Source organism: Chamaea fasciata, unplaced genomic scaffold, assembly GCF_029207755.1.
Source record: "Chamaea fasciata isolate MVZ Bird 193981 ecotype frontalis unplaced genomic scaffold, bChaFas1.0.hap1 SCAF_4, whole genome shotgun sequence".
NCBI classification, from domain to species: domain Eukaryota; kingdom Metazoa; phylum Chordata; class Aves; order Passeriformes; family Sylviidae; genus Chamaea; species Chamaea fasciata.
Window position 1 is genome coordinate 2,573,693 of NW_027094089.1, and position 144,179 is coordinate 2,717,871.

A 144,179-nucleotide genomic window follows, 5' to 3' on the forward strand; every position below is an offset into this window, starting at 1 on the left:
CAGGAGTATGAAAATGTTCCTTTCCAGGACCTCAGTTCATAAGAACATGACTGCTGGGTATAAAAATCAAAATTGCAAGGAGTGTCATGCCACAAACAAGAAATTCCATCATCAGCCTCCTGGGACATCATTACACTGATGAAGGACAAAATCAAAAGGGTCAGGATAGTTTGTTGAGTTGTACTCATGGCATCCATCCAACAACTCCAGCATTACCCAGGATACAGATTAAAGGGGAGCTGTCAAATATCTTATGGAATCTTAAACCATTGTTTTGTGTTAAAAGTCTGTAACTATACAAAGTAAATGGTATGTCACTTTATTTTTTTCAAATGTTGAATACTATTGTACACACATATCAAGCATGCAGAGAGCCTTAAACTACGTTTTAGCTAGCTCATCCATCACCAGCTTTTTTTTTTTTTTTTTTTTTTTTTTTTTTGGGTGGGGGTGGGAGAGTTGGTTCAGTTGAAAAGAAGTAATAATAATTATGAAGGGTTTAAGTGAAAGCAAAATGATTTCCATGGCATATGCCCCTTGTTTGTAACAAAAGAAGGAACAGAATATTTCTTCTATATTTATGTTGCTACTGTAACAAAAATTCTATGTTCTGTTCTGTAAATGCATTAACAACAGAAAGAGGACTAAGGAGAATTTCCACCTTTTTCTGGATGTGGAGGGAAAGAGTTACAGCTCAAATCCTGTGTTCAGTTTAGGGTCCCTTGCTGGCAGAAAAGAGGTGCTGGACCATCTCCAAAGAAGGGCAATGAAGCTGGGGAAGGGTCTGGAGCACAAGTCCTGTGAGGAGCAGCTGAGGGAGCTGGGGGTGTTTACTGGGGAAAAGGAGGGTCAGGGGTTGGGGAGGGGTGTGAAATGTGACTTACCACACTCTTGCCCAAAAGGAGGTTGCAGGGACATGAGGGTCAGTCTCTTATCCTAAGTAACAAGTGATAGGACAAGAAGAAATGGCATCAAGTTCCACCAGGGGAGGTTTAGATTGTATACTAGGAAAAATTTCTGCACTCAAAGGGCTGTCAAGCACTGGAACAGGCTCCCCAGGGTAGTGGATGAGTCACCATCCCTGGAGGTATTTAAGGTGTGTAAATGTGGCACTTAGAGAGGGATTTGGTTTAGCTGAGGACTTGTCAGCATAGGACTTAATCATCCTAAAGGTCTTTTTCAACCCAATCTTCTATGATCATACTATGTATTTTCCAGCTTCAGGTGTATTTTTCAGCAATTGGATATAGACTACTAAATTGCTATTCTGTACACCATGTGTCCTGGTTACCAAATACTCTGCTTGGACATATGCTTGGATTATAAATTTACTGAATTACAGATTACACTGGAAAATACAAGTGAGCAAACATGCATTTAAAACAATATAGGAATCATCTTCATCATTTATCTAATAAAAAAACCATTTCAGTTAATGTCCCCTTGCAATGTCCCTGCCAAACCATTTCCATCTGAAGCAAAATAATTGCATTGATCACCATGGCATCACTCTTATTCTCTAATGGACCTGGAAATAGCTCTGGTCCTCATCTACAGATGTGCTTACCCAAGATTGCAGTAACTGTTTCAGAAACTCAGATCTGTTACTTCACCAAAGCTGATTCTTTGTTGAAAGTTAATTCATGAAAGAGATTGCTGTGCTTTGATCAGGAAAAAATAATACCCAGTAACTGAAATAATCCAGGATAAGAGATCAGAGTTAAAGATATTATTCCTTCTCTTCTGGGGATGAAAGAGTCCATGACAATACAAAACAAAGAAGCTGCATGGCTCTAACTTTCTTTATGTCTTGCCTCTTTTTCCTGATCATTTTGGTGGAATTTGCCATCTAGTTACCTTTTAAATTCAAGATGCTGTAAATCAAGATGATTACCAAAAACAGATATATGGCCCCAAACAGAGTATTCCCAAGTGAAGGTCTGGGGCTTTGTGCACTTATTTTTTGGATGGGAGTACACAGATTTGACATTTTTCTAGCATGTTGGGGGGATTTGAGAGACACATCCTGTTGTGGGGCTCTTCCATTCCAAGACCAATTATATTGATGTGCGCATTGTACAGGCTGTGTGCTTCATCAGGGAGATGTTGTAATGGTTCTTTCTGTCCTAGCTGCAGTAATCCAAATAAAAGCATTCAGTCTAAAAGTGTGTGTGAGGTGTGAAGATCCATGATATTGGGTTTCAGAGAGTAATATATCAGTGTTGGGCAAAAATTTCTAATGTAACTGGGGAGTGTTGAAAATTAGAGAGTAAACTATTGTCAGTGTGCAGTAAATTAGGAGAACTCTTCTAGCTACAGAGGAAACAAGGAACAAACTTCACAATCAAGTTCTGTGAATGTTCTTTGTCTCTGTAATTGTTCTTTGTCAAAATTAATGGTTTGAATTACCAGCCATGCCTCTTTTTATGGTGACCTAGATGTCAGGGTTGCTTTGATTTTTCTCAGGTGTTGACATAAACAGATAATATTTCTTTCTGCTAGTAACTACAGGGAAGCTCTTAGCTCCTTGTATCAGGCTTCTCAAAAATCCCTTTGTCCAAGTTCTGCCATTGAAAAATGACACTGAATTTATTTAAAAATAAAGTTTATTTTAATTTGGTAATCTTTACTCTTTCTTGAAAATTTATGCTAATTATTTTGCTTTTGTTGTTTCTGCATCACTCTGAATAGAGTATTTCTGTTCTCAGTTTATTGGTGACCTTACCCTTAGCCTGACTTCTATTTTGCCAGCTTGACACTGCAATGTTCAGAAGTAACTGGGGCCTACTGTCCAATCTCAGATCAATACTCTGGTGGAGGCAGTAAAATTTTACCACCATTGTAGCATTTCTAGGACGTTTTTCACCAATGCTGAATTCAACTAGCAGCACTGAAAAGTTATGACATTTGAAAAATCCAAGGGAAATTGCTGAAGAAATTGGCAGGAGAAAATCTGCAACTCATGGCAAAGTCTTTTTGTCATCCAAAGTATAGGATAATAGGATTTAAATTGTCACCTAGGGTACACCTAGACGCATTCACCTTAGCAGTTAATTTCACAGGGGTGGATATGTGATCTTTGTATGGACACCGAATTTAAGTTGGTTCCTGTGTGAATAAAACAGTGCAGGGAAAGGAGCTGGGAGAAAATTATAGTCTGTAGCTCATCAAACATTTATATTTTTCAAAACTGCAGAACCAGTGATTCACCCTATGGTGCATCAGGAAAGAGCCAGGGCTTGGCTTGTCACACCTTCCAGGCAGCAAGCGGATGCCGACAGTAATCAGCAGTCGGTGGGGAGCTTCTGAGCATGCCTGGTGGAGAGGCTTTTTGTTTTCAAAGCCCAGTTTCTATCTTGAGAGAAGGAGGGAGCTGAGTTGTGCTGCATCACTCTCCTTTGCAATCTGTTCTGGCACTGCTCCCTGCACTGTGTGAGGGAGTTCAGCCATCCTCCAGCACTGCCTTTGGAGAAGAGACAGGACTAATGGAGCCTGAGGACTCAAAGCACTACAGCAGAAAAAAAAAGTGAAAATATTGATGCTTTTAGAAGGTGAAGAAATGGAATTTTGTAATAGATAGGATTTTGTTTTGTACAAGACTGATGCCGGAATGCAATACTAACCTATTTTCATAACAAGGTGAGCACTAGAAGTCTCAAGGCCCCCCATTTCTCTGGTCCAGATAAAATGCAAGAAAAACAAAAACAATGCAAAGGAAATCTTGAATGCTGCTGTTTGAGAAAAGCAATTTTCCTTACACACATCAAAGAGACTACTCTCTCTGTCTAGCGGAGCTGATTGTTAGCTTTGCTTTATCATCACTGCTGAGCCTTCAATTGGATGGGGTCCTAGTGCTAAAAGCCTGAAACTTCCAGAGAAGGAGCATTTTTGGCAGCAGTTGCTGATGGTATAGCACCTTTCAAGGCAACTTGCTTATAAGCAATCAAAGTGGAAATTTCTTCAGAGCCAGGTGGTACAGACTGTGCTTGTCTTCTGCAGTCACCTGCAGAGCTCTGGTTTTAAACCAGCTTTTAAGCCCACCACATCACCAAGGAGAGTATCACAGCAGGAAAATCTTCATTTGTCTTTTTTTTTTTTTTTCCCCAACCCATTCTCATATGTTTCATGGAAAACTTCACAGATAGCGTTTTCCGTTAGGGTTACAATAGCAAATTAAAATTTAAAGCAGGAGGTTTTGTCCGTGCTCTCCAGTGTTACACATTGTGGCAAACGTCTTGATAATAAAGAGAAGTCGGGTTGGGCTGGCAACAGTGGAGTTACAGGCTGCATTTCTTTTAAGCTGTCAGGGAAGCAAGAAGCAGCATAGCTATTCCTGACAGGTCTAAAACTCGGAAAAGGAGAGCTGTGATAGCTCCACTTATCTTGTCCAGCTCTGCCCTTAGAAACACAGTTCATAAGCCCCTGGTGATGTTGTTTCTATAGAAATGATGCCCTTTGCCATTTGCCCTCTCTTTCCTGTCAGCAACTTCCATGAATGAAGTTTGCCCAAAGCTTTCTGTTAAGTGTTTTCTCTAAGATGGAGAGTTATATAGTCTTTAAATATACATTCAGACACTCTCCTTACTAATCGTTGCACGGAAGTTTTCCAGGTTTATGATTTCCCAAACATCTGTAAGTTTTTCTCTCACACAATTTATTTAAATGACAGGTTAATACTGTACACCTCCAACCTGTGTATGGGCTCACAAACTCTATGCCTGCAGCACTTACCTATTTTTCTTGCAGCTCAGATATTGATCAGTTATCCCATTTTTTAAAAATTATTATTATTTATTTTATGACAGATCCTATGGTCACAGGTGAGAAATCAAATGGCATCTTCTGTCACTACGTGGTCCCTCTGCTGTAATCCACCAGACCAAGGCTTGTGCAAGAGCAAGCCATTGTTAGACAGCACCTAAACTGGCCTACAGTAAGCCAGGCAACTGAAATTACCATTGCATGTTACAAACTCCTTTTTGTGTTACAGAAAATGGCAAAAACTTGGGGAATATGAGCTCTCTTTCCAGATGGGTATCAAAGAGTGTGGGACTGTCATGATCAGGCTGTCTGAATTTTTTGTTAATACATTTTCTGAATTTGCATTCTGAAATGTTGATTATGTAGTACAAAATGACGTTCCAGAGGCAACACTCAAGGCAAAACTGCTAAAAGGCCCTTCACTTACTAAAAACAGAAAACAATTTTCCTTCAAATGCCTCATTGGACAGTTAAGTTTAGATGAAACTTAGCAGTAAAACCACTGAACAAGTGAAAAGGTGTTCACATTCTTCTGTTCAGTTACTCTCCTAGTTCCAGCTAGGACAGGGTAAATTTTTGCAGAAGCCAGGAGGGGACATGTGTAGTGATGCCTTGGGAAGGCTGACCTGGAACAGAGACTGGGCAGAGCAAGAGAATAAAGTAGGTATTTACTGAAAGGCCTCCAGGATACACCTTGGACAGGACAGGAGCCTGGCCCAGGCCTATACCCAAGGTTGATTTAGAGTTGTCACAAAATGGCTGACTGGTGACAAAGTCTTGCATTTTTGTAAGTTCTGGTCCATTTGTGTATTGGGGTTTAATTGTCCAATTACAGCTTCAGGTTGTGAGGTCCCATCCTTCTTGTTCCTCCTTTCAGTCCACCATTGTTTGTGCATTTGGGCCTGAAAGTTGTCCTTGGTGTTCAGCAGGAAAAAGATTTGTTTTGTCTCCCAACTCTGTGAAGAGAGCTCACCGGCACTTAATATGGGCCTCTGAACTACACCCCTAGGCAGCACAGAATCTGAAAAACATGAAAGTTAAAGCTTAATGCTTTAGAGGGGGTTATTCTAGGACTTGGGGGTTATTCTAGACCACATCATTGCTGGGGGTAGGGGAAAGGAACTCTCTTCTGAGGAGAAGGGGCTCTTTCCTATGGAGGTAGCAGGGCAGAGGAGCAGTGGGGTAATGCTGGCACTGAGCCAGGGGGAGAAGCTGAGTGGCATCATTTAGGAGCTGGATGGAACAGCCAAGGTGGTGTGGCTGTAGGCACATCAAGCTCTACAGCGAGCATTTTGCAAGTGAATCACTCTCTCTTTTGTACACTTTTTTTATTGATATTGTTGCTGTCAGTGTTTGTTTTCTTATCTCATTGCTGTTTCCAGTAAATTGTTCTTATCTCAACACTTTACCTTTTGTTGCCTCCAATTCTCCTCTTCATCCAGTGCAGGAGACAGGGAGGAGGAAGAGGAACAAGCAAGAAGCAACATGGTTTGGAGAGTTTTAGTGGAAGCAATAAACTGGCGAGTACCATTCCTAAATCATGACATGCACCAATGATATTCAGTATCCTCTAAGAAACAATGAGTTGTCATCAGCTGAACAACCAAAACTACTTCAGCCTTCATGCAAAACTAGTAACTCCAAACTTTCCATACAGAACACAAAATTTAACATGATAAATTTAAATTTTTTTTCAAGTAAATTTTTTTTGACATCTAATTTAGTGTCCTGAATGGTTCAGCATCCTCTCTTTCCACTATAACAAGTGGAGAAAGGGGATGCTCCTGTGCTGTGCTTCTCACATAGTAATTCCTAATTAGGAAGGAATTATTAGGAGTATATAAAAAAGTCCTTCCTAATTAGAAACTCAGATATAGTGTCTTTCTAAGAGAACATGACTATTCCCAATACTTGTGGTGAAATTTCAAAGTTAACTTGTCATGGCTATTGTTGGGAAATCCTGATGTGTTTCTTATCTAAGTATGTAACGTTAAGTAGCAATAAAAAAGGACTGATCATCGTGTTCTCAGGGTTGCAATGAAGACAAGAAATGAAGTTATTGTGGTCCAGACTAGAGAAATACTACAAATTTTAACCTGGCAGTATCTTGAAGCTGCAAAATGACCACACAAGAATTATCATCCGAGTAAAATAACTGTGATTTTTGCTGTGACTTCATCATGCCCCAGGTTAGTCCCAGTGTGAGCAAAGGCTTGAAAAGGTACACAAATAAATTCGAAAATCAAGACAATAATTGATTAAACTGGACATCAGAGGATGAAGTATCCAGACTGAGGATATCCCATTTTCTGGAAATGTAACCTTTTAAGATAGTTTAAGTCATTTGACTGAAAAGTTTTTTTTTTTTTTTTTTTTAAATACTAGAAGCTACTCAGATAAATTTACACATATTCACAGTTACGAAATGTTAAGCACATTTACGACATGTGGCTCATGCACACCTTATTCCTTAGGCAGATCCTATTCCTATACAAAGATTCTGCTTTTTTCTTCCCCTTCCTCCTGAAACCTGGAACACCTGCAGGCAGCCTGAGCTGATAACAACACCCACAGCTGCATTTGGGGCTCTGCCTGCTGAATTAGGGCCTGTTGTTAAGCCTTGGGCCATGTGTTTAGCTCCATCAGTCATTAAGGCAGAAGTAATATTCACCCCTGGTCATTATCACCTAATTCAATATCAGTTTAGTTACTCAGGAGATGAAATCTTACCAGGGTGATTAGTGTGTGATAACTGCAGATCCGAGAGCCCATCGGATCATTCCCTAACACTATCCATGATAGGTGTAAAAATAATTCTTCCAGGTGGTTCAAAGCTCTTGGCTGCGTGCCTAACAACTCACTGAGGCATTGTGGGATTGCATAATAAACTACTACTTGTCATGTAGTATTTTAATTATTGTTATCAGCTTCCAGGATTTCAGTAAACTGGGCGTACTGCATAATGACTTTGTACTAAGCCAGAGGCATTGTATCACAAGTAAAAAGAGAACTGTGCTGCTATATTTTACTGGATATACTATTACACCAACAGAGTAAACTTTTTACCCTCCCAGGAAAAAATAAAAAGCCCCTGAGTTTAAGGCAGACTTTTCTTCAGCATGCCTGGATCTTAAATACTGTGTGAATGATAAACTCTCAATATGATAAACTCATTTTCTAAATATTATCACAGCCTGCTTAGAATTTATCTGGATAGAAAATAAGGTGACCCCTCAGGTTAGGAGACTGCAAAAGAGATCAGCCTCTCATGTTACATAATTTCACCTTCACTCCCTTGCATATGGACATTTCCCTGCTTTTTCAATCAATGACAGCAAGAGCATAAATGCTTAAGGTAAAAACCCTCAAACAACTGAGAAAAATTAAAACAACTAGCAGAAAATTCCTTAAAATCAAGATATACATGTTGGAAATTGAGCAGAACAAAATTAATGTAAACAAAAACCCAGAGAAGAAACACTTCTTACTTTGCAGTACATCAAGAATTTGTTTCCACCTTTTCAAACAGCTTTCCAAAGCCAAGAAAATCTGTGGTTTATAAATGAGAATACAGAAGAACAGTGAAGGCCAAATATATGATTTAATATAAATAAATCTTTGTGACAAAGGAAAAATGTATGGTTTCCCTTGGCAGGTGGGTTCCTTTCACTCTTTGAGAATTATTCAAGCTTATATTGCACACTAAAAAAATATTTTAATAATTTTTACTGCCAATAACAGCAGATGACAAATTCAGTTCTTGGAAGATCAGCTAGTTTTATTCTGGTTAATTTATCATAAAGACAACTGTTAATTTAGTACTCAGTGCAAAATATCACTATAGATGCATCAACCCAAAATAGCCCAGGTTGGCTTCCAATATTTATTAGATTCCGGTGTATGTTTTCCTGCTCATGCTCAAAAAAAAGAAAAAGAAAAAAAAAAGGGCAACAAACTAACCAAAACAAACAAATCCCCAAATCAACAAATCACCAAATCACCAAAATCACCAAAACACAACCAATGAACCAACCAACAACAAAAACCCCAAGCAAAACAGAACAAAAGCCCTAGGAAAAAGTTGTAAATGGGAATTTATGCTGAAGACACTGAAAGACAATTCTCATGGAACAAAAATGGTCAGACATCAAGGCAGCAGCAATTTGGAGATCTGTTAGACACTTATCATTAGTCCCTCTGCACTCGCTGCTGCAATAGTGGATGCACAGGCCAAGCCACCAACAGCACAAGGCAGAGATAAAGGGAGGCAGTGGTCTGCAAGCAATTTTGAGCAATTTCTCCCCAAAGATGTGCAATTCATGAAGATCACAGTGCACTCAGTCCAGAAGTGCTTACTCACAAGAGCGTTCCCATTAGCTTTTGGCCTTGGACCCAGAGCATGTTGGCACTGCTTGAGGAGAAGCTGATCCAGGAGAAGTGGGCAGCACGCTGTACAGCAGTCCACGATGCCATGCCCTTGCTCTGGATAACCAGTTCTGCTGGTTACAGCAGGGGCTTCTGTGTCCTTTGTAGGTGCAGGGGAATCTCTGGGTGCTCTCTCAGTGCTGGCTCCATGTGCTCTGCTCCATGGGAAACACAGACAACCATAGCTGCAGAAATCGTTCTGCTTGTTGGAGGGGATGCCAGTGCACACCTTGACTTACCCTTTGTGCCACGCCCTGGGTCTTGCAGGGCTGAAGGGGAACTGTGCCAGAACCAACATTCTTCCTCTTCTTCCCCCAATGATGAATTCCTATGCTGTTACTTGGAAGAAGAATGCACAGGAAGAGAAGTGATCATATTTAATGCTTGTTTCAATACCTATTGCATCTGTCCAAGTCTCTTCCTACATCATCTTGTTCCTTATTTTTGTAATTACTTTCCAATTTCATTTGACAATATCATGGCCTCTTGCTAGTCACCTCTTTGCTCTTACTCTACTTTTCCCCCAGTGCTGACAGCCTGAAAGGAGGTACTAATATGTGTTTTAACATTAGGTTGCACAGCATCTGGGGCATCTTTTTTCAGCCAAAATAAACGTGACTCTTTCTTAATTTCATGTTGTTCTTATTCTGAAACGTTTTCTCCTAAAAATATTTCACAGCCTTGATATTTACCCCTTTTATGTGCCGAATGCAAGCTGAACATGGGCTTTGCTTGCCAGCAATTCCATTTGGAGCCAGACTGCCAGGCTAGCCTCCAAACTGGCAAAGACAATGGCAAAAAAATCTTACCATCAACCTTGACCATCCTTAAAAAAAAACCCCAAAAATCCATGGGCATAAACCCAAAACCTAGACTTCAGAAAATATTAGGAGGAAGAAGATAATCACACACTCCCTGTGATTTTATTGGAACTTCATCAGTGTTCTTTGCACTTCACCTTTGTCAGGTTTCACCCCAGCTGGCAACAAAGCCCCACACACCTGCCCAACCACTCCCTCACCAGCATGATGGGGGAGAGAACTGGAAGGCTAAAGGCAAGAAAACTCGTGTATTGAGATAAAGACAATTTAATAGGTAAAGCAAAAGCCTCATAAACAAGCACACCAAACCAAGAAATTAATTCACTGCTTTCCATGGTCATGCTGTCTTCAAGAAAAGCAGGGTTCCATTGTGCATAACAGTGACTCGGGAAGACAAAATGTCATGATTTTGAACATACCCCTGTTCCTTCCTCTTTCCCCAGCTTCATATCCTGAGCATGATGCCATATGGGCTGGGATATCCCTGTGGTCAGCTGGGGTCAGGTATTCCAGCTGTGTCCCTTCCCAACTCCTTGTACACCCCAGCCCCCTCACTAGTGGGGCCACGTGAGGAGCAGAAAAGGCTTTGGCAGGAAGCACTGCTCAACAATAATGGAAATATCTCTACATTTTCAACACCGTTTGCAGCACAAATCCAAAACACAGCCCCATAGCAGCCAGTCTGAAAAAAAATATAACTCTCTCCCTGCCAAGACCAGCACAGTTCTCCCAATCTTTTCTTCCATTAATTCCTCTTCTCAGGATTTTGCAGCATAAGGTGGCTTTAGCAGTTTTCTTCTAGATGGAGATTTACTGGTCCTTCCACCACAGCTTTAATTTAGTTTTCTATAAAAGTGGCCATGAACAGCTGTTATATGTTCTCTACTGAGTATGTTACTATCAAATCAGATTGAGACATTAACTGAACCCAAGGAAAATGACGTGATCGAACTGGAAGACTGAGCCTATAGCTTGAGATGTCAAAAAAGCAAGAGGTAATCAGAGACTCCTCTGGAAATAAGCAAATATTTTCATTGAATGAATCATCTATGATAACTTCAATGCTGTTAAAAATACAATGTATAAATGCAGGAATATAGCAATGAACAATTCTGTGACCCATGGGTCATAGGGATTTGTTTGAGTGCTTTCTCTCAGTGATGACAAAATCTACTGTGACTGAACCTACTCAACACAAATCCTCCAAAAAAAACATACAGAGCTTGTGGTAAGGACATCCAGATAAATAAAACTGTTCCCTCAATTTATTAGTAAATGTATTTCCTATTACAGAGTTGACACAATGTGGTTTGTGGAACAGGAATTTTCTCAGGGAAATATGAAAAAAACAGTTCTGACCATGTATTGCCAAAATACAGTGCCTTTGTATTACTCAAAAATGGAGATTACATTCTATCTATGCAATTTACACCTATGACTTTGCTTGGAAAGGATATATTCATTCATGCCTTTTCACAAAACTGAGTGCGATGGCACTTTGTGTTATCCCAGAAAGAGCAACATTTCTGTGCTGCTGTGGAAGAAGACATTCCTGCACGTAAAAAGTAGTATTTCCAGTATTACTGGGAGGAGAAAGAGGTTTTTCTTGTATCATTTATACGATATACACAAGTGTATACTATTGTTCTACATAATGACAACATAATAGCTGCTACCTCAAAAGTATGCCTGCAGGGTGATTGCCGTAAAATAAGTCAAGCCTTGCCTTCCTTGAGCTTTGAAGAATACCGTACCCTTTCAAATTTGGAATTCAAAATGGTTTTGGAACCAGCATAAGGAAAAGTTGGAGAAAAAACCCCACAATTAAAGAAGTTCAAGTTATCTTAGGGAAAACTGAATGGAATATTTAACAGAATCATAGGATAACGTAACTTGGAAAGGACCCACAAGAACCACTGAATCCAACTCCTAACCTGCACAGGACAACCCCAAAAACCAGATTACAAATATTTGGAAAAGAACATTTGAAAAATGCTTTTTTCCTGTATTTTGTAATGCACTTGGTCACGGATCTATATTCTTGCATTGGAAATCGTACTTTTCAGCAAAGACTCCAACACTTTCTCTACTGCCTTTGCAAATAATGAGAAAGAACAAAATTTCTCTGTATTTCAGAAACACAACACCACTCTAGAATTACCCAAAGAGGTCATAGTGCAACTTCTGGCAAGACAGTTGCATTATAACCTGACAAAAAATGAGGACCATTTTTAGGAGGAAATCATGCCAGACCCTGTCTATCCCACAGCATGGTTCTAGCTCCACAAGGACTCTTGGGGCACTGCCATGGCAGGACTAAAACTCACAAACCAAACACTGATGGTGGACCCTTATATCAAAATGACCCTTATATACCCCCTGACAAGGAACAGGGGCCCTTTAGCAAAATGCTCAGCTCACTGAGCTCTCTGGGCACCCCTACTGCACACCCTCCGCTCAGGCCTTTCAGTAAATTCTGCAGGGCAACTCTTAGTCAGCACATCCCAACCTACTGCAAAATACCAATAGCTAGCAAAGACTTTTTAATTTAAAGAGCGCCCTTAAATCATCTTTACTTTGTGTCAGCCTATTAGAGTGCCTCAGGCAGACAAATAAAAATATATTAAAAAGGGAAACAAACAAACAAACAAAATCCAAAAACGATGCTGCAAAATCGTACAAATAGTAATGTTGCTGTTAAGACAAAATAATAAAGTGCACAAAAGAGGAAAGGAACCAGATGGTCAAACAAGTAGGTGGTCTGAGTGAACAACACTGGAATTTGTTTTGAGACACATATAAAATTAAGTTAACCATTTCAACCATTTTTGCTGTTCAAGTATCAAGTTCCATTGAAAAAGTATGAGGCTTTGTGATAGCTGAAACACTTAAAGGATGGGATGATTGTCACAGTAGGACTAAAGGCCACATCAGTAGAATGTCTAAACACTCCTTAGGCAGTTTCAGAGTCACAAACTATTCTTATAGGAATGGGACTCATTGTAACTTTTGACACAGAGAGCTGGAATGAAAGGTTGTATCAAGATCCCTGCATGCACAAAAGGTCCTGGGCAAGGGGAAAAATTGTGCACTACTCTGGCTGCAGCTATGCAATTGCCACAGCCTTGAAGAGTTGTGATGCCTCCAGTGCAGGACCAGGGTCTGTGGGACCTTTCCAGTAGGAAGGTGGAGCAATTCCCCAGGTTATGTGTTCAGAAGTCAGTCAGTGCACTGTGTGAAATGATGCTTCTCTATATTTCTTGCTTCCTATTCTCTATGCAGTACCAATTTGTCATTTCTATTGTAGTGTGCTTGAGAGAACAGGACCCTAGTAAAAAAAAAAAAAAAAAAAAAAAAAAAAAAAAAAGCGCTATTCTAAATCCTACAGAGCAAGCAGAGCTAGCAAGCAAACTCTGAAAAGCGTTGTAAGGCACATCTTAAGACTACATGAAAATATTAAGTAAAACAACTACTTGCTGTTTGGTTCCCAGAGGCTGCCTTAGACAATTCAACCTGGAGAGAAAACAACCCAGAAAACAACAACAAAACCCAACCAAAACAAAAACCCCACAAAACCCCAACAAAAACAAACAAACAAACCCAAACAAACAAACAAAAACCCACAAAAACCCAAACCAAATCAAAAACCAAAAAGCCCCACCAAAAAACCTGCACGAAACACCAAAAAAGCCCCCAAAAAACCAACCCACACTTTTCTTTAGAGCACCTCCACATGCTTTTGCCACCTGAGTATCTATGATGGAGCAGCAAGTGGCCAGTGGCCCACTGGCATTTTTCTCCTTTGTGCCCGTAGCGAGTTAAGGGACTACCACCTTGGCTGATGGTCCCGCAGCATGGACAGGCTGTGCTGCCAGGGCAGGCAGTTTTTGGGCAGCCTGTGGCCAGGCTGAACACGAGTTTTTGGCAGCCAACAGCCCAGTGCAGGAGCTCTCAGCTTCCAGCTGCCACCAAACTAGGCAGATCATAGTGCACATAGAAGCATTCTAAACCCATGGCTCAATTTGTCTCCCCTCCTAAGTCAAGACTGAGCTCTAAGACTGGTTTGAAAGGAAGCATATGTGGGCACTCTGGACCATAGAGTTATTCAGGTTGTTGTCAGAGGTGATAAACTGTATTTTACCACCAGCACCCCAATGAAATTCTGTAACTTGCAGTCCTTCAATAAGAATTAAAACCCTGACAAAGTCATCTCCTGAAACCCTCCCATGTCAACAGACCATTCTCTCTCGTGTTCAGAAGGGCTGACTACTGAGTCCTGAGCTCAAAGCATGCTCAAAACTACTTCCTGATGTCAACCACTTTGTCTTACCATTGTTTTTACAGCTGATGATGTTTTAATTATCCATCCAGCTTGTGGTACAATGGGTACCGTTGACTTCAATGTTTTTATTATCATTTATTGCTGAATTTTAAGTATCGTGCTAATTAGTATACATGATCTAATTACTTAAAACTGCTGTATTTTCCCTCCAACAGTGGAGAAGCAAGCATTTTATTTTCAAGAAAAGCTACATGTTCTTTTCATAGCAAATGTCAGGATAAAATTATGCAAAATAATTATTTTTGAATTTTTCTTTTTAATAGTCCAGTGGAAAATCTTTTTCTTTTCATTTAATTCTCATTGCAGTTAAATAAAGTACTTTTTTCTTTTTTTTTACTTTTAATTTTTTCCATGAAGAAAAAGAGGGAAATTACTCTGATAAAAAATAATTATTTTTTTCCCCTGGGAACTAAGGCAAAATGTTACTTGGTGTTATTTTTCTCTCACTTCAAGACAGAAAGCTGAAAGTGAGAGAAAATGTTATTTTTAAAAGCAATAGTGTTGCTTTCTTCACTTTTTTATTTTTTTTAACTTCTCATTTTCTGTGGAGAAAGTGAAAGGAATGGGAAACAGATGAAATACCAATTGAAACGGTTATTTCACCAAAAGCAAATAAAAGCTTTTCTCCCCTTTGCAATTTAAAGAGTAATCATTAAAACTGAAGTAATATATTTAAAATCCCTGAAATGAATGCTGGTCAAGTAATTTTTATTTTCCATGTAGTTAAATATAAAGTCTACCATCCTAAAATGTAAAGTATTTCCTGAGAAATGTAGTCTCTACCTGCTCATGCAGGTACAGCTCTCTCTGGTGACCCCTGGGTATTGCCACATCGCTGCTGCAGGAAGAGTTCCTCTGGCAGCTTGAGGATGCTAGGAATGAAGATGCCTCTCTGCCTAAAAAGTGGGGGATGGCAGGAGGAGTTGTCTTCATGAACCACACACACATCCAGGTGCTGGCAGGAAAGGGCTCATGCCTCATTACACCATGGCCAGCAGCTGCAGGGGGACATTTCTGGTCTGCTGGGGTCAGGGTGACGTGCTGGCTGTCCCTCTGCACCTGTGCAGCTGCTGCTGCATGCCCTGCTGAGCTGCCCCAAAGGAACAATGCAATGAGGACACTCTGAGTGGTAAAGGCTGGACCACACGGGGATGGCAGAGCTTCTGATTGCAGGAAATGGGGAATGAGGGGGAGTAGAAGTATTGAGAATGGTAGTCACACTGAGAAGGCATCAAGTGAGGTACAAAATCATATAGGTATTATCTGCTATAATTGTCTATTAATAATTATACTATTAATATAATAGTATATTATAAATCTAGTACTGGTTGCATATTCTTGACTTCATCGTGCATCAGTAGTAGGCCACAATGGTGTTGTTTTACATTCATGGAGATTTTCAAACCCTACTGAACACAGCTCTCAGAAACCTACTCTAGGTGGCTCTGTTTGAGCAGGGGAATGAGACAAAATTACCTTCAGAGGCCCCTTCCAAACAGCCATTCTGTGAGTCTGCCACCTCATGTCTAGGCTAGCAAATCTACACCTCTAGGAGTTAGGCCTTCCCGCCTGTCCTTAAGAAATCCTACCCAGAGGAACACCCCTCATGACACATTGCGCAGTTCTCAGACTGGCATTTCTCTCAATGAAGAGAGACTTCTAAGACACTTCAGTTTCAGTAGAGTTCTTAAATTCAAAAAGTCACAGCATATCCTGAGTTGGAAGGGATCCACATGGATCACTGAAGTTCAAATCTTGGCCCTGCACAGGACACCCCAAGAATCACACCAAGTGCCTAAGAGTGTTGTCCAAACACTTTTTGAACTCTGTCAGGCTTGGTGCTGTGACCAACTCCCTGGGGAGCCAATTCCAGTGCCCAAAAACCCTCAGAGTGAAGAACCTTTTCCTGATACCCAACCTAAACCTCCCCTTACACAGCTTCAGGCCAATTCCTTGGGTCCTGTCACTGTCACCACAGAGCAGAGATCAGTGCCTGCCCCTGCTCTGCCCCTCACAAGGAAGCTGTAACTGCACTGAGCTCTCTCCTCAGTGTCCTCCAGAACAAGTGACCTCAGCTGTTCCTTGTAAGGTTCCCCCAAGGCCCTTCACCAACTTTGTAGCCTCCTTTGGACACTCCCCTGTAGTTTTATATCTCTCTTTCATTGTGGCACCCAGAGCTGCCCCCAGCACTGGAGGTGAGGCTGCCCCAGAGCAGAGGAGAGCAGGACAATCCCCTCCCTTGCCCAGCTGATGCTGTCCCTGATGCCCCACAGGACATGGGTGGCCCTCCAGGGCACTGCTGGCTCAAATGCAACCCCAGGTCCCTCTCCATAGTGCCGCTCTCTTGTTCCCCAGCTCGTATGTCAATTGGTTTGAAGTAATCCACATGGATAAATATTTCTTTTATGCTAGGGATGACACTTGACCTGAGACAATGGACCAGCCTAAAGCCTTGTACATCACTGAAACTCCATTAAAAATTTGGACTTGAATGAAACTTGAATATTAGTGGATAACAAATGGCATTTAAAAAATACAGCATCTAAAAAATACAGTTCTGGATGTAATATTTGGCCATAGTCAACTGTGGGACCCCAATTTGGTATTGAACATAATAAAACAACAAAATCAAAACAAAACAATCAAAAGCCAGACAGGTGCAGGTCTCAATCACTGTATATATTCCATATATATAGCAGGATATACTCCATAGCCTGTGAATGTTGCTGTTTCTTCTACTGAAGGGGCATATGTATGTGATCTAGCTGCAGGTAGGCAGGTACTATCACTCTCAAACAGTACGGGTAACAGTACTCTAAGTCAGTTTTATGCAGCATATCTCCACATTTCACTCAGCAGTGGACCTGATGCTCCATATTGTAGAATATAAATTGGTTTCCAGGTAGGGAAAGATGATGACAAACAAATTTACCTGACTGTGATACTGACAGGGCCAGTCACAGTGTCAACAGTGGCTATGGAGTTGGGACCCTACAGCTTCCTCAGAGATATGTTCAGGGTGATAAACTCCTTTCTTGTCTACCTTCTATCTCAGATGATGCAGCATATGCTTGTGAATGAACAAGGCCAGAGGTTGGTATCCTTTGAAGAGTTTAGTACAAGACTGTTTATTTCCAAAGACAACCCCCTGTCCTTAGGGTTTTAAGGTGTGACACGTCACCCATCACAAGACAGTCTGACTGTAAAAATTCATATTTTACCATGCCACGTCCTAACTGCATGTTATTTCACAGTGCAGTATAAAATAGAGGACAATCTGAGCAGGTTATGTCAAATGTAACTGTATTACCTACCTGCATGCAAGCATTTTGTTCTCTGATAAAAAGCATTGTTTTCAGCTCTTACTTTTCAAATTCACAGGCATCTTTCCAGTTATGGATGTTTCCACTTCTCCTTAAAATAAGAAAGTGCTTAAAAGCACAAACAGTGACTTTTGAGTACTGTTGCACACTTCTCTGACTATCCCATTTAACCTGCTGCGCTTGTGAGGCAAGTAATTGTTTCACCTTTACATCCAGGAACCTGCATCCGTCTGTTCTGCAACCAGCTGGAAAGACCCCTCGGAAAGCCTCTTCCATGCTTGAGAGTCTAGTTGCTCTGTTGGTGATCAAAATAAAAGCATATCCCAAAACTACAGATTGCAGTGAAGGAAGCCTGAAGCTGGCTTAGTCCGGTGGGCACCACTTGGCAAGTCTTGAAAGTATCTTTAATTATAATAAATTAGTAGGAAGGGGCTCATATAGGAAAAGGTCACAGGGGATGGACATTACTTCTAAGTAGACATCTACACCATCCCATGGAAACTGACAGGATTAGCAAGGAAACAGCAAAGTCACAGTGGGTCTCAGACGAACAGGGGTATCCAAAGGGCAACACACTGCACCTTTGAATACCTTCCAAACCTTAAAACTGCTGCTAGTTCTGTGTGATTGCATTTGTTCTACCAGCAGTGACAGCTCCAGCGAAGAATGAGCACTGCTGCTCTTTACCACTGTGTCATCTCAGCCACCTGACATGGCTGTGAAAACACGTGTCCGCACTCTACAACCTCCAGAAAGTTCTGAGAAAGTCTACTTTGGGTGCACCATCCAGACACACCACAAACAATTCTCTGAGCACTGTATTTATGCAGAGGAACTATTCATGTCAAAACCACTAGATGCTATAGACAGATACCACTTAAAATGACCCTGTTCTAAGCTTTGTGGGTTGAAAATGCAGCCTTTTTTGCAGACAAAAAAGCCCCTAGCAGTGACAACCTGAAGTGCATGTGAATTAGTCCACTGTGCCCTGGAACAAAATACAAAGAAGACAAGGCTGATGTACAGGTTCATCCAGGCAAGCACTCTGTTCCTGAGCATTATCCCAGCACTGTAAAAAGCCGCAAACAGAGGAAGTGTCTTCTCAGTCAGGGACAAGAAGTTATCTTAAAAAACAAGCTATAAAAGTTTATATCCTTTCCTATATCACAGTGAAATTTATCCCACATCACTTGAGCCACATCAACAAGAGGCTTAGTACAAATGAGTGGCTTGCTTATGTCATTAAGGCGAGAGGAACATCTCAGATTTGACTTCTCTATCCCACATTAGGAGAGAGTGACACACTTTTGAGAGGTGGTTATCACTAAGCATTGGTAACTAACATCCATGTACTAGTACTAGTATTAGTAGATACAATCTATGAGAAGAGAAATGGTTCTGTCATTGTGTAAGTTTTCTGCTATCATTGCTCCCTGGAGTTGCTTGAGCCTGGTTAACATTACTTACCAAAGCCCTTTGAACTTCTGCAACTTTGAATAAGCTAAGGTTTCATCACATTGTCCAAATCCAGTGTTCTGGTGTCGTACATCCATGGGCACTTAATATGTGCAGAAAGGCTATGTGTGAAGTATCTTATGCAATGAACTGCTTTTGAAATTAAAAAAGTTAGCAAGAACATTTAGATCGCTGGGTGAGGGTGTGTGTTTTAAGCATGACTCAAATTTTGCTGCAGTGCTACAGCAAGATGTAGGAGAGGACAACCGGCTTTGGGCAGCGGCACTGCTTTTCCAAGCATGTCTGGAGCGCTGCTGGAGTCCCGATGCCGGCTTTCCCCCGTGAGCTCCCCAGGTCTGCCAGGCCATCACCTGCGGCGCCTCATCGCCCTGTTTGCAGGCTGGGACCCGGGATGGGCCTCGGGGTGACGGTCACCGGCCGGGGTGACGCCCCGAACGGGCACAGGGAGCGAGGGCCGGGAGGGTCGCGGGCGCGGGGGTCCCACGGCCGGGCCGGGAGCCGGGCACGGGGCGAACCCCTCGGCGATCCCTCGGGGCGTTGTTCGCCCCCCGCGTCCTTCCTGCTTCCGGGGGCCGCCGCGGGGAGGATTTGCCGCAGATGACATCAGCTGTGGATGCTGGAAAGGCGGCGGCGGCGCGGAGGATGCGCCGGCTCCCCCCCTTCCTCCTCCTCCTCCTCACCAGGTCCCTGCCCTGCACCGTCTCCGTATAAAAGCGCCGCCGCCTCCCCACCCGCCCTCACTCCCTCCTTGCCGCCTGCGGAGCCGCCGCCGAGCGCTCAGCGCCCCGGAGCCCGCGGGGCGGAGGCGATGGCCACCGTCGTGGTGGAAGTGGACTCGGAGCCCTCCTGCAGCATCCCCAACCCGACCTCCACCTCGCCCAGCCTCTCGCACCGCTTCCTTGACAGCAAGTTTTACCTGCTGGTGGTCATCGGCGAGCTGGTGACCGAGGAGCACCTGCGGCGGGCCATCGCCAACATCGAGCGAGGTGAGGCGGCGGGAGCCGGGGCGCCTCAGGCAGCGCCGCGACACCCCCCGCCGGCGCCCTGCCCCTCCCTAGGCGCGGCCGGGAGCCGGGATCGCACCCCCGGCACCCATCCCGCCGAGCCGCAGGCTCTTTATTCCCCCGGGGGATGCCGCCTCAGTCTCCCACGCGCTCAGCTTGCCCCGGGCGGTGCGGAGCGGGGCTGCGGGAGGCGCCGAGCCCCCCGCCCGCCATAGCGGGGCGGAGGGGCCGGGCCGGGAGCGCCGCCGAGCCCGTCTGCCCGGAGACACCGGCGGGTGGGCGTGGCACGGTCCGCACTGCGGTCCCGATGGCAGCCCGGGGCGGACAAAGGGCGGCCGGGGATGCGGTGGATGGGCTGGGCTGGGGCTGTGGGGCGGCTGCCGCCCGCAGTGCCGCCGTCCCCCCCAGCGCTGCGCCGAGCCGGAGGGGTTCGGGGCGTTTTCCCTCTCGGCTGCACGGGCGGGAGCGCAGCCGCGCCTTTGTGTCTAAACTTTGGGCGCTGGGACTTTTCTGTCCAATTTTTTTTTTTTTTTTTTTCAGGACCTGAGTTCTATATACGCGTATAGGTATTGCTATAAAGAAAACCCATATGAGTAACGAGGCTGTTAACCCGAGGGCTCAGCCTCGTTATTGTCCGACTGCGGGCTGCTCTGACTCGGCGTTTATTTGTCCTTTTCTTAAAGACGGCGATGCAGGGTGGTATTGCAAGTGAAATGACAGTTTTATAAGTTTTCGTTGTGGTTTCTGATACAATAGATTGCAGTATATATGCGGAGAGGGGGGAAAAAAACCAACAAGCTGTTGCGGTATTAGTGGAATAAAGCACAAAGAAAATTATTGCCGGACCTTGCAGTTAGTTAAACTCAGTTGATATCTGATTTTATAATGTGTATTTTTTTTGTTCTGGGCTGGTGAAAACAAAGATTTCAGGAACTGCCATTGTTAAGAGTGGAGAAGAGATCCCGGAACGGGGAATTGGTAGCAGCCTTGTCATGTAGGTGTGGTTCAGCAGTCCATCTAGGACTTCATCTCTCTCTATTGTTGCTTTCTCAACCATTGTTGCTTCAGTTGGTTATTTCTCTGAATTCTTTTTCATTACTGTTTGAGGTTAAAGGCATCCTCGTCCCAGCTAACCGGTTTCATCATAACCTGTTCATCTTTATTGCTACCATTGTCTCTTGGGGAGAGCTACTGAGGCAGGTGCTTTGTCATTCAGAGCTTCTTCAGCATTGCACTTCCTTAACTCTATCTAATTTTCAGTTGTGTTAGAAGAGAACTGTCTGCATTTTAATTAAATTGTCAAAGATGATAAAGCAAATTGGTAAAATTTCTTCCCTCAAGACAGCTAATACCATTCCTCTGAAGAAATGCTCTTCAGTGTCTTCTTCAATCTCCTATTGTACAATTGCTGCTGCATAGCTCAGTTGCTGCTATCTCCTGCCACTAAGCATAACACACACTTACAGGTTTAGGTGTTCAGATGGAATGTTTTGGCCTTTTAATTCATCATTTTGGATTAGAAGCCACCTTGCTGCTTCTAGTATCAGACCATCCGATTGAGATTTTTGCCTGCTGAGAAAACTCCTTGGTGAAATTTTAAGGTACATTGTTCTGGATGAATACAGTGGGAGTCTGACTGCTCTATCTACGTGAGGCAATTATGGGTTCAGGTAATATTTTTCTCTTTGGAAAGTCTGCTGTAGTCTGGAAAAAACCCACTTTTTGCTGCCTTTATTCTCAGTAGAGCTTTAGATGCCTATTGGTTCTTGATAACTCTGCCTCACTGTCTTCTTTGGTACATCTCCTGATTCCCAACACTGAAAACTGTGGATTCATGCGCCAAACTGCAGAGCAACGTGTCAAAGAAAACATCTGCTGATAGCACATCAGTGGCGTGATGCTACGCAACCTGGTGGAATGCAGAGTCATTTCTTAATGTATCGTGGGGAGGGAATGGTGTGGCAGGACGCATTTTCAGTAATTACATTTTTGGATGTGACTTTGCTGAGGGGGCAATCCTCCCAACCCACCATCCACCAAAAGAGAAGAGGGGAGTGAAGAGAAAGCTTCAAGATTTTTCCACTGATTTAGCAGATGCTTCTGGGTGTGCCCTGCCTGCTGTCTGATTAGTCCTGTGTCTAATGGCATTGCACTCCTAAGACTGCAGGAAGAAAGAAATAGCTCCAGTTCAGCCATGTTTACAGCAGTTATGTCCACACTGCTGATCCATCATTGGATTGACCTTGGATTTTAGTTCCACATTTACCTTTGTTCCACCCAAAACCTGATCTAGTGATATCATTCATTTAATACATTTTGCTACTCTATAATACACATGCATAATTTTTGCATCCAGACTGCTGAATCATGCAGTTGCAAATTTTGGATAGTCTATCCGAATTTCAGCTTCTAGGACTGCTGTGTGCATAGGGCATGCAGGCTTTTTTCCCCTTAGTTTTTTTTTTTTTTTTTTTCCCCTATTTATTTTGTGTTGAATTCTGTATTTTGAACATTGCCTGGCTCAATCAGGCAATGGTTGAGCAATCTTGACTACATCTAATCAGAATCTTATCCTTACAGCAAATTAGGATTTCATCTAAAGCATCTAGGGGTGGTGGACAAGTCCTACATTAGCAGCATTGATGAATCATAGTCCATGTTGTTTAACTCACCTCCAGAAAGCATTGTAGTTTCTGTGCCTAAGCTTGGTATCACAGGCCAGGGAGCTGTTTATCTTCAAGCTTCTTGAAGTTCAGCACTCCTTCATTCCATGTCCTTCAGCTTTGCGATAAATGTCAGTTTAGTAGTTATTGTTTCCATATGGGCTCTATGTGTATGGTATTATATCATCTTGGTGTCCTTGCTCTCAAATATTCCAACACCTGGAAGATATTGAAGCCTATTTAGATGTATTTGCCTGCCAAAACTTGTTCCAAAAACATACCATATGACCAAGAGGTTTCTGAGAGGACTAAGTAAGGAGACTTGCAGAAGAGTCTTGCTGCCTATCGCTCTGAACAATGATGCGTCAGTCAGGAAGTGGAGGTGGCTGGTTATAGCTCAGTTATTTTTCTCAAGTGGTTATGGAACACTCAGGCAATTCTGTATTTTCAAATTTCTGTAGAGATTCAAATGGCAGCTGCCTAACTGTTGGTAGCTGGTTACAGTAAGCTTGTTACTACCTTTGGATGCTGACAAGGAAAAGCCCTGTATGCATTCTTCTTGTAGAGGCTTCAGGGTTTTGAAATGCAGATGTTTGTATTTGCATGGAGAACCTCCTCAGAGCTGCAATGGGAGACAGGCACTGCAGATCTGGTTTCTCTGCTATTCCCTCTTCTCTCCTCATGCTTCATACCTGCAACATGGCTTCTGCCAGTCCAAGTTCTGACATTTCTGCTGCCTTGAAACAGAAAATACATATAGTATGGGAAGTGGCATTGACGGTAATGTCCACAGCCTGAAACCCTGACAGACTAACCAACAGTGTTAATTCTAGACTCATTCTGAGGACTTGGACACACACCTCTTGAGGCATCTTGCTGTCAAACCCCAGAGTGATCTATCCCAATAATTCCATGCAAAGGCATGGTCACGTAGGGTGGGGCTACCAGACACTTCCTCGTCAGTAATCCATTTTATGTTTGTCAGTTCATTTCTGTAGATGTAATGATGGTTTTTTTAGGACAAAAAAAAAAATGGATGCAGTTTTTGTTTTCAAAATTGCAGCAGCGCCTGGACTTACTTGTAGTGTTATTACCTGCTCATTATTTCAAAACTAGAAGATTTTTCAGAACAATTTCTAAACAAAATTATAGAAAAGTCTGAAGTATGTTCTATTTTTTTCCCCAGATTATTCATCTAAATCTTATGGAAGAAAACTAGAAACTTATCTTTTGGCTTCAATGACCCTTTTTTTTTTTTTTTCCCCTTTCTTTTTTTTCCTTTTTTTCTTTCTTTTTTTTTTTTTTTTCTTTTTTTCCTGATTGAATTTCAGTCCTTAAAAAACTACTTTGGAATAATGTATTTTTTGGTCATACAAGTGTCAAGTGTTTCACTTCTTAAGTAGCTGGGGGAAAAACAGTAGGGAACAGAGATGTGTGGTTTGGTTTAAAAAAAAAAATCAAGCACAGCATTTTCGAATCTCAAAACTAGAGTTCTGACACTTCATAAATAAAAGATCACTTAAATTTTAATTTAAAATATGGTATACTTCAAAGATACTGAATGAAGAACTCAGCAATTTAATACTTTGTATTTAAATATTAATTAGCAACATGCTAGGTAATTCTGTCTTTTTCTTCTCAAAAGGGCAACATGACTGAAGTGTCCTCTGGGTGATTCGCTTTTCCATTTTCTTTTTAAACCTGTATATTGTGATTTTAAAGTCATGTCAGGGACATTGGTAACTTAACGTGAAGTGGCTGCTACTGCAGTTCTAAAGCTGGGGCCTTGAAGAATGGTCACCCTTTGGAAACGCAGATTATCTTTTCCTGATTCGTGTCAGAATCCTTCTAAATGCATTTTAAAAAATAGCTGTGTGCCTTGGAAGGAAGTGAGGCTGGACTTGGAATTTGGAAATATGCAAATAGCTTGAATGCAAATAGAAAAATACCCAGTTAAAACTTCTTCCAGTGCTCATGTGTCAAGCTAGATGTATTTTGTGTTTTGAATTTTAGGAATCCGGTCATGGGACACAAACTTGGTTGAATGCAACTTGGATCAAGAACTGAAGCTTTTTGTGTCTCGCCACTCAGCTCGATTCTCTCCTGAAGTTCGAGGTGAGTTTAAGAGCAGAACTGCTAAATTACACTCTGAAGTTGCCTTGCCCATTAGTTTTAGGGCCTTTTTGAAGTTAAGAAAACTCACTTTTTGATTGAACAGTTTCCTCATATAGCACCAATCTGGTAGTCCAGTGATGGAAGCTTATTGTGGTAGGTAGAGTAGAAACAAAACAAAAACTGGAGAGGTTAGCTCCGTGGTGTGACAGAGCCAGAACTGATGTCACAGCTGTTGTATAACTGCAGCTCAAGCCCTGTGTTTCTTCCCAAAGGACTTGGGCTGAATTGTCTTTCTTGGTATGAGAAGATGAGTTATGGTGAGTCTGCCTTCACTAACAGGAACTTTCTTTGGCTTGTATGAGGATATCAGAAATGTACAGGGCTAATAAGACTTAATCTCTTTGCTGTCTTTTCTTCCAAGCCCATTCTTCCTTAAGAGGATTCGTTCAATAAAGTGAAACATTTGTTTACCAGTTTTTTGAAGTGTAAAATTTGGGTTTTTTTCTGGTTTTGTGAGAATCAAGTGTTTGGTAAGTTTTCCAAGATCTCATTACCCTTGATACCATTGCTGAATGAGTATGGATGAATTTAATCAGGTTTCTCATGTGAACATATATGACCTTTTCAAAGTAGCAGAGATTTCTGTCATTGGCAAAATCATCGTGGCCACGTGCATGTTGAGTGCTGTTGTACAGTACAACCTAGTACTGACAAGTGTTAAAAGTTCCAGTTTCTGGAACATCTCTCAAGTGTGGTGAAAAAGGGCAATGGAATTTTGTATCATGCTACTACATCACTTTCCTGAGGTCAGTTACTGTACTTTGTTGACAAAGAGACCCTGATGCCTTGCTGGCATGACAGCATTGACCTGATGGTTTTGAATAACGTACAAAAATGTCTTGTGTAACTAACTTTTTCTTCTTGCGCATATGTTAAAGCAGTTTAAAGCAGTTTTTGCTGTGTCTCCCCATATCTAGAGAGAGTAGAGCACTGCCAGAGTTAAGAAAAAATTGTATACTTCTGTGATTGTTCCTCTGCTTTGAAAACCGACATAACTAATAAAACAATACACAGCATGAAGATTTTTGAATAAAGACATGTAGCCCCTTATTTAGCCCTTCATTTATGTGGGTGTATAACTGGGGCCTCGAATACTTCTCTTTCATTTTAAATGTCATTAAGCCTATTCAACTTCTCAGTGACATTTGTTGCTTTGCTTTACAGAGAGGGAGTTTATCTTTAAGAAATGCAAAATGCAGTTTTCATCCAGTTTTTGACATATCTGTGTTTTACTTTAAAACTTAAAGATCCTATGTTGCTCCTGTACAAAAATATTACAGCATGACTAGGATTTTCGCTGTCTCTTTTAGGTGATTCTAATACCATTGCATGAATTAAAATAAAACAAACACTCTACTTTCATAACATAAAAAAGACTGTGCACCCTTTTAGTAGCAGAAAACATGTAGAATTGTTTAGGATTTTTTCTCTGGGAATTGTAATGTTGATTGATTTTTTTCCCCTTGTTTGTCTAGACTTCGCTGTTTAATCTGTCATTGTGTTGAATTCCAGCTTGATTGCATGTGACTGGAATTCATCAACATCTCTGACAAGCAGAAATGAATATGTTTTTCACGCTGTTCAATCTTTAAACCATAAACTGCCAAAATCTGTGTTTAAAGAGTATTAAGGGAGCCTTGAAACTTGAATAAAGGCAATATCAGGAGATAAAGCTATCTGTTTGGACCAACTTCCCGTCTAAAATTTTGTAGAGAAGCACATGTGCACCTCCAGAATCCCACTGTACAGATCAGAGAATTATTTTAGTTTCTTTCGGCTGTTCTCTGATACTGAATTCTGCATGAGGCTCCTTTGTGTGGTCTCTCCAGTTTGGCAGAAAGAAGGCTTTTTTGTTGCCACATTCTAACAAGATTTCAGAACTAAGTTTAATTTCTGCTGGAGTCTCCAACTATTAAGTTTTGGGTGTTCAACCACTGAAACGGTCGACTTTGAAACTGAAGAGATGATTATGAGGGTGTATTCCTTTATGGCCCCAAACTCAGAAATGAAATTTAGGTAACTAGGTGACCTTTTGTCCAAGGGAAGTATTTATCCAAGGTGATGGGGTTGCCTGTGGAATGTAATTAAACATCCCTTTCTTTTTTTAGCCCTTTGAGTCTGAAGTCTCTGTGCAGCTGACATGTAGGGACAGTTTACACTTGAGGAAGGCTCCTGGTTTTGTCAGGTCTGACTGCTGGCTGACTGAAGCCTGTTTGATTATCCTGTTTAATTATGGTAATTGCAGTGCTGGTTCAGTGTATGCTTGTGTGCTTCTCAGAACAGCTTGAGGATGTGGACAGCAGCGAGGTGAAGAGTAGGAATCTTTCTGCAAAAGGAAGCTTGGAGGAAATGGGGCCAATCCTGTCCCTATGCCATACACCTATGATGTCAAAGGAGAGATGTGCAAGAGACTGTCAGTCAAAGTATTTGTGTGTTTTCACTTAAAGGATTTAAGGCCTGATCCCCCTCCCTGTGTAGTGAATAGCAGTGTACATACATGCTGGTATTGCAGGGAGCATGATTAGATCCAAAGACTTCCTTTGTGTTCTTTTCAAGGGGATGGGTTGTCACAGGGGTGTTTGTGCACGTTGTGTTCAGCTGTTGGGCAATTTGTGAGTGTTTTATGATTCCTGAAAAATAAGATTCAGAATGGAAATGCCAGCAAATCTTTTCTGCTACCTTGTAAAGCAGCTGAGTTCGCAGACTCCTGGATAATAACAGATCTTGGAGAGGTGATGTTGCCAGGTGCTGGTGAAAAATGAGTAACACAACTAATTAAGTGGTTGCCATGACAACAGGCTGCATGACTTTAAAGGGGTACTCCAGTGGTGCCTCTGTTTTCTTTGTCATGCACTGATAACTTCCATCTTATGGTAATATGAAAAGGACAAAAAAATGCAAACAAGTGTACAGACTGGAAAAGAAAATGTGCATCTGGTAGTGAGGCAGAACAAGTGGAGAGTCTTGGAAAGAGCTCATTTGAAATTGCAGCTGTACCTACCAATCTTTGCTTAATTAACAAGAAAGTTTCAGCTGCATAAAGCAGCATCACAAAAGACCATGTTTTTGGGTGGGGGAGGGTGAAGCCGTTGAGGGCCCTTCTTTTAAGACTTGTGCATTTGTATTTTATCCCTCAGTTTCCATCGGGGGACACTTAACTGTTGCATTGGTGCATATTCAAGGCCTTGTCTAGATAAAATCTGTTTTATTTAAATAAAGCTGTTCACCCCCAAACTTCTAATAAACACTTCTCAAGCTATGCACTGTGGCTACTTTGTCCTGTGCTTATCAAGAACATATATATGTATTTCCTATCTGAATAGTACCAGGAGGCCTTCTGTTGCCCATTAGCCAGTGCAGACACCAACTGCTGACTTAAGTGAGTCCTTCCTTACCTGTGCTTAAGACTTTTTTATTGCCAGCCTGCCTGCAGCCAGAGGGGATTTTGGCAAAGTGCAAGACATGTTTTCCTCTTGGAAGCCACCTGCAGCAGTGAGCTTGCCTCCTTCAGGCTTCGTAAAAAGTCTTTGTTCTATGGTACTGTCATTATTCCATAAAACCTTAACAACTTCCCTTCTGACAGTTACCATTTCAAAAGTTAGTGTTTAGGACTGCTCATAACCTGTGGAGAATTTTTGGATCTGGGAATTTTGGTCATCTATGTGCACAGCTCCATACTTTGACAAAGTGGTGTATAGTCCCATTTCCTTTGTCAAAGCAGATCTAAAACCTGTTAACATCACACCTAGTAGCTTGCCATGTGAGCGTATGGAGTCACTAATAAAATCCTGAGCAGCATGGGTTTTGTGCTGATTTACTTGAAAACTGCAGTTCATCAAAATTGCCCAAGTCAGGACATAGGTACTTGAGCTAAAGCTATCATTTGAAATCAAAGACAGGGAAAAGAGACAGGATGTCAAGATCAGATTTTTCAGGTGCTCTCAGAGTGCCATAACTGCCTAGGAATTAATTTTGCTTAAGATCTCAGGTAGCCTGGTATGCACATTTAGGGACATGCCACAGATATGATTCTTCAGGTATTTAGAGGCTGTGATGATGGCTGGAGTGGCTTTTGAGTGAAATCTTTTTAGCTTGTCGTGTGTTTGGAGAAGTTAATTTTAGTTGGCTACCAGACTGGCTTTGTGTCTCAAAAAGTATTTGTGCGTTGAGGGAAAGAAAATGGAGGCAGGCTGGGAAAGGTAATTGAGCTGACTCACGCTGCAGTGACTGCGAGTGGTGGTGTCCCTGCAGGGTGACCTGCAGCTGCCAGGGCTGCAGCACAAAGCCAGGAGCTCCTGGGTCCTGCTAGAGGATGTTGATGGGAGCATATCCTCTGGACTGCTCCTGAGCTTTTTGTACGGAGATGCTGGGATTTTGGTGGAGAGGGTTTACAGTGTAAGAGCCTGTGTGTTTGGATACAAGAATTGTCAAAGCCTTCTTTTCTTAGTGCTGTTTAAAATTCCAGAGATGGGCTAATAAGTCTCTTTATCATCTTTTTTTATGCCTTTTAAGGTGTTGCACTTAATGTGACAATCATTTTGGCATTGACTTCCATTTCTGCTTTTTTTAGGAAAGACCTCAGAGAAAATTAGCATGAATTTGCATTGCTGCCAAAACACCGGTACCTGCTGATGCTAAGTGTTAGTGTGAATCAGCAAAATTAGTGAAAGGTTGTTTTTAAAAGCCTTGTATCAAAATTAAATACAGTAGGTTTAATCATCTTAGAATAGCCTGTGTTTTATGGGAACAGGCTTTGTGTAAGGCGGCTACTAGAGGCACGGGATTAAGTTAATTATGAATAATGATAGAATTTTAACCGAATTATTTAATAGAATTTTGAAATTTGAATCCTCATTCCCCTTTATTAGAATGAAGATAAGCATACCTAATGGTGTATTCACAATGGTTACTTTGTTAAGGGTTATCTGTTGGAATTATAATTTTTAATATATTTCTTGTTAGATTCCTCAATCTTTTTCATAGTAGTTTGTCTATGTGAGATTTCTGAAACTGAAAATTTCAACAATATTTTATTTCCGACCTCTGCCCAGTATCATTTACAGATGACTTGCCGCTCATCTCTTCTCTCATCATGGATTCATGATAAATGTGTAACCAGAAAATCATTGCCACTTTTGAAAGTCTAATTTATTTTTGTCGTGTGCGAATTTTTGTCAGATGTCTGTTTTTGCTAATTTTGTTAAGACTTAAGTTTTTTCACTTTTGTGGAATTTGTTACTTTCTCATCTAATTTTTCAGTTACTTGAGAGAAATATTAAAGGTTTTAATTGGACTTTATAATGAGAAGAGATTTGATCCAAAGGCCTCTGAAATAATTGGATTGGATTTTGGATTAGAGAAAGTGCTACCTAGTATTTTGAAGTTAGAACAAAGACAAAAAAACCCCATAATTAGCCAAAAAAAAAAAAAAAAAAGAAAAAAAGTGAACATTTCATCTTCTTTCTTGAACGTATCTTCCTACCACTGTATTCAGAACTAGAACCGAAGTTAGATGAGTTGAGACACTCCCTGTCTCCAGACTCGGGAGCTCATGTTTATTCCCACTGCCATCTGCAGAATGAGAATTGCTGCTGTGGCTACTGATATCAAATTTTCAAGAGGCATGACGTGCTCCAGCTGTCATCTGCCTTGTAGAGAGAGGTACAAGAGGTGCAAATCCCTGTGATCCTGACTGCCAGGAGTATTTCACAGTACCTCACAGTTCCTGTGAGTACTGGAGTTAAGCACTGCAGTCAGTAATATTCACAAATAGGAAGCTGGATAAGTTCTGTAACAACGGTGCATGTTTTTGCATCAAACCCCCAGATGGTCCCACCAACATGACCAAGATGGTTAGTCTGGGATTGTAGTTGCTGGTGGTAATCTGTTCCTAGAGCTGGGAGGAAAAGCAGTGCTCCTGGTGACCTGGATTTGCAGGTTTTAATCTGCTGATGATTCAAAACCAGTTGCTGATAAAATAAAAAAATAATTATGTAAAAAAATTGTATTAAAATAATAACCAATTCATAAACAAGCTTGTGTGAACTTCAGTATTGTTTTTGGTGTTGCAATTTTATGTATTTCAGTACCTGAAAACTTGTCTGTAGTGGTGGGATGAGTCACTGGCCTGTGTACCTCTGCCCTGTCTCCTTCACAGCTGGGTGCAGGGTACTATGCCCATCTGTAACTCTGGAAAGCCTGGGGCTTTATTTAAAACAAGCCATCAAACCCATAAAAGAATGCCCCCCAAAGCAAAACAACAACAACGAAAAAACTCTTGCAAAAGGTTAGCCGTATTTTTAGATTATACAATCTCTGAGTGATTCTAAGGAGCTGTGCAGATTTTCATGTGGAAGTCAACTCCCCACTGTCAAAGGCTGCCTTTGGAAGCTGGGCCAGTATTATGGCAGTGGTAGCTCTTCTGAAAAAAAGACTGATCCCAGTTTTGGTTCCCATGTCCTGAGTTGTGAATAAGCTTTCCTGGGTCTTGTGAGCTCTTTTTGGTGGGTTGTGTATCACCTCCCCATCTTTACTTAGCAATAGTAAGAAAACTCATGGGTCCAGATAAGGCTGAATTAATAGGTGAAGGCAAAACCAGAGAAACAACCAAAACCAGCAAAACTAGCACACTGAAGGAAATAGCTCAGCACCTCACACAGGCAAAATAATGCCCAGCCAATCTCTGAACAGCCCCCACCTTAGTAACTAAAACCCCCACCTTCCTCCTCTACTCTAGCTTTTGTTGCTGAGCATGATATTATTGTATACAGGTATTTGTGTTCCAGTTAGATTTTTTTTTTTTTGCTGACACCATTGTTGAGCTTCTCAAAGTGAAGGGGATGAAGCCCTAAGAGAGTCCAGCTACAGGAGTCTTGCTTCTGACCTTAAGGCTTGGAAACAGCACACATCCTGTCATGGGCATTATGGCTCTCAGCATGCTTTCTTCACCTCAGACTGTACCCTGTAGTTTTCCAGTTCTTCTAGAACTTGCACAGCACTTAGACAAACTTAAAAAATTATTTTGGATGTGGCCAGTCCTTTAAATAGATTTAGAAAGCTAGCCTTCAAGAGTATCTTGGGACAGGATTTAATGCTTGTCGCAAACGAATAATTTAATGGCATTGCACATAATAGTTTATATAGTGCTATTGATTTTTTCAAACCTATCTACTAGCTGCAAAGCTCAAATTCCAAAAGGTCATTAGACATGGAAGATTTAAATATTTTTCAATGCTAATTAGGCCTTTGTACATTTTCCATTTCCAAGCAACTTTACATATTTTAATCTGCTATTTTAATATATTGGAGTTGACATCTGGGACTTCCAGCTTTTTTTTATTGATCTTACTTTTGAGCAGATGGACATCTGTCAGTGATTGTTAACTTAGTCTGAGCAATAATCAGGTTATATTTAGCCCAAAGTCCTTGCTGAACCCCACCAAATCTTACTGTCTTGTACTGCTGTTCCACGTTCCTGATTGGCTTGCAAAGATGGGACACTCTCAGAAAACACCAGGGCAGTATTACACCAGTTGTTTTTTTGTTAGATAGTTTAGGTAACTTGGTTGGTTGTTAGCTGTGGAACTGGACAGAATAAAACACTTCATCAAAAGTCATTGAGGGGGAAAAAAAAGAGAAAGAAAAGTTGTTTTCAAACCAGCAGAGAGAGTTCTGAAACCCACAGAGATGTGGCTTCTGTGGGTCTGCCTTGCTGTAGTCCTAAAACAGTCACTGTTCTGGAAGTGGAGTTACCAGACCAGTATTGTCCACTATTTGTGTTCAAATCACAAACTGGCCCCAGAAAACTTGGAATCACAGTTGCTCTGGGTGATGGCACAATAACAAACAGATTCACTGCTGAGTTTGATTTTTTATTTTTCAGTTTTTACTGTTGAGATTTAAACTTTCAACATTCTCTCCAAGTAGTTAATAAAATCTTGACAATTACTTTTGAGATCATGTGAAATATGAGAATCACAGAATCATAACGCCTGATGAGTTGGAAGGGAGCTACAAGGATCACTGAGTCCAGCTCCTGGCCCTGCACAGGACACCCGGGGAATCTCACACAGGATGTGCCCGAGAGCATCATCCAAACACTTTTTGAACTCTGTGAGGCTGGTGCTGTGACCATGTCCCTGGGATCCTGTTCCACTGCTCATTCACCCTCTGTGTGAAAAACCTTTTAATCCCATCCAGCCTGAACTCAACCCAAACTCATCCAACCCTGACTCATCTTCATGCCACTGCCCTGAGTCCTGTCACTGGTGGTGAGAGTGCAGAGATCCTGTTTCCCTATCATGAGGATGTTGAAGACCACAGTGAGGTCTTCACTTGGTCTCTCCTTCTCCAGGCTGAACAGTCAAGTGTACTCAGCTGCTCCTCCTCTGGCTTCCCCTCCAGAAGAACAAGAAAGTGCGAGCAATCTCAGTCTTTCAGCTCTCTTCATATTTCCTTCTTATGTACAATGTCCTTTAAATTGTTAGTATTTGTGAAAGTCAGTCTTTTCCTATGCAAAATAAAGGTATAATACTCTTCTTCTGGTTCAAAATCCATTCCCACCAAAGTTTCTATGTAAAATCCATCATATCATGCAGATAAAGCCACTTCATTGGAAAAAACCTTTGAATTAGCAGTTTAAAAAAAAGGCCAAAACCAAACAAACCCAAACCAAACAGCTGACAATTATTATTGTCAGTATATTAATATCTTCATTGTGTTTAACCTTTCCCATTTTTGGAAGCTGCCTTACAAGGAATTGTGCTCCCTCATGCTGCTTTTACCAGCAGATGGCATTCTCAATGACCATGCTCACTGCTGTGCAGTAAAATGATCACATTCTAAAGTCAGTATGAATACTTCTGTAATGTTTTTAGGTCTTAGTTCTTAATGTGAGACATATGTTTCTATTTTTCTCTGAGATCTTGCTTGGAGTTTAAATTTCAGAGACTTCAACTCTGTTGAATGTGAAAGATAAACCCCTCAATGTGAAATGAGCTCAGCAAACTTCAGATCTCTCATTGTCCATGAAGGGAAAGCTCATTTAGGTCAAGAACTTTCTCAGGTTGAAGACCACAGATAGTGGTCATTTTATGAAAATGCATAACATTAACTCTGCCAAGCTAGTAGGGGAAAAAAACCACGATCATTACCCACAGCTAGATTTGTAAATAAATTAGCACTTCTCTAGATACAGGTAAGAAAATCAGCCTGACAGATCGTGTATTCTCTATATTTTCTGAATATCTCCAATAGGCGTGAGCCCCTGTTTAGAAGCTGGAATATAAACCACAGTAAGACCTGGAATAGTGCCTCTCTCTCTCAGAGCATGGAGTAAAAGACCTGAGACCTAAGGGAGTAGAGTCTGACTCACTTGTCAAGTTTAGTGTGTGTCACATTTTTTCCCTGTCTCAGTCTGTGCTATGACTGTCTGTTAGGAATATAGGAGTACAGTAGCAGGTAGTTTGACAAAGCAAATCAACATTGTCTGTCTAAAAATACTTGTAAGCGTTCCTACAAGTTAAGTCCCAGTGTGGCATTTTTCCTTTCTCAGAGATGGGGGGAAAAAAAAAAAAATCACAGCTTTCCCAGTGACTGTAGAACACTTGTTATATCGTGAACCAAGAGACCTGAGGTTTACTTCTTAATTTTGCTTCTGAACTATGTAAAAGACTGACTGTGACATACTCAGATGTTGTGGACAACCCATGGTTTGGATTATTCAGTTGCAGTAATGTGATGGCATTTAATTCTTTTTGTTTTGCTTCAGCTCTCCATCAAGGCCAACTGTGCCAGTAGGGAACCTAATGTCAGTGATTTATGCAGTGTGGTCTTCATTAAAATTCAAAATGAGGCTACTAACTTTCTTCAAGTAAGCTAGTAAGATACTAGCCCGATGTTAATGTAAACACTAAAGGGATCACTCAAATTGATTTAAAAATAGCAGTTACAGAGATGAAAAGCTGAGACTAACCATTTGTGAAATTGTGTAACTCCTTCAGATTTCTGAGTTGTATTAAAAAAAGAACACATGAGGACCTTTTAAATAAACAACACCTGCATACATCTGCATGGGCAAAATCTCTTCATATATGCAAATACTGGTAAATGGACAATCAAATACTTTTCATCTCATTTAATTGTGGTGGAGTAGCAGGGCTCTCAATGCTTACTGAAAGCAGCTGTTTGTTACCACTCATTTAAAAAAAACCCCACAATCCAAACAACAAAAAAACCAGAAAACGCCCAAAATCATAGACAGCAGTTTGTCTTACTGTGATTACTAAAACACTTTGACAAATTTGGCTTGAAACTAGTGTAAATTTAAAGGAATTTTACTGATACAAGTCTCTCCAGATCTACCCTGTTACGTGTTAGGGCAGCTGTTGAAGAATTGCAGTTTGTAGGTCGCATCTTTAGAGAGTTTGGGGGAAATGGCTGTGGGAACTATGGTTTGTAACAGGTTTCTACATATGGTAACATGCAACACAGCTGGATTCCTGTGACACCACTTTAAATAAAGTATAGCAGTTCTCTTGTATGGTGTCCTTGCACGTCTGCATGGTGCTGGAGCTGGCAATAAATTGACTTCTGGTAGACTTAAACCTCTGGAGGAAGCTGAGTGTCTCTACAAGAAGTGTGAGCCAAGCTGGTGAAATACTGCCTGCCATCTTTAACAAAGGTACTTGTCAAGTGGGAGTGAAATGGTTTTAAGTGCTGCCACGTGGCTGTGGAAGTGTGTGTTTTTCTGATGGCTAAAACATTTTTACCAGTCTTAAATCCAGGAATGCTTGTAAGATAAAAGTTAAACTGTCATGGGAAGATTAAGTAAATGACATTTTGATTATCCCATTTTGAGTTTGGTTTGATGATTGATACAACCTTCAAATCCTGAGGAAAAGGGAAGTGGCAAGGAGTTGTCTCTTGCCTTTTGTCACCTCTTTTGAGCCATCCCCCCCTCTGCATGGCTGCTTATCTCATGGCTGCGGGTTAATTAGAAGAATTTGAGGCTGAGGATGTGGAAGGGAATTTAAATTGCATTTGTATGGATTATGATCTGGTGGAGCTCATTAGCATGCAGGCACAGTTCCTGTGCCTTTCTGCCTCCCTGCCCAGTGCTTGCAACTTCTAGGCATTTCCACACGCCCTCAGATCTGGTGTTCCTTATGGGCCTGGCCTGCATTTTCATATTAACACAGTTTTAATTAGGCAAGGAGAGATTGCTGTGACTCCAGAATGATCTGTGGTTATGATAGATCAATATTTATTACAGAGATTTTTTTTTTTTTTTTCAAATAAATGTCTGCTCTGTTGGACAGGTTTGCTCGTTCAGAGGCCCTAGAGCCATTTAAGAAACAATTAAATCCTCTCTGGTGTGAAGTGGAATATTAAAAAGGATTAACACTGGCTGACCATGTGTTCTCCCTAGTTTCATCTGCATTCCTCTGCTTTGCTGTTCTCGTCTGATACGTGAGGTTTATGGAGGGAGTTAGGTTCAGGGACTGCAGCAGTGCAGAGCCTAGTGGGAGGATGTCAAATGGGTCAGGGCATTGGCTAAAAATTGTCAAGCCCAAATGTAAATATGTAGATGCAGAGTGATTTGCAAGCACTGTGCTGGGAAGAAGTTTCTATAGCATAATTCCATTAAATTTATTATGATTATCCAGGTATGATGTGAAAGGTGAGTGTGACATAGTCAACACTTACGTGAGTGGCTGGGTGTACAGAGACCATCCAATAAATGCCAGATGAGGAGAGGCTTGCATGACCATGTCATTGTTCATTTTCTTTTCATGATTTTCCTTCTCAAATTAATTTTAGTATTTTCTAAGGGAAGTAGTTTTCCCTTTTGGGAGCATGTTAGAACAATATGCAAATTCTGCTCATTTATAAACATTCACAAAGGTCCAGGTCTTGAAACACAAGCCATAAATTAAAACTTTTTAGCAAAAAAAAGTCAAATTGATTAAGACTTAAAGTTTAGTGCATTTTCTTTATGTATGGCTTTATTTAATGTATGTTTGTAATGATCTGTAGTAGAAATATTTATATTTTTAAATTTGCATTTCTCAGGTTAATGAGTTATGAACTACACAGCAGTGTAACTTTGTGGAAGTGTAGCCATTTCCAAAAAATGCAGTAAAGATCATAATCATGAAATAAAAAGGTATGCTCAAACTGGCAGATACATCTGATTTGACTAGTACAGCATACATGAATCTCTCTTTTCTTTGATGGAGCCTTCAAATATAAACTGAATTTGTTGTAAGTCTTGTGTGTAAAATTTTTCCTTTTGGAAATCAGTCAGAAATTTGTACTTGATCCCAATGAAGACAGGGTCAACCCTTCCACTGTTTATTTCTCTTCTCCATAGGTAAGTACTTTTGTCTTAAGCTAAGAAAGAATACTTGTGCTCCTCTACAACTTAGAACTATCATCAGTCATGGGTTCATTCATTGGTATCTAGTCAGAGTTCTCCTTTTAGTGCAACTCCCTTAGAAAATTAAGTGTGCCAAACTTAGAATGTATCGTGGTTCCTGTGGAAAAAATTAAAATACTGCAACTCTGCCTATAATACACAGAACCAGAAGCTTCCAGTGGAAATCTAATGGTAACATTTATGTTTCTTTAGTCAAGAGAAAATATTAAAAGTCATGAGATTTCTATTGCCCAAGAAGTAGAAAATTCATACTGTGCTGCGTTAATCTTTTTGGGGAAAAATGCAACTATGTTGTTACCGTGTTCCTTAAGCATGCCCCTGTGTTGTTTTGTTTTTATGATGGTGATTCTGAAAGTGTGCTTGAATTGTATTCATTTAATACTGGGAAGGTTAAATGTCTCACCAGTGCCAACACTCTGTCATTGTAATGAAGTACAGTTCACAAGTGCCTGTAATTACACAGCCTGTGTGCAATCAGCAAGATTTCTAAAGGGAGTCTATCACATCCAAAATAACACTTCCTCCACTGCACAGTCTTGATTTCACCTGACATTTTGCCAGCCAGGGCACAAACTTCCTGCAGGAAGCAGGACAGTATCCCTGGTCTCCGTTAGACTAAAGAAGGTGGAAAATTAAGTTATTATAAATCTGCTTCTAATTATGTTAACGAATTATTACATCATGTAGATGAACCTGCTGTAGATCTTAGATATTTCTTGTATTGTTTTAGCAATTTGCTCTGTTTGTTATGCATGAAAAATGTTTTTGATAACCCATGTTGATCATACTTGCTAATGAATCAATGCCTACAATTATTGCACTTAAGCATATATCTTCAGAACATACAATGTTAGAGGGTTGCTAATGAGCTCAACAGTAGTTGAAGACACTAATTAATTTAATCAGGGTTATTTTGCCTGCCAAAGTATAGGAGGATGGATGCTGCCACTGGAAAATGCTGGAACATTTAACCTGTGGCTGTTGATTTAGGAAAAAATATTGTTTGTCAGTCTGTTTCAGGAACACTGGTAATACAAAATGTTTTCTCAGTTATAAAGGCAGTAGATATTTAGTACCTTACTCAGATCAATTTATTATGAAGCAGCATGACACTTTGTGCTGTGAATGTTAATAATGCCCAGAGGCCTTCATATGAAAATTGCTCATTTAATTTTCACTGGATTACTTTTTTCATTTAAACAACAATAAAATAATGTGAAGTTAAGTGCAGAGCTCAAATAACTTACACGGGTCCTTTCCCAATATTCTTAACCTTATTTTGAAACACTAATCTCTTTGAAATGCAGCTTCACATGTCAAAGATAAATTTATTTTTTGTGAACCTTATGTGGAAAGCTGATTGTTATTAGTTCTCTTAGTCCAGAACAGTGTCCTTACCACCAAAGCATGATTTTTAAAGGGAAACTTCGGTCAATGTAACAGCTTGAAAGAAAGAGGGCAATAAGCACAACTTGCGCTGTGTCAGTGATTTCCAATGTCAAAAAAAAAAAAAAAAAAAAAAAGGACCCAGAATAACACTGGTTGGAAACCAGACACGTAAAAGATGTACTTTGTCATTGAGATGGATATTGCTAATGGAATTGCCTGTGAGAGCCTTGTCTGCCAGGAAATGAATAGATCAGCTCCAGCACAGCCTCTCAGGCAGAGTGGGAGTGATGTGTTAGTGACAGCAGTTCTCAGGGGAGGAACCATAGAGACTGAAGAATCTATCAAGGGGGAGATCAGTGGTAAACAGACAGACTAGATGGCTTTTACTCACCTTCTATGCAATTTCTGGGTGTGCCCCCTGCCTACAAAAGAATAAAATGGCAGAAATTTACTGTCATATCTTTTGCTTCTACATGGGCTGAAAGAATGTCCTTCAGTTCCTTAAGGTTTAATTATGTCCAGTTTTTGTGGCTGGTGCTGGAAGAAGCCCTGCAAAGGGGAGGGGGGCATTTTTTCCCCTTTTTTTCCCTTCATTTTCTGCCTTTTAGTGTGCTCTTTCCATCAAAAGGCACTTAGGAATGGGGTGGAGCTGTGGTCTGCTCACACCTCTACCTGCTCATACCTTCTCCTTGAGTGAGATCCCATCCCTTAGGATGGGGATGGCCAGAGACCCCTCAATTTTCACAGCTACCAGCTGCTTTCATGCTCTCTCAGTCATAGGTACAGAACACAGAAGTCAAACCAGACACAGGGATTAAACTGAGAGCCAGGTTTCCCTACTACTTTTCAGTGTTTTCTGATTGATAATTGTCAAGGTAAGGCTGCAGGGAAAGAGCTCCAGCATCACTGTGGATGTTGCAAAAAAGGCTTGGGTTTGTTTCTTCGTTTTGAGATGGCTTTTAAAACAAGACCACCCCAAAGTGCTGGACTTGGTGCATTCATCCATCCTTCAGCCGGCCCTAGAAGAGGATGGGTCTAATGTTGACTGAGAGGAGGAGCAGCAAGTGATGTGGGAGACTTCACCTAAAAAGACAGAGGAAACTTTCTTTTCCCTGGTATTGCTCAAAGGCTCATTGAGTTGACTTTATTCATTACTAGCAAAAATGTTTTATTGTTTATATCAAAGTGCAATGTAACTAGTTATGCCTTCATTTTGCTTCTTTTTTTTTTTAAGCCAGTAAAAAAATTCAGTCTAGACTCATTCAAAAATCATTCTAGATTCAATCAAAGCCCATTATTTTCTTATATGAGCCCAAAGGAAATCTTGGTATCTCCAAAGTAATATATTTTTTTTCCCATGCAGAAAATTCTTATTAATAGCCTATGCTGAAATTGAGACTTGGAAGTAGCTTTTGTGTTCCCATGAAAAGAAAAAAGTGCATTGGATACTTCATGTTACATGTGCTCTTCAAAAATAATTTTGAGGTTAATCAGTAATAAAGGAAAATTCTTGCAAATCTTGAACCTTTAAAATTTTACCCTTAAAATTTTAAAAGGTTAGTGGCTCCTCATGAGTCAGAAAACCTGTTCAGATCAGTCATCAGCATAAAAATACTTGAGGATGGGGAGAGGTTCATCATTATTGTGTTTCTTTATAGTTGGGTTTATGGGGTTTTTTGTTATCTTGTTCCTTTGTTAACAGCTCCCTTCTATGGTGTGTACCTGATAAATGGGCATAAATTGCAGCAAATCTTCACATGGTCACATACTTCAGAACATTAAATTGTCTGTTTAATTAAAAATGTATCTGCATTTGTTAACAAAGTAATGAAATGCACAAATATGGAATCTGTCCCCATGTGGGAGACCATATGTGCACATGAATGCTTAGTTAGCAGTTTATATGTGTATGTATAATTTGCATAAGTGATATAGAGGCCAAAGTTGACAGAATACCATTGTGAAAAATTATTTTAGCATTACATTTTCTTCCTATTTAATGTAACATAGGAGATGGGAAACCACGCCTTTGTAAATTATATTAACAGATTTTCACTGTGAATTTCTGTAGAAAGAAAGCTGCGAAAATTTTCATTAATATCAGAGGAACTCTGATACATATAGTCCATGTATTATCAAATATGACTAGTCAGTGCTGCTGAAAGCCATTACATCTAAAGGTAATTCTGCTGCTGCCACACTGGCTATATGGCCCTTATGGTGATATGGAACACAGTGTGGTGCACACTAACAGAAATGAAGGCAGAGACAAGAGCTGGCTTCCCCCACGGAGCATCCAGGTGTGCTCTTGTTCTGGATGCATGGGTCAGGGAGTCAAAGAGTCCCTGGTGTGTGTTTGACCTGTTGGAAACCCTTGTTCCCTTTGTCACACTTGCTTGGACTTGCTCATGTGTTTCTGATGTTACTCCACGTCTTTTGAGGGTTTCCCATCTAGTTAGACTCTATGCCCATCAGCATAAGAAATATATAATTGTCACAAAAGACTGCTGAATTGCTGTAAAGGCCAGAACTAGATGATTCACAGAAAAGTTTTAAGCTGAGAGGGGTAATTTTAAACAAGGCTTCGTGTTTTATTGTATATAAATACAATATACAATACAGAAGAAACAAAAGGAATTTGTGTACTACAAATGTAACTGAAAACCAATGTTTTTGTGAACTTTATTTATTCATTTCAAAATGAATACCTTTTTCCTAAGGGAAGGAAATTACTATAGTCAAATGATAAAACACTCAGAACAAGCTTACGAATAAAAACCCTAAAAATGTCTTATTTGTGTCTGAACTCCTGGGCCATTTCATATGGGTATGACAGGTATGCTACAAATGATCTTGAAATGTCAGATGAGTTCTGATTTGAAATATAGCCGGATCCCAGGAAGAAATAAAAAGAAAACAAAAGAAAATTTTGTTCTATTTGTATCCATTCTGTTGATTTCCTTTGCTAGACCACTTCATGTATATCACCACAGATCCAGATGTTGTCTTGTACTTGTTCCTGCTCCACACAGAAAGCAGAGATGGCAGCCCCTGAGAGGCCTATGTGCAAGCCTTACTTAAACTGTTTAATGTATTGTTATATAAGGTAGCCAGGAGTTTTTTAGAAGAACTGTGCAGAAATATACTGAGTGAACGTGAGATAACAATGTAAGAAACTTCAGTGTAAGTTACTTCTCATCAGACTTGAGTTCCAAACCCTTCACCACCACCTCTGTTGCCCTTCTCTGAAGCTGCTCCAGCACCTCAGTGTCTTTCTAGTAGTGAAGGGTCCAGAACTGAACACAGGATTTGAGGTGTGGCCTCACCAGTGCCCAGCACAGGGGGACAGGCCCTGCCCTGCTCCTGCTGGCCACACCATTGCTGCTACAGCCCAGGATGCCATTGGCCTTCTTGGCCACCTGGGCACTGCTGGCTCCTGTTCAGTCACTGTCACCAGCACCCCCAGGCCCTTTTCCTGTCATTCTGCCCCAGCCTGTAGCACTTCCTGGAGTTGTTGTGACTAAAAAAGAATACCTGGCAAGTTGTCATGCTCAACCTTACACCACTGGCCTCAGCACATCAATCCAGATGTCCAGATACCAAGCCAGTGTCCAGATATCTTTGTAGAGCTTTCACACCATCCAGTGGAGCAAAACTGCCATCCAGCCTGGTGCCCTCCACAAACTGACTGAGGGTATACTCGATCCCCTTGTCCAGATCAGTTGCAAGGATATTAAACAGGACTGGCCCTAGTTCTGAGCCCTGGGGAACACCACTGGTGACCATCTGCCAGCTGGATGTCACTCCATGCAGCACCACTCCCTGGGCCTGGCTAGACAACTCATTCTTTTCCCAGGGAACAGTGCACCCATTCAAGCCATGAACAGACAGTTTCTCCAGGATAGTTCTGTGGTATGGATGATTGAGAGAGAGACAGGAAGACTGATTTGGTGTTCGGAATTCATTTTTACTGAGATTTCCAAATGCTTATATACTATTCTATGAAGGCTAGTAATTTTTTACTACAATGATTAGGTTGGACATCACGTAGACAAAACTCATACATTTTATAACATATCTTACTTGCAGAAGTTGGTTCAATCTTCTTTTTCCATAACCAGATTTAATCCAATCTTCATGTAATCTTCCAAGCTCTGTTTGTTCTTGCCAAGGCATCTTGGTTATCAAACTAGCTGTGCTAATTAAATCTGTAGTGCTTTCTGTCCTGTGTACCCCAATACTGTGGGAAATGGTGTCAGAAGATTTGCTAAAATCCAGGTAGACAACATCCATGGCCTTTCCCTCATCCACTAAGTGGGACACTTTGGAAGAAGATCAGGTTAGACAAGTACATTCCTTGGGGCACATTCCTTGGTTGGCTCCCTCACCAACTGTGCCAAGACATTATCTCCCATGCACTCCAGGAACCTCCTAGGCTGTTTTGTCTCTGTTGTCTTGCATTTCCAGCAGACATCCTTTATTTGATGTTCCCCACAAGAACAGGGGCCAGTGATTCTCCCAGCTGCTTACAGAATATTCCATCTGCTTCTTAATCCTGGCTGGGTGGTTTATAACTGACCATATCCTGGTCTATAACCAGGATATCTGCTGTGTTGGCCCTCCCCCTGATTCTTACCCATAAACACTGAACCCTATTTTGACCATCATTAAGCTCAAGATAATCAAAACACTTCCTAACGCTTCCTACCCAAAAGCCTCTCCTTCCTTGCCCATCCCTTCTGAAGTGTTTATAGCCATCCATTTTAGCTTTCCAGTTTTGCAAGTTGATTTTAAGGTAATCTGTAGGACTTGTTGCCTTTTTTTTCTCTATTGACCCTCAAGGTGTCTGAGAACCAGACTAATCACTGGTTGCCAGCCGCACTTGAGAGGGTATTGCAAGAACTTGAGAGATGTCAGAAGCAACAGTATTCACCCTCAGGGATAAGAGCAGAAGTCTGACCAGGCAGCTTCTTTATATTTAGCAAATCCCTTTGTCTGGTCTTGTAAAATATTTGTTATGCATTTATTTTTGTGTCAGTTGATAAGCTCTGTGTGGTACAAAAGGAGATCGCAAAAGACAGGCATGAATAAAGTCAGACATGCTAGGAGGTAAGAGAGGGAAGTGAAATAACACTCCTTTTCATCTTCACTTGTCCTTAAGTTGTCACTGGATAAGTGTCTGATATGATTGGATTTGTCTTCAACAGCAGAAGAGAGCACAAACTAAAAAGCAGTGTTTGTGGGCCAAAGGAAGGTGCAAGTCTGGGTTCTGGTTTGCTCATACACTTAGAGAAATAAGCTGTGAGAACTTAAAGGTAGTGTTTTAAAATAATTAGCACCTTCACAAACATTTTTCCTTAAAATGCATTTTCAACATTAACCTAAGGTGCAATAAAAAGTTAATACATGGGATGAAATACAAGGTATGATATCAAGAGATTGTCTTCTGAAATTTTTATAATAACTTTAGTATTGTAAAAATTGCAACTATAATTTTAGTAAAGTTCTACTACTACATGGTTGGGTCTACTTCTGAACTTCTTACTCAGGTAAGAAGTTCCATGACTCATTCCATGGTCATAGAAATTTGGCTGGATCCTGTCAATCAGAGATGTAAACACTTGCTGGTATTTTAATGTTTAGGGTTGTTTTTTTTACAGAGATATAAAAATATCTCTTAAGTGTGCAGTTTTTTACACTTTCCTTTGTCTTCCAGTTTGTCTTCTTGGCTTGTTTTTGTTGAGAAGAGCTTGAATGAGATGGTTGAAAAGGACATACACATCAGCAGGTGCCTGGACCTAAATTAGCAGAATTAGACCTGGACCTTCCATTTAACTTGGGTTTAAGCATTCTACTGAAATACTCTTTTTTCTTTTAACTTTTTGCAACAGCTCTTAATCCATCTGGTAATATAATCAGTTTATATTAATTAATATAATTAATTAGTTAATTAATCAATCCCAGTTTATGCTGGGACTACTGATGTAAACATAGGTTGTAGAACTCAGTCCACAGGGGCTGTTTAGTTGCTAAAGACATTCTCAAGCAGAATTTTTTGGGCCTCTTGCTAAATGCAGGCTAAACACAGGATGTGAGCCTACTGTTGCTGTGCCAATTTACATGAGATGAATCTGTGCCATAGGGACAATTTCCATGTAACTTGCAATGGGATATAGAAGAATATGAGAGAGGATGAATAATTTACGTCTGAATTCACAGTATTGGAGCAAGAACCAAATCACAATTAACTTACTCTTGAAGTCAAAAGAAAATTCACATTGTAGTGCACAGTGAATAAATACATTAATTCATTTAAAATCTGTTAACATTACATTTCTTTGGGCTTGCTAATGAGCTAGTTAAAATATTTTTGGCTGTGTGAAAAATCCTGTATTTTTACCTTGTAAGACACATTTTCTAGATGGTTTTTTTAAATTAATCCAGTGAGTTTGTCCACTTCACTGAAGTCAGTGAAGAAAATGTCTAAAGGCCAGTTGGAGCTGCGTTTATTCTGCAGCTTAGGATGTTTCTTTGGCGTCCAGCATGTGATAGATGATGCATGAGAAATGCACACAGTCAAATTATTTCTGTATAAATATTGAAGGAGGAGATTCTGCCACTCTACTCCACTGTGGTGAGATCCCACGTGGAGCACTGCTCCCAGCTCTGAGGTCCTCGGTACAAGAAGGGCATTTCTTGGCAATTTTTATTGGAACAGCCTTTTGGAAGCAAGTCCAGAGGAGGTCATCAAGGTGACCAGAGGGATAGAAAACCTCTCTTAAGAGCATTTGGTTTGTTCAGCCTGGAATAGAGAAGGCTTCAGGATGACATAATTGAGGCCTCTGAGAACCTGCAAGGAAGATGGAGAGGAACCTTTCACAGGAGCATGGAGAATGCAAGAGCACACAACCATGGGGAATGGATTCAAAATAAGAGAGAGTAGGTTTGGAATAAATATTGGCAGGAAGTTCATTGCTGTGAGAGTGGAACAGGTTGCCCAGAGAAGTTGTGGAAGGTGTTCAAGGCCAGACTGGATGGAGCCCTGAGCACCTGGTCTAGCAAAAAGTGTCCCTGCCCATGGCAGAGAGATTGAGAAGAAGTGATCCCTCAGGTCCTTTCAACCCAAACCATTCTATGATTCCATAATCTTACATTCTTCTATGATTCTGTAATCTTCCGTAATACTTCTGTTATTTTTATTGCAAATCATGTACAGTGGCTATAACTGGAGCAAAGATCCACTTGCATAGCAAGTGATAAAATGCCATTATTTCCTAAATCTTCATTAAACAACTCTACAAACAGAAATGTAAACAGTGAACAGACATTGGCTTACTTGAAGTGAAGCTGTTTGACAATTTTTTCACAGCACCCAGAGAATACAACAAAATCTAGCAAATATATTTAGCCAGGGAGCTTCTAAGTAGGCAGAAAACAAATTGCTTCTGGGTAGGAATTAATTTGTGACAGACAAACTATTCTGCAAGATGTCAAGAGATGCTCTGTGGACAGAACCTGGATTTTGTGTCTCGCTGAGTCCAAGATGCAGTTCCAAATGCATCCAGACATCTTTGTAAGAGATCTATAAAGAGATGAGTCCCTGCAGGGTCTAGCAATCCTTTGAACTTTTGCTGTCAAGGACTGGAAGGTAAAATAATTACCTTGGTACTGCCACTTTCTGCAAAGATTATTTATCTACCACTGTGTCAGCTCTGTAGAGGGGAGAAAAAGGGAAGGAGTCAAGGAAAGGACTAATGCTGAACTATTTGTACTCAGGGTGTACTGAAGAACCCAGAGGTCCATTAAGAAACAAAGTGCTCTTGCTATTAGTGCCCCAGCCATCAGCTTTAGAGGTCTGATGTCATACCCACAGGATCAGTGTGGCCAATTCAAATCCCAGTGCTCCCTTACAGCCCTGCTCACCAGGGAACAGCTGTGGCTTGGGGATTTTTTGTAAGAAATGTTCTTTAATATTTAGACATGATATGTATCATTTGAAGGTACAGCAGGGCATGGATGACAGTGCTGCTTGGAAGTAGGGGAGAAAGAAAAAGATTAAAATGTTAGGTGCTTGAGGCTGTTACAGGGTGTTCCCTCTGACTTTTCTGCCTTTCCCATTTCTCTGCAGATTTATGACTGGATTTATAACTGGCTGCAGTTTCTCCGTTGTATCTGACACTAGCCTCCTAAGCAAGTTTTCAAACTGCATCAATGCAAGTGAGAAATGACCTAAAGGATATGGCAGTAGGGCTGAGGTAGTTATTAGTCTGGGAACTGGAAATCAAAATTCCAGGCAGGAAATGCAAACTTTTATAGCATGTGAAACATAGAGCAGCATAAGGTATTGGGGGAAGAAAATGGAAAGAGTAATTTAGCCTCAAGTTCTTTTCTATTACACTGTTTTTGGAATAATATTTCAAAGTATTTAAGCTAGGCTTTAATCACATAGGTGATTACCTATTAAAAACTAGGTTACCACCAGCTGTAGAAGTTTTTAAATTACAATTTTTGGCAGATAAGTACTGTTGGTCTCACATGATATAGTATTCTGTTTTAGGGTCTGAAAACTTAGTCTTACCAAGTTTTCAGTCTTTCAGTATTCCAGCAGCTGATTCAGAATAAAAAAAAAAGGCATTAGTTTTCTGTGTAGAACTTCAGTTTGTTTTGTTGTTCATTGCTTCCATTGATCCTGTTTAAAATGCAAATAATGACAGAAAGGATAGGCCAGCAGCTGCAGCTGTGAGACACTCACTCCAAATGTAAATGTGGCACACACTGGGACTAGCCTCCTGTCCTTGTGGCCTGGAGGGGTTTTGTCATGGATAAAGCAAGTGAGTGCTCCCAGTAGTTCATGGAGTGAGCTGAAGGGCACACTTGAAGGAAACAAAAAGTGTAATTTTGACCTTAGTTATTGAAAATAAAGATTTGCAAAACTGCCTAAAGGTTTTAGCTAAACATATTTTAATTGAAAATGCCCTTTCAATAGAATCCACATTTTGATAAAAGGTCTTATTTTTCTTTCTGTGCAGGATTTTTCAGACGAAAGCAAACATGATAAGATTTTACACGTCTTTTTTGTCACCCCCCCCCCCTCCAAATTTCCAAATTGAAATGGTGTAAAAAATATAAGTCCATTTAAAAGCTTTTATTACCAGAAAAGAATTGTTTTCCGTCTAATGTAAGACTGGCTTTATCAGGTACATTTTCACAAAGGCCTGCTTTCCCTTATTGTATTCTGGAGTGGGGTGAAAGGAAGGAGGTCTCCACAGCTGAGGCATGAGCACTTATCCTGGCCATAAGTAGTAGTGACAGCTGTGGCCTGATGTGCTGATACTGCCCATGTCCAGTTCTCTGGGGGACTTGAAGGTACAGAATGTCCCAGATGTCTCCTTAGCCTCAGCACACCTAATGCAGGCTGCATGCTGCTCATGCTGCTTTTGTGTTACTTGTTTATACTTGCACGTTTGTGTCAGCTCAGTTACCTCCCATGTGAGTTCTTGCCCCTGGAAATTGCAATTAGGACAGAAAGGAGGCAAGGATCAAGAAGAGGAAGGAATGAGCGAAGAAATGACGGCAGTTTTGTAATTAATCAGCACAAACATATTAAACATTTTGTGATGCTTTGTGGTGGTGCAAAGGAGATAAAATTCCGTGGTGTAAAGTGGGACGGGAGACCTCATCCTCATTGTAAGGTCGGAGAACCAAACGTTCCCAGGAGACCTGCTTTCCTATTTCCTTCCAAGCCACCAGGAGCTGCATGTATCCAGCAGTGAATTTGGCCAAGTGAAGACAGATCCTTGCCAGCCATCAGATTATACCTCAATGCTGCAGTTTGTCTGACCGGTGTTCACATCTTCGGTTTATGAAGAAGGAGAGATGCAAACACTGGAATTAGGTTGCCCAGAATCAGGATTAAGATCTTTTGTGATTCAGAAGGGTTTAGAATTTGCCTCCACACAAACTGTGGAGTTGTACTGCAATCCATAATTTAAATTTAGATGAACCTATTGTTTAATATATTATCTGATGGTGAGGTAAGAAATTAATTATTTTCTTGGAGGTGAAAATAAGAGAAAGAAGAGCACTCTAGAAACTGTAAATATGCATATGGATGAAGAATGGCACATACAGTAAGTCTGATAATAGTGGAGTAGATAGTACCCAGACACTTGTAATGGGTAGGAAAAAATGTGAGCATATTAACGTTGGCGTAGATCAACATTCAGAGAAAATGAGAGTGAAACACTGTCTCATAGGTATGTTAATACATAGGAATGTTAATACACAGAAGTCAAATGAGGGAAAAGAGGACTGCATCAGTGTAATTAGAACTTAAGGTCAGACTTACTAATTGATTTTTTGCTCATATATCCTTTCCATGCACTTGGTGTGCATATACAATTCATGTGACTTGAAAACTGACATAGGCTCTGAAGATATAAATGAGCGCTTAATATTTATATAACTCTCATCTGACTCAGCTGAGTATGATAAGGTGTTTCTGAGAGTTTCTTGCATTAGATGAAATATTGCGATGCCAGCTGAATTCTCAGTATCCCTGAGTAAATGAAAGCAATTAATAGAATTCAAAGGAGAGTTGCATGGGATGTTTTATAAATATTTTGAAATAAGAGCAAACATACTTTGTCTTGATGATATAAAGTATAAGTCCCCATGCTTTCACCTCCGTGAACAGCAGGGATTTGTTTAAAGTTGCAGATCAAGATCTAATACTCATGAACAGCAAATAGATTAAATCTATAAACAATGAGAGCTATGCCAAAGAACACGTGGTTTTGTTTTATAACAACCAGTCCAAGGACAGTTTGCAAATAAGCGTGCCAGTTTTCTGGAGATTCTTTCATTTTATTTTTTTATATGCTTTGGCATATAAAAGAGGAACATTTCCCTCAGTTGTAAATATCATTTTGAGGGGTTTATTGATGAATAAATCAAATACTAGTGTCAGGGTATAATGCTCATACCAGACAATATCTTTGCTTGGAATTTGATTGGACTCTACCCCATGCTTCGTTGTCACCTAAATTAAAAACAAAAGCCCAGGCACCCTCTCGCATTATTTGGAGAAAAGAGGCCAAAGAAGACCTGTTGGAAATACAGCAATCTTGCTGAGATCCTCAAAGTGTGAATTAAAGGATGCTGGGGAGGGGGTCAGAGGCATTGATTTGCAATCTAAATCTAATTTATTCCTACCATGTTAGTGATTTCCTAAAGCACTGAAAAGCATGAGTCTGGCCCACCAGGATTTTTGTGGAGGTGATGGGGAAGTAAATCCACCTCAGCAGATCTGATTGTCACAGAGAATGGGTCCCAAAACCTCCTTGTGGATTCCTAATGTGAATTATCCTGAGAGTACCAAACCCCTCTCTTGTCTGGGTGGTACCTGCTCTGGTCAAGGGTGATCCTCATGTATTTTTAAAATCCCCTTGACATCCAGATGAATAGATGGGTCTTCTTCTGGTTCTGTCCTTTTTACTGGCTGTATACAAGCAGCTTTAGGATAAGCAGTGAATGTTTCCAGCACTGCCATCCTAGTGAAAGGATAAACATACATATTTTTTCATTTTATCTTTCTTAGCTGCGTGCAGAGAATATATAAACCTCTTTAGGGAAATATACAATCTCCTACCCTATGCCTACCAGCAGTCATATTCAGTATTAACTTTAGCACTCATGAAAAATGAATGAAATTTTGCCCAATGACCTATTAAAAACTGAGTAGCAGCATATGGGATTTAGCCACATGGCTAGGCTTTTGTGGGGACAGCCACTGTAACCAATGGCTCTTTTCATAACCACGGGGGATTTACTTTTTCTGGGTGTTTAAAAATCAGCTGTTTCAGTGCCAGTTCTTTTGCAAATGAGGAAGATTATCTGGGTTGGGTGAGGTTTTCATCAGCCTAGGTAGGACTACACAGTAGTGAGGGGAGTGGGATATGGAGCACATCCTGTGGCAGAGTGTGAGCTATAAGCTGAAAGACAGAAATTTTATGTATTAGCTGAGGAAAAAGCAAAACATGAACAAAAACCTGTACAGTGACTGTACTTTGGAGAAGAGGTCTCCAGAAATGGCCTTTAGGTTAAGAAATGCAGGCAATATAGAATACTCAGATAACACAGTGAAGCCTCACCCTTTGGACAGAGGAGTTGTTTCCTTGCACTCTGCCACCTGTGCAGACCTAGTGCATACTCTTCACTGTGAGACAGACAGAGCTTGAGGCACATTCATTCTGAATTTGTACAGTGTTTGACTGCCCTAATGCTACTTTCAGACTTGACTTCCTTTGTTTACTGTGCATACATCTGTTCTTGGAAAATACACAGTGGTACACCATCACATCTGAATCAGGAAGGTGTTTTTTTCTTGCTTTTTCTAGAGGTCTCCTTCAAATTATGTTGAAATGGACTTCCTTTTGTGCATGCCTGTCCAAGGACACGCTATTATTAACTATTAAGCCTCTTAATATCCTCATGGAGTCATGCCAAATTTTTGAGAATTTTTGAGAGGAAATCCTGCAGGAATTTTTGAGGCTTAGATAAATCAAAATGTAGATATTGGTTATTGATAGATAATTTATACCTAATTTTTTTCTGAAAAAACCTACCATTTATCTACTGAATTTCCCACATTCTCAACTATGTGAAAGCTGAGTGTTTTTTCATTGTTATCTGGATTTTCTCCTTTGAGAAACTTCCAAGACTTGTTTTTTTTTTCTGGCTCTTGTGTTGCCCTTTTTTTTTTTTTTCTTTTTTTTTTTTTAAATTGAGGGAGATACAGCATCAAGATAATTTCAACAGTATGACCTTTGGGGCTACAGGTGAGAACTCCAGGAGCACATTTCCAGTCTGTGCGCAGGGGCAAAGGCAAAGCCTGCAGCTTGCTGGGGAGAGGGGTCAAAACCTGTTCTAATTCCTCTGATTTAAACAGAACCTTTATATCTCCAGTATCCACTGTGTATTGCACAAGAGATACCCCTTAAATAAATTGTCAGTGTCCTTATGAAATCCCTAGGTGGAATATGGATACAAGACATCTTTTAAAACACACAAAATCAAAGAACTTGTATTTTAATGTATTTAATTGCAGTCCTTATTGCTGTATGCCTGTATTAGCACATCAGCTCTATTAAAAATACTCTCCTAACACATTTAGAGATTTTTGTTTTGACACTAGAAATGTGTCATCTTGGCAGTCCTTTGCTGGAGGCTACTTGGTATCAATTGCCAGATGTAATTAGAAATCTGAAATTTGTTTAAAAGGTTGGAGATCACCATTCTTTGTGCTTTAACCTTAAGTTTTCTAGGTTACAGATACAGAAACATGAGTTGCCAGAGGTAATTTTTTTTTCACAGCATGATGTGTCATCTGTATGATGGAACCAGCTTTAATTATTCAGTTGGTGCCTGCAAACAGTTGCTTAGTGATTGTGTCCTTTCTGTTCAAATCTGCAGTGAAACTCCTTTGTGTGCTGGGTCACTAGCTGTTTTCAGTCAGCATGACCCTGCTGATTTAATTGGTATACACGAAGAAAACCTAGTTGAAAATACCTTTTTAAATTTAATACTTATCTTCTGTAATATTTACAGACAAGACAATGCTGACCAATAAAAGAGACATCTCATGTGTTTTTCAGTATCCCAGTTTTTCTTTTACAGATGTCTTTATTTTCACTGGTGGTTCTCCTGAAGAGTACTTAAAATCAGCCCTGCAGCAATTTTACTTTTGGAAAGGACTAGGTGAAGCCTGATCATGTAACCATTTGGTAACTCAAGAAGACAAGCCTACGTGAAGCTTGCCCTGGAAAGCACCACAAGATAGTAATTCATAACTAAAAATCTCAGTATTTGAACCCACGATTCTTTTAAAAAAACTCACTTTTTTTCACAAAGCTCTGTCATTCACTTAAAAAAATTCAAACTGAAAATAAAACCACATGTTCTTCTCAGTGGGAGAGAAAGTGTCAGGAGACTAGAGCCATAGCAGCTTACAGATTAGTCTCCCAGGAAGAGCCTGGCCTGTGCATGTGTTATGGAAGCAGCTTTCTAGTTACCAGGCACCAGGTGGTCACCTATGGTTGATCTAAGGAGCAAACACTGCCACAAATGCTATTAGTAGCGTGTAATGAGATTAACTCCCCATAGTATTTGCAATATCCTTGAGGGTTGAGTTTTTGTTTTTTTTTTTTTTCCACTGAAGCAGCACAGGGCTGATAGCATCCCTTAGACAGTGAAAGAGTTTAATCTTTCATTGTTGTTTGCACATAATTCTCATCAGCATTAATAGGAGTTAAGCATGCACAAAAAAGGGAAGAATAAAACTTGGAAGTTTAAGCAATCATACTATCCAAGAGTTTCACAAAGGACCAGGCCAAAATTGTATGACTGTTCTTACTGGGTAATACATACTTTCAGAGATAAGTGTTTTTGAGGCATAAAGGGTGATTTGGGTTACCAAAATAACAGTGAAGATTTAGTAAAAGGTAAAAAGACTTAGCTGCAAGAGACAGAACTTAAGGCAGAGCTCATATTTAATTAAATGTTCTGCTTTCTGTCACAGGGTGGGATTTTGCTTTCTTTCATTTTAAAGTGACTAGTTTTGGTATGTGCTGAGCATTGCTATGGGCTCTCTGGATGTTTGGTGGATCTTTATCTGGTTAGAGATGACACATTTCTCCACAGCGGTTCTTGCATATACAGCAGTAAACTGTTGAACCAGGTGTGAGTTCTGTTTCCTCCTGTAAAAGCTGTGGCTGCTTAAGCAAAAAAAGGATCCTCTCATTACTGCAAGACTAGTCATCTCCTCACCTCAGAGGCTGCCTGAACTATTTCTGGGGGCATCTGCTTCTTCCTAAGAAGAAGATATAGCAAGTTAAACATTTGAAGATTAAAATAGATGTTTTCAGAACTAGATCTGTTCCTCACTTATCCTTCTGTACAGAAGTTGGTATAAGGAGAGGATCCAGGACCAGTAAAGAAATAAAATCATCCAAACTGATGCTTGACTGGCCTCTGAAATCACTCCACTTTGTCATTTAGAGGGCCAATTTTTGCTGTCACACTTGCTGGTTCATTGATTTCTGGTTGCCAAGTCCTCTGGTCTCTGTTGGTGGCATTTTTTTCTTGTATCAGTGGATATGGAATATCACTGTTTCTAATTTATGCATTGCTTTTTGTTGTTACAGTTCCAACCACTGATAAGGGTAATTGGTTTGTGAAATTTTAGAGGTTAGGTATTAAAAGACATTGCCTTTGCAACATAATGTTTGAATATGGGTTTGTATTTCCCAAAGATACGTGCTGGATTTTTCCCCTCTCCCTGTTTTTGATAATCTAATTAGAGGGTATTATTGTCTTTTTCTGCTTTATAATATTGGTTGTACTTAAGCACATCATCCAAAAATTAAAGGCCAAAGACTGGAGGGACTATTTTGTGGCTTGTTTTAACTCCAGAAATGAAATCCAGAAAAATGTTCCCTTTGTGCTGAAACAGGTGTGCCTTCTCATTTTCTTCTTTGTAAAATCTAGCATTAATTAATAGTATTTGCCTGTCTTGCACACAGAGGCAATCGATTTCATATTACATTTGCAGTTTGTATGAAACCATCGCAGTGAGGAGTTGCACATATCCAGTAAAGAATCACTGGAGGAAGGCGTTTTGAGGCTTTTAAGAGGCTCTCTCTTGTCTCTGCCTTGGGGTGGAACAGTTGCTCTGCTCTTTCAGACCGATTGGTGCTAGAAAGAGACAGTGAATTTAATCCAGAAATTGATTAGCAACACTGTTTATATGTAAAGCAGAATAAAAAGCTTTGGGCAAGTTTTGCTATAGAGCCAGGAAGCTGGGCAGTTGCCAGGGGAAAAGCTTATACCTGGTTCTCATTAGAGGCTTACAAACAGAGCATCTTGTTATAATTTGTGTTGGTTACAGGGACTCAGGGATATTCCGCAGCTGGTGAATTAGTTGATAGTAATGCTGCATTCAGTAGAATCCCAGTTTCCCAAAGTGCACAAAAATAAACCCAAGTATTAAAAAATACAGCTTTTTCACTGTAATACAGCTTTGATGATTCTATGGTTTGTTCAGGGAATAGCAATAAAGCTGTGATGTTACTTGAGAAAGAAAAACTTAACAGTTCTTCAAAGACCACCACTAGGTAAATTATGTTTAAGGAGCTATTTTGACAAACATAAGGGTTTTCTGGTACCAAATAAACATTACAGAACAGGGATCAGGGGTGGATTATTAACTTGTGGGGTTTTATGCCAAGAAAATACATTGATTCCCAGACCACAGGAAGATTCAAACATAAGTAATTTTAAAATACTGCAAAGTAAAGTGTCTAATCTGCAGTGCAAGGCTCCTGGAACAGCCTTAGTGCTTGCTAACAGATCTGTCATTCATTATTCGTGGGCTGCCAAGATGAGGAAATCCTCTCTGATTTGAACTAGGAGGAAGAATAAAAATTGTATCTAAACTGAGAAATTTTCATAAATACATGGCAAAGAAAACGTGCTCCAGGGAAAGAATGGATTCCCTATGTGTGAAGCCCTTATAGGTTGTATTGACTTGTCAGATTTTCAACAGGAATGGCAGGTGAACTTAAAACTTAATTGCATGTAAGGTAATGATACCAAGACCAGAAATATCCTCCAGAGAATTTTAATTGGAGCTCTGGGTTTGGCTTCAGCTGCCATAGTGATGAAAACCCATTAGTAAGAAGAAGGCTGCAGCAATTTAGAAACATTAACAGAAACCTTCTGAAGTGATCAAAATTCAGATACTTCTCCCTAAGGAATTATAAAAAACTAAAAACATATTCAGGGGTAGAGATATCTGGGAAGAGGAAAGGCAAACTTCTGAAATTATTTTTTTCTGAAATATACTCATTTCAGTATTTATCCCTTTGCAACACATTTTAAATTTACGTCATCACTTCCCTGATGCTGCTGTGCTCCATTTTCCTTATAAAAGTGGGAGTTGCAGTGAAGGGCAAGGAAGCATCTGCAGAGTGTGCTGCAGAGGAAAGGAGAAAAAAAACTTCCCTCCCCTGGCAGTCAGAGTGCTGTGGGCTGAACAGCACAGCCAGGCACTGCAGCACAGGGAGGTAAAGAAAAGGATGTTTAAAAAAAAAAAAAAAAAAAAAAAAAAAAAAAAAAAGGGTTTTAGCAATGGGAACATTTGAAAGAAAATAAATTTAACTGAGATTGTTGGATATTCTTTTGAAATACAGGAAGAGTCTTGGCTACTTGGTTAAATACCGCTAAGGAGAACTATAATTGCTGATGTTTCCTATCTTGATTTCAAAAGCAGATCTTTATAATCAAAGAACTTTTTCCATTCCTCATGGACCTCAGTGACAATATTCCTATGGAGTACACTTGGATTTGAGGTAGATGCTAAACTAATTAATGGAGATTGGCACAACTGAACTTTTTTTTAAGAAGTAATAAAAATAAATCAGATAGTTTGGTTGGTTGAGTTTGGTTTTTTTTCCCATAAAAAGCCGCACTTGGAAAAAGTGCCAAGCATGTTTGATGCAAAAATCAGCTTAGCATCTTTAACAGCCCAGTAAACAGTTTTGTCTGTAATGTGAATACACTGGTCACTTGGTATAACAAAAGAACACTTAAGCTTCTGACTAGTCCTGTGAATTATGAAATATTATGTGTTTGATAAACCGTGAAGTATGAGATAGGGTATTGAGAAAGAAAGAGCATTTTTCCCAAGTAAGATTTTATTTGGCTATTTGACAGTTGAGATATGAGAGGTACCTTTTCTGAATAACTGACCAAAGTTAAAATATCACATTGCAGGAACTATTTTAAATAAATTATGCTGGGAAGTGATCTGATCTGCTCTGCTCAGGATTATTTTAATCCCTGGGTCCAGGATGTTTTCCAGAAATAAAAGAAGAATTTTTCTTTCTTTCTAGACAGAGAGGGTTGTGGAAGATGTCTGGTGTTGTGCAGCTCTCCTCTCCCTGGTTAGTAACCCTCCCAAATGCAGTTTCAGCTGAGGACTTTTACTGACCTTCAGGACTCATGAGTCAGCTCTGCATTACTGCAGTCTCCCATCGTGGTGTGTGTTGGCTGCCAGTTTCTCTGCAGCACTAGGGCACGGTGCTGTGCTGCTGGAAAATAAATCTCCAGCTCTATGGGCCCGTTCTGCAGTGCATCTTAGAGCAAAGCTATTTTCTGTGCAATTCAGATTTAAGGGTAGGAGAGAGATTAGAGACAATGAAAACACCTAAAAATGCAGGGCTGACCGTGGTATATATCTGCCATTAATTAGCTATCTTGCTCTTAAGAGCTTCTTAAGATTGTGACTTCTGTGATCTAGAAATACATAACCCAAGGAAAATGCTTACAGAGAACCTCACATTTACCTACCTGCCTGCCTCAATTTTGCAGAATCTGCACAGAAAAGATGCAGAGGAAAAGATGAAATTTCTTGGCTTTTGCCTAGATAATCCCAGACAAATTCCTCACCAAGCTCACTGGATGTTGTTTTCTGTTGCTGTTTGAAGCTAGGGTTTCAAGCTCCGCAGTGATAACATTGTTAGTGTTAAATAATATCAATATCTGAGCAATCAGGGAAGTAGTTTATGGAAGAATTTCAGGTCTGGGAAGTAGCTTACAGAGTCCATTAGAAAAAAAAATCCATTATGCATAGCTCAGCTTTGTAAGTATTCAGTATTCTCTAAAACACAAAACTGTAATGTACTTGCAGAACCAAAAGGATTTTCTAGGTGCAGCACTCTAGCTGTCTTCTAAAGGTTCATGTTTCTCTTTCCATATGACCTTGGAAATTGTTTCCCAGTATGTATTTTATGAGATTAAAATTCTGTCACGCTTATCAGATTCATTCTAAAGATAAAATAAATTGTGAAAGTAGTTGTTTAGAGAGCACAGTATCTATAGAGTTATACCTACAAAACCAGTATGTGGAAATATTCTACAACATGATTAAGATACATATTTCAGGAAGCCACTCTGAAACTCTGAATATTTTGGAGGAAGATCTAAAACTTTAATTATCTGGAGCATTAATAAGTGCTATATGTTGCCTTGAAAGTAATGGAAAATGCTATACAATCCATATAGAAAGGATCAAAGGGCAAACCAGATGATGAATTGAGCAGTTCTCTAATGTTTCTGACACTGTGTGTTTCAAGGTTGGAAGGGTGATTCATGAGAGAGATAGTGGCTTCAGGTAAATGAATTGTTGGTGAAAGCCCATGTCAGAAACTTGAGCTGGAAAGAGGTGTCTTCTCAAAGCTGCACTGACTACAGCCATGGTGTTGGTTAAGGCTGTTCTCATGGCTAGGAACATTGCATAGTCCTCTAGTAAACGCCCATCACTTTTTCTTCTCTTTCTGCCCTGATGTTAAACTACTCTCTTCTCTAAACTCTCCTCTTTTTTCCCCTCTTTCTGTAGTCACAGAAGATCATTTCTTGGAGTAGAATCATAAAGCTGCACTCTCCTTTTGGAAAGCATAATTCCAGCTGTTCCAGTTCAGATTTATGTCCTGTGCTTGCCATCCTCTTGCTGAGATCACAGTGCTGCTAAATACTGGTGTACAAGGCTTCTGGGATTTAATCCCTACTTGTCACGTGAATTGTAAATGGCACAGGTCAATGGAAGAACAGAAAATACAGAATTCAGAGACAGCCATGCAAGGCTGTGGCATCATGTAAGAAAGCAAAGACTATTGCCAGGGATCTGTTTTCTCTACAACTGGATAGAATATTGTGTAGTTTCCCCAGAAAGATGAAATCTTATGTATTGGGAATAATTGGTTGTCATAGGATAGATCAGGAATGTTTGATTTCCTAATCCAAAAACTACTCCAACAATCAGAGACTGTCACTCATTTCACAAAGAGGCTGGGTTTTTTTCCCACTGGTTGTGAATTTTAGAGCTCCATAGCAATAACTTGTTGAACTCATTGAACAAATTGATGCTGTTGACTGACTATTGGATATATTTTTCTTAAGCAAAGTCAAGAGTGAACCCGTTTATTGGGAGCATGGATTCTACTACTGTTGCAAGTTCAGCATATAAACAGCAAGTAGAGGGGTTTTTGTTTGTTTGTTTGTTTTTGGTTTTGTTTTGTTTTGTTTTGTTTTTTACTGTGATTTTATTGAGGTCTTCAGGAGTATTGGTTTTAAATTTCACTCCTGTCCAGACACTCAGTGAAATCAATAGTGATATCCCTAGGCTACTTTGTTCAGTTTTTGTAGCATATTCCCTCTTTTGGGAGATAAATCTATTTTAGTAGGCATTAAATTATAGTATGTAAACTTTTCTTTTCAGGGTAGTATTTGATTTTTAATGCTTTAGGAGTCCTTCATAGCGTCATGAAATTGTATAGTATCAGGAATTAAGTGAGAAATACCATTTGCTGAAGGTGAGGAATGAGAATTGAGAGTACTGATCTGCCCAACACTAACAGATGGGAGTGAAAGGGCAGCAGTTTGCTTCTACTTGATAAATGGTTGTATTTTGACAGCAGATTAGATGTCACACAAAGTTGGCAAGCATGCAAGAAATCAATATTTAGTGTGAAAAGATTATACAATTAGTCTGATTAGTTGATCAACAGGGTGTGAAAAAGGTGATGTAATGTCTTGAATTAACTTCAAGAATATTTCAGGGTGAGTGGTCACAGAGCAGTGAGGTCCCTGCAATCACTGAGACTTGCAACAGCTCCTAGCACAGCTCAGTTCATAAGTCTGGAAGTATTAAAGTTTGAGGCAGAAAACCTGAATCCAGCTATTAAAATCAGTGCAAGCAGGTCGACTTGTATTCTCTCAGTGCTGTCTAAGTGTCCTGAGCAAGGATTGGTGAGCTGAGTTTGTGTACAGTAACTGGAGGCTGAATCTTGCAATCTCTGTTCAGACTGCATAATCATCTTGTGTCTAGCCTCCCACTTTCAGAGCTCTGTTATTATCTGGAGGTCTAAACCCAAATGAGATCTGACAGATAAGAGCTTACCCAGAAACAAAAATGAAATTGTATGCAACAGGCTTTACTTCATTAAATAAATGTGAGCTTTAAAATGAAAAATTACAATACGGGGGATGCAGGACATTGCCTCTGAGGACTTGTAGTTAATAAATTGTTTGAAGTCAGATATGCTGGGAAAAAATGTTTAACTATCACCAGGCTGCAGCAGAACCAAATGAGACTCAAATATCTATTCCATTTATGCAAGAAGAGGGAGAAAATAAACTAGATATTTATGCTTTCTGGAGAGTCACAACACAGCTCAGTGTTCCAGCTGATCAGGTGCAAGAATGATTAACCTAAATTTGCAGAGATAACACATAATTCCCTATAAAAAGCATGTAACATTAGGTAGGAATATGAACCTACCATCGTGTCCAGAGCAAGCAGTTTTAAATGATGGCAAGGAAAATAGTCACACTTTGCAGTTAGTGGTGTCATTCTTCCAAACCTTTGTCTCCATCAGAGGGCTCAGCAATGTTAACTCATTATTAAATTTGTTCACAGCTGTCACATCAGCTTGGCATCCTAGCAGGATTTCATTTTCACCTAGTAATGTGTAAAATACTCTGATATTCATACATACATAGGAGTTACTGCTGGAAAAAAAATTATTATACCTTCCTTGCAGACAGCCTAAATTTAAGAAGCCATTGGGCTGAATTGAGCCCCGGAGGCAGTGAATCCATCTTCTCTGGCATAAATGAAGCTATGCCTGTGTTACACACACCCCATTGTGTCAGCTAGTTATAAGACTGAATGCAGCAGTCTTGTACCTGGCTTCACCTGCAGGGCTTTCAGACCTTTCCTGGAAGGAGCTTTCTGAAGTCCTGTTCTTGTTGTCCAGTGCCTGGATATTAGACATTTCTCCATCAGGTCTGCAAATCATTTTTTTCTTACTTGCAGATACAGAACTCTGGAGTTTTAGAACATCAGAATTTGCTTCGGTGACTCTGTATAATCACTGCCTTGCTCAATGCTGGACACTTACCTTTTTCTACAGCCTGCAGTTTAGTTCAGCAGGAGGCTTAGCATGGTTTAGTAACCCTTTCTCAACAAAGAAGGTGAAGAGGTTCGAGTGCTCCACATAATTTATGCAAGATTTCATCAGATAATTGATAGTCTGCTATAAAAGGGGATCTTGTTTGTTTCTCTGTGGTCTGAAATTGTTGTTGCAATGTAGTGCCTCCAGGCAGACAGGATATTTGGGGCTGGTCACGATTACAGTATTATTTGACGATTTATACCCATTGATATTGGTATTGAAAACAAGGAAAAGTAGATTTATTCAGTTAGTACAAGACATAGCAACCATCACATGACAGTCCTCCAGACTCTGAGGACTCTGTTGATAATATGGAGCAACCACAAAGACCCCAAAGTTAACACACCTGGTTTTGGAGGAAAAGTTTTAAGTCCACACTAGAAATAGCAGATGAAATAGTGAGCAGTTTGAAGTTACTAAAAATGTATGAGTTATTAGAATACTGTTTGCTATGCAAAAAGCTCTTTTTTTTTTTTTTTTTTTCCCCAAAGGGATTTATTGCTTTCAATGTATCATGTGCAAGGGATATGATAACCTTCCAGTAACCTTCACCAGACATGGTAAATCTGAAACAGATTGTAGTTGAGATGATTCTTGAACACCAGTTATTGCTTCTCAGCACAGTGGCTGACCAGCTCCCATCCTGTCTTTCAAGAGCCTAAGCATCCCTTAGAACTTTAGAGATGGATGTTTTATGGTTCATTTTTGCAGGATTTCCCCCCTCAGTGTCTGGAAATTCCTCCACAAGACCAGGGGCAGCCGAGTGGGACCCGGGCATTGAAGCTGCTCGCAAGTGCAGAGCACTGAGGGTTTCTAGCTGCAGGAGGTCATTGCATATTCATGGTGTGTGGGAAGTTTCATTAGCCAGGCTTGCAAGCTGTGCCATCTGTAAATACCACCCAGCACGGTGGTGGCTGACGCAACACGGCCCTCACGTCTCCTAGCAGTGAAATGAGACTTTGAAGTTCCTTTCAATGAGAAATGAGAGATGTGTTTAAAGTTCCCAGAGGAATGTGTGTGAATGCCAGGTCAGGTGTCAAACAGTTAGCATTTTCAGGGAGAAGGCATACTTCCAGGGAGAATACTCCTCTCACCCTTTCTTGCCAAGAGTGACCACGGGAAGGATTTGCCTTCTGTGTTTACTTTGTGTAGGAACTGTATTGATAGGGAGCAAGTGAATGTTGGTGTCTACCTGGAATAACAGGATCTTCTCTGGCATAAATGAAGCTATGCCTGTGTTATGCACACCCCATTATGTCAGCTAGTTACAGGACTGAATGTAGCAGTCTTGTCCCTGGCATCACCTGCAGGGCTTTCAGACCTTTCCTGGAAGGAACCTTCTGAAGTCCTGTTCTTGTAGTCCAGTGCCTGGATATTAGACATTTCTCCATCAGGTCTGCAAATCATTTTTTTCTTACTTGCAGATACAAACACCCCTCTATTGAGTAGCCTGCTACAGCAGGCACACCTGTGGGCTGGGTTGCACAGCCATGCCCAAGAAAAAGGTGTATCAGTAGTGATGCATGGTTAAACAAAACGTGAATGAGGACTTGATTTCTTCCCCTTGCCATTCATCTGCATTTTGTGTTTGCACAAATTTAACATGGTCACTGTTAAAAGTGATTCATGTTCATGCTGCTTGACTGGCCTGAGAAACTGATTGTGTAAGTTAAGAAAACTGTTCTGTCACTTTTCTAGGGGTTGTGATTAACACCATCCCCATCTCAAGAATCACACAATAAATGTCATTGATATTTGGATGAGTAGGGGAACATTAGGATCCTATGGCCTTTGAAGCTGGGTTGATGAGTGCAATTTTAAGCAATTTTCACATGCTGTTTACCTCTCTCTGTTCTTGTTCTGAATCAAACAGCTGCCAGACTCTTTGCTCATATCAGTTTTTAATTTGAAGCTTTAATTAATAAAGTCAGAAGATGAGCAGATACTTGTATTTCTTCCAGACACAAATAATATTTATATATTAAAGTCTTTAGAAAGGGCTTTGACTTGCTTCCTAGGAACTATAAGAAGGTAAAATCTATCCACCCAACCACTTCCATGCAATGTGGAAGTTTCTTCCTTTCTTCCTCTGTCAAATCACAGAAATGATCTGTCACATGTAGAGAGAGGCTGCAAAAATCCAGTAAAGCAACCCCAGATGTACACAAGTCTCAGGTTCTCCCACTCCCATCTGTATTTTAGTAAGTCACAGTCTCTTGCCAGTTTATGAGGTGCTGTTGCTGCTTTCTGCTCCCACACTGTGATAGTTAATTTCTGTCTGATAAAACTGTTCCCATGGGAGACTTTCCTTCATTCCAGCTGAGCATCTCAGGATATCAATCTGGGCAGCAAGCCTGTGTTACTCTTTAAAAAACTGCAAGTAGTTTTTTTTTTTTTCAAAGCCTTTCCTATTTCTCAAGCAGTGAGATGGGACTGTGTTACTGACATCAGCAAGGTGCTGCAGACTTCCCAGGTGTTCCATGGGATGGGAGTGACTCACACCCTGCCAGTGCTGGGTCCCCACCCTGCATGGGAATCAGTAACGTGTTTGTGCCTAGGGGTTGAAGAGGGAGGCGGTCACAGAGGCATCTCTTGAGTGGGCACCATGTGCATGTTACAGAGAACTTGCCTGCCTCTGGAGATCACTCTCAGGGCCCATGAACCCACACAACCACTGGAGCAGGGTGGTAGGATGTAGGTAACCACTACTGGGTGTTGGTCTGCAGGAGTTGTGACTCCTTAGGTCAAATCCTTCCCAGCTACAGGGGCTTGGAGCAGCTTCAGTCAAGCCCAAAGTGTGTGCTTTGAGCCCAAGGAAAGCTCGTGCATCTTTGTCTGACTTTGTGTGTGGCTAATTGCATTTCTTTTTCTACCTCTGTTTAATGTGTTTATGTCTAATGATATATGAGGCTTAGTCTAGCCTGAAGCAAAGTATGTTAGTATCACCAGCTATTAAGAACAGAGACTGGACAGAGCTAGAGAATAAAGTAGGTATTTATTGAAAGGCCTCCAAGATCCACCTTGGGCAGGACAAGAGCCTGACCAGGGCTACACCCAAGGTTGATTTAGAGTTGTCACAAAATGGCTGACTGGTGACAAGGTCTTACATTTTTATAAGTTTTGGTCCATTTGCATATTGGGGTTTAATTGTCCAATTAAAGCTTCAGGTTGTGAGGTCTCATCCTTCTTGTTCCTCCCTTCAGTCCACCACTGTTTGTGCTTTTGGGCCTGAAAGTTGCCCTTGGTCTCCAACAGGAAAAAGGATTTGTTTTGTCTCCCTACTCTGTGAAGAGAGCTCACCAGCACTTAATATGAGGCTCAGAACTACACCCCTAGGCAGCACAGAATGTGAAAAGCATGAAAGTTAAAACTTAAGGCATCAGGGCAGGAAGGGTAGCCCTGAGCCTGCCCCAGCCAGAGACACTGTGGGAATGGCTGGCTGCCCTTCCTCTCACACGATGCTCTCAGGCATGTGGAGCTCCTTTCAGCCTGACTATCCTCAGCCTTGTTAATTTACATCTCTTTACAGGGGAGGTTTTCTGAGTTGGCAAATAGGTCTGTGTCCCGTACTCTCTTTTAAACCTAATTAATTATTTTAATTGATTAATATTGCGCCAAGCAGTTTGCTCAGAAGGGACAGCACTTCTGGCTTTTTAGACTAATTACCAGTCTGGATTTCTGAATGACAATCCAATGCTAATTAATCTCACTGCATTCTCACAGAAAGAGACCCTGATAAGAACTTGCCAATTAACATAAGGGGGAAAAAAAAAATCAACAGTCCTGTTTTGTTTTTCTGGCATTTACTCCCCATCAGATGAATATCACTATTAAATACAGAGATAGACTAAGTATGAGAGCCAGCAGTGAGGCTGCTCCAAACTTGCCCAGACTTTACTAATTCAGAATCTAGATGTTATTTGTATGTCCTGTCACTCTTATTGCTTAACGTTGCTTGCTACAGCTTTGTAAGCAGGCGTGATATAAAGTAAGGCAGGATGGCAAGTGACTAACCATCCCCATAGGGAGTTTTTTGCAGTGTCCCAGTGTTAATACCAGTGGAAAGCTGAAGGGAACATTTTGGCAGTGTGGGTTCTAGTTTTCACGTGGTTTGTCAGGGCCAGATGCTCAGCTGATGATGGTTACTCCCTTATATGCCCCAGCTCTGTGAGGCCAAGGTGAGTTATGGGCACTTCTTCAGCCAGAGGGCTGTCACACAGTGAGATACGCAGCAAACTCATGGAAAGTCCTGGTTTATACCCTGGTGGTTGAATTTAATTTTTCTTTTTTCCTCTCTGCAGGTCAGAAGATTCTTCACCACAGAAGTGATGTCTTAGAAACTGTAGTCCTCATCAATCCCTCAGATGAAGCAGTTAGTACTGAGGTAAGCAGGAAATACTTTGTTGGACATGTCATAAAAGCTCCATTAAGTGGACATGATGAGGGCACTGAAGCAGGTGTAGTTGAGGTGATTATGGAGCATCAGTCACTGCCTGCCAGCTTAGAGACTGACAAACTAAAATATTATTTTTCAAAGTCTTAGCAGATGCTGAGAGCAGGTCCTGACTGTGAATGAAAGAATATATTTGGAATAAATATAATGAAAAATGTCACCCATCCCTTGATCTTGTCCCTGGTTTCCCAGACTCCTGACAAATTGTCAGAAGCATAGGACAGAAACACGCCTCTGATCCCAGCATTCCTTTTCTCATAGTGCATCAAATGCTCTTCTTGATGGAGTGGAGGCAGCTGTGGTTGAGCTGCCTCTGTTTTTCTTTTGCTTTGCCATTGTTTAGTAGCTTTAAATGCCTATTTTAGTTATGAAGAAAGTGTCTGAAGGTGCCCAGGGACAAATTTGGCTCTGAAAGGAGTTACCAGCTCTGTGGTGGTGACTCTAGGTTGATCTATCTGTCCTTCAAAAAGCATGTGACATGATTAGTGAACCCTGGAGAGTGCCCATAAGAGGACTGCCAACTCCTTATAAACTCAGTACAGTCAAAGAACTGATTGTGTTGCTCAGAGACAAAATTGATTTATTTAGCTAGTGAGACTGAAGGTTGAAATAATAGGGATAATTGCATTGCTGATCTGTGTTGGGAAGCACTGCCACAGTCTCATTTCTTTTGGGAAATAAAGGGGTTCTGCTGGTGGTCACTGGTGAAAAAACTGTATTGCAGTCAATTGTTAAATGATGTTGAACACAAGCAGAAGAAAGGACTCCAAAACAAATCAAATTTCTGAACTTGTAGAAGTTTAAAAGCCACCTTGGTCAATGGGAACTTACTAAAATACGATGCATGAAAATCTTATTACAAGCCATTAGAGGTGTTTGGTAAGGACAAGGGGTCTGTGCAGATCTGTGCATTCATTCTGAGTAAAAAGCCATCAAGTGTGTGCATGTGTGAAGGGGTGAAAGAGATGAAAAACTGACAAATGCAGGGAAATGCTGTTTCTATTACTTGTCATTCCTTTGATGGATGACTACATGGAAGGATATTATCTGCCATCCATTAATGGTTTCTGAACCCTGGGCTTACTGCTTTTACTCTGGAAGATGTTTGGCTAAGTTACTGTAAATTTCATCTCACAAGACTGTGGGAGGCAATCTTGACTTGGCTTTCATCCTGCCAAACTGGTCACAGTCAGACAGATGAGATTTAACTTGGCTGGCTAAACAAGGCTCTAAATAGACACAATTCAGGAAGAGACAATCAGAAAGAGGTGTCAGAATTAAATCAAACCTTGAAGTAGACATCCTCAATTCACTATGGCAAATAGAAAACTCAGTTTCATATATGAGAGATTTCCAGGGTGCATCTGGGGCAGATAGAGATATACCATTAAGCTCTGACTTCACGAGAAGAGGAACTGGAGTCTATTTACTCAGGAAAAACCCAAAATGCACAAAGAAACAAAAAACAAACCAAAGTAAAACAGCAGGGAAAAAAAAAAAAAAAAGAAAACCAAGCCAAACAAACAAAAAAGAGAAAGAAATACAACATACCTGGTAACCTGGCTGTTAATAAATAGCCTTACTTGGTGGTAGTCCACTCATGATTGTGCCCAAAGCTCCTGTCATGTTCTGTCAAATGCCAAACACCTCCCATGAGAAGGAGGCCCAAAGGGGGAGAGATTGATGTTTCCTGAAGAAAACCTTGATGAACATTCACTTCCTTTTTACGAAGTCCCCACTCCATTGCTTTAATGTTCTTATGACTGCCCCATAGGTTTGGGAAACCACTGATGTGCTGGCCTCTGTTAATGCTCCATCCTGAACTCTGTTTTGGCTGAGCCTACATCTTGCTGTGCACTCCTTCAACCAATTTTGAACTTTAACCAACAGTTAAGCTGAATGGAATCATCACCTTGCAGTACTTCTTCTAAATCTGAGTGGTCTTTAAATCAGGAGACAAATTTCTGGTAGTCTTTCAAAAAATCTTATTTGTACCCAGACACGGAATTTATGTTTCTCTTAAGGTCTTCCATGTGTACACATTATGATGTATAATCTGCAAATATTTATTTACCTACTTTCTTGACATAGTTTGCTAACTCTACAGAATGTACTTTATTGTCAATTAATAAAATAGGTTGAAGGGGAATTATGTGACAGTCACATGTCAGTGATTCACAAGTGATTCACAAGTCAGGAAGTAGTTTTAATGGAAAACCTGGTGAGTTTACAGAAAAGTTGTCAGACTGATGAGCACTGCTGGCAGCAACAAAAGAAAACTTAGAAGAGAAAGCTAGTTCTGATATGGGTTTAATAGAGTGAAAACAGAGGAGATTTGATTGATGCAGATCAGACAAATGTTTGCACTTATCTATATTTTTGTCTGAAATAAAAATACATACACTTCATACATGACATTTCTGAATTTATCATTGTTTAGTGCAATCAGTGGCAGACCAGCATTGGTCCTACATTTAATTAAAGGGAGTTTCTGCTGCTCAGTATCAGGGTCACTTATTTAATAAAATAACAGTGAAGATATGGTAGAGTTGGGATCTTCTTTGAGGTACATACTCTCTAGTGTGTGTTTTCCAGTTGTACTGGAAACGTGAGTTGTTCAGCAGAGATTCAGGTTAAGCCTTCCTGGCTCAGCCTCCTGGCATTCACAAGAGTTACTTAGAAAAATTGATTGCTTAACAATCAATATAACCCTTGGAAACAATATCTTGCTAGGAGAGCTGAGTTGATTGTGTCATCTCCATGGAGATGGAGCTTGGATGCAATATTGTGTGGAGTTGTCCCAGATGGACTCTGCTCATCTGCTCAATTAGTTTAATATGTGGATAGCCTTGTTCTGGAATCACTGTTCTGGTTTGATTTAATTCTTCCTTAACAGAGGAATTAGTGCATTTGAAATTCATAGCTTACCATAGACTGAATTAGTTTTTCAGTGTTGGGTAAGACTTTTGAAGTATTTGCAAAGCATTTACTCAACAGTATAGAATCTTACACAGGTTTTGTTTGGTTTTGTTCCTAAATTTAGAATATATGGCTTCTCTTAGCATGCACATAAATCTCCCCCTTGGGAGAGGCAAACAAGAATGTTTAGGAGCTGTAGTGAGGGTCAAGTAAAGTAACAAGCATGTGCTCTTAAATAGTTTACCAAGGTTGTCCTGATACAATTCTGTAAAAGTATACCAAGAACTGTACTATGAGTAAGTTCATTGTTAAAAATAATGATTTCTTCATTCAAATTGTATTCTGTTCTGCTTCTCACTGTTTTTTCCATTAATGTGGTTTATTTTTCAGACCTTCTTTCTAATTGCATCTTCCCCCTCCTTTTTTTTCATGTCTTCCGCTTTCTCATTGTCTTTTGTAAACAGCACTATAACTCCATAATGCCTTGGCAGTCCTGTTCTAGAGACTGGTTTTAAATTAGGAGAGATAACCTTGTGCTGAAACATGTCATTACTCCCATTATTGATGTGCCTCTCTTTTTCATTCTAGGTGCGTTTAATGATCACAGATGCTGCAAGGCACAAGCTCCTTGTCCTAACTGGACAGTGCTTTGAAAACACAGGAGAACTCATTCTTCAGTCAGGATCCTTCTCCTTCCAGAACTTCATTGAGATCTTCACAGATCAGGAGGTATGTTCAGAAAAGTGTCTTCCAGGCAACGTTCCATGCTGGCAGAGATTCCTAGAAGACTAAGAGTGGCTCTCTGTCTTGTTAGAGTTATCAGAGGCAGCCTGGTGCTGCTGGTCTTTACTCTTCATTATAGGCCTTCTTGCAAAAACATTCATTTATTTCACTTTAGGTTTCATGTAAACTGCCTAACAAAATAATTAAATAATAATTTGGGAAATTAAATTACAGCTTTCGGGAAGAGAAAATCAAAGAACCCTCGACAACGGAAAGAGATAGGACTGTGTTTAAAATACACAGGTTGTTAGTCTAAGGTTGCTGTGTTTAAAATACGCAGGTTGTTAATCTAAGGTGCACATACAAAGGAGCCAGATTGAACTTGAAAGCAGGTTCTTGTTCTGGGGCTAATTAGCAAGTGACATTAAAAAGACAGAGGGTGGCTGTTAGAATAACTATTTTTTACACCATCTACCTGCTTAACTTTTTTATGGTAGTTTCTAAAATACAGTCAGTGAATCTGTAAAGCTTGTAGGTTTTACATACCAAAAAGATAAGCATGAAATATACCAGTATTTAATGCCATTTGTTTCATTTCTTGTTACTTTGCTCTCTTCCTTAATGTACTGTGTCTGAAAGCTCCCATAGGGCAGAAATCCATAGTAAACAAGCTGTCATACTTAATTTGGCTGCCATGTAAAGTATGTATTTAAATAAACTGTATGGCTGCATCCATACGAATTTAGTTTCCATTGTTAATTAGGAGCCTGTCAGTAGACTGAGATATGAAAGTTCAGCACTGAAATAGCATAGTTGGCGTGAGCGCTAGTTTGACTTTATTGTATCCATATGATCTTTCCTCAAAGCCTCTTTGTTCAACAAATGGTTGGGGAAGGAGCTTTGATTCCTGCTCTCTGAGCCAGTCCTGGCACTTATGATTCACTGGAACTTCTCAGAGTTACTTTTCTATGAAATTACACACTCAAGTTCCTTATGCTTCTGTCTAATTAGCAACACATAATTACTTTGTGACTGCATGCAAAACTAGGGGCAAACGCTACCCATTACCATTAGGAAACAAAGTTATTGCTTGGAAAGTGGAAGGATGGGGGTTGGCCATGAGCTGCAGGTGCTGTGGGATTGCTGCAGTAGTGGGTGTTCAGGGTGTTCACAGCCCCATGGGCTGTGAGTAAGGCTCATTTGGCTCGTCTCTGTGGCTGGCAGTGTGATCACCAGCCAGCTGGCATGGCTCGCAGCAAGTGTTGGCTTCCAGCCTGTTGTTTCTGAAGCCTCGGGGTCTCGGTGTGTCTGCAAGCTTTCACAAAACCAAAGAAAGATCATGCTTGCCATGCCACAGTTCGTGTGTGCAAAATTTCCTAAAAAATTGAAAAAGAATAGGAAAAGAAAGGTCTAGAAAAAGTGGTTAGTGGTTTTCTGTTGGAACCCTGGAGGCTGACAATTTCAGGCTTTCTGTGCTGAAAGGTGCTGAGCCTCAGGCAAGCAGCACATTTGACTTGAGGCTGTGGAACAGGCTTCCAAAATTGAGTGACAGCACTGGGGTTGTGGGTGTGTAGTTTCAATAGTATTGTGTGATCTCACAGGGTGAAAAACTTAAGAGTTAAGATTTTAGTATATAGTAATGCATGTGAGTCAAGATGGAGAATTTTGGGTGTTGTCTGAGTCCTTCTTCTTCACCTTCTTCTTCCTGGGTTTGGGTGGTTTTCTGTAATTGGGTGAAAAAGGTCCACATTGCTGGCCTTAGATGGTCATTACTGGGTCAGAAACATAATACAGGTGTTATCACCTCGTTATTGGGTAATTAGCACTTAAATACCCTTGGAAAGAGTCAGAGGTACTCCATTTTGCCTTGTTTCTCTAACTTGCTAGTTAGAGCTCACAGCTCGTGATTCTGTAAATAGGTAAGAAATAATGAACGTCCAAGTCCGAACTTGAAACCTATGTTTCCTACGTATTAATCCCGACCTTGGCAAGGAAAAAAAGAAGCCAGAACCTTCACAGTTTTCTGTGTGGTGATGAGATGAAAGAATTACTGTGCTGTCCTGATCCTAGTGGACTTGGCCGTGCCAGATTTACCGTTGGACTCAATGATCTTAAGAGTCTTTGGCAACCTAAACAACTCTATGATTCCATAACCATGTAAGGTGGGAGTAAGTGTTTCTGGCCTCTGTCCACTTTTACTTCACTGGGCCAAACCTAAACTAAGGTCAAGAAAAGTGCTTGCAAATAAACTTTGGGAGATACTTATATCAAGTCTAATTCAGAAATCTGTCTCTAGTATGCAGAACTCTCTTCAGGCAATGCCTGAAAGCAGGACTTTCAATTTCTCCTGTGTGAGAAGGTGTAAAATGTCCCATTCCCCTGCTTCTGCAACAACAGCTAGAGCAGGAAAATATTTTTTTGCACCTTTGTGATTCAGGGTAGGAAGTAATAATTGCATTTTTTCTGAGCAGCCAACTTACTGTTTGTCTTCAGTGGCAGTGACACCTTTAAAACTTAATCACTCCTCAACAGATGTCTCTCAGTTTTTAAAAAGACATTCAGGTTTGCAGGTATATTTCTTAGCTCACACAATGGTTTTGAATTCGGAGAAGAGAAGGAGTGGCTACCTCTTCGTGTTGTGATGCTGTCTATCCCCAATGTCCCCATTGAAATTCAAAGCCATTGATACTTTTTTCTGAGACAAGACTGAATTTGCTATTACTAACAGTTACAATCTATGCCTGGAATAATCTTTCTTTATTTTTTTGTTAGCCTGGGCTTCCAGTGCCTTAACACTGTCTGCATTATGCATGCCAACATTAAGGAGCAAAAAAAATCAGAATTTAGAAGTATGAAGCAGAAATCCAAATATGGTATAATATAAACTGGAGAGGACTCACCCCAAACCTTGACACAGTATTACCATTAGCCCTTTATGTTACCACATGATTTTTTTTTTTTAATCTAGACGGAAAATCAGCCCTTTATGAGAAACAGTCAGTACTCCAGTTTTATTTCCTTACGTATGCAACAGATTTGGATTTATTTATTCAGAGGAAATTATTTTTTATTGCATTTGGCTTTTCCTAAAAATGTGTTTTCAACCGTGATCAGAGACATGTCATGAGGAGTACTGTTGAGATTCTAAATCCATTTCAAAGCTGTCATCCCTGCTGCCCCTCTTTTCCTAATTCTGCAATAAACAACAGCACTGGTTTTTCTGTTGTCCTTATCTTTTAACCTTTTCTCCATTTATTCTTTCTGCTTAGTTTGTTCATTTGCTGTCATTCAGACAGGGCCATGTCTAACATATGGGTGAGATTTATTTATACTTCTGTCAAGTGGTTTAGATACTCAGTAACAATGATACAGGAAAGTAGAAAATATTTATTTTGGGCTTTATTTATCTCTTGGTTGGACTGGTTTGTTTTGGTTTTTTTTATAACAGCCACTGCATCTTTGTTGAGTTCTATGTTTGGTAAATGCTAAAAATAAGTTACATAACATAAAGAAAAAAGAGAGACCTACACACAGAGAGGCCCAAAGAGATCTAACACAATCAAACATCATTAATCTTTTATACATTCATTTCCTCTGTTGATACAGCTTGTGGTCCAAGAATTTCCAATTATTCAGCTGTAGTGTTATCTATATTATCCTTATGAAAACTGTTTTTAAAGCTTGAACTGACAACTGAGTCTCTGCAGAGGAGGTTATGGTATTTTGCATGATGATCTGCTGGCATGTTTTCCACTGACATTTTACATCTGAATTACTTCTTTATAGAAGTTTGGTGGTCCCGTTTTTAAGGGCAAATAGAACAGAAATTAGCTACATTTAACTAAATTGTCAGTTAAATAAAGTCAAATGAAAGTATCTGTGGAACTGAGATAAGGTAAAATATGTCACACTTTTTCATGTTTGTCTACTTATCTGGGACCATTAAATACTGTTTTTTAGTTCAGAACCCTGGAACAGAAAACAGATCTTCGTACTGTGGCACGGAAATTCGTATTTTCTGTGCCTTTATTGCAGCAGTTGATTTTGGTACTAGTTGGTACTAGAATGTTAACTAATACAGTCAGTATTAATGGAATTACTCTAGATTTCAAATTTTGTGGTGCAAGAGTTTTGAATCAAACCAGTGACAAGAGCATTTTTAACCCTATATATTTTTTTCTTGATCTTTCTTTGGCTCTGGACCATGGATTCTCAGAAGTGCAAAACTTAGAATCACAGATTCATAGAATTGTTAAGGAAAAGACAAATTCACAGAATTGTTTGGGTTCGAAAAGATCTCAAAGATCATCAAGTCCAACTTGATGGGTAACTAACACTGCCAAATTCAACGCCAAACTATGCCCCCAAGCACCACCACATCTACAGATATTAAATACCTGCAGGGATGGTGACTCAACCACTTCCCTGGACAGCCTAGTTCTGTGTTTGACAATCCCTTTGGGGAAGAAATTTTCCCTCATACCCAACCTCAGCTTCCTCTGGTGCAATTTGAGACCATTTCTTGTCATCCTTTCATTTGTTACTTGTGAGGGGAGACCAAGCCCCCAGCTGGCTACAGCCTCCTTTCAGTCATTTGCAGAGAGCAATAGGATCCCCCACAGCCTCCTTTTTTCCAGGCTGAACAACCTCAGCCTTTCCTTGTCAGACTTGTGCTTCAGGCCCTTCACCAGCTCATTTGCCTTTCTCTTGACATGCTCAAGCGCCTCAGTGTCTTCCTTGGAGAGAGGAACCCTAAAAAACTTACAGCTGTTTCCATTTTTGAAGTATTAACTCATTTCTTAATCACGGGTTCACAGAATCATCCGGGTTAGAAGAGACCTCGAGATTATCCAGTCCAAAACCTCTGCTGGGGCAAGGTCACCCAGAGCAGTTGACACAGGAACAGGTCCCAGTGGATTTTGAGTATCTGGGCAGCCCGTTCCAGTGCTCTGCCATCCTCAACATAAAGAAGTTCTTCCTCATTTTGGAGTGGAACTTGTGTTTTAGCTTATGGTCATTGCTCCTTGTCCTGTCACTGGCCACCACCGAAAAGAGTCTGGCACCATCCTCTTGACACCTGACTTTGAGATACTTAATATGTATTGACAAGAACCCCTCTCAGACTTCTCTGGACTAAACAGGCCCAGCTCCCACATTCTCCCCTCCCAAGAGAGATGTTCCAGTCCCCTCATCGTCTCTGTGGCTTCAGCTGGACCCTCTTTAGCTCTTTGTCTTTTGTGGTCTGTGGAGACCAGAACTGAACACAGCACTCCAGATGTGATCTCACTAAGGCTGAGTAGAGATCATCTCCCTCAACCTGCTGGCTACACTCTTCCTGATGGAAGGGGTGGTGCTGGCTTCTCAGGAATGGTATCCGCTAGGGACACAATTGAAAATCAACTTGTCATCCACCCAGATTCTCAGGTCGTTCTCTTCAGAGCTGCTTCCCAGCAGTTCAGCCCCCAGCCTGTTACTGGTACTGGGGATTGCACCTCCCCAGGTGCAGAACCCTGTATTAGCCTTTGTTGAACTTCATTCTTTACCCAGTTGTTCAGCCTTTCGAGGTCATACTGAAAGGCAGCCCAGCCTTCAAGTGTATCAGCCACAGCAAACGTGCTCAGGGTCCATTCCATCCCCTCATTCAGGTTGTTGATAAACAGTTTGAACATGACTGGATTCTCCTCAGCTAATCACAGCTCTCTGAGGTCTGCCATCAGTCCTTCATCCACCTCACTGTCTGTTCCCATAACCCACATCTCCTGAGCTTTCTTCTGACGATGTAATGGGAGATGGTGTCTGAAGCCTTGCTGAAGTGGAGGCAGACAACATCCACTGCTCTCCCCTCACTGACCCATAGAAGGCTGTCAGGTTGGTCAGCATGATTTCCCCTTGGGGAGCCCTTGCTGACTACTCCTGCTGACCTTCTTTTCTTTTATTTGCTTGGTGATGACCTCCAGAATGATCTGTTCCATCACCTTTCAGGGGGTGGAAGTGAGGCTGACGGGCCAGTAGTTTCCTGGGTCCTTTTTCTTGCCCTTTTTGAAGACAGGATTAACACTGTCAGTAACACTGACTTTCCTGCAGTCATCAGTCATCATCCACCTCTCCTTTTCTCCATGATTTTTCAAAGAGTGTCTTAGCAATATCTGCCAGCTACCTCAGCATCTGTGAGTGCATCTCATGAGAATCCACGTATTCATGGATGTTAAGTCTCCCCAGCTGATCTCTAATGCAACCCTACAACGAAGAAAACTCCTCCTTTACCAGCCTCCCTTATCTCCAAGGTCTGAGGGCTGGCCTCAGCAGTAAAGACTGAAGCATAGAAGGCATTCAGTAATTCCATCTTCTCTAAGTCTTCCATGACCAGGACACCAATCTGATTTATCAGTGACCCCACATGCTCCTTAGTCTTTCTTTTGCTGCTGATGTACTCATAGAAGTCCTTCTTGTTGTCCTTGATAGCCCTAACCAGACTCATTTCTAGGTGGGCCTTGACCTTCCTTGTTACATCCCTGCATGTTCTGACAATGTTCATTTAGTCCTTCCATGTGGTCTGTGCCTTTTCCCACATCCCATGGATTTCTTTCTTCCATTTGAGATTTACTAGAAGCTCCCTGCTTCTCCATGCAGGTCTCCTGACCCCTTTGACTGATTTGTTGCTCATGAGTCTGGACATTGGTCTTGAGCTTGAAGGAAGGATGCTTGACTACTGAACAACTCTCTTGGACCCCTGTATTTTCTAGCACCCTAAACCATGGGATTCCTTCAAAAATAGTCTTTGGAGAGGTCTAAGTTCAGGATTCTAGTCCTGCTTACTGCTTTGCTTTCTCCTCACAGGATTCTGAGTTCCACCATCTCATGTGGGTCACTGTTCTGAAAAAGCTCTCCTGCAGCCAGTCTTGATAAATCAGGGAGCAATACTGGCTTTTCAGGACCCAGCCCACAGAAAGACCTGCACGAACAGTGGTGTGGTGGAATCTGTCCACCACAGAGAGAATGAGAAAAGATGGCAGCTGCCCATGGGAGGATGCTGACCTCCTCCTCTATTGAAGTTGCTCTCTGCCTGTTAAGAGCTTTTACTTTGTCCTTTAGATACTTGGCTGTCTCTTCTGGATGGACTAGACCAGCAGGGAGACTCATGAGCCCATGATAGTCACACAGTGGCAGCTTAGGCTGCATTATCTCCACAGTCCTCATACCCTCTCAGTATGATAATTACTTCTATAAAGTATGGAGGAAAGAAAGGGGGAAACTTTGTATCCTGTTGTCCTTTGGGCAGTACTGACCAGAAATAAGAAAAATAAAAAATACCTTTGTATTTTGAAAAATATGGCAGTAAACTAATTGTAATACCAGGTTACTTTAGCTTCTAGGATGGGGACTCACCAGTGCAGAACTGAATTGAAAAGGTTTTGTCTATCTGATCAGGAAATATTACATGTTGACATTAATTGTCATTTAAAAAAAAAATGAATTTGTGTGCATCTTCTTGTGTTTTTCTTTTATAACCCTAGATCGGTGAATTGTTGAGTACCACACACCCTGCCAACAAAGCCAGCCTAACTCTCTTCTGCCCTGAGGAAGGGGACTGGAAAAATTCCAACCTTGACAGACACAACCTTCAAGACTTTATTAACATTAAGCTCAACTCAGCTTCCATACTGCCCGAGATGGAAGGACTCTCTGAATTCACAGAATATCTGTCAGAATCAGTAGAAGTGCCATCACCTTTTGATATTTTGGAACCTCCAACCTCAGGAGGTTTCTTGAAGCTCTCCAAACCCTGCTGTTACATTTTCCCAGGGGGAAGAGGAGACTCTGCATTGTTCGCAGTGAATGGATTCAATATGCTTATCAATGGAGGATCCGAAAGAAAATCCTGTTTTTGGAAACTCATCCGGCACTTGGACAGGGTAGATTCCATTCTACTCACTCACATTGGAGATGACAATCTGCCAGGAATCAATAGCATGCTCCAGCGAAAGATAGCTGAACTAGAAGAGGAACAGTCTCAAGGGTCTACTACCAACAGTGACTGGATGAAAAACCTGATCTCACCTGACTTAGGAGTTGTGTTCCTTAATGTACCTGAGAACCTGAAGAACCTGGATCCTAATTTTAGAGCAAAAAGGAGTGTAGAAGAAGCTTGTTTTACTCTCCAGTATTTAAATAAATTGTCTATGAAACCAGAACCTCTCTTCAGAAATACAGGAAATACCATTGACCCTATCATTTTATTTCAGAAAATGGGAGTTGGCAAACTTGAGATGTATGTGCTTAATCCTGTCAAAAATAGCAAAGAGATGCAATATTTTATGCAGCAGTGGAGTGGTACTAACAGAGATAAAGCTGAATTCCTGCTACCAAATGGCCAAGAGCTAGACATTCCATTATCCTACTTCACCTCTGTCTCATCCCTGATTGTGTGGCATCCAGCTAATCCTGCAGAAAAAATAATTCGAGTTCTCTTTCCTGGAAACAGCACCCAGTACAATATTCTAGAGGGACTAGAAAAACTCAAACACTTGGACTTCCTTAAACAGCCAATGGTTACACAAAAAGACCTAACTGGGAACATTGCTAGTCCAGCTGTGAAACAAGCAAAATTGAAACAACGAACAGATAGCAAGGAGAGTCTGAAGCCTGCTGCAAAGACACCACCAAATAAGCCTGTCAGAAAGGAATCTAAAGAAGAAACACCAGAGCCTGTGAAGCCCAGTCCAGTACCAGAAAAGCCTCAGAAGCTGGAAAGCAAAGAAAAAGTTCCAGTTAAAAAAGAAAAACCAGCAAAAGTAGAGACCAAACCAATAGTGGCGGAAAAAGACGTAGCAACTAAGGAAGAACAACTAGTGAAATCTGAAGTTGCTGAAAAGCAAGGTACAGATGTAAAACCGAAAATGTCAAAGGAGAAGACAGTGAAAAAGGAGGTCAAGGTGAAACCTGAAGAAAAGAAAGAGGACAAAGAAAAGCCAAAGAAAGAGGTTTCTAAAAGAGAGGAGAAAACACCCATCAAAAAAGAGGAAAAACCAAAAAAAGAAGAGATCAAGAAAGAAGTTAAAAAGGAGGTGAAAAAGGAAGAGAAGAAGGAAACTAAGAAGGAAATCAAGAAAGAAGCTTCAACAAAAGAAGCTAAAAAAGAAACTAAAAAGGAAGAGAAGAAGGAAATCAAAAAGGAAGACAAAGAAGCCAAAAAGGACATCAAGAAGGTTCCTAAAGAAACAAAGAAGACAGCTACTCCTTCAAATGAAGCCAAAAAACCAGCAGCAAAGCCTAAACCACAAAAGAAGGAGGAACCTGCTAAAAAAGAAGCAGCACCTGCTGGAAAGCCAAAGGAAAAAGGAAAAGTTAAAAGTGTGAAGAAGGACCTCAAGGTCAGTGGAGCACCAGCTGCCCTTGCAGCAGTTGGAGCCGCCACTGTGGCAGCTGCCGAAATTACAGCCGGCGGAAAGGAGCTTGAAGCAGAGAGATCCCTTATGTCTTCACCAGAGGACTTAACAAAGGATTTTGAGGAGTTAAAAGCTGAAGAAGTGGAAACAATAAAAGAAACAAAATCTCAAGTTGTGCTTATAAAGGATGATCTGAAACTCACCGGCACAGAACAAAAAGACGCCTTTGAAGTACAGAAAGAAAAATTGGACAATGAAGGACCTGCTGAGTCATCTGATGAAGGCATAACTACCACAGAGGCCGAGGGTGAGTGTGAACAGACACCTGAAGAACTGGAACCTGTGGAGAAACACAAGGTTGATGACAATGAAAAGTTTGAAGATGAAGGAACTGGCTTGGAAGAATCATCTGAAGCAGATTATGAAGAAAAGGCAGAGACAGAAGAAGCTGAAGAACGAGATGAAAATGAAGTAGAAAAAACACGACTGGATGCCACAAAACCATTTATGGAAGAATCAAGAAAAATTGCAGAAAAAGTAATGACTCAAGTAGATGCCAACATTAAAGATGACAAGTATATTGAAAAGGCAGATTATGAGGCATCCGATGAACGAGCTGAGGAAGACAGGGAAGAAGCAATAGAAAAGGCAGAAACTGAAGAGACTGAAGAAGATGAGGAAGACAAAGCAGAAGACATCAGAGATGAAGAAGAAACTGAAAAAACAGAAGCCGAAGAAGACTATGTGATGGCTGTGGTAGACAAAGCTACAGAGTCTGGTGAAGCTGAGGATAAGTATGGCTTACTCATAATTACACCAACTAAATGCTCAGAGTCTCAGTCTCCAGTGATTGAGCCAGCTTCTTCTATCCATGACGAGACACTGCCTGGTGGTTCAGAAAGTGAAGCCACTGTTTCTGATGAAGAGAACAGAGAAGATCAACCTGAGGAATTCACTGCTACTTCAGGTTACACACAGTCCACCATCGAAATATCCAGTGAACCAACGCCAATGGATGAAATGTCAACACCCCGAGATGTCATGAGTGATGAAACTAACAATGAGGAAAGCGAGTCACCCTCTCAGGAATATGTGAACATCACCAAGTATGAGACATCACTGTACTCTCAGGAGTTCAGCAGAGCTAAACTTTCTCCACTCCCAGATGCTTTTAATGGAGTATCTGAAGGATCCAAAACAGAGGCCACAGAAGGTAAGGATTATAACGCCTCAGCTTCCACCATCTCACCACCTTCTTCATTAGAGGAAGACAAATTCTGCAAATCTGCATTCCAAGATGTGTACCGGCAAAGAGAAAGTGAAATCCAGGGCACTGACAAACTAGAAATCAAAGAAACCTATCAAGAAGATGGTGGAAAACATAGTTCAGCAAAGAGCCCAGTTGACAGTTTGTCCCCTCCATCTCCTGTTGCCAAGACACCACTGGGTGAACGCAGTGTGAACTTTTCACTCACTCCCAATGAGATCAAGGTTCCTTCTGAGTCTGTCCCCACTGCTAAGTTGCCTGACGTACACCAAGAAGTCACTGAAGAGCACTGTGCAAGCCCTGAAGATAAAACATTAGAAGTAGCATCTCCCTCACAGTCTGCTGCTGGTAGTGCTGGCCACACACCTTATTATCAGTCTCCCACTGATGAAAAGTCCAGTCAGCTTCCCTCTGAAACCAGTGAAAAGTCAACAGAAGCTCCTGTTAGCTTTGAGTTCAGTGAAGACAAAGATGAGTCTGCAAAATGCAGAATAAGCCCAATGGATGAGCCTGTGCCAGATTCAGAATCTCCTATTGAAAAGGTTCTCTCACCTCTACGGAGTCCACCACTGATAGGTTCAGAGACCACTTATGATACATTTTTGAGTGCTGATTTAAAATCTCCCACTAGAGATTATGGAAGTCCTTCTGAGGGGAAACCTGAAAAAGACAAATCCCCTGTTCAGATGAGCCCAGGTTCTGAAGCCAGCTCTGTGGGCCTCTTCCAGGAAAAACAAGATGAAAAAAGCATGGAATTTATGGCAATTAAGGAAGGCTTCAGCCTGGAAAGGAAAATGGAGGACACAGAACCCAGCAGCTCCCAGTCTTCATTGGTCTTGGATGAGAGGAAGTTAGCAGGTGATCTCTCACCAACTCAAGTAGATATCAGTCAGTTTGGTTCTTTGAAAGAAGATACCAAAATGTCAATTTCTGAAGGCACTGTCTCTGACAAGTCAGCAACTCCCGTTGATGAGGTGGTTGCAGAAGACACCTATTCCCATATAGAAGGAGTAGCTTCTGTCTCTACAGCATCTGTTGCCACTAGTTCATTTCCAGAACCAACTACTGATGATGTATCTCCTTCTTTGCATGCTGAGGTTGGTTCTCCCCACTCTACTGAAGTTGATGATTCCCTTTCAGTGTCAGTTGTACAAACACCAACAACTTTTCAGGAAACAGAAATGTCTCCATCTAAAGAAGAGTGCCCAAGGCCTATGTCAATTTCTCCACCAGATTTCTCACCTAAAACTGCAAAATCAAGAACACCGGTGCTTGATCACAGATCTCCTGAGCAGTCAGCTATGTCAGTGGAATATGGTCGGGAGTCACCTGAGCAGTCTTTAGCAATGGATTTTAGCAGGCAGTCTCCAGAATATCCTGCTGTAGGCAGTAGTATACACCATATATCTGAAAATGGACCAACGGAAGTGGATTATAGCCCTTCAGATATACAGGAGTCTCCTTTTGCACGGAAGATTTCACCTGTGGAACAGTCATCCTACTCTCAAGACAAAGACATTTCAGAAATTATTTCAGTTTCTCAGATTGAAGCTTCATCGTCAACTTCATCAGCTCATACACCTTCCCAGGTAGCTTCACCACTGCCAGACGAAACCTTTTCAGGTGGCGTTCCACCCAGAGAGATGTCACTGCATTCTTCTTTTACCTCAGAAAAGGTGCAGAGCCTAGGAGAAAAGCTGTCACCAAAATCTGACCTATCTCCATTAACTCCAAGGGAATCTTCTCCCCTGTATTCTCCTACTTTTCCAGATTCACCTCCTGCAATCACAGAAGCAGTGTCAGCTAGCCATGCACCTTTGTTATCACAGCAAGTGTCTTCTGTCAAAGCCTTTGGTTATCAGGAACCCCTATCAAAGCACAGTCCAGAACCTTTACTCAGCCCAGATAAAGAAGATTCAGAGAAAAGCAGCAGGTCACCAGAAGAACTTAGTTATTCATATGAGGCCAGAGAGAAAACTACTAGATCACCAGAGAGTTTCAGCTATTCCTATGAGGCAGCTGGGAAATCTACTAGATCACCTCAAGCCATGGATTTTTCCTATCAGACAAGCAGAAAAACTACTAGGTCTCCTGAGACCACAGATTATTCCTATGAGATAACCAGGAGTGCTACTAGGTCACCTGAGGGCACAGACTATTCATATGACATAATTGCAAAAAATATGAGTTCATCTGAGGTCACAGATTATTCTTATCAGATAACAGGGAAAACCACCAGGTCACCAGGGGCCACAGATTATTCCTATGAGACAACTGGGAAAACCAAATCACCTGAAGCCACAGATTATTCCTATGAGTTAACTGGGAAAGCTACCAGATCACCCGATACTATGGATTACTCCTATGAGACAACGAGGAAAACCTCTAAGTCACCAGAAGCTGTTGGCTACTGCTATGAGACGACTGGAAGGACCACCAGGTCATCAGAAGCCATGAGTTACTCTTATGAGACAACTGGGAAAGCCTCTAGTTCACCTGAAGCCACAGATTACTCGTTTGAGACGACTGGGAGAGCCGCCAGTGGGAGGTCACCCGAAGCTGCCAGCTATTCCTATGAAGCAAGTGCACATTTTACTCCAAGTAAATCGTTAGCAGAATCCCGCCAAGATGTTGACTTATGCCTTGTGTCCTCTTGTGAGTATAAACATCCCAAAACTGAGCTTTCACCCTCGTTTATCAATCCAAATCCCCTCGAGTGGTTTGCAAGTGAAGAACAGTCTCAAGATCAAGAGAAGCCATTAACTCAGTCCGGGGGAGCTCAGCCTCCTTCTGGGGGAAAGCAGCAAGGGCGACAGTGTGATGAAACCCCTCCCACCTCTGTCAGCGAGTCTGCCCCATCTCAGACCGATTCAGATGTTCCCCCAGAGACTGAGGAATGCCCTTCCATCACTGCAGATGCTAACATTGACTCAGAAGATGAGTCGGAAACCATTCCAACGGACAAGACGATTACCTACAAACACATTGACCCACCACCTGTCCCGATGCAGGACCGCAGCCCTTCCCCCAGGCACCCTGATGTCACCATGGTTGATCCAGAGGCTCTGCCAGTTGAACAGAACTTAGGTAAGCCTTTGAAGAAGGACCTCAAAGAAAAGACGAAGACAAAAAAGCAGGGTACGAAGACCAAGTCGTCTTCTCCTGTTAAGAAAAGCGATGGTAAATCGAAACAAGTGGCTTCACCAAAGCCGGCTACAAAAGAATCTTTAGACAAAATCTCCAGAACAGCTTCTCCAAAAAAGAAAGAATCTGTGGAGAAGGCAACCAAAAATATCTCTAATCCAGAGGTAAAGTCTCGAGTGGAAGAGAAAGATAAGGATACCAAGAATGCAGCAAATACAACAACATCCAAGTCGGCAAAGACTGCAACCACAGGTAAAGACAAATAGCAATGCCTTAGTGTTATGGTTTTCTTAGTTGATGCAGTGTAGTTAGTTTGCCGTTACATCAGCTGAAAGTGTTGCTTGTGGCATATCCTCAAAGAAAGTTCAGGTTTTAAGTATAAATCCAGCATGTAAATGCCACATTTAAATGCATGAAATTCACTAGTTTTACTTCTATAATCTGAGATAATTGATGTCAGTTTGCCCAGAGAGTACATAAAATAGAAATAATTTAATACAAGCTGTCTGAACAGTTAACCACCTTATAGAATTTAAAGTACCACTTTAGTAGGTGAAGTAAAGTCAGTGGCAAAGTGAATTCCTTTATTCATTGTGAGAAATAAGTAGATATAATTCTCTTTTAACATAAATTAATAAAATTTAATATTGTGGGAAGCAAAGTCGCTATCTCTCTTTGGATGTTCTTATTGCTTTGCTGGATTGATTTTAGAAGCAGCATTTAAAAATATTTAACATTAGTAAAAGCATTTTGAGTGAACTAAGCATGTACATCACATAATCCGGTCTTATGCCGTCAGTGATGACTAAACATACAGAAAGTTAATGTAATTTTGAATATCTGCTGTATGTTCTAAGTAGCAGTAAAATATGAATTAGATTACTGAAGGATGTATTGCGCTAATCTGTTGTTTCCGGCAGACCTTGTTAGGGACTGTTTGGGAGATACTTTGATTTTTTTCTGCTGTGAGATCTGGTGTTTTGTTGAAAGCTTCTTTACAAGGAGCACTTCTAGGATTCAGCACAAACCAGCATTCAACTGACCTTCACTTCCCCACTTTTGGTAGTCCAGTGTTCCTTTCTCACACCATCGTTTGCATCTCTTTGTTAAAAGAGGCATTTCGAAGCAGCAATGTAGCTATTCATGCTGTGCATTTCTGCAGCACTTCAGCTGTACATTAAAGTCATTAGGCACACTTCTCAGGTATGTGCTGGAATAATTAGTAATGACATAAAATTGTAAAAATGTAGCAACAAGTATCTTAATCAGTGTTGGTGTGCACAATTAAAAAAAGACATCAGAGATTTTTTTATCATCAAAGATCAGAAAATATTTTGTAACCAAAACAATAGCAGAAACTCTCTAAATCAGGAAATCTAATCACTTCATTTGGCATTTTGCCCTATGGTAAGTGCCAGGAGATGCTAGACAACTGTAAGGGAGTTTGCTGCTCTTAAACTGTTTGACCCTAAATTGATTGTATTGCTCAGATAATTGTTTACCAAGGTTTATAAACATGAGAAAGCTAATAAACCATAAATGTTGATCATCTAGGTTAAATTACTGGCTGAAGCCAGATTTTTAGTTTATACCATGATTCATTTTAGAGCAAAAGTTGCAATTTTTTTGTGTAGTATTTTTAATGTGTTCACATTTTGCACTTCATTTGGACTGAAGCTCTTCTTCTTAGAATAAGTACTATATATATCATGTACAGCAGCAAAGAAATGCTCCCCCCCACACTTTTTGCAATAAGTAGCTAATATGTGTATGCAAATAAGGATACAGCAGGCAGACAAATACTTGACTCTTTTCCCTGAATTGCTTTCTTACTTTCTCCTTCCAAGTTCCTCCTTGACCCTCTTTGTGGTCACATGTAGTAGTTTACTGATGCATCTGTAAGGAAGCCTGAGCATATCAATTGCTATCATGCCTTGCTATGTACCTCAGATTTCAGAACTCTTTAAATTTTCATAGCTTCCTGTGTGATACTAGATTTTATAATCATTCATATCCTAGACTTTCAAAAAGCTGCACTTCTTCATCAGGAAAATAATATCACCATTTACTGAATGGTAATTCAGTAATCACAGCCCTGCATAGTAATTGTTGGATAATAGTAATATATTACTGGGAAAGTTTCAGCCAAATTTTTGTTACATGGTAGTGATTTTTTGTTGTATCACATAGTTCCAGTTTTTCAGATTTTACCTCCCATTACAGTCATAACTGGAGTACAACAAAGCTGTAACGTGTCAGCATATGTGGGGTAATTTCATAATTGGATAAATCTTAGTGGTTATAACAGTAATTAATAAATGCATGCTTTTTACCAGCCTGTGATATATTCTTCTGTTTGGTTTCCAAAGGACCTGGGAATACTAAGGTGGCAAAATCTACAGCAGTACCTCCAGGACCTCCAGTGTATTTGGATCTGGTGTACATTCCCAACCACAGCAATAGCAAGAATGTTGATGTTGAGTTTTTCAAGAGGGTGCGGTCATCCTACTATGTGGTGAGCGGGAATGATGCTGCAGCCGAGGAACCAAGCAGGGCAGTTCTGGACTCCCTGCTGGAGGGCAAGGCGCAGTGGGAGAGTAACATGCAGGTAGGCTGTACGCTCCCATCTCAACCTGGAAATCTAAACCTTCTCAGCTGTGAGAAACTAGAGCACCTCTGGAGTGGATGGTGGCTGCCAGAGGATGGGGGCTCTGGGCTCTGTCTTGGTCTGAAAGACAGGTGTCTGCCAAGGAAGGCAGGAACCTCCCTTGGAATGGAGAATATAACCCCCCTCCCTTAATTTCAAAGCTGTAATGTATTATAACTATGTAAACTATAACTTTGAAATTAAGGGGCTTTCAGGCAAAGGTATGGGAAAAGGAGTAACAGTTCTTAATTAGTATGTATAGCAAGGCAAGCAAACAACAACAACAGCAACAACAACGACAAAGAAGAAAACAACCCCAGAAAACCCAATGAGCAGTCTCTTCCCTGCTCTTTAAGCGCTTTCCCCTTGGTGCAGTTCTGCTGACAGCCAGCAGGGGCGCTGGTGGCTCCCGGTGGGCGGGGCAGATGCAATAATTCCTCCACGACTGCAGGGGGCGCTGTGGGGTGGGCTTGGGGAGCACATGGTCATGGCAGCTTGGCCCTGACGAGGAGGGATGGAGGAGAGGCATTGCTTCATGGACCCTCTGGGGCAGCCTGTGAAAAACAAGGTTCACTTCCTTGGTAAAATTTTCAAAGTTTAATAAAAAACACAGTTGGGACAAAGAAAAGTAAAATACGTCTGGGTGCTTGGCATTCAGCCAAGAGCACAGGGCTAACTCATAAAACATTTCTTTAAATGCATCAGCATGTTGCATATTCATAGACCCTCATGCATTATTCAAACATTCCTTTGAGTTTAGATGTTCTCTTGGTTTCAAACCTCCCCCTCCGACCTGCCCTCATTCCATCTTGTAGATCAACATTTTTAAATCTCCTTGTGGCTCCATTCTGTTGTCCCACTCCCTGATAACAGAGGATCAGTAAATTCTACCTTTGGGGTTCTGGGGTCTGAACCATTATCTTCATACAGATAGGATAATCCAAGAATGTGGGGGATTTCCTGATTACCTGTACCGTTCCCTGAGTTAGCTACATGAACAAAAAAGCATTCTACATATCATGCTATAGCCCAAGAAATATCTATCTATCTATTTATTTATCTATCCATCCATCCATCCATCCATCCATCCATCCATCCATCTATCTATATGTCACAATACTATTTCTAGGTTTTGTTAAAGCAGAAATAAAAGAAACTATATTCTTACAGCAAAGTTTCCTAGCATTATACATATAGCATTCATTTTAATATTTGTGAAAAGCCAATAATATAATGTGTGTACTGCAGCCTCTCTCTCATCCAAATGATGAGAGGAAAGAGAAAGCTAGGACCTGTGCCCAACACCTTTTCCCGTCCAATTCTCCCTGTATCTCTGCCCTTCCCAAAGAGTCCCCAGGTAAAAAGATGGAGTATCTGGCTGCACTCCTCCCTGAGGTGTGGCAACTTCTTTTGCCTCTCTAAAGCACCCAGTCTTTATTGTCTCCTAGCAACACATACACATAGGGAGAAAATTCCCTAAGAGGAAGAAACAAAAGGAATAATACTAAACCCCAGCAGGCTCCCAGACCAGGCACCAGTGAAACCATTGATGATGTGTGAAGCACAGAGCTGCACTGCTCTCAGCTGCTCCCACATCTCTGGCCCTTCAGAGCAGTTCCTGGTTTTTAAAACAGTTGAGAACTTATAGGACTGGCTGTTTCATAATTTTTCTACACCACATATATGATCTGAGTTTGGCATTGTTGCAGTTTTAAGTAGGGAAGAAATGTTTCACACTTTGTAGAGTAATTACATGCGTTCGGAAACTTAGTGTGCCTTTCCATTATGGTGAATAAGTAAACAAAATGTTTGTCTGTAATCTGAAGAAGTTACCAGTGCAGATTACAACCTGATACTTCTCTTGAAAGCTGCATCTCAGCACCTTAAAAAACCAACATTTTATTTTTATAAACCACTTATTTGCAGTCATTCTACCATACCTACATGCTGATTTCCTTTTATTCATCAATTTATTCAAGTATTTATTGCATAAAAATCCACTCTTTCCAAAAGGGGAAACATACTTGTTGTCTGGGACTTCTTGAAAAGACATTTTTCATATCAACTGTTTCTGTGGTCCATTCAACAGGACATGCATTTTGTGTTGCAGGTGACTTTAATCCCAACCCATGACTCAGAAGTGATGAGGGAATGGTATCAAGAGACCCATGAGAAGCAGCAGGATCTCAACATCATGGTTTTGGCAAGCAGCAGCACTGTTGTTATGCAAGATGAATCTTTTCCTGCATGCAAGATTGAACTGTAAGAAGAAGACCGCGCATCACAAGATTAAACTTTGTTTCCAGAAATTCTTCAGTTTGAAAACACCTTTTCTGAAAATTCAACTCATCTATTTCAACTGCTGAACTATATATCTGCCAAATGCTATACTGTGTCACAGTGATGCAAGTCACTAATATTTTTCAGTCTTTGTTGGTTGCTAAGGGAAATAACAGTCTTCCCATAGTAGAGTACGAATTACTGCGAAAATACAGATCCAGTTGCATCTCCACTGAACATTTTGAAACCATGCACTAGCAACCCCAACTGACTTTTGCCAGGTAGAGGCATTTGCCCTCTAAAGAAACAAAAAGAGAGAAAGAGAGAGGGGTAGGAGGAGAAAGTAGTAAATTATTAGGTCTGCATTAGTCTCATGGCAATAGATGTATCGCTTACTACAGTCTGCTTATGTTCTCTCATGAGAAGAAAGTTTTAAATTTTTATCAATATGAGCTATCACTATGGGGATCCTTTTTTTAAAGAATTAAGTTAGCTCAAAAATAAAAAGAAAGAGAACATGGCTAGGAAGGGACGTGTGACCTAATCACTCATCAGCAGCTTTCCACTTTAATTTGAACTCTGCATACTGACACACCGTAACAATCGTAGGCCAAATATGCATGTAGTCTGCAGCCCATCCAGAAGTCTAAAACCTTTCTTACAACATGCAGAATTGTTGGTCTAAGGCATGCTTCCAGCGAAAGCCCACTCACTCCAGCCAGAACTGACCAGTCCACATGCTTGAACACCCATGTCCACTGTCGATTAACTGAAGCAAAATACCAAAGCAGTCGGGAGTACATACAGTAGACAATTTGCCTTAGAAAGTGACTTGAATGTACAAAGAAACTTGATGCACTTATTTTTTAATGCTGAGACAGCAAATTTATAAAACATCTGTGTAGGATCATAGTTACACCAGTAAAGAAGCCTGAGTGTGCATGTGTGGTATTAGGAACTTATCTGACTGGTCAAATGGTTTGGTGCTATGAATTGCATGTATTAGTTATGTGAACACTTCATTGTTGCACCTGGACAGCTCAACAAGGCAAGATAAGCTCTTTTTTTGAAGGCTCCTTTCGTACTGTGGAAGCAAGATTGAAGTGGTGTCCAGTATCAGAGTTACAAAACCTAGTGAAACATTCAGAATGATGGAAAAGGTTACCTGTGAGCCTGTACAGTATTCAACCTTCCTTTGTCTTACTTGATTTTATTTAATTTAAGAGTGAACATGGGAACAAATGTACAGAAGCCTTTCTTTATAGTGCTGCGTGAACTTTTAATACATGATTTGTAACATTTTCATTTACAGGTAAATGCAAAGAAAAATTTTTCAGGTGAAGGCATTCTTTTTAGTAGTTTTGTAAGATAAATGAGTAGTGATGTTTAAGATTCTAGTGAGAATGGATATTGAGGTAAAATTTATTGAAAACAGTCAACTGTCAATACCTTTTTGGGGAGAGGGTATACACTCATTGTAAAATTATTCTGTTGATGATGACAAAAAAGAGAATTTGAGAAGTTGATTGCCCAATACAAGGTTGTAACCTACGTTCTCAACCCTCACAAGACCTTGAAAAAGGATAGAACAAGCAATAAGCTAAAATAAGTCCTTCCCTTCCCTTCCCTTCCCTTCCCTTCCCTTCCCTTCCCTTCCCTTCCCTTCCCTTCCCTTCCCTTCCCTTCCCTTCCCTTCCCTTCCCTTCCCTTCCCTTCCCTTCCCTTCCCTTCCCTTCCCTTCCCTTCCCTTCCCTTCCCTTCCCTTCCCTTCCCTTCCCTCTCCCTTCCCTCTCCTCTCCCTTCCCTCTCCCTTCTTTTCCTTCTCTAGACTGCTTGCAGAGGAACAGCACCACTGCTCTGTGATTTAAGACAGTTTGGATTTTTTTAGTCTCAGAAATTTTACCCCAATTAAAAAAATCTTGTTGCATTGCAGAAGGTCTGCAAATCTGAATTCAAGAAGGTGTAAAGGCCTCCAGCTGGAGTTATGTGCTGGTTGTATGATTCTCCATTTTAGTTGGTATGAAGTTTTACAGTGTAGTGAACTATGACCTCATTTTTTTTCTCTACTTATAATTTATTTCAATTTTACATTATTAGGATATTTTTGTTTAATAGTGTATGTTTGCACTCCCAGTTTTTATGAGGGTTTTCAATACTGGTTTAGGGTCTTGTAAATGTGGGCTTCTCATGCCCATTTAATGCTGTGAATTACTGTTTGTCGGTGGTTGAGGTTTTGATTTTAATGTCTTCTCTATTTTTTTTTAGGTTTCTCTAGCAATGCTGTTTTATTTATTGCTATACCTTTTAAGTAGTTAAGAATAACTCAGAGTGACTATGGCACAAAAGGCAGATGGAAATGTATTGTGAAAACAAGCATGTTTGCTGGGCTCATGTAATTCACTTAAAAATGCTTTTGTAATACATAGTCTAAAAAGATATGGGCAAAATTTTTGTCAGAATAGTTGTACTATTTCTACAATTCTTTCTGATTTGTCTACTTTATTGTATAGGTCAGAATTCAAACCTTTTGAGTGGGTGGGAACAGATTTTCTGACAACACCTGAAATGGTTTGTATCTCTGCTTTGGTAGAAAATTGTTTTAAGTACAGCAGTGGTCTTGTGACTAAACTCACTTATGCCACTTACTCCTGTGAATCAGGAGCAATTTCACTACTGTCAGGGAAGTTACAGTCATCTGATCCTACTGTAAATTAAGTTGGAACAAAGCCTTAAATATGCCCAAGCAAGCTTATGATGGCTGAAGCATTTGTTTTACTTCTGAAATAATAATGATAATTAGGCAGTTGCAGTTAACCTTAACATGTACATTTGCTTTTTTTTGCTGCTACAAGAATATTAAAACCCTGGTCTGGCTATTCTGAGGTATTGTAATGCCTGTTCCATCCACTCCCTTCCAAATGGCAATGGCACCTAGATTCAACACAGCGATGAGCTCCTCCATTGGCTCCTCTTGCCCTAAATGACTTTCCTGCCTGTGGAACTAATCTACCTGTGCTAATCCTAGTACTACACAACTAGCTTAGTGTAACAGTCATCAAAATGTACTGTGTACATTAACGATGAGTGCTGTTGATCAGCATAGATTTCTAGGAGCATGGTTTGTTATTGATACTCTAATTGTAAAGATTCAATATCTGAGTGCAAAGAACACTCCATTTCAATGATGGTATTACCCATAACAGCATTCCCAATCATGATCTTTATGCTATTAATACAATGCTTCATATAATTCAATGAAGAATTAACTTTGGGGATCCCATCCCACTCTTGAACTTGGACAGGGCCTCTCTTGCATGCCTTTTCAAAGTCCTGAGGTGGGCCTGACTCATTGACCTCTATTTTCACCCCATCTTTCATAGAAATCACTTTTGATTTTTTTTTTTTTTACTTATTTTACATAATGTGGTGAATGGAGATAACTGTGTATATGAATGTTGGGGTTTTTTTAATTGTCTATGATAGCTTATGCATTTTAGGAGAGTTCTGGTACTCTTTTACTAAGATTTAATAAATTTGTTAATTGAATTTTCAATCCCTCCCAACACAAGCAAATGAGCTCCAAAGAGCACTTGCTGTGCATTTGGAACATTTCTGTCATGCGCTTCTCTTTGTTCATCTGTCGCCAGAGGTTCTTGCTCAGTAATAATGTTTTTGAGAGAAATAGTAATTTTCTTGGTCTGGATTTACTAGAATATGAAGAAATATAATGTTTACACTTGAAAGAAAAGCTTTCATCTTTTCATTTAATAATTGAACAAAATACTAAAATCAACTAGGGGTAAGCATTTCTTAGAATGCAATTATATTATTCACCTGGTTTAAAAATGTTGGCTATTTAAAATTTCAAAAAAGAAAAAACTCTTGTTTGTTGTGACTTTACAAAAAAATTCTAAAAAAAAAAAATTAGTAACTAAATAAAACAAAGGCAAAAAATATAGAAAGAAAAAAATTAAGAAGCAGTTTCTCTCTACTAGGCTAAGAGCTCCAGATAGCAGGAGCTACCTCTTCAAGACTGGGCTGTAATCTCAATGTAAAAGACAAAATCTGAAATATGCTTTCACGCATTTGCATGCAGCCATTATCTTCCAAACTATGGAAAGAAAGTCTTGTGGCTGGCTGAGAAGCACCTCACACACCTCCTCTCTCTTGTTCTGAATGGTGTTTGTGTCAGTCTGCAGCTGTGTATGGTATTATGTCTTATAATCCTGCATCACTTCTATTCTATCCAGTCATATCTAATGTAGAAAATTAGTTTCCAGTGAAAGTAATATGTAGTGCTTTTATGATATTTGTGTGCAATATCCCCTCTTCCATTGAGGATATTTGATGTAAAAGAATCAAACTCAGTTCCACAATAAAATACAAAAGTGGTAAAGTGGTGTTGACGTGTTTCTTGTCTTTGTGTATGTATGTATTTTTAAGTTCTCCCTTTCTCTTAGTCATGATTACCTAGTATATGGGGGTTTTTTTCCTGAAGATCAGTGATTATTTGAATGCCAGATAAACCCCAGTCTCTCTTTAGAAACTGTAAAATAAATGTGGGAGGATACTTTTATCTTGTGGTGTAAAACATTACCTTGACGTACCATGACATGGCTTCTCTTTGTTGCTCTCATTTCTGTACTCCTCAGCAGAATGAGAAAGGCACCTCATTTTCAGTAAGTATGCAGTCACTGATGGTGCCAAATAAAGTTATATCAAACAGCCCACCCTAAGGTCTTTTAGCAGTTCAACGAGAGTGTGCAGCTTGTTTTCACACAAGAGACCCTTCCTGGACCATCACTGCCCGTTGTTCACCTTGGTTAGAGGGGACAGAGCATTTGGGAAAGCGGAGTCCTCAGTGCAGTTTTTTACTCTATAAATGTCAGAATTCCTCTACTGCTGTTGAGGGATGCTGTAAGATCAGGCTTTCTGCCCCTGTAGCTGTTTGCTGCTGCAGTGCCTGCTGTACTGAGGTGCAGCAGTCAATGGTGATGGCATGAAAGCAGGTAAAGGGTGGGGCAGCAGAATGCAAGGGGTGCTCACTCCCAGGAGAAGCAGAGATCCTGTGGGATTTCCTTCACCCTCAGACAGCAGTCTGCTTTTGCAGGTCCTTATTCATCTCCAATGTCCAAGGGTTTATTTGTAGCTTCTTATGACAGTAAGAAGTGCTGTCTGTACTTGGCTTGAATTGGGCTGAGCATGGTGAAACAGAGAAAAATTATGACTAGATGAGGGAAGTGCTGCAAATCTTATATCCTGAGTATAATTCTGCGTATGTATACATCAAGGTTTTCTAAGCTATTGTGGTGGAGTAACTGATGCTACTTAAAATGTATTATAATGACTGTGCAGAGGAGACTAGGTCAAGCTTCAATCCCATTTACTTGCAGCTGCATAGCAAAGTTCTGGATTTGCATAGGTGTAACAGGGGCCAGGCCAGCCTGGTGTGTGGTGTTTGGCTTGCTGCTTCTAAGTGCCACATGAAAGAAAGCTCCTTTCTTCAACACAGCTTAACAGATTTGATCAGTTTATGAGGTATTTCAGATTCCGTGGGAACCTGATGGTTCCTCAGATCTTTTCAGTCTGTCAAAAATGGGGAATCTGTCTTGTGTCAGCCTAGACCTGTTCATTCTTGATTTCTAGTGTTCTGTGGATGGGAGGAAATTTTATCTTCTCATTGTTCCCCGGATGCGGCAAAAAAGAGGTCCAGGGGGGTCTCTGATTAACAGCTACAGTGACATGCCATAGATCCAGCTTGTGCCCAGCTTTGCAACAGAACTCCTTGGCTTTCCTAAAGCATCTCTAGGCCCATAAGCATTGCCCATGTCCTTCACTCAGCACGTAGTTTTGACCACTGACTGCTGCTGTAGTCACTACTCATCTTCCACAGACGTGACTGGTCCACTGTCTCCCACAGCACGCTCCTGGCAAAGCTGGCAGCCTGCAGCCTGGACAGGTGCACCCTGTGCTGGGGTAAGAACTGCTGCATGGCCAGGCCCAGAGAGTGGTGGTAAACAGTGCTGCACCCAGTTGTGCTCTAGTGGTGTCCCACAGGGATCAGTGTTGGGACCAGTTGTGTTTAATATTTTTATTGATAAGGGGATCAAGTCTACTATGATCAAATTTGCAGATGAAACCAAGCTGGGAGTGAGTTGGAGGGTACGAAGGCTCCTATCCTCCAACTCCCAGTAGGAGGGCTTCCCTGCATTCAGCTGGAGGGAGGGTAGGAGGCTCTGCAAAAGGACCTGGACAGGCTGGATTCATGGGCAGAAGCCAATATGAGGTTTAAAAAGACCAAGTTCAGGGTCCTGCCCTTGGCTCACAACAACCCCAGGCAGGGCCAGAGGCTGGAGCAGAGTGGCTGGAAAGCTGCCCACAGAAAAAGGGCCTGGGGGTGCTGGTGACAGTGACTGAACAGGAGCCAGCAGTGCCCAGGTGGCCAAGAAGGCCAATGGCATCCTGGGCTGTACCAGCAATGGTGTGGCCAGCAGGAGCAGGGCAGGGATTGTCCCCCTGTGCTGGGCACTGGTGAGGGCACACCTCAAATCCTGTGTACAGTTCTGGGCCCCGCAATTTAGGAAGGACATTGAGGTGCTGGAGCATGTCCAGAGAAGGTCAACAAGGCTGGTGAAAGGTCTGGAGCACAAGTCCTGTGAGGAGCAGCTGAGGGAGCTGGGGTTGTTTAGCCTGGAGGAGGGTCAGGGGTGACCTGATCCCTCTCTACAGCTCCCTGAAAGAAGAGTGCAGCCGGGGGGGGGGGTTGGGCTCTTTTCCCAGGCAACCAGTGACAGGGCAAGAGGACACAGTCCTAACCTGCATCAGGGGAGGTTTAGGTTGGACAGTAAAAGGCATTTCTTCAGAGAAGGGGTGATTGGGCATTGGAATGCCCAGGGAGGTGGTGGAGTCACTGTCCCTGAAGGTGTTTGAAAAAAAGACTGGATGTGGCACATAGTGCCATTGTCTAGTGGACAAGGTGGTGTTAGGTCATCTTTATACTTGCTAAACTCAAAAGCCTATTTCTCAAATCCTTTCCAGCCTAGTTAGTTCTGTGATTCTGTGATTCCGTGATTCTGTGATTCAGATTCAGCCCAAAACTACCAGAGGCTGCATAATGCTGACTGCCCTCATGATAGCAGGAGATTTGCTGGGTTTTGACTGTTATGTTCAGCATCATTTCCACCAGATAAGAAATCCAGATAAACTACAGAGCTAAATCAGCAGGTGTTTTAGTCTTCACAAGCATTTTTGCTGGTCCTCATGGATCCCGACCACCTGATGTAGGTGCTTCTCTGCACTTCAACAATTCCAGCACTGCCAACCCCAGTATGAATTGCTGGCAAGGTAGAGGTTGACTGTGCATCTGATGCCAGCTTCACTGCCGAAACAATTGCATGCCAGGATTTACAAATCATACTGCAGATTGGTCCATCACCTATGCTTGTGAATCACCCAACCCTCAACAATCACACAGAAAAGGTAACTGAAATATCTGGAGTTTATGCCCTAATACAAAGAAAGCTAAACCTACATGACAATGCCTATATGCACTAGAGTTGCATCCTCTATACCTGTTAAGGTCCAGAAAATAATTTTGATTGAGCTTTTACAAATCTCATGTTATTTTACCTCAGCTCACCTGTGTTACTTTCTCAACAGCTGAAGGTAAACTGAACCACTGAGCCAATTAATACTTAATATGAACCCTCCTCAAGAGTGCAAGCCAGTATACTCAGAGTTTACAGTTTCCAAAGATGAAATTTTACCAGCAGTTACCATGTGTAAGGATCAGAACAGGTTTGAAATTTTCTTTGCCCAAATCACTCACGGGAGGGATTGTCAACATTTGCAATAAACCAGACATATTGAAAGCTGAACTTTGTCCTGTGCTTGTCATTGGGGCTCTAATTCTAAAGTTATTTCTGTGCCTGGGGCATTTGCAATTTGGAATGGGTAGAGTGGACTTGAGTTGATCAGTAAGGTTTAAGAGTAGCAAGACTCAGTACTATGCAATTGCTAGCTGAGCTTAGTGACAACTTTGATTTCCATGGGGACACTGATCGAGAGTAGCTGGCAGAGTTTTCGACCATGTTTAGCATCTAAAGTTACTTTTGAATTAAAGTTTCATCACTAATTTTTGATCTATACTTCATTTTCCACAGTTATATTTTGAAAGAGTCACTGTCCCAAGTTCAGGTTTTCAGTAGTACAGCAGTAGTTTTTCTTCTACAGTTGAAAAGCCTTTTTCTCATCCCAACAGTTCATATTACTACATTTCTGGAAAGGTAAATTTACCTTTACCCTCCACAGATGCGCTCAAATATTGAAAATACTTTGCAGGGACGAATTGTAGTTTGTACATAAACTCACCCAGGAACCTCAGCCAAAGTGGATGCTGTTTAGCAGACCACATCTTGCATCCATCTAGATCAGTGGTGCAACTCCCTCTTGTAACTGCTGACTTCAGCTTCCTGAGGAGGCAGGGGAAGAGAGGACACTTGCTAACGTGTGCCCCAGGCTGTCTTCTGTCTGTCTCAACAGCACAGTTATGACTGCTCAGGTCAGAAATCCCCTTGTACCAGCCAACCTTCACCCAAAGCTGCCAAGTGTCATAATCCTAGTCCTACAGTTTAAGGGTGACCAGAGAACCCTGGGATGGGCAGGCAAGCAGCTGGGACAGGCCATTTAGGGAGGGAACAGGTGCTTGACACCAGCACTGTGTGTAGGACACGGCATATGACCAGATCTGAAAGCATCTTGTAACCTTATCTTGGTAAGGTCAGGTGTTACCATAAATAGGGCCCATCTGTGCAAGGCTTCTGGCAACATTTATTTGAGCTGCAAGGGTATAAATATGTAATTTTCTTCTTGTGAATAATGGATAATGACCTTCAGTGCTTTGCTGGAACTGTTCTGCCAGTAACACTCAAGGGAGGAATAGTTACATATTTGCTTGCCTCAGCAGCATATTTGGTGTCTGCCATGGGTTTGAATTGGGGTGCTGCTTTTTTTTCTCTTAAGAGCAGACAAATTCTTACCAAGATACCAAGCAGGCTTTGCCTTTGTATTGGCCTCTGTTTCTTTTGGCTAATACTGCTGAAGGGCCTCTCCCAGACTTGGGAAAACATGGGAGAGCTGTTAACACTGTATGGCATGTACAAGTCTGGGAATGCTGTACCATTCACACTACCAGTCAGGTATTATTTGGGCTGCTCGTCACAGCTCACTGACTATGCATGCCAATGTATTACTGCCTATAGCAATGGAGATTTTCCCCTGCCTTTAGCTATAAAAACACCAAGAGAATGAGTAGGGAAATTATTCAAAAACTTCCATGAAGAAAGATGCACTCCTGTGATTTAGAAATATACTGACAAGGGAGAAACTGCAGTAGCTTTAATCTTAATCACAGCTGTAGTCAAACGAAAACAGGATGTGAAGGAACGCTTCTAGGAGAGCTGTTCCAAAAATACGAGCTAGTGTTACTACTAAGAAAGAATTTCGTCTGTCCCCTCCAGGAAATATTTAGCCAGTCCTAATCACATACAGAAAGGTCTAGACAGCTGTCTGAAGCAGGACAACAAGAACTAGAAATGCTTCAAAAAGCTTGAGAGCATACTAGCAACCAAATGCTCATTGGGCTGTGAGCTTGCATCGAACATCAAGTACCAGGGAGCAGGGCTGGATGAACTCACAGCTTTTCGTTTGCAGAGCACAAAGCTATTTTTTAAATATGCATATACATACGTATCCACACTCTCCCCTTAGCATCAGAGCTCTCATTTAGGCAGCAGCAGATCAAAAGTGGCTGTATGACTTCCCTTCCCCTCCTCCTCCTAAATGTGGACAGCTGCATCACAGCAGGCGACAGCGAGTGCAGCAGAGCACACATGGCTGCAGGCATCTGGGCAGAAGGGCTTTTGACAACTTGAGGCCCAGTTTCACTCCTAGGTGCTGCTTCAAACTTCTTTTTTCAGAGTAGTTCAGCAAGCAGGTAATAAACAGGTTCTGTGTGCAACGTGATTTGTACAAGGGGGCAAATAATGAAGTCTTAGATTTCCTGGAGTGGGGAGGAGAAGCCAAGTTAGTTGACATTCTGTTGATTTTTTCATGCTGTTGCACTTGGTACACAGCTATTATTGTATGTGTCTTCCTGGGGGAGATAAGCATATGCCTGATCAGCACTGGTCTCTAAATTAGCCTGTCTCAAAATTTGTCTGTCTTACTGTTGACCTAGCTCAAAGCCAGCAGGTAAGAGAGAGCACCAAAGAGGAGAGAGCACTTTCCTCCTCTCCCTCAAGCTTCATTTGCTAATACATGTTCTGAGCACTCTGAGATTCAGCTGTATCCATGGTCTTCAAACCTCAGGGTGCCCAAGCACTTGATACCCCAAGCTGCTTGCACCACTGAGATGTGGATGCAGGGCACACACAAGGCTAGCCTCCTTGGAGAAGGAGTACAAATAAATGTGAGATGTTACATAGGAGGACCATGAAGGGAATCACAGGTCAGATCAAAAAGGCAGCAGCAATGAGGATTGCTGGAGAATTCAGGAGAGTACAGGTACACATATTGGACATGTAAGGATTTGCTAGGTGTGAAAACAGTTTGGCTAGACAAAACATTAGAAAATTGCTACTGAGACCATGGGGAAACCTATGGTGGGGAGCAGCAGGACAGTAGCCACTGGACCATAGAGAAATACTTAGCTGGGGCCTAAGTGGAAGAAGGTCCCTGGTGTGCAGTTAGACCAGCTGGCTGAAGTGTCAAAAGTGGCTTCTCACTCAGGGTGATACTGAGGGGCCATATAAATCAGAGGGCTTGGCTTTTGGTTTATGTCACAAATTATCTGGATCCTTTGCTGTAGGTCTTGGGGGGTGTCCTTCATGTGGCTCCATGAATATGATGTGCTGCCTGCAAAGCATTTTGCAAAAAAAACCCCTTCTCCCAATGGCAGAGGGGGATATGGAAGGAGACTGGGGAAAAAGCAAGAAAGGTTGTATCTACTGGTTTAAGTTAATGCTTTGAACTGCAGAGGATTCCAACCCACATGCCTGGAATAAAACAAAGCGGCAACCTATAATATTCATTAGCAGGCTACTCAGAGCTCACAGGAGGATTTTTTTTTTTTCTCCTATTGCTGTAATAGTTAAGTCTAAATAAATGGAAAGGGGGGGTAGTTGTGGGGGAAGGGAAGGCAACCTTGTGAGACAGCGGGGACACAGCAGCTGGCAGCTTGCTGGAGCTCAATTAGCATTAGCAGCCTGGTGTATCTACCAGCAGGTTGAGGGAGGGAGGGTGGAGGCCCAGAAACAGGCTCTTCATGCTGCCAAGAGGCCAAACAATAACCAAGGAGAAATGTGTAAAACTGTAGTGTAGTGAAGCTCCCAAGAGCTGATGCCTGTAGAAGGAGGCTCACACAGGAATCTGGATGCAGGAGTGATTGCAAAACCTTTGGAGCTACAGCCCATGTTCTGAAACCAAAGGACTGAAATATGTGGTAGGGGAAGGGACACTATATTCTCCTGTGTCTCAATTAGGAGTGACAATGACCTCTTTAAAGCCACCAGTTTTAAGGAAATTGTTCTTAACATTGTATTTGGCCTTCTACTCTTCCTTAAGGCTCCCTAACTTCCCCTAGTAATCAGAAAGCATTCAGACCAAGAAAGAGAAAAAAAATTTCAGGAGACTTTTCTCAAAAGTTTTCTAGGAAACTCCACTGCTAGACAAGCCACAAAATCATCCACTTACCTGGCTGGAAACAGCCCTCTCCTATTGCTCTATGGGAAAAACTATGTGACTTGCTGACAAGATGGGGTTTAAGGACCTTAGTATCAAGTTTCCTGACATGAAAGAGCAATCAGGCTTTGAGTTCATTTGCTGGGAACTCTAAGAAAGGTATCTCATGTATGCTTTCCTACTACACTTGAAAACAAGCTCACAGGTCTGCAGCACAGTATCACTGGATTTACAGGGGGTTTGTGGTGTGAGTTTTATCACTGCAAAACTAGACAGATGCACAATAAAACTCAAAATGCTTACTTAGACCCTGTGGTAAAGCACAGTGAGACAACAGTGCTGTTGCCTTAACAAACTGCAGGACTGTTGCTCAGGTCTTCCTGTTTTAAAGGACCTTGTCCCACTAAACACTCCAAAAAGTTGCTGGCTGCAGCTGACAAGATTCAGTGGGAATATATGAAGAGAGGGATGCTGATGCACCACAACCACAATAAATGCACTATGATTCTTCCCCCCCTTGCCATTTCCTTGTGCTCTTGTGAATAGCTACATTGTTTTACTGATCTGAAGAACGGGGCATGGGACCGTGAAGGGAATTAGGTCAAAAAACTCATGAAGCAGTGCCCAGAATATAAAAAGAAAGTGCACTGCAGTGTGAGGCTCCTTGGTGTGTGCCGAGGTGATTGCACAGCAGCACCTAGTCACTTTTTCTAGTGACTAGAAATGGAGCAAAGCAGCACAAGTAAATGCAGAAATTTCTAATCCTTACAGTAAAGGCACATCTGAATGCATGCACAAGTGCTAACTCACTAGGCTGAAACTCTTCAGTTTTAAAAATAGCCTAAAGTTAGGCTTCCAACTCCACGCATAGTAGCCTGAATTTTCCAAATGGCTTGGAAAAAAGAAAAACCCCAATACAATATATGTTAATCCTCTTAGTGTGTGCAGTTCAGAGTAGCAAAGGCATTCCTTCCTGTGAGAAATCCCTACTGAAACAACTTGTGTTTGAAATTCTTCCCTTTTCTTTTGTTCCTTCCACCCTCCAGACCTTTCATCACAGGCAAGCTACTCCTTATGCCTTTGTTTCTTTGTGTTGTCTCTATTCCATCTCTTGCTGGCTGATGGTAGGAGGAAAACACATCATATACAGGACAAAGATTTCTAAATCACATGTGCTTTACTTCAGGAAACAGTCAAAATGGGATGCTTAATTTTGTCTGCAATCACACCTGCAGCATGACTGAAGTGAAACATTAATAATGGTGAGTACTTCAGTTCACTGACAGAGGAATGAATACCACTGGATTCCTAGTTCCAGTACTAAGCAGATGCTTTAGCTAGATTCCTAGCTTCCATTTCCTGCTTAGCCTGCTCTTTCATCTCTCTTTCTCTCTCTGTGAGATGTACTTGTAGCTCTTCCCACTTCTTCAGGTTCTGCTCATATTTTGCAATGTCTTCTGCTTCACATTCTGGCAGTTTTGCCTTGACAAGTTGGGTGGTCAGGGTTAACAGGCTTTCAGATTCAACCTTGCCAAGGGAATGCAGTTTGGAGTACAGCTCCTGTCAGAAAAAGAGATTTGGTAGGGAGTGTCAAGGAGAAAGCCAGTCAATCACAAAACAATCAGACACAAAATACTTCTCTACAACCAACATATCACTGAATTATAATTATAATAATTATTATTATTCTTATTGCTGCTGTTGACTCAAATTCTCTTCTTTTTCCAAGTTCAATTATCTCCTATTAACAAAGATCAGCTGACCAGTTAACCATAATAAATGTAATTTAGACACTGGGTCTGTGTCTTGCCTAAAAACCAACTGCATTATTTCATCCACACTGCCTGCATCAGTGTCCCTTCCAACAGGGGCACGTCACTTCAAATGTTCTCTTTCTAACAGCATATTAAGTAACTCCCGTAATTTTTCTTCCCAGCTTACTGTGTCTGAGGTGTGACTACACTCACACAGATTATACAACACTGTTAAGGCAAGGGATTTTTTTCAGGGATATTCTACATTGAAACAGAGCAGAGCCTCAGTAAGGAACTCCGGTTTTCTTCCTTAAGCTCTACTTATCTAGATGTCCTGCAGCATAAAGTGTTAATTCACTTAAGATGATTAATCATCCAGTGATACTATTTCTGGCTTTCTGTAATCTTTAGCCTGATGGCTCCTTAACATTCTGATTAATTGCCTTGAAAGTGCAGATACACAACCCAGGAGAAGATGATACAGGACTCGAAAATACTTTATCCATTGTTCAGTCATTAGGTAAAAAGACATTTTCCCAACCCTTCTTTTAAATAAAGCATTTTATTCAGCCCAGCACTTGCAAAAATGTTTAAAATGAGTATGTAGTCTAATGAAAGGTATATCTGTATTTTCTTCATTTGAATGAAACTTGTTATGCATTGCAGTACAATGGAAAGAAGATGTGGGGACTGTTCTCCTCCAAACCAAATGGCAGTTCTAGAGCCATGCACATATCCAGACTTCCAGTTAACACTGAAAGTTTATGCACTGTGCAGGTGGTCCACAGTGTTCCTCTTACCTGAGCTCACGCTGGCAATAATCTGCAAGTGCACATCCCCTCAGCTCCTATCTGGAGGCTCTGCCTTGTTCTTGGGGAGGAAACTATTTTGTCCCCTCTGAGGCCTCTCCACTTCTCTCTCCCTTAGCCAACACAACTGCTTTGGCTTTGTTGTATTTTACCTTGCAGGTCTGAACTGGACAGACAGCAGATTAAAGACTCTTTAAAATGCTAGACATGCAGGTCTGAAGGATTGTGTATTTGGCTCTGGTTTTTTTTGATTTTATGATAAAGAATGAAGACAAAGCCAATGTCTTCAAAGCTAATGGACTAAAACCAAACTCAACGTATTTAGGTGTATTAGTCTCTATTTTCTTTAAGATGTCAGTAAGTACACAGGGCATCAGTCAGAAAACTGAAGAGACTGTATAGATTGGGTTTGGAGAGGAAATTTGACAACCATGCTCATAGATTACTTACGTATTAGTTTAAATGTAACTAGCTTAGATCATTCACACTCTTCCTATTAAACTCTACCAAGGATGTGCTGAACTTAAACACAGGGAATTGAAATACAGAAAGGCAATAAAGTGTAAACTAGCAGGTCTTGTCTCCTAAGCCACTACTGGAATCACTGATATCCTGGAATACTTCCTGCTTTTCTGTTACACATTTGTAATACTGATTTAGCAAAGCAGCAGCCTGTATGTACCATAGGTACCAAAAGGGCACTTTCTTAAATGGCAAAATCATGATTTTTATAAGCAGTCTCCAGGGCTCTGCATGCAGACAAGTTAGGGAAGAAGGTGCACTGCTTTTGGAGAAGGTGTTCCCAGCATTTATGTGGTAAAATGTTTGCTGTCTACTTATCATTGACAAAGATGGAAAGAATTGCCTGAAGAACACTATAGTGAGCAGTGAGCCTCAGCATATGGGATCTGAAAACAGCTAATTACAACACAAATGAGTGTCAGAGTCTAGATTACAGCTCTAACAGCTTTTTCTGGAAAGAGCCAAATGCCCTCAGGTCCTCTTTGTTTTAGCAGGAGCAAAGGACAAGTGTCCAGATCTGTTAAGACTTCCATGCCTTTTTCAGGTACTTTGCAAATGGTTGTTCTGAAGGTTGGTATGAGACACAGAGGCCATTCCAGGGAGTACCACGGGGGAGCATGTGTATGTCTAGAGCAAATCCATAAGCTTTTCCTCGCATTCTGAGGTGTATGATTTGTGAAACAGAATTGGGAATGCACGAGCCAGAAGCAATTGGTTTTGAGCTCAAGGAGAAAGACGTACTGGCTAATTAATGCAGGGCTGGACCAAGTGCAACTGAATTGTTTTCAGCAGCAGAAGTGCAAACCCTCTGCTGGGGTTACACAGGAGGGGCAGATTGTCTGTGCTGAGACAGCAGCTGGGAATCTACACATCACTTGTGTGCATCCCTTGTGTACAGGATGACTCAGAACTGCCACCTTCCCTCACACCTGTATGGATTTCTAGTGCAGTGCTCTGCTCTGTGAACCACACCTCTAAGTGTCCCACGGCTCAACTGGGAAGAGCAGCTACTGCTGGCGTAAAGGATTTAAGAGAAGAATCTAGGATCTCCTTCAGGCTTAGACGAAATGGTATTCTAACTCAAGAGCTCCTTTTCTCATTCACACAACCAGAAATTTTGGCTTATTACTGTTGGATGCCTAGATGCCACATGGCAGCTATGTCTTTCTCATATTCAGACTTTTCTGGTCAGATTTTAAACATTGGGACTAGTCTTTTGCCCAAAAGTCACTCACTGCCACACCAGGGAATGCCTGAATTGGGATTACTTATGGAATTTGTGGAAAGGTTGAGCTGAGAAGGAAACTACCAATCCCCAATCTGATATTCAGACCTCATTTTGAGCATTCTGCATTACTTTCCTCAAGGCTAGACAATGGATAGACAGTAAGAGACACATAACAACACCTCACTCCCTCCTTCAAAGGACATGTGTTTACCCAATTCACTGTAATTTATCCAGGCATTAACTACCGTATGCTGAGCACCCACTGATACCCAAACACTTCAATTAAAAGGGTTTAACTGCCTACAACACAAGTTTAGTATCTAAAGATTAGCGGCAAAGTTATGTAAGTAACAATTAAAGCAAGGACAAGTGTGTGTATGTGTGAGCTGAAACCACAGGATACTAGTCTTTTAACTTCTGAAATTTCTTTAGAACAGTCTGTATCCAGCACAACTGTCCAAGATCACAGCTGTCCAGCAGAAACAATGTAAACTGATAGGCTATGGAAAGAGCACTGCTCCTGGAACTGTAACCCAGCTAAGTTTCAACCAGAAATACTCGATTTTTACCACTGCACAAATCAGAGATGATAAAATAAAATGATCTCATTTAGCTAATTTATGAGATGACCAAATAAAATGCACTTATTATATCGATGTGTCCTAATGAACAGCTTTCTGTGTTTCTTAATGTTATCATCAGCATGACGATGTAAAGATAAAAGGAAGGTGATATGAACCTGACTAAATTCTCCAGTCCAAAAGGACAAGGTACAACATTTCTACATAGTTATAATGTGCACAAATGGACAATTAATTCAGGGTAGTCTCACACCCATTACAATTTACTTTAATGAGCAAGAGTCCACACAAGGTCAGATAACAGGTCTCTAATGACATACTACTTTTGCAAACAGGACTGGGGTTATCATTTTGATGTATGAAAAGTGAAGATAAAATTCCAGCAGACAGACAAAAGACAAGTGGCCTTGAGCATTTATGTCTTTGCAGGCTGCTGCTTCCTGTTTGGAGAAGTGAAAACGTAAGGTGACATTAGTTTCAAAAATGCCAAACAGAACTCCTGATGCACTGAAGGGGTGTCAGTCTACCAGCCATAGTAAGTCAGCATCTGCATTTTCTAGTGTGTACCACAGAGATCTACCACACTTAGAATGTTTAGATAAGTTAAACTGTCCTACCTTGAATCGACTGTAGTACTCAGGTACTTTAGACTGCTCTGTTTCTTCTGACTCTGCACATTGCGACTTCTGGTCTAATTTCTTGGCTTCTTCAGCAGATTCTGGATCAGGTTTGGCTTCAAGGACAGACTGAAGAATGGTCCCCAAGGCGTCAATCTGAACAATCACATTTGTCATTGTTAGCATCAAGAGTTTGGAAATACAATCTAAGTAACACAACTGTCATAATTCAAACAAATTCATTAATTCCCTTGTATTTTGAGATGATTTCTGTATATGCTAAACAGATAATCAAATTCCAAAAGGAAATGAGACAAGCTTGGAAGAATTTTGTACTGTGCTTGGGATCTTGGAGCATGTGGCTCTCACAGTCAATGTTGCTTTTTGGGCTTTACTAATGGATAAGTACAGAGATGCAGCATTGGTAAAGAATCAGCAGGAGCCTTCTTTTACAAGTTCTCAGTTAACCACTGAACAAAGTAAAAACCACCTCTGTACAGATAGCATTTCTAGGTATTAATAACATTTACTATTTTTAGAGTATCAGTATGAAGCCGGATAGGATATTCTATGGACCTACTGTACCAGAGAGTGATACAGCCTTGTTTGAACACCAGGATGCTCATCTACAACCCAGAGCAACATGAGGAGTTCCTTAACTTGTCAAGGGTTTGTAAGCAGAAAAAAAATCACAGATGTATTAAGCTGAGTTATTCAGACTTGAACTTCTACCTCCAAAACCACCTGAAGATGGTGGAAGCCACAGACGTGACCCGTCTTGAACTGTCCAGTTTAACAGAGAAGCTTCAGAAAACAGAGCAATAGGTAGGAGTACCTGCTGAGCAGTGCCCTGGACTTTTGTTTGTCAGGGGAGACTGCAAGTTTAGTAGTGACATGAGCAAAAGGGAGGCTCCCATCATCAGGGACACCTTCAGGAAAAAGCACCAAGAGGAGGAAAGACCTCAGTGATGTTTCTATGCTCCAGCCCATGTGGCAGTGACATATTAAGTTACTTCTAAGCTATCTGATTCCAGGATCAGCCTGACTCCCCACAGCACTCCTAAGTCCCAAGTCCCTCAGTTAATGCTGATCTCGTAGACTGAATCGACTCATCCTCCCTGACTGAGGGCAGTAACAAACCTTCTACAAACCACTCTGTCACCTTTTGGAACCAGTACCACTCAGGCCATCATCTGAGGGTACAGAACACATACCATTAGCCATGAGACCAAGAAGATGTGATAGCTCATCCTTACTGCTAAGAAATATGTCCATGAGTGGTTTCAAAAACTTCAGAAGCAAAGGTGTTTTCCCACTCCTGCAGACACATGTTTCCTGTGACACAGACACAGGTGCCTCTAAAGGGAGGACAAGGCTTAGAAAACATACTTAAATGATCTGTGGCAGTAACACAAACTCATTGCCAAGGACATGCCAGTAGACATTACCACTGGCTCATCAGCTTAAGCAGTGATTCTGTTCTAAACATTACTTCTCCTGTCTCATAGAGGCCTCTGAAGTTTGCAAGCATATTTTCATTAACAAGGCAGAGAATTCACAGGTTTTACTGAAGTTTGTCTTATGTGAAAATGCCCTTGTTCAGTGGGTTACAGCCTTTATACTTACAGCCTCTTTAGACATTTTGATGTCCCCTGACAATGAAGCCATATTCTCCATCACTTGCAAGGCTCTATTCAAATATCCAGGTGTCCACATCAGTGGCATTAGATTGTACACAGCTCTTAGTCCTTTCGTCAACTCCACTTTCCCTGTGATAAAAACAAACTTTATTGTTAGTGCTTCAACATCTGAACCACAATGGAACCTGTACAGATTGGACCTGGTTTCTAGCAATGGCAGCAAGTGTCTTGGCTTCCATGGTGAAAATAACGCACTTCTACAAATTGAACTTCCATTGCCTTATTTTATTAAGGTGCCTTCTTTTTGTTCAACTTCATCTAATTATGTGCCTCTTTCTGGTACCTCCCCATTCCCCCAGAAGTTTTGCCCAGATGGAAATCAGAGTAAGTGGCCAGGTTTTCTGGTTGCCTGGCTTTGTAACTGCAGCTTGTAGAAGGACACCTGAAGATCTCAGACAAATGTCCTCTTAGCTTTCAGGTGACTGTGAAGCATGCGTGCACTCAATCTGATTCTCCAGATTTACCTCTGTGGCCTCTAGGGTTTACTCACCCCTAATAGCACATGTTATGGCTAAGTTCTCTGTTTCTGTTGAGGCTTCCTAAGAAAAAATATAGAACACCTGCCAAAAAGGAAATTTTGGTTCTTGATATAAGACAATCCATGCAACAAGGTGTTCACTGATTTTAGCAGGACCTGTGATGTACTGCATCGCTTAAAATGTGGCTTTTCTTCTGAAAGTAATTATTTGAGAGCATGAAACTCCTGCATAGTAGAGGAAATGCACATCACATTGAAGTTGATGCAATTTTTCAATGATTGTGACTCTTGGGCTTTGATTTTGTTCTTGTCAGCATAACAGATAATATCTCTTCAAGTATAGCTTAGAGGAGCTGTCCAAGCTCTCAATCCAGTTTGCACCCTGGCTAATATGACATAAAACTATGAAAGACACCCTCCTTACGTGGAAGAGAACAGTTTAGGAAAATCAAGGTGATAAGAGCACAGACAAAGCCTATGGACCGTGGCTAAATTAAAATAGCTGAGGTGCTTGAGGCCACTCTGTGCCCGCAGACATCTCTTACTCTCTCAGAGGTCAGTTCCATTAGTGTTGGCAAGACTTTGGAATATGTGACATAACAGTAAATAGCTTTTGATCCGCTGAATGTCAATGTCATGGACCAAGCACTATTGCTCTCAGACAAGAGTAAAGCGCATTTTTGAAATACAGCCACTACTCCACCAAGCTATACGGCATTTAAAACTCTCCAAACTGAATGCCAATTGAACAGCAAAGTCCCTGTTTGTACCAGTATCTCCACTGGATTACAAACTACAGTGGTATGAAAAATCCTGCTTTCAAATTAGTTTTCACATTTATCCCTCTTTTTGACTGAAAATTACTGGTTTGTTTTACAGTCATGATAGATACAAATCAACATCCTAACTCTGCCACCACACATCATATTTTGACATGACATTTGAAGAACAAATTCCCTTTTATATTACCCTCAATAATGCAGTAATGAAACAAAAATTTACAAAGAATTGTTGACTATTTACTTACTTTCTGGTAAATAATCATTTTGTAGAGAAGAACAAAACCTATCTGCACCATATTCCACTAGAGATTCAGAGGAAATTAAAGAATTTTTTGCCCATTTCCCTTCCCTTCAATTCTAAACATAGTTTGATCTAACTTCTCTTTAATACTATATAGCAAGTTATTAACAGTGAAGACTTCTTAACAGATACAGGATAAAGGCACTGATATCTGCTGTTCACAACCCCAACATTCACTTTACAGTGACTAGTAAGTTCTAAACATAGTGTTTTCCAGGCTGTGCTCTCCCACCTCATAAAGTTTGAAGATTATTTTAAGACGCTCATTAACCAGAAGTGTCTGTTGTCCATAACATTATAATGTGTGTCGCAGAAATCTGTACTTTAGGGTATATTTTTAATTTGTTAGTCAACCAACAAACCAACCCCACTGTTATTTAACAGCACCTTCTCTCTTTCAGCATCTAACCCAAACCTGCAGGGAGCCCTGAAATTGATTCTGAAGCTGTCTGATGAAACAAATTCGAATCAGTTCCACCCTCCAGGCCTAGAAAACACGTTCACTCATAACTCTGAAATTGTCCTTCCACAATTTCTTTTCTTTTTCCTTTGCCTTCTCCTTGACCACATTTTAGTAAAGCAAAAATGCCAATTTAATTCAGCCACTGAAGACAAGTGGGAAAAGCTGACAGTGAGGGAGGTAAAACTTACCAAGGAGTGCATAGCCATAGAGTTGGGAACTAAAACCCACAGTGTTACTTTGCTTCAGACCCGTGAGCAATAGTGATGCTCCAATATTTCTCTCTTCTTCCCACTGTAAATAGGTAAAAAGTTATCAACTAAGTAAATGTTCCTTAACAAACACAAATATAAAATGGCAGCAAAGACAGCACGCATGGCTTTCATCACATCTTAGCAATAAAGTAAAGAATCATTAAACATGTCCAGTGTTCAGTTATAGTGTATCTGTCCTGAGGAACAGTATGAACTGTACTGAGGAACAACTCTCTTTAAAGAACACTGTAAAAATGGAGTGGTTGAAATTCGGCAATAAAGTTCTTCTTTCTATGTCTACCCCTACCTCTTAAACCAAACATAGAAAACTGGTGCTGAGCATTATGAGGCTTTGAATGGTATTTTGAATGGCATATACAAATAAAAAATATATTATTTCATTGCTGTCTTTGAATGGGATTACTTCAAAATGCATATTAAGTCACAGCTATATAAATAAGCTTGCCTTAAAATATGTCTTATGTTCACACCACCCTTGCTTGCACATTCAGCTTCCATGAAACACTACACATACTGACAAATGCTTATCTCTGTAGTATGGATAGGCAAACATGGACAAACACAATGGAAAAATGAGATTTTGCTCCCTTTGCTTTTCACATACAAGCGACTAAGCATACTTGATTTCTAGGAAATGAAGAAACTATCCAGTAGGGTAAATGTGCTTTACTCTTCTTTGCTGAAAACTCAAATTACAACCCAGCTGGGTAAAACCTGACGGCACCTATAAAATGCATTTTGGAAGGTGCTTCATGTAATACAGATGAAGGCTTCAAGCATTTGCCATATAGATGACAACAGGCTATTAAAGGCTTGTGGCAAACTACATTAAAAATAACTTCCTACAGAGATCAAGGCAGAGTCCTTTACTCACTGAGCCCCTTCTGCAAAAGTAGAGTAATGCACCTTCCAAGACCCTGAACTGTCATTTTGGCCTTAAGCAAGCAAGCTGTAAATAATAGACCCGTAGTCCCTGGAGACAGGAGAAATGTAACAAATGTGATTTTAAAACAGATATGCAATAAGAAGCAACAGACCTAAAGCCAAATAGGATACTAAAAAACCTAGTAAAAATGCTTTATAATTCTGCAACATCACCATTATCAAGCTTTAATGGTGAGGAATACTCAGCTTAACAGGACTGTATACAACAAGTGACACTTTTTTTTTTGGTGGTAATTGATAGAGTCTGCTTTGAACTGAAGTATCAATTCACATCCTTCAAATGGGCATACATTACATCTGAAAATCCCTACACACCCTCCCTTTCACAGAAAGGAGCAAAAGCGGTGACAAGTGATTTAATGGTTTTCATACTTGGCTGTTTCTTTTTTCCTTTCTTTCTTTCCTTCTTCTGCAGTTGCAAAAATAATGAGAAAACAGAGGATTTTTTTCCCCAGTTAAACTTAGGGGAAATAAAATATATTAATGATTGAATGTGTAACTGACTGCACTCAACACTTGGAAGCAGGGACTCTGTGTATCATTCTGAGTGTGGTCAGCTTACCGTACGTTCAGCCTTGGTTGCCAGGTACTGGTATAAAACATAGAGAGAAAGAAGCTGTGTTGATAGTTCATCAAAACCTTCTTGGAGCATGATCTCTGTTACTAATGACAGAGCATCTATGAAGGAAAACGATATTTAATCAGCATAGCTTCCAATACATATCTTCCTTTTGAACCCACTCATGTTCACTGACACTTTACTGTTGCAGTATGCTTTGAAATGGTTCAAGAGAAAATTAAACATTTCTTTCAACTAGAATACACCTATAGAATTAGTCTTATTCCTTTGGGTTGCTCAAACACATTGCAAGAAGGAAGAATGGGTTGAATAGCGTGAAACTACAGCCAAGGAGTTCTTAAAATCATCTTAGTTCTACACACTTCAGTTGGCTCCTCTTTCCTCAGCTCTTCAATCATTAAAAAAAAAAAAATCTCTGTTCTTGTGTTTTGATTACAAACAAGAGAAGACTGGCTTAACTTCATTAGCCTTAGGGTGACAGAAGAGTACAAAGGAGCAGAAATGTTATCACAGATCACCCACAGTGGTCTCTCTATTCAGCAAGCTATGTTCTAGAGGAGCTCTACATGGAGTTCCAGTGACACTCCCTGTCAGGAAGGACAGTTTGTAAAAAGGCCTTCAGTTTCAGAAGAGAAACAGAAAAGAAACACGGATAAAATAAGGGGGAATTCAAAGACAGAGAGGTGTGCCTCAAAATTAAAAAAAAACATGTATTAATTTGTTGTTTAGCAAAAGCTTTCAGTTCCTTTCAGTTACCTGTTTTGTAAGAGCTTTATGCAAAGGAAAGCTTACTGCAAGTTTACAGTACTAGAAAACCTGAAGTGAAATCAAAATTTGCCATCAAAACTAGTATCTGTCATCAAACATGAAAGGATTACTAAACTAAACACTCAAACAGCCAATAATGAAAGGTACCCCAGTATGGCAATTCAGCACAGCTGGCTTGCCCCAGTGACAGGCAGAAAGCCTACACAAATAGTTTAGATACACAGCTCTCTGAACAGCTAAATATATGGAAGATGAATACCAACACACATTTTGATTCTGGTAACACTCTAATTAATTGTCACTAATAAGTCCTATCATATCATTAGCATGTACATCAGACTTGTAACTGAAAACAATGGTTTACACTTGCACTAGGATTAATAACAGTAGAAACTGTGAATCACACAAATTTCAAAACTAAAATGAATAAAATCCTAACAAAAACAAGACAAAAACATGCAAAAAATTCTTCAGGGGAAGGTGAAGTTCTGTTTTATGATGAATTCAGAAAAAATATGGCTACAAGTTTTTAGTTCAAAGAAAAGCTCTGTTAATATAAGAGCATACAACTAAGGATGCAGTATTGGTACGTATTTTCTTACCTTCATATTTCTTCTGCTTTATAAAGAAATCCATCAAAATATTGAATGTAAAATTATCTGGAAAAATTCCATACTGAACCTGAAGAAAAGAAGGAAAAAAAGTTAAGTGTGCAAAAATGTGCTGTTCAGATCTTCCCAAGCACAGTGCTGCAGATACCAGAAACAGCAGAACCACAACACTGCGTACTGATGCAACGTACAGTCAAGCAACACAAGAGATCAGCATGGCTCCTGCGATGTAGGCCCTCCAGCTTCTGAGGCACTGGATCTGTTTTAGCATTTTATCTGAGCCTTTCAGACAAGGAATAGCACTGTCTGTCACGTTACTAGGCCTCCCCTGCATTTAACATGTGGACACCAATGCTATTTAAAACCAAAAATCTTTCTGAGAAAAGAAAGGATTTTAAAGCTGTAAAAAGGCTGTCGCTAAAATTCAAGTGCAACAGTGATTTGTACTTTGATGAAAAATTTGAACTTAAAACCACAGCCTATATGACCTGGCTGCAACAGGAATTCCAGTCAAGCCACACTTGAATCAAAAATCTGACCAAATATATTCACGTCTTCTCTTTGGTAAAACTTACCTTGTTTTGTATTGTGTATAAGGCTTTATCTGGAACACCGTATTTTAAGCACTGTCTGATCCAGCTGTGAATGGTCCAGTCTCTCAAGTACCAAAAATTTGGGCTATGCCGAAACCTAGAGATGAAAATAAGTTCTGGTGACAATATGACTCTGCTATCACAGAAACAAATTCTGTAATCAACCAACTATGTTTTTCCAAACTTCACCATTCATTAAGTCAAATATAGATTTCCCCATGTCTGACTTTGCAGTCAACCACTGCTCTCTAAAGAGCTCCAGATAGCCCTTTTCAAGTATGAAAAACAACACTTTGATACATTAATTGTATGCACCAAGGGGAATCTGATCTTTGCACAAATCTGACCTATTATGCACAAATGCATAATATTATAACTTCTCACTTTCCAGAAAGTCTACAGCTTTTTTCTTGAAAAAAAAATACCAATAAATATGAGTTGGGTATATTTATGAAGGCCAACTGGGACTGGTATAAACACTGCAGTATTTTTTTACCTTGTCCTTGGGATTGTGTAAGATTGTGCTAACATTTTGATGTATAATATTGCTGATCTTGTCAAAGAGCTACAACTGATGACATCAGCAAGTATCAGAATGACATCAAAATATAACTGCATCTGAAACTCTGGAGCTTCTGTAATCTCATGTCTCTTACCCTCCCTAAATCATGCTTCACTTCACCAGTTAAGAATTCATTATGTTTCAGCACAGGTCATCCCTGGGCTGCTGCATGCTCCATTTGCCTTAGAAATGCTTCATCAGTGAGGCATACCTCATGCACAGGGAAACTGCTGGAAAGCCTTTTCCTGACCCCCTGCACTGATTTAATCTATTCTGAGACACCTCACGTCATGACTTCAGCAGTCTTCCAAGGCAACCCACTCCAGTGCTAAACTAATTTGTAAAAGTAAATAGTTTTAATTTCATTTCATCCTTATTCAGAAACATTGCTCCATATTTGAAGAAATGGTGACAAAAAGCACATAAAACTTCAGCTTTGGCAAACATTCAAACATCAGTTAAAAGTTCAGTGGTAGGAGCTGCTGCCTTGTTCCTGAGCTGAATTTCACACCCCCCTGTGAAGAGATGCATGCAGTCTTTCTCAATTCAAACGAAAACTGATCTCAGTCCCCAGCACAGAAGTGACTGCCACTTTCTGTAAAGAACAACAATGACTGAGCTGGGCTCATGTGCAGATGCTTGCAGCCCCAAGCCAAGCTGCAGCACCGTTTAGAGGCAGGGCTGACTCTTCCATCTGAGTGAGCATGCTTTCCAGAACGTTTACAGATTAATGTGGCCACCAACCCTCTTTCCCCCTCAGTAAATCTCTTGTCTGTCACTGAGGGCTACACAGATGACCAAGCCTGGAAAAGTAGTGCAGCCTAGAGAGCCTTCAGAATGAAGAAGACAGCCATGCCAAAAGTGGAGCTGAGCAACTACAGAGTCCAAATATACATTTTTGTAAGTGGCATATGTAATCTCCCTATTAAATTAGAATTTAATTGAAAAAGAAAAGCATGATTTGAATATTGAAATACAAGTATCCATTCTGTTGCTGTAATTGCTTTCCATTTTCTTCTCTCTGGAGTTCAGATACTGAGAGGAGCAAAAATGTATATTTGCTTTCATTAAAGCATGGACAAATGCTTTCAGGAAGTATCAATTACAGGAATTTGGATTTAATCACATTTTGATGAAAAAATTATCTAATTGCTAGACTCTTTCACCAGCCATTTTAGAAGAGTCAAGCTTGAACTCCAGCATGGAACAATAATGGTGCCAATATCTTTTGAAATTTCATTAAATGGTTAATATTGTTTCACACATGGAAAACAACAGACCTGTTTTTCAAAAAGCGTGACATTGATGCTCTCAAATACTTAGGCCTTCTACTGATACAAGCTTTGCAAATGAAAATTAAGTATTCAAAAAAACCCAGAAAAAACCCAATCAGCTGGTTTTAATAATTTGAATATGCAACTTTTTTCACAGCTCTGTTTATTCTCTTGAGTATACCACAGCGAGGGAGAGTACTCCAATACTTCCTGCACCTTGGGATGGCTAAAGCTTACTGTAATGAAACCTTCTAGCTTTCAAAGTAAAATTGGACTTGGACAGCAAAAGGCCTAACAGGGATGCAATATGGCCCAGAAACAGAATGAAGTTGATCCTCAACCAACCCTCGCTGCTGGAATCAATATGCACAAAATCCTGAGGCATGCCATAAAAACCTGTAAAAAATCTGCTCATCAGCTTTTATAGGGCTGGGACTGATTTTTGCATGTGTGTTTTGTGTGTGTGTTTGTGTAAGTTTGACAACCACAGGATCTTTCAGATACAATTACTGTATGTATGTTACTGTTAACATTTATATGCTGATTTATATGCTCAGATCAGGTCATGCCTGTCCAAGGTGCTATGCAAATGAAAAGCAACAGCTTCTCAATAAAGAAATTTTCTAGTTAATTCTAACAATTAACTACAAGTCAGTTGCATGGGAACCAAGGGAAGGGACTGGTGCATGAATGCAATATATATGCATGTACAAGATCCCTCGACACTAGACACTTCCATTAATCCATGATGTGGTAGGAGAATTGGGAGTGAAAGGGAAACAACTACATTGCAATCTTTTATTATTTCTGATCCATATAATGCTGGGATAAGCTCTGTCTCTATTGTACCAGCTGAGAAGATAAACCAGAGTAACTGTTTTTTACAGTTAACCTAGACAAGTCAACCGATGTTGTGGCAGGCACTTGTGTTTCAAATAGAATCAGGAAAAAGAGGAGGTTGCTCATCATTTTGACAACCATTAACATCCTCCTCCTCCTCTTTGATCACCAAACAGGATATAATTAAGCAAGGCAATATGTTCAGGGACAGATGAAAAGACAGAAGGAAGTTAAAACTACAGAAAAAAGAAGATTCTGAATGAATTAAATAAAGGAAGCCTCTAGCTACTGCTGTGTGTTTAATGGAAAGACCAGAAGGTTATCTTACAGATGCCTGGTGCTGAAACTCATTTTTCTGAGAACTAATAAAAACCTGAGAAGCCCAAGATTCTTGTGATGTGTGCAGAAAAGACAAGAAGCAACTCTAACAGTATTAGAGAAGCTCTCTGTTGGTACACTTTAATGTTAATGGCTAAAGAATCAATATGGTCATCCTTCCAGTCACTGAACTGAGAACATCTGCCTCCACAGGGAATAAAAACAGAAATATCTGTAATACAGGGAGATCCTGAAATATCAATGTCATTGTGAATCTAACAGCACACAGTGCAATACTCCAGAATTCTCTTTATTTTTATAAGTCATTCAAATTATGCAGTCCAGAAACTTGATTTTCACTAACAGTTGCTTTCTACTTGCAAAATGATTATAACTTGGAAGAGATACAAGGAGTGTACAGACTCAGTACAAGGCAACCAGAATATTTTTAGCCAAGCAAGTACACTCTCTTGCTCACAAATAGGCCAGCACATTGGGCTACATTGTCAGTTTTCTAAGTTACTGCATAAAGCCCTATTGCTCATTATTTTCAACACTGCTGGGGTACTCATCCTGTGTGAAAGAAACCAAACAATGAAAAAATCTAACAGATGCTGAGAGTGCTTCATGGGGTGCTCTACTACTACAGCAAGCATGACTTATTTATATTGGTGCCCTCACACACTGCAGAAAAGCTGAACTCCTGCCCTACTCATTGATTACAGTCTTGCAATTTTGTTTTTGCCATCAAGTGGTGATGCACTCTAGTTGCTTTCACACATTACTCCCTGTGTTCTCAAAGGGAGTAATGCAGCAAACCTGAGAGCAAACAGAACCACTCCTTGCTGGTCTGCACTCTTTTCCCCAGGTTCATAGAGGGGGCTTCAATGCTTTGGGGACAGTCACAGATGAGGAAGACGGTGAAGGAAAATTTGCCGCATTACAGAAGAAAAAGTGCTGTAGAAATAACATACCAGGAGGAAGAGCTCTGCTCTGCTCTTCCTGGTAGTACAGAGGGAAAGCCAGCTCAGCACATCGGTTCCCATTCTTTGTTGACCACAGGTTCCATTTTGTAATCTGTGGATTTCTTAAGGGCCAGTTCAATCCCTGGAAGCCATCTTTGTGCAAGACACTATTTTTTGTCTTCCCCATTCTCCCCTGAACTGTGAAACAGAAAGAAGAGACCCTTCCTTTCTCCACCTTTACCTGACCTAATGAGGAAACACCTTGTAATGATCCACACATCCTACACTTCTATCTCTAGTACTTCTTTTAGAACTGGAGAGAAACATGGGTCTGCGTTTCATGGGTCTGTTCATTCAAATGGCAGGGAGAGTGCCAGATTTCTTCTCATCCACTTGTAATTTCACAAAGTCTCAATGCAGAATGTAAAGAGACTTAAAATGAATCAATAGAGTAGGAAATGTCTCTGCACACCAGGAAGAAGCTACCTCAATGGGATAAATCCAAAGCAACTCCACATTTTACACGAGTCACACAGGGCTGAGAAGCTTCTTAGCAATGCCATGTTTTTTTCTTCCCAGGCACATTTCTTTCAGCTACAGTGCATAATGATCAAATGGATTCCAGGCAGGCTTAGCATGGAAACTGGAAGGCTGTCACCCAAAACTCTCCCTTTGTTTGTCATTTCAAGCCACAAGCCTTGGGGAAAATAATCTACATTTTAAATGGACCCAGAAGCATTGCTCATACATCAGTGTCAAAGAAAACAATCCTGGAGATGCAATCATTATTGACAGAAATTTCCTTTTAAACACGAACAGAACTTTATTTTTCCATCTCTTCTTTGCCTGCCATTTTAGCCTTCACCTTTTTTTTTTTTTTTTGTATAAATCTTTAAAAATTTCATGTGTAAACCTACCAGTCCTACAGGAAATATCTCACACATTAACTGCCTACACTCAAAACCAGAGGGAACACATTGCTTTTATGTTGAAATAAAAACCTAATGTAGCATGTGTACTATAAGAAATCAATTATCAAAAGCAGTAATAAATCAGGTTAAAAAATTAGACCTGACAACTGTAAGAGAGCATAATCTAAGGCACAAGCAGACTCCCTGAAAAAAAATGCCCCATATTCAGGCCCTACTCTATTTTAGTTTTTATTGACTTTTCCCATCCTTTATTTTGAACTAATTTAACCTGATTGCTTTGATGCTAAAATTAATTCTCCTAAATTAAGCTCTCTCCACCTCCACATGAATTCATATTTAATGCATAACATTTTTTGTTCAAGATTTGCACAGAGCTCTTACACCACTGATGCATGTCTGATGATGACCCCAAAACAGACCTAAATGATCAGATACAGAGAATATACAGTACAGTACCACAGCCAAACAACAAGGCTGAGCAGGTGACTTTAAGGATATTTTTAGTAGCCTGTCTTGTTTCATGTTATACCACATTCAGCTTTTATTTCTGTTCACTTCAACATTGCAAGTTCACTTAGTTTTTTCTTAACCTTTAAGCTTAGTAATAAGACTAGATTCAAAAAAGAAGATATTTTGGCTAGAAGTTTCTATACAGTTATTTAGGAAGACTCAGGATACCACCTGGGTAACATTCCTCTTCCAACAACTGAAGGGAGAAAATTCACTATTCAGTAGTCTCAGGGTAGCTATTGCATTGCTCAGAACTACATTCATGCATGAAAAGCTCAGCCTCACAAAGTCTCTTTCCAACAATAACTATCACATAGCATTCACCATATAGCAGCTAGGACGTAGTTTATTCTTTACTGACCTAGCTATTTTGAGAGTTTTTAGCTAAGTAACAGATGACAAGCTGGATTTCTGATACAAATATTTCTGCCCATTTTTGTCAACCTCTTATCACTAAATGCTCTTCCTCCTTTTGATGAATTTAAGGCACCTTCAAGAATAGAACGTAAGGAACAAGCCTCATTACATTAAAAGAAAAAACAAGATGATCAAAAGAGTTGTAAAATCCTAGATAAATTTTATAAATTTCAATATAATGTGTGAATGGACAAGCAGTTTACCACAGCATGAAAGAAATGCTTTGCCTATACACTGACTTAAAGAGACAACACAAAAGAAATAGGATTACAATAGATAAGGAGCCTATGGTACACTTTGAAGCCATTTTCTTGATATTGCAATATTTTAAACAATTATGGGTATTCCTGAAAAGTATCTAAATTATTTATCAATCCTTCCATCCATAGCAGTCAACATTACAAAACTGCAGTAGAGCTGGTCTCCCAACCTTCCGCCACCAGGTTCCACCAAGCAGCCTTGAAACCCCCTTGAAATATTTGCAAAGCACAAAGCAGCAATCCTTCAGACAACAGCCTGAGTAATATCCCACAGCCTCACCTTAAATGCCTCAAACCTTTATTGTGATTAGTTCAGACTGAAAAAGCAAAGCCAAGGCTCAAACAACATACACTCGGTACACTCTTTGTCCCTGGGAAAACTCTTACAGGCTGCTAAATGTATTTCCTAAAAAGCTTTAGTCATGTAGATTCAAAGTACTTCAGAATTATGCATTCCCTGGCAGAACTCCAATGGAAGTTCACTTCTAAGAACGTGAACTAGTCTGTGTCAGTTTGGCTGAACATGCTCTGTATGCCTAACGTAAAACAGGATGACATCAGCCACAGGCCTGATCTAGCTGGAAACTAAAGACCTTAGCATTTAAAAACCCAGCACCAAAATGATTCCTTGTTCTAGGTTAAAGGGAAGGTCACCAGCTAGCTCACTAGGTATGGACATTTCGGGATCCTCAGCATGACTTGTAAGTGAAAGAACACTGCTACCAAGAAAAGGTGGTGATACCTGCTTTAGTTTCATGAAGAAACTAAATTTATCACATTCAGTTTTATTTCAAATGCAAACTATGAATAAAGCAACCCCCCTTTTTGACTTAACAGAATGATGAGGTGAACTGCAATGAAGGAAACCAAATACAGAGATTTTTGAATACAGTACTTGTATTTTTTTCCTCTTCCCAGGATAATAGTTACCCACCACCCTTCACATCTCCCACTCCTTTAAAAAAAAAAAAAAAAAAAAGACAATCAGGAAAAATCCAGTTTTCCTCTCACACACAAGAAGAATCTATGAAATTTCACCATAAAGATGAAATTCACTCAAAGAGCAACAATTAAGAAGAAAATGCTGTGTCATAATAGTATCAACAATAATAAAAAGCCCAATGTCTCCCCAAACTATCGACTGTAAAGAACAAAGCTCTCTGCGACAAACACCTCTGGACTTACAATTTAAATAATTGGTTTTGAATATAAATGTCACTAACACTGTATAGAAAGTACCACAGGCTGAGAAAATACACAGGGAATGATGAAGTGAGCTGTTGCTATAGTGATTCTGATAAGATTCTCTCAAGTGCCTCTCCTTGTCCCCATGCAGCCATAATAAAGTCTAATTTAAAACCAAATCTTCCACTAATTATATCTTTTTCCGGTATCCTGGCATACAAAACCAGATAAATTAAGAACCATACAAGATACTACATTTCTTGCTTCAGGGAATTTTTTTTTATTCTCAGCAATTTCAAAGTGCATCAGGATAAAACTTCCTGTTTCACAGCCCAACAAAGGGTCAGTTCTGCTGGATTCTTTTACTTGGAACTCTGAAGACTGACTAACACAAGGCTGTAAAAAAAGGAACATATGAGTAAAGCACTGACTTGACTGTTACCATTTTACAAAATCAGCTATGCCTGTCATTACTTCAATAAATTCAATGTCATTACTTCCTCTCTGGAAGCTAGTACACAAGTTATCAACTTATTTTTAAAAATGAAAAAGATTTTATCGTAAAAGCCTGCTTGCAATTTCTAGTTCTGTTATCACCTTGTACCCCCTTCATTTTGCCAAGTGACTGCCCACTAAAGGTTGCCAGAAAGTCAGTTTCCAGCAGAAAGGTAGCTCCCACTAGCTGTATTTTGAAACTAAGTTTAAAATCTGTTATGTACCAAACAGTACTTATGTAATGGACTTTCTTCAACCACAGATAACTTTACGTCATTTGAGGGACTAAATTCCTTTAAAGCTCACTGAGCTTAATTTTTTAAAAATAAATTACTACAGATGTTTTAGAAAACCTCCTTCTTTTAGCTATCAACTACTGCAGGGATGTCACAGTCAAGCTTGCTTTCCAGTAAGTATTAACCAAGCTGGACAAAGTTGTAGCACCAAGGGCTTTCCATGCAGACAAAACAGTGACTCTAAGTTCTGTGATAGTTCAGTGTCAGAGGGAAGTCCATCACACATTACGGTGTTTCTGCCTTTTAGCACTAAGCCTAAACTATGACAGAATACCCCTTTCATGCCATATTAAACAGGCATACTTCACACGTGTGCATAAAAACTGCTGTAAAGAAAAGCAAATAATGACTTCTTGATTTTATGTCAGGAAAAAAATCTCAGCCTTTAACTAGACATTGCCATTACTGTATTTGCAAAACAGCAACTTTTTAAACATGCCTAATATTCTGTGTAAATTTAACATGGGGAAAAATTAATGCAATTTTGTTAGAGACCTAATTCACTCAGAGCTCCAGTCTATATTGTAACTATGTTGCATTTTCCATTTATTTGACTCAAATTCTTTATGGTTCACAAAACAGCTCCCAGAAATACATCACACATTAGCTTCAAACTACTGTAACATTACACCGACTGACATAACCCTTGACACTTTTCAGTTTGATCACAGCTGAACTTGCACAGATCATAAATGATGTATTTCTGTCTTGAGTATGTCAAAGGCTGCAATACAGAAGTGTACAAGCCAAACTGTTTATTCTGCAGAATTATTCAGTTTCACACCACATGCAATCAGAGCAAAAAAAAGATGCTGGGAAGACAGTGCTTCAGGAATACAAATACTGAATGGATCTCAGTAACCAACTCAAGCAGGCGAAGAGTCAAACCTTGCATTTTCTGCCAAACACTTCACAAACTGAACTTGTACAGTTCAGGTTTCACCTTTTCAGATTTGCTGCCACAGGCACGCAATTCAAGTTAGCCTAATTTTGACCTAATACCTGTGGCTCTTTACATTTTTCACTGCTACAATGTGATGTCCTTGTGTATTGCTCTCCTTCTGCACCCCATGAGTGAAGGGGAGCAGACATGAAGACTTTCATGTTAAATGCAAACACCTAAAAAGAGGACAAAACCCCTGATACCTGCAGCTTCAGCCACAGCCACAGTCAAAAAGAGAACTGTTTCCAAAAGGTTGACCACTGGTGAATAGGCAGATCTTGACATCATTATACTGTTTACCTCTCAAGTCATGTCTCAATGAGCAACACTTACTGGTAGTTATTTTTTCTTCCAACCATGCATTTCCTAATAAAAATACTTTTAGCAATGAATAACAAAAAATGCTCAAGTCTTTTACACATTTTTAACTGTTCTCTAACCACAGTACCCAATCACAGTACTTCTGAGGATTTAGTTAGCATACTTGTTAGTATATCTAACTTCTGAGACCAAAATGTCTTTTGCCTCCCTGCGTCTGTCAATCTCAAGGAAAAGCAAGTACATCAAGCAAGCACATCAAGGATAAACATAAAAGCAAGCACATCAAGCATTTTGTACAGCAGTTTGAAATTTTGGGCTCTCACCAGCTATATGATTGTTTTACTCTTGTTTTTTTCAGAAAAAGGCTGCAGTCAGATCTGTTATTTAAAGAAAGACAGCAGGTACCTCTCTTTAAGTACTGCATGTACTGTAGGACAAATGCTCCCTTGCGTAGGTAGCTGCAAGCTGCACAGTAAAATAAGGTCACACTACCCAGAACAGGCAGAGGATTTCATAATGCAAAAAGGTATTTTGTTGTTTCTCCCCTTTTGAGACAGGAAGACATCCAAGATTGCTAGTTATATATATTGCTAAATATAAATATAGTCACAGCACCAAGCCTGCCAGAGTCCAAGTAAGCACTTGGACAATGCTCTTAGGCACATGGTGTGACTCTTGGGGCGTCCTGTGCAGAGACAGGAGTTGGGCTCAATGAGCCTGACTAGTCCCTTCAAACTCAGCACATTCTATGATAGCTCACTAATGCTTTTGGTTCTGCTAATGACTGGCCCACAATGCAAGGCCAGGATGACTTGCTGCTTTGCCCTTTTACAGTGCCCTACTCAGACCTCGTATTCAGGCTCTGCACAGACATTTACAGCACCAGTTCCCCAAGACATGGTACAGAGCCCTTACACATGGCATGTTACCCACTGCACTGGAGAACAGAGGATACAGAAGAGCAGGGGGAACACTACAACTATGTGCATTTATGTACTGCATGCCTTTCAGTCTGACTTTATGTCTCCAATGCATCACGACTTTCAAAACAACACAACAGTATCTTATGTAAGAAGAACCTGCTGCTTCATGATTTAATCTGGGCGAGGAAAACCACAAAAAGAAGTGATCACTGCAGGACAGCAACTTCAATGAAGACAAAAAAATAAATCCTTTTGCTGTTCAAGTGGACTACACTACTCCTGCTGCACATGCTCTGCTGCCATGCTTCTAACAGGAGCTGCTACACCTCGTCCACCCCCAGCCAGACACAAGCAGCCAGCCTGGTTTGTCGACTTTGGCACAGGCAGTGTGGACAAGAGGGAGGGAGATGCTGCCCATTTTACACCGAGCTGACCGCTGCCAGAGGCCATCGATTTAGCTCATAGTTCCACTTAGTCCAGCTCTGCTCACTCCCTAGTGGAACTTTGAAGAAAGAAGTATCTTCCCCCTTTTTTAAATTAAAACAGTCATTACAGAGGAGAGAGCAGAATAAATATCACTGTACAGACGACCACAAAACAGTAGACTTAAAGACAGCTTAATATCCACACCAATTCTAAAAAAAATAGATTACTACTCATAAAGGTGAGAATCTGCTTGCAAATCCAGATGCCAAAATTTGTGCGGTTTCGGCCTGACAAGTTCTAGACTGAAGAAAATGGGGTGGGGGTGAAAACAACCAAAATCCCTGCCCACTTTTCAGCATGAGAAAGGAATCATTATTGGGCCAACATTAACAGCTAAGCAAACAGGCATTTCTATCAGCTGCCCTCTTGTATATCATGTTCCAATTTTAACGATAATTCCAAGAAAGCATTCTTTGTTGCTGCTTAAATGCTCCCTAAACTAGATCCTGGGTCTAATCCTCACCAGGTCCAAAGAGAAAACACACAGTTCCTCCAAGCTACCAGGGACCTGCCTCAATCAGCTGAAGACCTGGCACACCACACATGCACATGATCATTAATGGGATGAAAGCTGAGAGGCAAGGACAACCCCAGAACCTTTCAAGGATGTGCAGTCCAGCATCCCACAGAGATGCATCAGTGGTGAAGATGGAAACCAACAGCTGAAAGCAGCCACAGTGTTATTTCTGAAATAACCAACTCCACAATTAATTGAGTCCCTCAGGCTTTCAAACTGATGTAGCAAAGGGGAGAAAGAGAGACAGCTGAAAAGCCTGGGGACATTCTCCTTCAGGGACAGGGCACATCAGGACTTCAGAAAACAGGTAAGAGGATAAAATCAGCTGACAAGAGAGGCTCGGACTTCTATCTGAGCTTCTTCCAAACCCATAATGTTCTTCCACCCCACAATGCCCTCCATAAAAAACACAAAAGAAAGGTAAGGAAGGGACTATTCAGGGATTAGTCAACCTAATTAGGAACCAAGGATTTATCAAGTAAATCTCAGAAATAGGAAGAGGTAACAAGAACTGTGGCAGAAGGAACTGTTGCAGGAAGCTCAGTGGAGTGCTTGGTACTGAGAAGCACAGAAAATGCAATTAGACTCATTCCAGCAGACAATATAGATATGTTTTCTTGAGCATGCAGCTTTAAAAATAGCTCACTATTAAAGCAGCATTTAGACAACAAAAAAAGCCCCAACCAACCAAGCAAGCAGCTGACCAAGCAACCAACATAGCTACCAACCAACAAAAAAGTAAGCATCCTGAATGACTGGTTTGGGGTTCGTGTGGTGGTGTTGTTGTTTTGGTTTGGGTTTTGTTTTGTTTTGTTTTTTGGGTTTTTTTTGTTTGTTTGGGGTTTTTTTGGTTTTTTTTGGTTTTTTAAAAATTTTGCTACTGAGCATCTTATATTCAGAAACTTGCACCTTAACTTCCCTTTTCTGCTAAACAGTAAAAGTAATAACCGTGACCTCTGGTTATCTACTGATTCAATATTCCTCTACTCAATTACAGCAAAGCATTGTTTTGTGGGTCTGTCTGAAATCAAGCTTCTGCCCTTGGGGAGAACACTTTTTCACAGGCACAAATGTATATGCAGAAATAAGCTGATATACAAGCTGAATAAATCTACCTACTTATTTTCATATTTATTCTGCACTCTAATCTTTTTGGATATTTCTCAAGATGGAATTATTTAGAAAAAACGAAACCACTGAAATAGAGTAACATATAGACCTTTCAAGTTTATTTATTACTTGGGCCAAAAAGAAATCTACGGTCTGTTGGAAATACTCATGTAATTTTCTAAATGCCTTGGTAACTGTATGCTGATGTAACATTTTCAGTCCTACAAAAACATATACATCAGTCTTTTTAAAATAAAAAGGCAGCTACTTGAAAATTAACATGCCCAGTCATTTACAAGCTAAAGAAAGATGCATGCTAATGTAAACCTACCTCCTCCCCATCATAATAATTCTCATTTGGTTATAAAACCATTCTCTCTAAAATGGAGTATAACGGAACAAAGTTAGATCAGATCTGTAACTGTGGTGCATTACTCCATCTCTTAACATGGTTATCTTAAATGTTCTTTCCATTTCCAAAGGCTTTCACCTTCTGGAACTTGTATCACACCTGCTACCAGTTACTACATACTGTGCAGCAATGTGGACCAAAACCACAGTCTGAGCACCATAGACTGTACTGGATACACTCTATTGTATCATATTACTAGGCTGAACGTCTTCACTCTTACCAACAAAGCACAGAACACTTTTCTTCAATGTGAAGTCAAGTTAGATGGTGTAGTCCATTTTTTATGTGCTTAATCAGACCACAGTCATCTTAAAAGCCTGTGAAACAAACCAAGATTTTATATAACAATGATTTAAAACTAAGATCATATGGACCTTTCATTACATACAGTAAAATGAAGGTATGTCCTCACTGAAATAATGCATAAGCCTTGTATTTCATATGTTGGCTGAGGTATGACAGGAAAAATATCTTAATGCCTTTGTCCTTCTCTCCATCAGTCTACCCTACAACCATATTGGCAGTTTTCTAACAAGTGTGGTGCAGGATAGGAATTCTCAGGCGGTGGAATGTTACAGATGCTTTGGACCCAAGCCTGCTTCCATGCAACCTGCAAGAGCATACACTGTTGCCACGACAGAAAAACAAAAATGTCATGAAACTGCATGTATAGGTCTAACTAGCACTCACATCAGTCTCCTGAAAAAAAATCTTTCCTCAACATTGTAAAGAGAAATAATATTTAGAAAACGCGACAGACATCCCTTTTCAAGTTAAACTACCATGTGATATGCCCTGGAGTGTTTCAAAACATTACACATTTTTAGTGGATGTCGAGTCCCACTTTCTTACAAGCCTTCCTTCAGTTACAAGTCAGAGAAAACAATTATAAGAAAAAATACAAAGTAAATCCGGTTAAGTGGGTAAACTTTACAGGATGTATGTTTAAACCAAGATGTATTTTAAACACAACAGCTGTGGCAAGGTATGCAACTCCTATTTCCCACATTGAGGATATTTGAAAGCTGACACTTTTTACTGTATATCTTCACTCTCCAGCTCCTACCTTGATTTTTTCCATAATAAAATTAACACAATACAGGCTCTAAATACTTATCCTGTTCTTAAAAATCGATTTTCAATAAAATTATTGTCCTCATCAGAAGCTCATCCACAGCTGCTTGGAGGGTCCATTTCAGTCAGGAACATCCCGATTCACCCCTTGGAAAACCTTCACCACCTTTAATGGCAACAAAATAACATCTCGACTTACCTCAAAAACTGCCTTTATTCTTTCTTCTATTATTGATTACAGTAAAAGAATCTTGATCACTGACTTTCCTAAGACATTTTCTGCCTGGTCTGGAAGCCTTTTGACTTTGAACTTGGCCCTCTGTTTATGACATTTAAACTGTTCAGCATTTTGAGTATGCTGGTTGCTGTAGCACAAAAACTTGAATTTCTAAAAGTACAGGATAAATGCTGTCCCGTTTTAAACCTCTTTTATTATTTCATACATGCTGTCTAGAATAGATGAAGTTAAAATGGCTTAAGATTTTCATTTGAATGGCTACCACACAACCCAGTGCTAAACAGCACTACAATTCTGTAAATTAAAGCTAACAAAAAATCAAGAGAGTTCCTCTTTGAAAAAAATAAAACAGCTCACATGCCCTGCAAATAAAACCTGCATTAAATGTATTTGTCTCTCTGAGAAACATACATTGTACAGCTAGTTTTACAAGCAGCACAGCATAAACTAGAGAAGGTTACCAGTTAAGCAACTGAAAACAGATTTATTAATAACTATTGCTCTTTCTACAGCTGCAGACATAATATACTCCTTACTCTTCTATGTTATGTTCAGTTGAGCTCAAAAATGAGTAATATGTGACTCAAAATAGCAGGAATGCATGCTTACCACATCTAAATTAAAACAGGAATAAAAACTAGCACCTACAAATACAAAAATCCTGACAGACTGAGAATCTTAGTCTACCAAATAAAAGCAAGATTTCCTAAATTGCTATGTTTTAAATGCTTTCCATGTTGTATTTCATATAATTAATGTTTACATACTCATTAAAATGTGAACACTTGCAGGCAGGTAATACTTTCACTTAAGGTTCTTTCTCAATAGCAGCTGTCCACATCAGGAAAAACAGCATTCTGGTAAACATTTATCTCTTTTTTAGAAGAAAATCAAATATATAAAACAAAGCTGTAAAGAAATACCTGTAAATCACGGAAGTGTCTACACAAGACTGTCTCTTTGCTCAGTAAGAAAATGGGTCCAAATTGAGTACAATCCTTTCAATGAAATGAAACTGGTTTGAAAAACTTGTTTTCTGCTGCCAGAAAACAGCAACAAGGCCTTCTTTAAAAATATAATTTAAATCAGAAACATGAAACATTATTAAAATATTTTATTTGAATTAAGGTTTCTTGCTTGCTGATTTAAACTAATACCATGTCAACAATTCAAATAATTCTAATTCTAATCAACCTACCCACAATAAGACAGCTCTGGTCTACAGCACGTCACGATTATTCCATAACAAGTCGATAGTAACAAGTAGTTCCTAGTTATTTTTTCTACTGTATTTATTTTGATCCAAAAAGGAAATACATCTCTGCACCACACAGAAGAATGATTTAAGTTGATGGATACAATGACCATAAAGTTAACAGTTCCTAAGGAAGGGACCATGGCAGCTCTGGTAATGGTTGTAAGCCTAATAAAAATCCATGGGTTTATGCTGGTAGCTGCCACTCTCAACACAACTGAAAGAGAAAAGACTCCTGTACTGTTTAACACTATTTAGAAAAGCAAAAAACATTAACTTCATATGCTTTTTTTTCCCATTTGCATAGAATTGGAGACTGGCTTTGACTGCTGTTGCCACTCATGGGCTGTAGCAGAACCAGGAATTTCTTGCAGGGGAAGCCAGATGGAGTTAGATCTCCAGTATATCTTTACAATTATTAGTCATATAGTCATTAACTAAAGCTAGCAAAGGAACAGATCTTTGCCTGTCTTGTTTTAAATTCTGAAGCTCAGAAAAAGCTTTAGTCTGTCCTGGCCATTTGTATTCATACAAACAGCTCACTCTCTACATTTATGGCTGCATTTAACCTCTGTCTGGACTTTCAGTATTTCTAAAACATAATGCAAGATCTGCCTCCAGACAGGCTTTTGCTGATGCACGGGTTTACTAAACAACTTCTGGAATGCCACTGGTTATAGCAAAATTGACCTTTAAGGATGAGTATGGATCAAACTCAGAGACAAAATTGCCCTTTCTCTTTCAATACATGACTACAACAGTTCAGATCTGGTCACATTTGACTTTAAAGTATTTTCAGTAGAAGCTACTAGACAGAAAGCTTTTGAGCTGTTGGCAAGAAAGATGTTGGGTGAAAGATATGGAAATTCTGCTAATACTCTTTTCTTCCAAGAACTGTAATGAAAGCCTGTGTTCAAATAGTAAATGAAAAATGTATCCACATGGAGTGTGGACCAAGTAATTTTTGTCAATTTCTAAATCTGACTGGCTTTGTCTTTCTATTGACTCCAGAAATACTGGAGACGAGGAGGAGGACAGATTACCCCCAACACTGATATTGCATTCTGTTTGTAGAAGAATCCTTGTTTTCCTCTTGCTTTAAATACAAAGCTTTTAAAATCCAAACGCTTATCTTTCTAGCACTGGCAACACACACACAAAAAAATCAGTGCTGGTGAAAAGCCTTCCAACTTTTTGTGCTTTTATATGCAGTGCCTAGAAAATTCTTGACTAGTTTCTGCCAAGTTTAAGAAAACTATATATACAAAAGGACAGATGAACTTTGAAAAGCAGACTACTAAAAAGGCATGTATTACAGCAAAAGACCCTTCTGAATGCCCTTCAATGTTTTATCTTTACTGATAGTTCTCCTGCACTTCACAGCATGTTACACTGAGCACACCAAAATTTGATGTGGTTACAGGATAAGGCTTGCTGAAATTTGGCTCTGGATTCTGAAACGTATTCACTAATGGATTTTTCCAAAGATTCAGACAGTTCAGACTGTGACAAACCACAGACAGATGAACGCAACACAGAAACTGTGAAAGATGAGAGGGAGAGTAAGAATGTGTGCCCCTCTGTGCAGAAATGAGTGAGTGAGGGAGCCAGAAGCACACTAGAGTCCCTACAGGAAGAACACCTACATCTGACGGCACTGGCTTGGATAGTGACCAGTATTTCTTCACATAAAGCAGCATCACACACTGGCAACCATAGTGGAACAGCACTAAACACTGGTATTTCTGTCATTCACATGAAAGTAAGTAAATATTCTAATGAGGTACATCTCTCTGGTGCTTCTCTTCCTTGTGCCTCCCTACCTTCTGAAGAGCTGCCCAAATCTTCTGCAAATGAACTTACTTTGGAGCACTCAGCCTAGGCAGGTGTCCAAACTGGTAAAACATACCATTCTGCCAACAAAGTGTATTCTTCTCTTCAGATGCTTCCACCACTTCTCAATATCATTCCAAAATGTAACTGCTGCATAACTTGATTGCAAGCAGCTATTTCCAACTCATTTATTTTTATAACTTTTTTTTAATCCATATACTTCTCTGGAGGCATTGAAAACCAAAATTTGATCAGTTAATGAAGTCTATTTCACCTACAGCCTTAAGGGAATGAAAACATCTCACAGGAAGAATTAAATATGTTATAGGACTGTGTCTACATCTCTTCTAATTGTGCTGAAACAGGTTAATGGTATTCATTATGTTCACTATGATTTATATACAGAAACAAAGTATCATACTATTGAGAATGAATGTCATGCAAATATCATTCAGAAATACAATTTTTTTGGTCCATTGTGAAAATTTATTATAAACAATACTTTAGAGTAACAACATTTTCAGATGCTAAGTGCTTGACTGGCATGAAAGTAAAAGTGCAACTTCTGCACCCACAGAACAGACATGCAAATATAGAGTGTGCAGGTGAAACTTATTTTGCATCTAATGTTGCCCTAAGCAGTGACACACAGGTACTACTAGGAAAAAGCACAATTTCATAAGTGCAGAGATCACAGACCCAAAATGATTTAAAGGCTGAAATTAGGCCTCAAAACTCAACTTACTATCATCCAACCTAAACAATAATATGATTCTATGAAAGACAGTACATCTAAGAATAACTTCTAATCATTTGCTATTGTCCTATTTTGTGATTATAATCAAGTATAGACCCCAGGTAATAAATCCAGAAGTCTGAAGAAGCAGCTCTGTTTTCAAAAAAAATTACCAATCACAGAAAGGTAATAAAAAGATCTAGGCAGATTGTGCAAGAATTTGCAGAGCACATGCACATATAAACACATCCTCCAGACATTGTGTGTACTTTTTTCTACATGGTGGGTCATGGGTTTAGTGCAATTAAAAATTCTCTTGAGGAATCTCTACATAAAAAAACTTCAGCGATTCTTTTCACACACACTGAAAAATCTTTGTTGGCATAAAACCTACATACAAAATCAGCAGTTACCACATCACAAAACCTCTCTTCATTATGCTAATGTTTCAATCATATGAAAAACACCCTGATGTGTGAAATAGTGACATCTCAGTGAGACAGGACAAAGTACAGCGAACTGCAGATCTTTGATCTGGCTGAAAGTGCTCTGCATTCTGATGAGAATTTTTGTTGGGATCCTAGGAGATGAAAGGATTTTTTAAAAAGTCTGACAGTTAACAGAGGGGGGGAGGTATTCAGAAGAGAACAAAAAGAGGAGCACTGAAAGCAGATGACATCATGCCTCAAACTGGCCTTTACCATCTTACTGACATGTTCCACAATGTAGCATAGCAGTTTCCACACGGCTATTCTTGAGAGCTCAAGATCCTCTGTGGAGACAGCATGGCTGGAGATCCACTGCTTTAAAAGGATAGGTCTAAATATAACACATATATTTTATTTTGGGATCCTAAATGCATTATGGTAATGCTCCAGAATACTACTTTTTAAAACTACGTTCTGCCTCACATTATAGATGGAGAGTTTCCAGTCTACAAAGCTAACAATTACAAGATGTGTTACTCCCATCCCCAGGAAAACCCTACACTGCAAGCATGGAAATGCCATTACTTCCCTCTGATTCTTCCCACAGGCAGCTTGCCTTTGGTACCAGGAACATCCTCCAACCTTGCAGGGGCCTTGGAACTGACTACCCTTCCCCTCAGGTTGCCAGAGGCTCCAAACACCAGGGAGAAGTACCAAATTCCCCTCCTCACACTCTACAAGCAGCTATGGGGAAAACAACAGGACTCTAGGAGCATTCTGATTAATTATGTTCAGGCAAATGCACATACAGTCAATTTACCAGGCCATGTACACAACATTTGTTTGCAACATACCTGTATACCTCAGAAGACATAAAACATAAAAAATGGACATAAACCAGTTTTTCTCTGATACTGCCTTTCTCCTGTCCTGAAGTTTAATCTCCTTAAACACAAGAGAAATCATACTTGGAACTTTCACATTAAGGCAGAAAAAGAGATTTCTTGTCAAAGCTTCTCTGCTGCATAACTTTCCCTCTCTACCACCTACATTTATGTTTCATGGTATGGCCATTTAGACGGGACATTTTTCTGTGTCAAACATCCTCACAGCTGCAAAGATATTTTATAACATCTTTATTAAAATGTCTTTCATTTCATGTCTCCAGCCTAAGTGCAAAATGTAATAATGACCTACTAAAAGGTCTTGCAAATACCCACATCTCCTATATCCTGAAGCTAAAACACTTATTTTCACGTGATAGAGAAAATGCTGTTATAATTAGGATTTTTACATGAATTATAGACCTCTCTACACTGTTTCATTACCTGCATACATGTCCATTTTGAGAATAGTTTCATGGATCAATGCTGGAATGAAGTCTCCTTGAAAACTGATGCTACTATCACCAAAAGACAGCATTTTGCTATTCCAAAACAAAGCAGCATCATAGGGACACACAGAAGAAAAATTCCAGCTAGAGCATGTCTGACAAGCCACGTGACACATCAATGCTTTTCTATTCTCTCCATATGGATGACTAAAATCTATATCAATGACAAATGATTATATTTGATATGCACACAGCTACACTCTCACCAACAGTTAGCAGAATTTTGTCTTAGGAAAATAGTAAATAACCACGATTTGTTTTGAACTGTAACTCTCTCTACTAGAGTATGTTCTTAAGGATAGAAATCCTGCGTTTTTACCTGAGGTACTAACCAGGCACATATTAAGACTAAGAAGAATATTTACATGTTAGAGATTCCCATAATATTCTGTCACTCTTACTATGGACCATTTTTGCTTCTTTTTGTCACTCTTTCCAGACTTCTTTTTTCAAGAAGAAAGAATGGGTAAGATACATTACAGACACATCACTACCCCACTTTCCTTTGCATGCCAGAGAAGTCAAAGGTCTCTTGGAATTGCTGACCCTAGAGGGCCTGACTCCATCAGACAGGACTTAAGGACATGTGGCACAACACATACAGGCGTGTTAGTAAAAGGTACTAGAGGGCTTGCATTTAACTGCCTTTACCTTCTTCTGTTTTCATCTCTGCTGTTGCAGGATGGAAAATGGATTTCTAACCACAGATTCTTTTTGTTTTTAAGCTACAAGATATTGCTAGCACTAACCTATTTCCATTGTTTCCATCTTGAAGTTCCATGGTTCAGATACTGTCCCGACAGAACAACAGAATCAGGAATCTGAAGTCTAATGCAGTCACTTAACTTAAAACCGTGCATATACTTAAAACAGCTATCCAGGAAACACCTTAACTAAAAAAACACCCAATTGTTATTATTTACAAATAATAACCTGGTATTATTTGTAAGGATGCCCTCTCATATGCTTTGACAGGATGTGTTACTTTCTCTATCACAAAACTTAGTTTTCAAAACGTGTGTGCGACTATCCTAAAAGAACTAATGTACTCTAGTGATCAACAATAATTGCTACCCTGTTAAAGTCAATATTGAGAGGTATTGACATGAAGCAAGCAAACATTCAACCTGACACTACCAGAAAAGGTACCCTGTACACTTCAATCAACACAAAAATAGTTGCCAAACACCCTAACAACCCATGCAAAATGGGAACTACACAGCTTATCTGGGAAACATACAAGTACTAAGGGAATAATATATTCCATTCAGCCTTGACCTGATCATTACCACAGGATGCCTATTTTCATTCTTCTGTGTTCTAAGGAAATGAACTTCCCTGAATCCTACACTTAGAAATCCAAATATCTTGTAAATTTAAATAAATAATGACTCTGATGGAAAAAAAGTATCAGAAGAAAAAACTATGAACAAACATCACTCCTTATAATTTCAGCATCTCTAACACAGACCACAGCTGGCAGTCGCATTAGCTGCTAGCTCAGTATCTCAGATTAACGTGCCTGACAGGAGACAATGCCAGAGGTCCAGAGAAGGGCAGCCATAACCATGGAGAAGTTGGCAAGGAAGCCCTTGGCTGTGAGCTGTAAGACAAGTAGATGCACATACTTTGCAAGAGAGAAATCAAAGCCAAGAAGCTGGAAAAAAGGGTCAGTCTTCAAAGGACAAGACTTGATGGCATTTACTTGTATGACTCAAAGTTCACATTGGGGGGAAGACATGCTTACCTGTAAAGGTAGTATTCGGCTTGATCCACTTCTTCTCGTGAAGAAATGTTGTCAACAAACTGATTAAAAAATAAGAAATAAAAGCATAAAAAGGGAGCACCCACATGAAGCATATTAGAAGAAAAATTCAATGACAAAATACATTTGTCTGGCATATTTAGCTGTCTGACAGTACTGAAATTCTTCACATCTTTGCTTGCTCCTAATTCTGGTTTGTTCTAGACTGCTAAAACTCAAATCTTTTTAAACTGAGACAACCCCGTTCCTTAATTCTGAGAAACTTTATGCATCTTGAAAGCCATCAGAGGATTAAACACCTATAGCTCAGTATCCTGTATTTTTGCTGTTTGTCTAAATCTTTTGCTCTGTAATCATATTCTTTATTTTAAGCATATATTCAATTCCTTAGATTTTTTGCTACAATTTTTAGTGAGTCATGACATGCCTTATTGCTTTTTTCAAAAAATATTCTTTTCCTTATACGTTGCTTATTCATACTATATATTCTGAAGCACAGGGACAGCAAAATTTTGTATTTTTTGTATAAATAATGGTAAGAAAAAAAATCACTCTCCCATGCTGTACAGCACAACTGTCTTCTCATTTACAATCATGTCTTCTTACAGAACTCCCAGTGCTATCAATTACTTAATTACAACCCAAGTTTACAACCAGACTTTGTCTTATGGTAACACTGAATCCCATTTTCCTGTACGTTTTACTAACATAAGCAAAAAGGTCCTGGAACACTACAGCATCTTTATAATATAATGCCTTTAGTTCAGAATAAACAAACATGTTCTCAAGGTCAGTACTTCTCTTTAACCTAAGCCTAAGCTAAAAACAACAATTTCGGCTGACTAGTGTTTGGTCTCCCATTTCTTAATTCTCTCTGCATGCTGTATACAGAGATCTCATCTTCTGAACACGGCAGTGGCACAAATGTGTGCTCCACCTACATTTCAGAAAGTAAGGATCTGATGTTAGCACCAGGTGTTGGAAAATGGGGCTATCTGACAATATGAAAATGCCATTTCTCCAGGGAGGTCAGCCCAAAGCAGGAAAGGAATAAATCTGATTCATTAAAAGGAGAGGAACATCCATTTCCCCTCATGAACACTGTCTCAGAAGCAATGGTCAAGAATGCTTGATCTGTATATATGCTTGCTCTTGTAACTGAACAAAGCCTTCTGCGACTCCTCAGTTAGTGGTGCAAATTATCATAATTAGTGATATTACGAAACAGGGACATTACTGAGATAACTCAGCTTCACTGTATAATTTTGAAGATTGAAATTACTTTCTTTTGTTTTTAAAACAAATGACATATTTATTCTCCTTCTTTATTACGATATCTCTGTTTCTCCTCCCCTTTTCCTGACTAATCCATCTAGAGGACGGAACTGGTTACTAATCCAGTAAAAATAATGGCTTTGATTAACCCAGGTCAGCATTTGTTCTGCCTCAGTCTGCTGCAACGAGAGAAAGCTATAAAAGCAAAATACGTCCACCTCCACCTCACTCTGAAAGAAGCCTGGAACTGGAAGAAGACAGTGCAGTGCAGTGTACTAATTCAGTGCATTCCCTTAGCAGCCTGGGTTCTCACACTGTGCCTGAGGAGGTTTTAAAGCCCTCACAAAGACAGAAACCACAGGAAGACAGGAAACACATATTAGGGAAATACACAACCCAATAACAGCAAGGCCTGATTAAAAAAAAAAAAATCTGCCCTGAAAACTCCATGGCCTGGGTACTAACTAATGAGTACAAAGTATCAGTAAAACAGCTTTAGGCAGCAATTTAATAATATAACAAGACATTTATGATCCCTGAACTCCTAAGAGAGGTGGTATCATTTATTGCCTCTCAGTTCACTACACAAGCATTCCACAGTCATTTCTACCAGTTTATGATTGGGATTTATTTCCTTACCCGGGCTACTGTCAGAGAGCTGACAGGCAGTTTTCTTTCATAGGTTCTGTCCATTAGGTGGGCCAAGTCAGCTGGAGAAAGCAGAAAAAGCATGTGTTTAATCAACAGGCACAACAGGAAAATCTGCAGAGCCATCATATAACCTAGAACCTATGTCCATGTAATCAAATTCTGGGTTCTTAACATCCCATTTTAAAACTGTATGAAAATAGTACTTTCAGTTATTGTTGAACACTTTAACAGGAAATAATACATAAGAAGGTTCTCAACATGATGATTATAACTTATTAGAAAAAAAGGGTAAAACAAAAACTACTCCAAAAAGTGCTGGATGAAATGAGTATAACTAATATAAGTCATATAAAACAAAAAATTAGCAGATGTCCTTAAAATTCCCACTTGCTTTCAAGCCTAGCATATGCTGGACAGTACTTTAGGCATGGATTTTTATTTTACAGCAAAACAAACAGACACAGAAACATGTGGTACCATACTGATAAACCTCACAGTCACAAATAGCAATCCAAAGAAATCCTGTTAATCAAATGGGCCACTGTGACGGTAACTAAGTAGCTTTACAGCATTCTGCTTCAGCAGTCGTATAACAATATTAATCTGACCATGCAGGAACTTACACCTCTGACTGTTGAACAGGTAGCCAGCCATTGCATTTAATAAATTAATTGGACGTTAAATTAATTTAATTTGGAGTTTTAGCTTTGTACTGCTCATAGAAAATAAAGATTACTCAGATAGATTAAGCTGCTTAACATATGCTTCATGTCATCTGTTTGACCATGAACTGACGATAACAAATCTATAAATTTTGGAGACTTCAATCATACTCTTTCTTGCTATTCTCCTCCATCCTGAGGACCAGAAATCTAACACATACCCTCTTGCAACATTTGGAACTTTGAAGCTGTTAGTCAGTGAGTCACTCTTTTGACATCTCTCAGTAAGGCCCGCTGGCCATCCTTGGCAAGCTGCTGGGTTGGCTCATTTTACAATTAATTTTCCAAAAAGGTCAACCTGCCTCCACACCAGCCAGTGAAATGTGAGGTAAGCAGAAACTGCAGCACTGCATCAGAACAGACTAACCCTCCTACTCTTGCAAAGCTGTCAGGGGCAGGAAACAGCACTGCACCAGCAACATGCTCTGTCTCTGAGGGATGCTGTCCACAAAACAAGTGATATTGCTATTTAATATTTTAAAAACACTTGTACCACCGTGAACACTGGAGGGTACAGTTTTAACAAAACAAATGATATTCACTGCCACTCTGACCTTATAGGCAATCTGTCAAATTACAGCACATGCATGAAGTTTTCAGTAAAATGTTAGAGACCTGACTTGGAATAAAACAGTTGACTCCCAGTCTCTACAACGCTGCTGTCTGCCACATAGCAGTATTCCTTGTTTACATAACAACTTTCCTCCTGAGGAGTTCTTCAAAACACAAAATGAGCATTTATCCTCTGGCTGAGGGAAGGCTAACTTTTCGTGACCATGAAAGCAAAGGGAAATCTGTGGCAAAGTCAGTAAGGCCAGTATCAGCTCCTAAAAAAGAGTGCAAGAAGCTGAGGTGATGTGGGCTTATCAAGGCCATGCTCTAAGATAACCACTAAAAAAACAGATGCAATTTTTTAATGGTAAAGAAATTTATATGGGAATCCTTTAAAGAAGTGGCTAAGACTGCCCTTGGCCCTGTATTACCCATCTCTCCAGAAGTCACAAAGGTCCTGATGGAGCACATGGAGCATTCCCAGCAGTGCCAGAAGTTATAGAGTAGGGAAGCTGTGACCAGCTCAGCTTATCCAGACCAAGCCACCATGTGTAGGTCCTTGTCTAAATGAAGTCAACTGTCATCCACCATTCCTTATCTCCATTTTGAGACAGTTGGAAGGAAGTGTATGCTTCAAAATCTGGTATCTTTGGTGATACAGCAATGTGGACGTGGGACTGAGCTCATTTATCTATTCCAGAACTGGTTTTGTTATGCATCACCGTCCTGAAAGTAGAAGATGACCTCTACAACCATTCTGGGCTACACTCAAGCCCTGAGCATGGCATTTCTTTTGTCTGGGTGCTCATGAAGATGAAGAGCCCACTCTAGAAAACTATCATAGTAGAATATAAACCAAATGAAGACAATGCCATGAATACAAGATCACAAGACTGTCAGTCATTATACAACAGCATCCTCTGAGAGATTTCACACATAGAATTTTAATGACTGACCTTTATTGCTCTCTACAAAGCAGAAACTCTCCATTAGATCTACAGTATGGAAAGCACTTGTCTATGAACTCCAGACAACATTAAACATTTAACTATCATCTCCAATGTAAGACAGACAACAAAATGAGGGCTGATTAAACCTAAAAGAATAGGAGAAAAGGGAAGATAATGGGAAATTAAACTTTGTTTTCAGACAAGTTGATGTTTCTGAAGTAGCAGTACTTCAGGAATTAATTGCAATGAGTAATTATTTCCTAGCTTGTTTTGCGTGAAGAACACCTAAAACAAGACTTCTTTTTCTCAAATTCTTAATTTGAAATAACTTTTGTAAATCAAGTTGGCTCCATAAATTGCTATTCAATAATCAAGATTAAAGTTTCTTCTTAGTTAACTCATCCTGACAGCAGTACTAGAATGCAAGCATGTGAATGCCCAAGTCTCCCAGCACTGTTGGTAGGAAAACCTGAGTGCTTACACTGGTGTATAAACCAGACCAATATTTTAACAGCCAAAACAAAACTCTGTGTACATTTTAACAGACACATATTGCAAATACTTTTATCTGAATCGTCAAGAACACCACTAGTCTACACAATCTCTCATGTATACAGCCTAAAAATTCATTTCTACAAGATTAACTCCATAAATTTAATTTTTTAAAAAATGTTTTACTGCATATTCAAGAATTAACAAAATTAATGAAATAAACCGTAAATATAAGCTTAGGTCATTTAATTTCAGGCCGTGATTTCTCAGAGGACTCTGGTACATGAGAGATCATGTTCACTTCTATTTTCATTTGTCCATAGAAATTCAATGTCTTGCTGCCTGCAACACGGTGGCTCAGGACAATGACTCAGAAAATACTGACCCTCACTTTCCAGGTCAGTAGTTATGACTTCCAGTTTGGTGGCCTAGGAAATCATCCTAGTTTCCCAGGATGTACCTATCCACCGTGTGTACCTGTCCTCAGAAAGCAGCCACATCAACAAGTAGCACATTATCAGTAAGTGGCACATTTGGCCACCACGTAAGGTCATTTTTATTCTATTTACACCCTTGTATTCTTAGAAGTGGTTAATTCAAGACAGAGTTCTGATCCAGTGGTGGGAAATGGTGATACAACTGAGATGCAAAGTCTACCTGTCCCGGGAGTGATGGGCAGAGCTGATACCTTAATTCACAGGCTAACTGGTGCTATAAAGAAAGCCTTGCTTTATTTTAAAGACTCAACTACAATATAAAGGCTGAGGCAAGTATTTTGCCTTACAGATTTATCTGTTCCACATTTATCTTTATTTCCACATACCTGGAAAGAACAACAGCTTCGTGCTGAACAAGGCTTTGAATGGAAATTATTCATGTGAGTAAGGGCAGCACTGCCACCTGGTGTTGCAGATGAGCCAATTTAGGTACTGTGAACCTTTTTAAAAAAACAAGAAATTTCCTATCTCACCTGCATTCTGCCACCCCCCAGGATTCTGGTTTCCTTGGTACTTCATTTTTAGCAAGTGGAATCGAAATTGCTTCTGGGCAGGTATCTTCCTACCAACAAGCAATTTGCAAATTCCAAACTAACGCATTTTCAGTTCCTATCTACTTGAACAAAAGTGTTTAGGTACACAAAACACAGTCTTGCTATTTCCCACACATTTTTCAGTAGTGAAGTTTGCTAAACTCATTCACACCTGGACTCTGAACAGAGGTTACAGAGAAGACAATAAAGAATGTCTTACATGGACACAGTAAATGAGTTTGTGTCTGAGACAGCACATCATTGCAGCAGAGAAACGGGACTGACTTTAAATCAAAAAATCCTTATTTTTCTGTTAAAAGTATCCTCACAACACAGTTCTGCATAACAGTTCTGAAACAACGTCTGAAACACACAAATAAAAGAGCATTTCCTCAACACAAGGAACTCACTCTAGCTATAATCACCAGCTAGTACAGACAAGACTACATGTGCAACCACACAATTGACAGCTACAGAGCAGACGTCTGCAGGGCTGTCTCCTCTCTGAAAATGCTAATACAGCTGACACCGTGTTAACTTGTTTTCTCTTTTCTGCGAACACAAAATGAAAATGCAAAGCAGCTCTTTGAAAATCATGGAATAGACATCTGCTTTGGCTCAAGACCATCAGCAGAGGAGCAGCAAGAGCTGTGCCTGCCAAGCAGTCACAGAAGGTCTTGCCAGGCCTGGAGAAAGCCAAACATGAATTGTACCAAACAGAGTTTTCTTCTACTGTGGATTTCTATTGGCTGTGACATTTGTCAAAATAAGAATCCATTTTCACCTGGGGGTGACTACTTAAAATGTATCTCAGGGCCCAAACCTGTGGCTCCAGCCCAAAATACACTGCATGAGCAGTCCTACTGACAGCAAAGTGAGTAACAAGACATTAACAGCCTCTGCAGGATCCAAACTACAGACACGAGGACCCACTGGCTGTCTCTCATCAGTACATGTTGACAACTCCCACCTAAATGCTCACAGGCAAATAAAAGAAACAAATTAGTGCATAAAAAATATCAGTCTGATCAATCTGTCTGTCCTCCTGCCAGACAAAAGCCCCTGAATTTCACCTGATGATTCTTCTTTCAGCCTCATAATCTGTGTTGCAAGTAATAACCACAGTTCGGGGGCCCAGTAATGAAAACAGACTACAAATAAAGAGCCTTATAAAACACCTGTGGTATAGAATTTTTTTTTTTTTTAATTTATCTTTAGCATGGAAAAATGCATTTCAAGACACATATTTAATGTAGCCACCAAAAAGACAGCGAAATGTCATTTTGAATGTAATCTAGACAAATAATTTAGCTATAAAGTTTGCACAGGAGATACAGTTTAACATATAACTTCTTGAAAATAAAGGTACATATACAGTTTAACATATAATTTCTTGAAAACAGGGTTCATTCCCCATCTCCCCCTAAAAAAATCTATAAGAAGAAACTGCAAAACCCTGAGGAAAATTTCCTTTTTAAAAAATTTCTTTATATATGACTGTCCCGTAATACTTACAGAATAGCTTTTTTTTCACACTGCAGTACTGTTAAAACAACATCAATGAAGACATCAGACACAGACAGTTATACGTTTGAATTTTGTGAAAGAAAAAAATCAGCTCCTAGAAACTGAATATTAAGTAAACAGGCAAATTCTAACTTGTTTCTGCACTACGGCTTAAAATACATATAACAGATTTTTAACATGTTGAGCACATTGTTTCACACCTTTTTTTATTTTGAAGGATTTACAGATAATAAGGTAACCAAAAATGAGCTCAGGTTGCAATTAATTAAACAAAGTGGAGACAGAAAACAAACTCTTCTCACCCAGGTTATGCTCCTCTTTTTTTCTCTTTTCCCATTTTGAGCTGTCCACATAGGCTGAAGAAAGAAGAGATCTTCGACCTGATGAAGAGAGAAATCTCTATGTAAGCTGGGCTGCTTGCACAGCTCTAAACAAACATTTTATTAGGTACTGCATTTTTCTGTCATATTTACCAAGTGGGATGCATTAAACTGTCTTTATGCCAGTAGCTACTAATGTGAAAATTCAAATTCTTTGTATGTGGATCAGCTATTACACTGTAATACTTAAAACTGAAAAGCTTTTCAGTTTCATGTTTCAGCATGAATCGCGCATCTCCATCCCAACCTCCGTATTTAAGAAAATAGCAAATTTGTAAAGGTAGAAAAAACCCTCAACAATGAAAGCAACTTCTCTGTGCACACAAACCCTTTTCATCAAATGTTAGCCATTAGCTAAATGCAGGACAAAAACATAAGCAAAAAAAATCCCAGCTACACACAAACAGGCTCTTCTGTTGTTGCCGAATGGTTATTATTTCCACCTATAAAGGCATGCCTCACTGAAAATACTTTCATTTTTATAATCTCCAGTCTCACATCTCCTACGAACTGCAGACTCACTGAAATATTTTTGAAAGCTTTTTCCAAACATTCTTTGTACCACCAAAACTGCTCAAGATGCTGTGCTAGCTTTTGAAACAAAACAGAAAATTCTTCAGCTGGAAGAACTTGTGTATCAGTTACAGATGATGAGGTCTTGAAAATGCAGGAGGAACACCTGGATAAAATTTGTTGAAAGACGATATAGAAATATATACAGAAGGTTGTAGGAATTAACGTTATGAAGTAAGAATATTTTAAAAATAGACTCTACAATGCTACACAGAAGTCTCAGCAACTACTTCAAAGCCTTCATCTAAATATCTACCTGCTAGCACTAAAAGTTTCATTTTGGTTGCGAAACAATCTTCCCTTCTTAGGACCTTTCTGACAGGCAATTATACCCACACATCCACCCGGAACACCACAGGAAACTATCGTCAGAAAGATTCAGGACACAGAATTCTGCAGTCGGACTTCAAAAATACGTACAACACTTTACCAAACAGTAGATAAAGAATAATAATTTTTTTAAAAAAAAGGTATTTCTGGTGGCCGACAGCGTTTCCTTTAGCAGTCTTTTTCGTTATGTTGATAAAAGAGGCACACTAAACACTCGGGGGGGCCCGGGGGGGGGCGGGCTGGTGTAGCGGGTTTCGGGTCTTTTATTGCCGGGTTTTTTTCCTTCAGCATAAACAAAAAGTCATTCATTCATTCATTCATTCATTCATTTGCAGCTAAGGAGGCCGCTAGCAAGCACGAGGCTTTCTTTCCGGGGCTATTTTGGGCAGCACACACACACAGGCCCCGGTGTGCGAGCGCCGCGCTGAGGGGCCGGGCCCGGAGCCAGGGCGGCACGGCCGCAGCTCCCGGGAAACAGCGCAGAGAAACGCGGGCTGGCCCAGGGCGGAACGGGCAGCAGCCACCACACTGTTACTGGGCTCAGTTCTTCCCGAAGGTCACACCTTTGGCTCTTCCAAAACACCGGCCTCGGTGGCGCCGCTGTCACCGCCGGTAGCAGTTCTGCGGAACACGCGCGGGCTTGGCGGCCTCCGGCACAATTCCGCGTGGCTTTCCCTAACCCAAAGAGGCAGCTCCTCCTATCATGTCCTATGAAATCGGCACGGGGGAATTACCTATTAAAAAAAACCACCAAACTGCGAACAGTCCCCTGCACTACACACTAGCCATTCAGCGCCTTCCGAGCTATACATCTGAGCTATAATCATATCCGAGCTATAATTCCACACACGCACACAGAGGGAGGAGGGAAAGGTGAGAGAGGTCCCTACGCAGCGCCCCGTCCCTGCTCACGCTCCCCCGACGACCAGCGCCGCCCCCCGCCCCGCCAGCAGCGCACCGACCTGGGGCCGCGCCGAGGGCGCTCCCGCCGCAGAGCACGGCCCGCCGCAGCACGGGGGCGGCCATGGCGCCGAGGCCGGAGGAGGCGGGCGGAGGCTGCGGGCGCCCCGCCCCGCGGGCCCGGCCGTGAGATGGCGGCGCTGCTGGTGGGCGGCTCCGGGCGGGCCGTGCGGGAGGCGGCGCGGCGCTCGGCGGTCCGCCCGCCCGCCCCGGGCGGCTGGGGCTGCGCGACCGCAGGTACCGCGGGTTGTGAGGCGGGGGTGGGCGCCGGGATGGCCGGCCGGGGCGCGGGGCTGCCCGTGGGCTGGGGAGCTACCGGGGTACTACAGCTCCCGGCAGGCCCCGCCGCCGCTGCCAGCTGTGTGCCTGACGGGAGCTGTAGTTCCTGCGCGGATGCCCCTCTCGGTTTGCGCTGCCGTGCACAGGCCGAGCTGGTGCGGCAGAGTTTCGCCGCGGGCAGAGTCGGCGTCACAGATTCGGTGAAGCGATCACACAATGGCCTGGGTTGGAAGGGACTTTAACTTTCATTCACTGCGAGCCCCGTGCCATGGGGACGCCTTTCACTAGACCACATTGCTCAGAGCCCCGTCCAGCCTGGCCCTCCGCATGTCCAGGAATGCTAGATCCACAGCTCCTCTGAGCAGCTTGTTCCACTGTCTCACCGCCCTCCCAGTAAAGAATTTCTTCCTCGTATCTTGCCTAAACCTATCCTTTGACTCTAGTCGAAGGCGATTCCCACGTGTCCTGACACTACATGCCCTTGTGCATGTTCCATTACAGCTGTCTGGTAGGCCCC

At 40.4% G+C, this 144,179-nt stretch overlaps 3 protein-coding genes and 1 long non-coding RNA gene across 5 annotated transcripts in view; 2 read left to right on the forward strand and 2 right to left on the reverse strand.

Annotated features, from left to right (window-relative positions):
• Positions 1-8,623: 8,623 nt before the first annotated feature.
• LOC136288023 (uncharacterized) lies at positions 8,624-20,372 on the reverse strand. The gene is made up of 3 exons (XR_010720469.1): positions 20,065-20,372; positions 9,426-9,525; positions 8,624-9,341 (listed from the first exon to the last, which is right to left on the reverse strand). It is a non-coding gene; the product is annotated as an uncharacterized lncRNA (long non-coding RNA).
• MAP1B (microtubule associated protein 1B) lies at positions 19,942-92,106 on the forward strand. 2 transcript variants are annotated; one of them, XM_066180719.1, is made up of 7 exons: positions 19,942-20,134; positions 24,829-24,930; positions 65,193-65,275; positions 68,852-68,992; positions 76,501-83,035; positions 85,153-85,391; positions 87,541-92,106. In XM_066180719.1, the coding sequence occupies exons 1-7, from the start codon at positions 19,957-19,959 to the stop codon at positions 87,694-87,696; spliced, it is 7,434 nt and encodes a 2,477-aa protein (XP_066036816.1). In that variant the 5' UTR covers positions 19,942-19,956; the 3' UTR covers positions 87,697-92,106. The 2 variants fall into 2 exon arrangements, with proteins under 2 accessions (XP_066036816.1, XP_066036818.1); XM_066180721.1 differs by lacking the exons at positions 19,942-20,134; positions 24,829-24,930 and adding an exon at positions 65,094-65,110.
• An 8,483-nt stretch (positions 92,107-100,589) lies between these two features.
• On the reverse strand, positions 100,590-143,473 carry MRPS27 (mitochondrial ribosomal protein S27). The gene is made up of 11 exons (XM_066180722.1): positions 143,386-143,473; positions 141,443-141,520; positions 135,856-135,926; positions 133,924-133,982; positions 112,436-112,550; positions 111,852-111,930; positions 110,464-110,579; positions 108,873-108,975; positions 106,587-106,729; positions 104,961-105,116; positions 100,590-101,009 (listed from the first exon to the last, which is right to left on the reverse strand). Exons 1-11 carry the CDS (start codon positions 143,447-143,449, stop codon positions 100,770-100,772), a joined length of 1,224 nt encoding a protein of 407 aa, XP_066036819.1. The 5' UTR covers positions 143,450-143,473; the 3' UTR covers positions 100,590-100,769.
• A 2-nt stretch (positions 143,474-143,475) lies between these two features.
• PTCD2 (pentatricopeptide repeat domain 2) overlaps positions 143,476-144,179 on the forward strand; it is a 15,143-nt gene continuing 14,439 nt past the window's right edge. Inside the window, exon 1 of the mRNA XM_066180723.1 lies at positions 143,476-143,620. Within this exon, the coding sequence (XP_066036820.1) occupies positions 143,515-143,620 (106 nt within the window). The 5' untranslated portion in view covers positions 143,476-143,514. The remainder of the gene's footprint in view (positions 143,621-144,179) is intronic.

Coding starts and splice junctions, on each gene's coding strand:
- MRPS27 (XM_066180722.1), bottom strand. CDS start 143,449: ATGGCCGCCCCCGTGCTGCGGCGGGCCGTGCTCTGCGGCGGGAGCGCC. Junction 111,931..112,435: donor TATACACAATACAAAACAAG/GTAAGTTTTACC, acceptor TCTTTTCTTCAG/GTTCAGTATGGAATTTTTCC. Junction 108,976..110,463: donor CAACCAAGGCTGAACGTACG/GTAAGCTGACCA, acceptor ACCTATTTACAG/TGGGAAGAAGAGAGAAATAT.
- MAP1B (XM_066180719.1), top strand. CDS start 19,957: ATGGCCACCGTCGTGGTGGAAGTGGACTCGGAGCCCTCCTGCAGCATC. Junction 20,135..24,828: donor CATCGCCAACATCGAGCGAG/GTGAGGCGGCGG, acceptor TTTGAATTTTAG/GAATCCGGTCATGGGACACA. Junction 68,993..76,500: donor AGATCTTCACAGATCAGGAG/GTATGTTCAGAA, acceptor TTATAACCCTAG/ATCGGTGAATTGTTGAGTAC.